Below are 144,179 nucleotides of genomic sequence, written 5' to 3'. Positions count from 1 at the left end.
GCCCCACTGTCATGTCTGAGTGATGTCAGTGGGTTAGATTCCGGCTCTATAAGAGCCGAATGCTCTTTGGGGCCAACGCGACCATCACCTGGCCGCTCACAAAAGCTGTGGGTGGTCACCCACAGCTATGCGAGCGGCCAGGGGGCCATTTTTTTTTTTAAAAGTGGCCGCTCTGATTCAGAGCGAGCGCACGCTTTTTGCGTGCGGCTCTGAATCAGGCCCTAAGTCTTCTTACTACAGATGACTCCATCAGCATTGCATATAACAATAAAGAAGCAATTGTTTTGTCTTCCAGTGCCAGACATCATGGTTGTTATAAGCACTTTGCTTTAAAACAGTATTTCATAAGACGGAATCGGTATGATTTCCCGGCGGTCGGGATGATGGTGGTCAGAAGACCGACAGAGGGGTCTCTTTCTAGGTATGTGAGTACAGAGGAGTGGTAACCACACCCCAAAATGCCACCACTATGCCCCCCTCAGTGCCCCGCTATACTTGCATAGTGCACAACAAGGGGTAGGCACACTCTCCATGTGGCCAATATTAGAAAGTGAATAATCACAATAAACATAAGGGCCGGTTTCTGCATCATACATAAAGTGCCAACAACTGCAGACATGTGCAGCAGCCAGATATACTGCCTTATACCAATACGATTATCCAGCCATCCATGAGAATTTTCTCTGATCGTCTTGCTTATGGTCGCACGGCTCACTGTTTTTCTGTCTGCAGCTGTCATCATTAGTACTGGGACTTACACCCACCCCATACTGGGTTCTGAAACAAGAGTCTCATCTCCATCTGCCCACCTTAAACAAATACGGTAGTTGGGTTATATGCCCTCTACACTTCTACACTCCCATGATACTCCCATGAGATGAATGTGTTCCATAAGTCTTCACAGTAACTACCCAGTTGCTGCCCAAAAAAATCCTGTTTCACGGTCCGAAAGAAGCGATCACGCCTGGGGCAACCTACCACTCTCGTATCCTCCATGAAGGAGCAGCAGATGCGCAGTCAACCATTGATTTACTCGGTGCATGCGCACTTATAATCGCAGGATGCATCTGCTTTTGGGCTTGCACCCAGAAAAGTCAGGACTGTTCCTCTGAAATCAAGCATTATATGAACCTTAGCAAAGTTGTACACACACAGTTCTCCAGTTGAATAATTATGGAGACTCCTCCCGATGCAGCCTGTTCTTAAATAGCCCAAAGTAGAAAAAGATGGCTTAAGAGGGAACACGTGGCTTTGCCTTTCATTTCATTCAATTTACCAAGTCTATCTATCTTTCGATTAGATAAACTGATCATATTCCGTTGTTTAAAAAGAAATGTCTACAAGCCTAACCGTCTTATTGAAATAGTTTTCATTAACAAATGTTTTATAAAAGAATGTCACTCTGCATTGTATATACAAGCAGACAGAAAATATTTTTATTTAAATGAGACAACTGCTGTATGCCAAAGGAAAACAATCTTCCTGCCAAGCTACACATTGTTAATCTAAAATGTGTTCCATGTGGAAACAAGGAGACTGATATGACGGGGAGGCTAGCGATCTCAGCTACGCTGGCTCCCTGCCTACCATCTACACATATTGGCTTCCAGTTTTACAGTTAGGATTGGAAATGCAATGCAGTTTCATTTATTTTGTGTGTGTGTCTCTCTCTCCCCCCCTGCCCCCACTCTTTCTAGCTCGGCTATAAATTTGCCAGTCTCCATGTAGCATGCGGTGAATAGCTTGCAGTTCATAAGTAAGGAGGAATCCGTGCACATCAGATAACATAAGGTGTCCATGGCGACAAATGTGTATTATTTATTTAAAATATTCCACTAGGAAAAATTTATTGAGATGAATATCTCCTTTCCAACTCTGTCCTCAGTTACGTTACAGAGACAATGTACAGACAGGCATAGCTGAAAACCAAATCAGCATTTACTGTATAGGCGTTATTGAAATGAGACCCTCAATGTAAATTGCCCAAGAGATGTGCGGATGAAGTTTACGTTAATTTTAATTGCTAACAGCACATTAAATATCTGGTATGGGGCACATTAGTTAGTACTTGTGATGCCGGCAATATAGACAACCAGATAGCGCTATACAGTACCAAGCACTTCATATTATTTTTCCTGCTTTAAGGTAATAAATCCGTTCTCACTGCCCACATTCTGTAAAACATATTTACTGATGAAAAACGATTTACTGACTTGTGGTGCATTTGCATCGTAGGAATTTCCGGTACATGAGCCAAAACTGACTGTGTGCAGAGACGCTGTCCATATAGTATGTGACATGCTTATTGACATTCAAGTTCTGATTTAACCCCCTTCCTTTATGTATATATAATGTCACAAATGTTTTCTCAGTACTTCATTCACAAATATGTTGTGGAATTTTTACCACACTGATCCCTCGCTCACTTTGCAGGCATCTCAACTTTTTTTTTTCACAGTGCTACTTTGTAAGGCGTCCATAACTTTATTGCTAAATAACCAGAAGACAATCCCAATTGACCTTAGAAAAATGAAATAAACAAGGACACATTAAAATGACTTAAAAGGTCACAGCTTTTTTTTAAATGTGATGAACTAAGTGTATATATACAGAAGGCGGTACAAACACTCAGCTCTAGCCTAATCACTTTAAACAAAATGGGGGACAACTATCACGCCCTCTAGGCACAACCAGCATTGTGGAAGTCTCACTCAAAGGGTAGATGCACCACAATGACCTCTTGCAGCACTGTGGCTGCGGAGTTCCTACATAGCTGCGCCTCCTCTAGTATATGAAAAAAAATATTATTAAAAAAAGGATAAACAAATATAAAATTGAGCAAGGTTTTTGGCGAGGGACATCCAAACTGAAAATAGGCTGAACCAAATTCAAACCAGACATTTATATACTAACCTAAAAACCACACCCTTGCAAAATATGCTACACAAGTAACTGTCATTTTACAGTGCTCAAACATGGGAACCATACTACCTAGTAACAGGGTTATACTGTATTTTATTGAGCAAACAAAAAAGCAGGACTCTTAAATAGAATTAAGCCTAGATCTGGGTTTCCCAAAATCTGCCATTACAGTCCAGGTTTTAATTATATCCATGCTTCGGTCCAGATGGTTAAACACTTAACTGCCAATTTTTTTTTCCAAAAACCGCTCAGAAATTGTTTTTTTTATGACTAAATTAGGTCTAGAGCATCCTTTCATATGTATCCAACTCAATTTTATATATATATTTTTTAAACACCATATATCATCAAAATTGCCATTTTTATGGTGTAGTTTAATGATGGCCAATGGGATCAACCATCAATAGAAACCATCGATTGTTTGAGGCCACTGATGTTTCCTTAACATTGGTTTGAAAACCATTGATTGGTCCCACACCCTTGCTGGACCCCCCCCACCACACCGCTGGACCCCTTCGCAACCCGCCACTCATGCCACTGGACTCACGCACCCTGCCATGAATGCCGCTGAACCCCCGCAACACAAGCCGGACTCCCACACACCATCGCCTATGCCACCAGACCCCGAGGTATTCTAAATACTGAACAAAATCCCATATCAGAAATGCTCCTGGTCCCGAGCATTTTGGAAATGGAAAACTCTCGACCTGTACATATATATATATATATATATATATATACATATATACAGCAGGTAAAATAAGTATTGAACACATCAATATTTTTCTCTGTAAATATATTTGTAATGGGGCTATTATAATGAAATTTTGACCAAATGACAGCAACAACCCATGCAATCCACACATGCAAAGAAATCACACCATAGATGTCCATAAATTAAGTTATGTGTAAAAATGTGAAATGACACTCGGATAAAGTATTGAACACATGAAGAAAGGGAGGTGCAAAAAGGCATTGGAAAGCCAAGACACCAGCTATCAGTAATTAGAAAGCAATCCTGCCCCTTGTCAGTGCAAATTAATATAAGCTGGTTCAGGCCCAACAGATAGCCTATAAAAAGGTGTCTCATTACCATGGTGTCACACAAGAAACATCTCATGATGGGTAAAAGGAACGAGCTCTCTCAAGACCTTCACAACCTTATTGTTGCAAAACATACTGATGGCATTGGTAACAGAAGGTTTTCTAAACTTCTGAACATTCCAGTGAGCACTGTTGGGGCCATAATCCAGAAGCAGAAAGAACATAATTTCACCATAAACCAACCACAACCAGGTGCTCCTCACAAGATTTCTGAGGAATGAAAAGAATTATCAGAAGAGTTTTCCAAGAGTCAAGGATCACTTGTGGAGAGCTTCAGAAAGACCTGGAATTAGCAGGTACAATTGTTTTAAAAAAAACAATAAGTAATGCACTCAACCGCCATGGCCTGTATGCACGCTCACCATGCAAGACTCCATTGCTGAAGAAAAAGCATGTTGAAGCTCATTTAAAGTTTGATGCACAACATTTGGACAAGCCTGTGAAATACTGGGAAAATATAGTCTGGTCAGATGAGACCAAAATTTAACTCTTTGGATGCCATAATACACACCATGTCTGGAGGAAAAATTACACTGCTCATCACCCCAAAAACACCATACCAACAGTGAAGTTTGGAGGTGGGAACATCAGTGTGTGGGGCTGTTTTTCAGCATACAGTACTGGCATACTTCATGCTATTGAAGGTGGATGAATGGAAAAATGTACTGAGACATTCTTGATAAAAATCTGCTGCCATCTACGAGGATGCTGATGATGAAACAAAAGTGGACATTTCAGCAAGACAATGATTCCAAACACACAGCCAAGGACACTCTCAATTGGTTTCAGAGAAAGAAAATAAAGCTGCTAGAATGGCCCAGCCAATCACCTGACTTGAATCCATTTGGAAATCTATGGAAACAACTGAGGATCAGAGTTCATAGAAGAGGCCCACGGAACCTTCGAGATTTGAAGACTGTTTGTGTGGAAGAATGGGCCAAAAATCACACCTGAGCAATGCATGCGACTAGTTTCTCCATACAGGAGGTGTCTTGAAGCTGTAATTACCAACAAAGGCTTTTGTACAAAGTATTACATAAATTTCAGTAAGCGTGTTCAATACCTTTTCCTTTGTAATTTCATGTTATTACACATAACTTATATATGGACATCTATGGTTTGATTTACTTGCATGTGTGGATTGCATGGGTTGTTGCTGACAACTGGTGAAATTGTCATTACAATAGCCCCATTACAAATATATTTACAGAGAAAAATGTTGATGTGTTCAATACTTATTTTACCCGCTGTGCATATATATATATATATATATATATATATAAAGAATATATATATATATATATATATATATATACATACAGATCCAAGAAGGCGGCACTCATAGACTTGAAATGCAGGTAAAAGTTCAGTTTTATTAATCAACGTTTCGGAGGATACGCCTCCTTTCTCAAGAGACAGACATACAAACATATAAAGCAAACAGAAACAAATAAATACCTTGCAGACATCGTAGAACCACCTCCCTGTGACGGGGTGGGCAAACGAAGTGGTGAGCAAACAAAGAGGCAGAATAAACACCAAACCTCCGAGAGGAAGGAAGATGTAATTTTTAATCTGTCATCGACCCCTCTTAATGATTCTGAAGTTTCCGTGTTAAACAAGGGATTGTCTTTTGTCCCAACAAACCAGCATGATGAGTTTCAGTGGAAGATTGACACCTTTAAATTGCACCGTACTTTGAAATTGAAGGAATACTTTGGCAAAAGAAATACTACTTCCATTGTGAATCTGGAGCCACCTGTCCCCCTACAATTATGTAAAATTGCCCCTCGTTCTCAGTTTGAACCTCAATCCTTTAATGCGTCTATAAAAACATTCACAAGACTTTTGGAACAGAGTACTTCTGATTCGGTTCCACCTGTGTATTCCAATTTAACAAAGGATGAATATAATTCTTTGATTTCTCTCAGTAAAAGGAGGGATATTATCATCCGTGGAGCGGAGAAGGGAGGGTCGATTGTGGTGATGGACTTACAGATGTACAAAGATGAATGTAGTCGTTTGCTTTCTGATAAGTTTACATATTGTGCTCTTTCGTCTGATCCCACCGTATTGTTCAAAAATGAATTGGATATCATTCTGGCTGATGCTTTGTCCATGAGATTGATTTCTGAAACAGTGTATAATTCATTAAGTGTTGAACACCCTGTTGTTCCGGTGTTCTACACGATTCCTTAAGTACATAAAAATGCACAGAGTCCCCCGGGCAGACCTATTATCTCTGCCCGTGGGTCTCTGTGCCAACCTATTTCCATCTTTCTGGATGTTTTTTTACAACCATGCATTCAAAACCTCAAGTCCTATTTAAGAGATACTTCAGCTTTGCTGCTTAAGTTATCATCGATTGCACAGTTACCAGATAATTGTTTCTTGTGTAGCATAGACGTCGCAAGCCTTTACACATGTATTCCACATGGTGAAGGTCTTGCGGCGGTTAAACAACTGATCACTAACAATGTATTATATGAGGGTCCAAGTGTCCCGTTGTTTTTGAGCGTATTAGAGTTCACTGTTCTGCACAACTATTTCTTGTATGATGGGTGTTTTTTTGTCCATTTGGCTGGGTGTGCGATGGGGTCCTGTGTGGCCCCATCGTACGCTAATGCCTACATGCACAAGGTGGAGCAGCAACTGTTTTTCACTGATCCCAGTGTTACTCAGCATGTGTTTCTCTACCTGTGTTATATTGACGATATACTAATTTTTTGGACAAGGACAGAACAAATGTTTAATGACTTGATTCAGGCACATAATTCCTCTGATGTAGTTGCAAAATTGACGTATAATATTAATCTTCATGAGATTACTTTTCTTGATGTCAGGATTAAATCTGTTTCTGGTCAATTACAGACATTATACGTTAAACCCACAGATCGTAATACTATTCTTCGACATAACAGTTTTCATCCTATTTCAACCTTAAAGAGTTTGCCATACTCACAGATGCTCCGAGTATGTAGGATCACCAGTGAGAGTGGTGAACTGCATCAGCAACTGGATGTTATGGTAAAGAAATTTATTGATAGAGGTTATCATCTTAATGAGCTACTTCAGGCCAAAAATAAAGCCTTGACTATTAGCCGTAAAGAGCTATTGCACCCCTGTTCTAAAAATTCTGATCAGAATGTGATTACATGGGTCAATAGATATAGTACAAGCAGTAAGTTTAGTAATAAAAAAGTTAAACAATTGTGGCCTTTGGTCCAATCAGATCCTGAATTGCCTTTTTGACAAATACTAGAATTCGCACCGTGCTATACTAGGGGCCACATTTAAAGGATTTTTTAGTAAAAACTGATATCACTGGATTTTCTAGGGACACTTCCGCGCATTTTCTGCAACGAAAACATGGTTGCTACAAATGCACGGGATGTTTAACCTGCAGGTACATGGTTGTGGGCAATAGTTTCTTGCACCCATACTCTGGCAAGAGATTTAAGATTTACCATACGTTATCTTGTAGTTCCAGATTTGTTGTGTACCTTCTGTCTTGCCCATGTGGGTTACACTACGTGGGCAAGACAGAGAGGCAATTCAAGGAACGTATGGCCCAACAGCGATCCGCTATTAGGGCGGCAATTACAACTGGCTCTAGTGAGCAACCTGTGGCTCGTCATTTTGCCCAGGCAAAGCATGGGGTAGCCATGATACGGTACCGCATTATAGATCATGTCCCGTTGTCATCACATGGGGGCAATAGATCTAAGCGTCTTTTGCAACTTGAATCCAAATGGATTTTCTTGCTGGATACGGTTGTCCCTAGGGGACTAAATGATTCACTTGGATTGAGCTGTTTTCTTTAACTATGCAGTAAGTTATTTTGGATCTAGTTCGTGGTCATCCTGTGGCATTATGTGTTATAGGATATATCCGGTTAAAGTAGGGTGATTATTTTCTGCATAAATACGCTATTCTTCATGTGTGTTCTGTTGACAGCTTTAGCTTTGCAACAACAATTGGTTGTTATTATAGTGGTTATTATGCTGCAAATTTGATGTCCTATTGGTTTTATAATTATTTATCATTGAATTCTTTTTGATATTTCTCTTTCTGATATAATATGTCATTTCAGTGCACAGTGTGATTTATATAGTGCTATGTTGTGTTTGTCATGCTTTTATGCTTCTGTATTTTTAAATGGCTGGTGTTGCTGTCTGTTTACCCTGATATCTGTGTGTTTACTGGTTGCCATGGCTGCAGTTTACAGTAGCACAGGCTGTTGTTGGGGATGCCTGACGCGTCTGTCGGTGACGTATGCGGATGCATGTGACTTGTTCATGTGTGTGTCCATCCGCTTTGCCAGAAGTGCGCGCGGCGTCCTAAGTCAGGGGGAGTTGGTTCTACGATGTCTGTAAGGTATTTATTTGTTTCTGTTTGCTTTATATGTTTGTATGTCAGTGTCTTGAGAAAGGAGGCGTGTCCTCCGAAACGTCGATTAATAAAACTGAACTTTTACCTGCATTTCAAGTCTTTGAGTGCCGCCTTCTTGGATCTGTATTTGGGACACTCTGTTGGCACCCTATGGGAAGGCACCAGAGCAGTTTATATGGTATGCACCGTTTGCTGAGTGCCGGTCCACGGAATTCTATATATATACATATATATATATATATATATATATATATGTGTGTATATATAAAACATAGAAAAAAGGGCACTCACCAGGTAGTTGAAAGATAAAATCACATCTTTATTGAAAACTCACTAAAATGCCTGTTTGCATCTATGCTGCTGTCCTGATAATGGTTCCTGAGAGAACCAAAACGTTGACTACTATGACGATTTTTTAATGAGTTTTCAATAAAGATGTGATTTTATCTTTCAACTACCTGGTGAGTGCCCTTTTTTCTATGTTTTATATTTTTGGATTACCATTTTGAGGAGCACCACTGCAATTTATATACGGATTAAGCTTTGAGTGCGGACTTTGACTTTCTTATATATATATATATATATATATACATATAGTGGCAGGTATCGATTCCCTGACAGTGCATATCTCAGAATATGTAGAGATATTCTTGAGAATGTATGTATAGAAATTAAAATCATATACTAACGATACAACAACCATACTACAAGTATTGGAAAATTTTACCTGAGGTGATGATTATCATTCGGTAACAATTGATGTTCAATCATTATATACATCAATAGATCATATGAGAGGTATCAAGTTGTGCAGAGAGTTTCTCGTTGCTAATCCAGAATTGAGTGAATCATCTCACAAGGACTTTATTTGTATCTTAATTCATTTTATATTGAAACATAACTATTTAAAATTTTTGAGCAATTTTTATTTACAGATCTGTGGAATAGCCATGGGAACTATTTTTGCACCCAGCTTTGCCAATTTACATATGGGAAGCTGGGATAATGTTTTAATCTATGGGGATACTATTTTTAGAGATAATATTATTTTGTACCAACGTTATATTGATGATATTTTAATTGTATGGAAAGGCACAAAACTGAGATTTGAAGAATTTATGAGGTTTATTGGTGATAATATTTATAATTTATCTTTTACATATAAGTTTGAAGATCACCAAATAGAATATTTGGACCTAGTATTGATGAATACTAATGAGGGTATCCAAACTAAGAGTTTTGTTAAATCTGTAGACACTATCTCTTATGTACATTTTAATAGTGGTCATGCCTTGAAATGGAAAACTAACATACCGTTTTCACAGTTTTGTAGAGTCAAGGATAATTGTAGTGCACAGGATCAATGTGAAGAACAACTTAAGTTGTATTCCAATAGATTTAAGGAAAGGGGGTATCCTGATGATCTCCTGAAGGAATCCATTGTTAGAACAAGGAATACAAATAGGTTAAATCTATTGAGATATAAAGAGAAAACGCATTATAAAGGCCACAAAATTTTATTTATCACCCCTTTCAATAGAGATGAGAAAAGGATATGCAAAACCTTGATGAAACACTATTTTGAAAATGGATGGCATCTTAAACACTATTTTACCAGATAGACCAAAAGTGGTCTTTAAAAAGCCAGAAACTTAAAGAATATACTTGCTCCTAGCCAACTGAAAGCTAAGATGTACAAAAATGTAAACCCATGGGATAATCAAAGAAAAGGCTTTTTTAAATGTGGCCATTGCAATATATGTAGGTATATACATCCAAGCACTAGGTCATTTATGAATTTTGATGATTCTAAAAGCTTTCTGATAAAAGGATATATGAATTGTATAACCTATGGGTGATTTATGTTTTAAAATGTCCCTGTAAGCTGAAATATATTGGTAAAATGAAACGACCATTAAAAATGAGGATTCAAGAGCATGTGCGGGGTATTAAGAATAAACAGGATAATCATAGTGTTCCCAGACATTTTAAACTGTTCTACAACTCTGATATAAATGGTTTTAAATTTAAAGCTATAGAACATGTGGAAATTGGGGAGCGAGGAGGTGATCTAGATAATAGATTATCAAAACATGAGATGTTTTGGATATATACACTGTATACCCTAGTTCCCAAAGGATTAAATGATAATTATGAAATTACTCCCTTTTTAGAATAACCTTTTAATTAGATTTTGTATGGATATTTTTAATTGTTTTTTAAAATATACAATTTTTAAGGAGATCATATATATTTTTTTTTATTAGCATTTATTATTTTAATTCAATAGTGCATATTCCATTGATGTAACTTTTATTTAATGTCACCTTGTATACTATCTTTTTACACTAACTGTTGTTATTGCTACGATAACTTATTTAATTGTTATAGTCTATTCTGCGTCGGGCATAATTTATAATATACACTGGAGCACTTTAGAAAAGTTGGATTGCTACCCCATAAATAGCCATATAATTGCATATAAATTGGAACTATATGCGGTTCTCATAAAGAGAAAACTATGGGAAAATGGTGATTAACAAACACTAAAGGGAAAACCTCAACAAAATGGCAACCGCTAGAAATGCGTGAACCTTGCTGGAGCTACACGCGGCAGCTGGAGCTGATGGCATTATGACCAGTCCAGCTTATCCAGTGCGCTAGTGGGCTATGAAGGGCACACATGCACTTGTTTGGGGCAATGAATGCCAGCTGGGGAATTATGTAAAACGGAGGCCAAATACCATTTCCGGTGATTGGAACGTACTTCCGTGTTACTTCCAGATCTTTGTAACGCAATCACAGATTGTTTTGACGGTACTCACGCCTACCAAGTAGGTAAACTGCTTAGGGTATTTATAGCCAACTGACATGACAACTAGTTATCCTCCTGATGAAGTCCAGATAAATTCGAAAGGAGGAAACGTGTTGAGGTTTTATGCTATGACAGATGTTATACTCTTCTAGTGGGTGATGTGGTGATGAGTATTCACAGATAAGCTTTCATATTTTGTTTATAATGTACGGGCATTTTGTTTTGTCCTTAGTGTTGAATAAAACTTTTGTGTATAGTATTACACTATGGTTTTTCCTCTTTTTTCTTTCTAATGTATTTATACTGTGGTTGGTGATGTATGATATCCAGTTGGATCAAGAGAGTGGAAACTGAGGATCTTATTGGTTGTTCATGCTGTTAAATAAGTAGAGAATTCCACTTTATAAGGTACACCTCCATCACACAGAGGGTGATAATATCTGGTGAAGGGTACCCCGTTTCTTATGATATTGCACTAGGAGGCACTCTGTTTCCACCTTGTGTTTTATATGTATATATTTGTATGCATATATACATGTATATATATATATATATATATATACACACACACACATATATATATATATATATGTATACTAGGCTGCCCGGGTACAGAGCACAGCCGCGGCTACCAGAGCTGCGACTCCTGCTTCTAGTTGTCAGTGATCACTGTTCTGTTGCTCCAGAGCCACAGCGGGAGGGTGTCCTGCTGGCGGCCCGGGTTCATAGCAGCAGCCGCGACTACCAGAGCCACGGCTACTGCATCCTACTGAAGGGGGTGATGCCGGCTGTCCGATCACTGCTGGCCACAGTGATCGGGTCACAGCACCCGCAGCTACAGGAACCGCGACTGCTGCTTTTATGTAAGTGTGCTGGGAGTGCTGCTGGCCACATGGATCGGGACATACAGGAGGGGGAGCCACAGGTGTAGAGGGACCAGCAGGTCCCTCTGACATAGGCGGCTGCGGGAAGATTAGCTTACAGCAGCCACCTAGTGGACATTTCTGACGGGATGCATCATGTGCGACCATGTCAGGGAAAGCCCAGCCCAGTGTGGTCGCATCTGATGCGACCGTGCCAGTCAAGTGGTTAAATCAAAATGACTGAGGTACTAATTCATTCACCTGTGCTCAAGCATAGATATTCTTAACGCCTGGACTGTAATATCAGAGTTTGGGATACTCTGGCCAAGATGGCTTTGGTCTAATCCCAACTCTACCAACTCTCAAATTGTAAAGCGCAACGGAATTTGCTGCGCTATAGAAGAAACTGTTAATAAATAAATAATAAATAAAACTCTAGTCCCTCAGAGACTCCTAACAATTAATGTTTTGCAGATCTCTTAGCTGGAGCACAGGTGTATTTATTAAAGGCTGGAGAGATCTGCAAAACATGTACTGTTAGTGGTCCCTGAGGAGTGGAGTTGGGAAACACTGGTCTAAACAGGCTGACATCCAAACTATATCTATCAGTATATTTTACTTCCTGATGTAGTAATTCCATTTGTTTAACCATTTGCTGACCACATTACATATTGAAAAACGAAACAGTGGCCGAGTAACCCTGCATTCCAAGCAGAACATGGCATCTCTCTTCTTCTGGAAATGTAAACAATGCCAGCCCTGACATTTATTCAGTTCCTTGCACCCTGAATGAAACATCATCACTGCATATAATTTATTTATACAGTATCACAAGACTTCCCCAAGCAAAAGGCAATGCTGTACAATCCTGTGTCAAGACCATGTCAGGGAAAGCCCAGCACGGTGTGGTCGCATCTGATGCGACCGTGCCAGTCAAGTGGTTAAATCAAAATGACTGAGGTACTAATTAATTCACCTGTGCTCAAGCATAGATATTCTTAATGCCTGGACTGTAATATCAGAGTTTGGGATCCTCTGGCCTAGATGGCTTTGGTCTAATCCCAACTCTAGTCCCTCAGAGACTCCTAACAGTGAATGTTTTGCAGATCTCTTAGCTGGTGCACAGGTGTATTTATTAAAGGCTGGGGAGATCTGTAAAACATGCACTGTTAGTGGTTCCTGAGGAGTGGAGTTGGGAAACACTGGTCTAAACAGGCTGATATCCAAACTATATCTACCAGTATATCTTACTTCCTGATGTAGTAATTCCATTTGTTTAACCATTTGCTGACCACATTACATATTGAAAAACGAAACAGTGGCCGATCAACCCTGCATTCCAAGCAGAACATGGCATCTCTCTTCTTCTGGGAATACAAACAATGCCAGCCCTGACATGTATTCAGTTCCTTGCACCCTGAATGAAACATCATCACTGCATATAATTTATTTATACAGTATCACAAAACTTCCCCAAGCAAAAGCCAATGCTGTACAGTCCTGTGTCAAGATACTCAGCTTAGATCCAATTAACCTGGATCATTTATACTAAATCATTTATTGCTGGCAAACAGAATACTACGCACACCAACCAGGATCTTCCCTAGATAAAAATTGCAATAAAAAAGGCACAAAAGTGAAAATAAATACATTCAGCTTTTAAAAAATATATATTTTCAAATACAGTTTCACAACAGTTGTCCATATCCAAAGTGGTGCCAGTTGTTCCAGCAGGTAAACAAGCCTTAAAGTGTACAAAGTAGTGGGCGGGATTAGACAGTTTAAAATTAGAGATGAGCGGTTCGGTTTTACTCAAATGTGTTCGGATCTCAAAAACAGCATCATATTGGCTATCCGGCTGTCACATGATTTTGATAGCCAATAGGAGAAATCCGAACTTGGTGATAAGAACTGAATAAAACCGAAAATGCACATCTCTATTTAAAATAAGTTACAGTATTTCAAGACCTTGTATATGCAACTGACACTGACATACAAAAATACAAACCCAACTTATTGGAATGCACAATGGTGTGTTGTGGACACAGGGTCATATAGGAAAAGTGAAATTGAGGAGGGGAATTAGGGCAAAAAACATACATCTTTTGCTTGCAACCCCATCGGTCCTTAAAATGTAATATAAACTACACGTATGTGGTATCAGTATACTCAGAAGACCTCAATGATTACAACTTTTTCATAAATTAATGGGCTTGCACTTAACTATTTAAACACTTCAAAGGCAGAATCTAGGTGTATGCAAACAAATATTAGGTAAACTATGTAAAAATTTGCTTAGATAAGCAAAACAAAACAAAAATCTTTTAATGAAATACAGTAGACAAAGCACAACTGAATAAAAAGGTATTTGCAAACTAATGTAAAGAAAACTCTGTCAAAATTCACTTACTGTAGGTTAGCAAAACAATATTATTCAAATGAAATAGACATAACCCAACTAAATAAATAAATAAATAAATAAATAAATAAATAAATAAATAAAAAAGGATGTAAAGCATTCACTCATGAAGTGGTTAAAAAATGTCTTCATTTTTCTTTTATTTTCTGTAAATGTTGTAGTACTGGATTATTTATGTTTTTGTTGGTAAAACAGTAGAAAACAGAATGTATTAATTAATTATAATGTGTATATTATTTTCCTAGGATAGATACAGTAGCAAGCAAATAAATTGCTGTAGTGCCTTTAAATTAAAGTCCCAACGCTATCTTTGCAGTAGCTGTCAAATGGGAAATTGCTGTAGGATTTAATCTCAGAAATAGCGGGAAGGGAGGAATTTAGGGGTAAAATGTGCAACCAAAATAAATTGGCAGAATAAAGCACTATGCACAGATGAAAAAGAAAACATAAGGATTATCTAGTTACGTATGTTAAAGGTTAACTAGCCACTTGTCTTCTTTTCACATTTTAATTATATTTATAAAGGAGAAATGTTTATGTTACATGCATCTACATATTTTCTGTAAAAGTATTACTAACTCTACTTATAGACCAAACCATTGTACATAGATCTCCTTATTCAGTCTTTCCCTTCTGTAAATGCCCAGTAATACACTTACTTTTTTTTTATACATAGCCCTCTTGCCAATCTTATTCTTGCAAGTTTAAACCTCACGCAGTGAAAGTACTTGTTGGCATGGCTTGGTGCCAATGGATGTTTTACATGACGGAGGGACTGGTATACCGTACAGTATTGGTGGAATGTCCAGTTTGAAAGAACCTTAAAATGACAAATACACAGACAATCCAATGTCTTAAGTGTACAGTACAGCTCCATGCCCCATGCATTCAACATAGTCCCACACCAACAAAATTTGGTTTAGTTCCATGCTACAGTATACAGTATAACACATACTGTACCTATGCCTCCAATTCCCTGGTGTTATTCCACTTACTTCTGCCGTTTCAGCACAGCTTCAGCAAAGGGTGCCCAATGATAACAAAGGGAAACGCCCCCACATGCAAGACCACACCTCCTATAGTAACCGGTCATCTTATTTCATGGAGACCCTACATATATAAATGACATGGCTGCAGAGTAACCTCTATTGATATACTGTACCTGTCTAAATGCTACCATGATACATTTGTGATTTTGGTTGTATGATTGAATCAACATTTATTGTACAGTATTGTCCAGTACAATAAAAATAAACCACCTAACAAAATGTACATACAGCACATACATTATTCCAGTCTATGTTAAAATAAGGTACAGTATATGCCTACCAATGCATGTAATGTATTCTAGAGCAATGTCCCTTGGAAGGAAGAAGGCTGAAATGGTTGGAATTGTGCAGTCTTCTCTGTTCATTTTCTGTGTCTGAAACATTAACTGCTCTCCAATTCTCAGTGAGATGTCCATTCATCACTTCATTTCAGCCAAAGAAAAAAAAAATAGCGAACAGACACAATGCAACAATGCGGCTTGTGTATAGGAATGACACAATGTTACAGTACGGCTGTACTTCACAATACTTGTATCAGAAATGTTCTAAATGACCATGTAAAGGAGATGTAAAGTAACAGATACTATAATAGAAAAACCAGCATCTGGTAAAAAAATAAATAAATAAATAGTTTTAAACAGAGGAATCTATCCCATAATATTTTTAAAAGGGGTTTTCTCAACCTTTACTTCCTCGACATTTGAAGCTTATATCCGCAATCCTATTTAAGTACATAGTTTTCAGCACATCATGTATTGTAATTAGGAACACAGAGTGCTCTATTCATAATTGTATATCCTTGTGACCCATTATACGTGATAAAATGGCTGCTGTTAACGTCTGTTTGTTTTAACTAGAATATTACATCTGCACACGTTACAAATAAATAAATTTTTTAAAAGACTTGACTGTTTAACCATTCATTCGCAATATTCAATATACATAAATCTATAGTGCAGATGACATCGGGCTTTATTCAGCAAGGATCGCAACTGCGATTATGCACGCACTCGGCTGATAGTTGCCTTCTGCGCATGCATGTGCATCTCAGTGTGCTTACGCGAACCAGCCGCTACGATCAAGTCGGCAATTGTAGTGACTACGCAGATCCACTGCAGAGTGATTGACAGGAAGTACTGTTTGGGGAGGGGGGAGGGTTGGCGAAACGCAATCCTGCCAGTGCGTTTGAACATCGTTGCAGAGGTGTGCATAAATTAGGCACTGCGATGCCATATAAGGCTTGAGCACTCACTGCGTGTGATGAGGTTAGCAATTCCTGAGTAAGGTCAGAGCTTGTGCAAGTGTGCATGAGGCTGCGATTGTACTCGATGTTACCGATGGTTTTGCAGTCTTGTTGTGTATTACAGATGTGTGTAAGGTAAGGTGGGCGTCCTTATGTTGTGCTGCGATGGCATAGCGATCACAGTGGATTAACATACTATCGTAGTGAAACTGCGTATGTAATCGCAGTTAACAGGTTTGATGCAATGAATAAAATTAAGATTATTAATTTATATTCAACAGCCCAAGCCTGAAATTATCTGCTTTTAGTGTGGAATGCTGTTTCAAAATATTGTGGTGTTCATTTCCAATATTTAAGTGCATTTGGTTAGGGTCAGCATACCTATTGTGTTCATTCTTCAAAATTGGTTACACTTTTACATGCAGGATATGAGGTTGGTGGGGATAGAACAATTTACAGCCAATTGGGGGAATTAGAGTGTTAACAGCTAATTATAATTTTATTGTTTTTTATTATTTTTTATATTAAGGTGACTTATTACTGTATGCTATGATGGGTTGTAAGTGACTAAACAGTTTGGCTTCTTCTATGGTTAATGTATTGTAAAATTTCTTTAAGATAAGTTTAAGCCATTCATATTTTTGTATTATAATGTTTAGTCTTAATTTATTGTAGTTTGTAAAGGTTTGACTGTTTAATCGAACCCTATTGTACCACTTTATATAAATAAAAGCAAAAATTGTTAAAAAAATAAGAGCAGAAAAGAATATTTCAGCTTGTCAACTCATGTAAAACTAGTGTAAAGCAAATTAGTAGTAGGAAGGGGATGTAGTCAGCATCCCAGCTGATGGGATGGCAACAGTCTAAATACCGGGGGGAGGTTAGGCACCAGGAAGGAAGGGATAGGGTTAGGCTAGAGACAGGGTTAACATACCGACCAACAAGTGTCAGTTAATTAACCCTGTCGGCATCCCGGCATCGGGATTCTGACTGCTGGGATCCCGACTGCCGGCATCCCATACCTAACCTGTAAGAAGGTTAGATCAATATATTTCTAATCTGAGCATGTAAATGTTAACAAAAGCACAGTTTAGTGATGTGAGACTACTGTGGAGCTATTTGGGAAAGATTGTGAAGTGAAAGACAACTCTGTGAAAGTTTGAAGCTCATAACTAATAAGATTTTTTACTGTTCAAGATTAATTCTGTAAATGTCATTGGTTTTGTTACTGACCAACTTTACTGAGTCACTTCTTTTATTCCCATGGTTATGACATTGTCACAGGCTTAGAGCCTGAGTTACAGCAAATGTGGACGCAGGTCTGGAAGCCTCCTGCAAATTAATTTTGGTGTGCTAATGTGACTACCCGCCCATATTCTGAGTAGCACGGATCTCAGCGACTGCACCTCTCCCAGCTCTCTGCAGCCGCCATCACTATCATCACGCCTACCAGATTCTGGGTGCAAGAGATCTGTCTGAATATAGGCATCCCCTTAGTATATGCACAGCTGTGGCAATGCACCCATGACATTCCATGACACTCACCTGAGACAGTTCTCTACCATGCATAGACACAGTTGCTGCCCAGTTGATGTCCAGAAACACCCAGTTCACGCCAAGAGAGAAGTGGCTGAGTCCCATCTGACTCAATCGCTCAGAGATACACAAAGATGCGTATGCTCACAACAGCATATGTCCAGTTTGCTGAAACTTGTTAAATAAATCATGAGAATGAGAGATCAGAGCTGTTTCTATTACGTGTGACAGATGTGAAGATTTTTATGTCTCGTTGTGAGTATAGGATGGGACTTGGGGCCCGATTCAGTGCTTTACCCAATGCTGATGTTTGCAGTGTTGAGCGATTGTTTTTGTACTGCGCATGCCTATGAGTGGCACTGCCATGTGCCAAGTTTCAGTACCGTCGTCAGTCGCAGCGAGGACTTGGACTCAGAGTGATAAACAGAGAAGGAGTGCTTATCGGAGGTAACAGGAGGGTGGTGACCATTTTCTGGGGGGTGTCTGTGCCTGCGACTGCAAATTCATACGCAGTGGTCAAGGCTCCGGCAGCTTACTTCCGATGGACATTTTTAGCGATTAGAGTGCTGCTCAGAACATTAGTACTGCCACCAATGGTGGATCCACCTCTAAATCTTGGGTGTAAACCCAATAAATGTAGTATATTTTATTTTATTTTCCTAATATTAGGAATCTAAAAGTGAGATGAAAAAAGCTTACATTATATCCTGTCCCACACCCACCTGACACTACAGCACTCCCTCTGTATGTTCTATCAGCTACAGACCCATATTCACTCACTTCTATTGTCTCAGCATTGTTCTGTCCCCTACACTGCTGTCTCTAATGAGATGTCTCCCCTACCCTCTGTCCTACATCTCACATCTGCCCCTTCTTCATCAACTTCGTGTGTACCTGTTATTTTTGTTGTGTGATTTATTTTTTGTTACATTTTAGGACTTGTCGCTCTGATTGTCAAGCGCTGAAGAGTGCCTTAAAAATAAACAATTATGAAGATAATGAAATATAAATGTGTTAATCATATTAGAAATGGATACTAGCTAGCGGAACGATAAACAGGCTACAGTGTGTACTGACGTCTAATGCTGAGTTTACTGATTTCAACTTATGGCCACCTGTCCTAGTTTGATATTTGCTGCTTTCTAGTAACCTGTTCTTGGCCAATATATTCTTCAGTGTTTTTTTATTTTTTATTCATCAACCAAATGTATCATTTGATTACAAGTCTTATTTATCCATGCCCTAATAATGTGTTTATATATACAAATAACCCATCTGGGTGCAACACTATTATCCAATCAAACATTGACAAAGTGATACATCTGCCGCAAAACCAACCAACTAATGCTAGATGATGCTTGCTAATTATTACCGTGTGATGACTCTCAGCTTAAATGGTATTTTAGATTCATTTTAATTGATACTATTCAAGCTATTAAACCATTAAAATATCTTCAGTTCTAAAAAGCTATTGTTGCTGCGGTATGAAACTATTACATGCCTGTGAAAGCAATGCTTCAATTAAACAAAAAGGTTAATTTTTAAGTATCTTATTTTTTGCAAGTATTAATCATTGATGAAATGTTGAGCCTGGTAAAAAAAAAAAAACCTTTCTAAAGAAGTAAAATAGATTATTCAGAAGTTGGATTTCAAATGGAATATTCAGCTTTTGTACTGTATGTTTCTGAACATTCAATGGCATTTTATACTAAGTGTTGTATTATCGAGAACTGTGTTTATATCATCTATAGTTGATTGTTTTTCTTACATAGGACTATAACTTGCTTTTTATAAGGTACATTAATAGGGTAAAATTACCTTTTTGTTATATTGCCTTCTGCTAGTTTATATGTCTGCTGTTTTCTAATGAGTAAGGATAAGGAAGACCAAACGTTGGTCCAGTAACAATATTCTGGATCGATACAGGATCACATTTCAAGTGATACAAAAAAATATCTTGAGAATAATAATAATATTTCTAAATATTGATCTTGGATGCTGCACATGCACAACTGCTGTCTATAGCAGGTCCACAGCACTGTGCAACTGTGCTGGAATTCTCTGATAGGCTGAAAGAGCTCAGGACAGCCTGAAAAGGAAGGCAGGGATGGAAAAAATATATCATAGCGGCAAAATCGATCCATCTGATATATCAAGTGTACTGTATCGGATGTAATATCACAATTCTTCGGACATATATCAATAAGTCTAAAATATCAGATATCTATTCCCATCCCTAGGTAAGGTTAGAACAAAATATAGCCAATCGGTTCTTTAGAATGATCACTGTAGCATATCTTGCATCAGAAGATGGCTGGACGGGGGAAGGCAATGACCAGTCCACTAGCTTGTGCTGACTGAGCCTCATAAGATAGGGGCAGTGTCATAATAGGGAATGGAAGCAGGTGGAAAGCCACAGACTGATAAGTGCAGGGTATTCCAGTATCACAGATGCTGTGACACTGTGAAACTGATGCAACAAGATTGGGAGATAAAATGCACATCTATATGACACCATTTTTCTAGATCTAAATGTTCTTTTTTTAATTGTATTGTGGGCTTGGTTCTATCTTAAGGTCAGGGGAAGACAACATGTCATTTTTTTCTTATTTATGTATATTAGAATTATTATTATTATTATTAGCTAAAGTACCCGGCGTTGCCCGGGTTTAAATATTCAAGTTGTTAAGTTTAATTATGTGATGTCGTCCAAATCTATCCAGTGGAAGGCCCAGAATAGGCTCCCTGGGTCAAAGTTCTGACTGGTGCACTTCGCCGTGAGGTCTGACCGGGACCTCAACCACTCCATTTGGCATCCCAGACCAATTGCGACCCCTCTGTGGAGTTTTCATGCAAATCCATCCAGTGGAACACCCAAAACAGGCTCTCCGGGTCAAAATTTTGTCCAGCGTACACCAACGGGAGGTCCAACTGGGAGCTCAACCCTCTAGTATGCCTTTTGGGATCCAATGTTACCACTCTGAAGTTTTTGTCCAAATCCATCCAGTGGAAGGCTCTGAACAGGCTCTCTGGGTCATATTTCTGCCCATAGTACACCAACGGGAGGTCCGACCAGGACCCTAGCCCCACTAAAGCCTTTCCAGGGTCCAACTAGACAACCTCGCGCTGGTTTAATCCAAATTGGTGCAGAGGTGTCCGAATGCATAACCGGACAGATAGACAAATAGACAGACAAACAAACAGACCAATTGATTTTATATATATGATTATTATTTATATACTGTAGCACAGAATATTCTGTTGTGCATTACAACTGGGAGCAACCCAGTAATAAAATTATAATGGGGAATAACAGACAGACAGAGACTAAGAGGGCTCATAAGCTTACAATCTACAGTAAAGAGAAATAGTAATTTGATACATGAGGATAAATGTACTTAATAACATAAACTTTTATAACCATATCAGGTGGCCCCTGGAATTGTCACATAAAATAAAGACAGATGCATGTCAAGCACTTTTTCTTACAGGTTGGCTTTGTGTACAGAAAGTTGGCCCCACTGAAAATGTGTTTCCATCCGTAGCATATATTTTATGATAGCTAAATTTTGAATTTAACATATAGATTAAGCTATTTAAAAACATTGAAAAAGAACGAAAAATGAAGCACAACATATTTAGGGCATTTCATAGTAAGGGCTTGCATAACATTTAATTTAGATGATAACATACGATAATTACCAGTGTAATGTCAGAATTTGAGCCCAGGACTCCTCACAGCAGCTCTGTTGACTGAACTCTTCTGGCTGTTGGCCAGCTTCTTGCCTTTGCTTTTTGTCTAAGCTCAGTCATACTGCTTCCCTGATTTTCAATTTTCTATCATGTTCTAGCCCCACCAAGCCCCTGCCACTTACTCCTTGCCAGACTGCCATTCAGACTCCCATTAGCAGAAAACACTTTCAATATGAAGCCACTAATGGCTCTATTACACCATCTAAGGGTTGCTCCCATTAGATTTTTTGGCGCATATGCAGTGGGTGGTGAAGATTCCAGGCCTCCTGAACTGCAGCTCGAGCAGCCCCCTCTCACTGAAATAGGAAGGAGCCACCACTGCTGAAGAGTCAATCTTGTATAAGTAAGGATAGGAAATGTATTGGATGGGAAGAAATATAAACATTCATTTTATGCCCATTATACCATGGAACATTTTTCTTAAGTTATTTTTGATGTCATGAAAACTATACCGAAGTCTCAGTAAACTTTAAAATTACCCATTGTGGTACAGTATCATGTTCTGTATTATAAGTAAATGACAATTGATGGTATTCTTGAATGTTTTGTGTAACTTTTTTTTTGTGGACTTGAAATGTCACTATAATTATTTCCATCTATCAAGTAGCTTGATCAATGACATTTTTGAAATTCCACAAAATAGATAAAAAAAAATGCCTCCATTTTTCTCATCTGTGTTGAATGAATTTGTATTTCGATGTTAGTAGCCCATCTCTTGTATATGAAAGCCATCTACTGTGTTTCTCTGTCAAAAGTTTAACATTTTTCTATCAAACATATTTCTGTTTACAAATACTCAAAATACTAAACATTTGTATCCTCTAATGTCTACATATAATTTATATATATCTCTATACTAGCTGTTGTTCACAGTTTCGTCCACAATAAAATCCCTTCTTCCAAAATTTTTTCATTTGAGGAGTTCTAGTTGTATTGCTTTGCATAGTGGCCCTGTCACTGGAGTGACCAGCAGCACTATACAGACTAGTGGCAGCAGCTCCTTCACCCACCACTCACACCAATGTCACTGTGTGCCCTGTGCACAGCCTGCTATGTAGCCTATCCTATTCACCCACCACTCACACCAATGTCACTGTGTGCTCTGTGCACAGACTGCTATGTAGCCTATCCTATTCATCCACCACTCATACCAATGTCACTGTGTGCCCTGTGCACAGACTTCTATGTAGTCTATCCTATTCACCCACGACACACTAATGTCACTGTGTGCCCTGTGCACAGACTGCTATGTAGCCTATCCTATTCACCCACCACACACTAATGTCACTGTGTGCCCTGTGCACAGACTGCTATGTAGCCTATCCTATTCATCCAGGACTCACACCAATGTCACGGTGTGCCCTGTGCACAGACTGCTATGTAGCCTATCCTATTCACCCACCTCTCACACCAATGTCACTGTGTGCCCAGTGCACAGACTGCTATGTAGCCTACTATTCACCCACCTCTCACACCAATGTCACTGTGTGCCCTGTGCACAGACTGCTATGTAGCCTATCCTATTCATCCACCACTCACACCAATGTCACTGTGTGCCCTGTGCACAGACTGCTATGTAGCCTATCCTATTCACTAACCACTCACACCTATGTCACTGTGTGGCTTGTGCACATATTTCTATGTAGCCTACGTAACTAGCTGTGGTATACAGACTGGTGGCAACATCACCTTCACCTACCACAGCAACGCCTTCACCCCATATCAGCCTGTGCCCTATGCACATACTGCTACAGTATGTAGCCTATCCTATTCGAGTGAACATTGGACCAAAGCACCTCTTCTCTTACTCTTTACCAGCCCCGCGCTAGGTGCCACACCTATCTCTTGCTTTGATGATGTCAATCAATGTTTTTTTTGTTATTGCTCAGCTTTAACTTGATGGATGGAGACAAAATAAAGTGCAGGTTATTTATAGGGGCTTCCACTACAAAATGATGCAGTTTTCATGAAAATAGGTTCATTAATTTTTGTACAAACTTGGAACAAGAAAGACAGGCACATCGCTCTTATAATACTAGTATAGAGATATTATAAACAGCTGACCATGAAGATGAATAAACCATTTAATACTTTGCAATGACTGTAAAAAAAAATTAAGAAAAAGGATAAAACCAATGTCATCTTTCAGGTGCGATCAGAGGATACAGTGGCTCTGAAGATATTGCGATTACCTCTTCTTCCATAGAAGGGTGAGCATGACTTGGTGTCATTCATAATATTTTTCGAGAAATGTGCCAGGACACATCCCACTCCTTTTTAATAGGAACTTGGTTTGAATGCTACAGTACAGTCTACATTTTTTTCCCTGAATTTTGCTACTCAACTGTGTTCATTACTTCATTATAGTTTTACTTTGGAGGGCACCTTTTCCTAATGTTGGTTTAATAGGTGTTGTGACCAACTGAAAATCCAAATCATTACTCTTCAAAAATATAATGTATTTTTTTTCCTATAGCACGATAATAAGTAGTTAAGTATTCTGTCAAGCGGTACAATATACAAGGGAAATCAGAACATTGTACAGTTACTAGTGCATAGTATTCTTGGTGCAATGGACCAAATGTATGATTTTCTGAGCTGAAGAGGATAGCTAAAGTGTCATTATTGCTTCTGCCTTCTCAGCATTCCCAGAGGCCGTCATACATCATTTGCTGTACTATGAGAAAGATAGGCGTCTTTAAAAAATTATACAGAATACATGTAGTAGGATGACAAATATATGGACAGATAAGTTTGCTGAATTACCAGCAAGAATAGAAAATTGTACAAAATACTTATTTTAAAGCAGTAATGACTACGGAAAGATGTGATGTAGAGATGCACAAATGTATGTTTTTTTTTTTTTTTTATAAACATTAGGCAATATTTTATTAAATGAATAGAAATATGACCAGTTTATATGACATCACGTGCCTAATGAATGACATCAAGTACTCCTTGGTGAATTAGCTTCCACAAACAAAGGTACCAACCAATCAGTTCCTAACTGTCAGCTTACAGGCTGTGTTTGAAAAATGACAGAAGCTGATTGGTTGGTACTTTATCTCTCTCCACTTTATCTCTTATCATGCTTTGATGAATTTCCCCTTAGAATGATTTTGGTTTTCTACATATTTTTGGAGTAGCTGGTGTCTAAAAAGAAAAGCACAAAGTAAAGTAAATAAAAAATCAGTAAATGTAAATCTATACTGACGAATAAGTGTACAAAGAGAGCCATATTGTTGCCAGTATTCCCATGTATAAAATATTGAACACTAAATGGAAATAGTATTATTGAAACATCAAAAGTTTGCTTTAGAAGTCAATTTCATATGCAACCAGTACACATAATAAACAATACTAATATGTTAAAGTATAACTGAATACATATCTATCTATCTTACTTCTTTAAAGTGTGCGTGCTTTTGGAACAAGAGGATTGTATAATAATAACGCTAATTGGGCTTCATGGGGAGGTAACATTTTTTTAACAAACTCTGAAGTCAATTTTCTTTAAATAGTCTTTTGGTTTCTCCCTAGCATTATTTATCTGGTTTGAAAAGGATGCAATCAACACAGGTGGCCTTAAAGAGAATATGCTGTAGTTACTTGAACAGTGATGTGTGACAATCAGTGGGATTGTGTTTTGTGAAATGTTTTTGTTATTATTTTTGTTTAAATGGTGCGGGTTTTTAGAAGTGTAGTTGTTGCCCATAGCAACCACTCAGATTCTATTTATCATTTACCTAGCACCTTTGAGAAGATAATAGAAGCTGATTAGTAACTATGGGCAACAACTCCACTTCTATAAACCTGCACTTTAGTAAATATACCACATTATTCTTTGTTTTCCAAAAATCCCTGCCCTAATTGTGCTTAGTCTAAATTTTCTTCTATACAAACACACACTAGGGGTATATTTACTAAAGTGTGGGGAGGTGTTACCCATAGCAGCCAATCAAAGCAGCAACACTAGCCACTGAGCCACCATGCAACCAATAGAGTAGAACTCGCTAGGTGAACCTTTTGTATTTTAGTATTATGATGCCACTTATTATTTTATTATAAGGGAACAAAAGGGTATTATGTATTTTAATAGGATGCATTTTTTTTAAAGTATCTATGGGGGCTGGATTTATTTGTTACACATATATTGTAAAGGCACCCCCCCAAAAAAAAAACTTATTGAGAGGTCACAATTTTTTTATTACCCTGGTATCCATAGCCATGGGGTAATAGGAAGGGCCCAATGCCATATTAACTGGTTTTATGTAGCAAGGGGGCCTTTAACACCCTGTACAGTTGCAAGCCTCTGGTGATTTGTGGGTTATAAACCTACCACACATTGTGGCAATTTTGAATTTTCACCCTCCAAATGACTGGGAATTACATTTGGCATTTTTGAAGGCCAATTTCATGTAAATTTAACACAATTTGCGGTGACTTAGCAGTCACTGCAAATTTGCACTATTGTCACAATACAGCTAAAGCTATCACTGTAACTACATATCCTTTAGCATGACATTCTTGTCAGCGCCTTATGTCTATGACTTTGCACTTTGTGATGCACTTGGTGATGTTGTGACTCTTGAACCACTTTTGTGTCTGAGTTGAAGAGTTCTACATCATCAGATGTCAGCAAAGCATGAGTGAGGACGAGTTCTTACCAAGAAATTAAAACCTCCTGCTAATATCACATGTCCATGGGAAACACAAGTGACCGAGCATTAGTGAGATCATGACTTGTCTAAGTGCTACTTGCTATAGTTCACCGATTGCGCCCAGCGTACTATATACAGTATAGTAAAGCTTTATGGAATAAGCCAAAATATCATAGCAAACTGTTAAGTTAAACCCAACGTTAGTTTTGTACATAGGACAAAACATGTCATTAATAGAAATTAAAACTATTACTATTGTTATGTTTTCTTTACATGGCTCCACAACAGTACAGTAGCACAGTACATAAGGGTAGAACAGACAACAGAAGTACACTTATATCTTCATGATCAAAGCATATTGTACATCTGTTGCAGGTATACTGTAGCTCATTATGCATAAAAGCACTTCAATACTTGGACTATCTATTTAAGAACAATGTGCTCATAGCTTTATTGCTCAGTACATGTTTGCAAAAAGCCTGCCTCCAATAATAGGTGTGAAACACCAAGTCTGTTCCCCTAGGCAGTACATCTGTTCACAATTCTTTTATACTGAACACTTACAACACTAGATCTATATTCACTAAGCTCTGATAAGAAGTAAAAGTTGGCTACCACAATTTACCAGTGCAAATCATTCCATGGTGAATGATTCCATATGGAGAATTGTTTTCACTTAAACTTTTTTTGTTCTTACTGTAGAACTTTGTATGTCACCTTTATTACAATGCAATGCAATGCAATGCGCTAATACAACTTATGTGCGGATAAACATATGATACACCAGCGGGTGCAAAACTTGGTACAAGAGGACAGGAAAATGAGAAGGTGGTTGTTACTAAATAGGAATAGGCATTAACAAATGTTAAAATGTGTTATGAGTATTATACTGTACAACTGTATTATAAAATAAAATCTGTACTTTGAGGCAAGACAAAATGACAAAAGTACCTTTGAGAGCTACAAAAAATACTAGGGTTAATGTAGCATTCCAGCAAATCATCACTTGGTAACCGTACCATCATACACATGCCAGGACTCCGAGAGGTGGGGATTAATTACACAAAGTACCCAGCCATAGGTCTCGGTAGGGGCCTGTAAGAGCGGGCGAGTTACAACCACACGCACTTTCCCTGCATGACCATGTCCCCGAAGCATGCGCTGTAGCTTCGCAGGTGGGCACCCCATAGGAATCTACATCATTACAGGTGGATTCTCATGCCCATTCCGGTGACCATGCCCCCCGGACCCGCCCAATGTCTATGCAGTCTTGTAATAATCCATACAAAGACTGTAAGAGGTAAATGTAATAGGCTGTGGTTTTGAGACATTGGCGAGTCCCGTGCAAGACTGCCCAGTGTATTAAAGTAGCAGTCTTTTAGTAGGCAAAACCAGGTTGATTTTGCCTATAAAGACTGGTACTTTAAAACATTGGGCAGTCTTGCACGGGACTCGCAGATGCCTGAAAGCCACAGCCTATTACATTTTCCCCTAGATATGAATTGCTTGTGTTTAAGGGGGGTAAATGTCAAAGCTTAGAGAAAGATAAAATTGTCAGAGATAAAGTACCAACCAATCAGCTCCGAACTGTCAATTTAAAGGCTGTGCGGTCTATTTACTAAGCCTCGGAGAGAGATAAAGTAGATGGATATAAAGTGCCAACCAATCAACTCTCTCTAAACTTTCATGAATACCCACCTTATTATGATATGTATTGTAAGTCAGTGCAAACCCAATTCTAAAACAGTGATCATATTTACTTTTGGCTTTTGTATTAAAGACATCCAGGGGAAGTGGCAATCAATAATTCAAATGTCAAACCCCTTTTTTACGATTTCAGCGCACTCGACAACATTAGTGTAATATACTAAAGTATACTTGAAGGAAAACCTTAAAAAAACTTGAACTTCTAAGGAAAACCAAAAACAAAGGCAAATTGTTATTGTCCTCAGTGGTTAACTGAATGAAACAGTCTGTTCTAGAATGTACAGTAGATCAGGGGCGTATTTATAATGGGTGCAGGGTGTGCGGTGCACACGGACCGCTGGGTCCAGGGGGGGCCCACACCGCACACCTTGCACCCATATTATACCTCTCCAGCGTCCCATGTCGGCACTGGTGTCAGCGCTGTAAAACGCATTGAAAATGGCCGCCGCAACCATTTTCCCCTCATTTTGCGCATGCACAGTACAGGGAAAATGGCTGCCATGGCCATTTTCCCGGTGAACTGCGCATGCGCTATAGACTCTGGGCACACTCTAATGCCCAGAGTCTATCAGTGCGGCGCTAGCCGCGATGAGATCAGTGCGCTGCCGGCCGCCGGACTGAGAGGAGGGGGCCCGTGACAGAGACTGCACACGGGCACCCTCCTCTCTAAAAATGCCCCTGTAGTAGATAGATATAAAACATATCTGTGCAAGAAAACAAAATGTTAACTTGAAGAGAAAAGTAATAATCATTTCCTCACTCTAATCAAAGTCATCTACTGTAGTCCTTAATGCACTATTTTGGGACATTTGCACTACCAAAGCATAAATGTACAGTACCTTATTGTACTTAACACCAGCAATACATACAAAGAAAAACAGCTGTACAACAATATAAAAATGTGATTGTGTAAAACGAGGGTAGAGTCAATGTAAAATTAGAGTTACTTGGCCTGATTCTGAGTTATATGCTAATTATGCTGCTACTGCGAATGTGTACGCAGTGGATGTGTGAAAATATGGAAATGTTGCAGACGCCGGGCTTTATATTGAGATGCCCACTGGTGGCTTTGCAGATCCAAGCATCTGTATACAAAGATGCAGCACTGATCGCAGATTATTCTGTTATCGCAGCCCTGAGTAAGTCTATGGTCAAACAGAATAGCCAAGGAAACTGAGACACCAGCGCCAAATTTCATGCATACAGGATCGCAGTTGCAGCCTGAGAAAAATGGTTTTGACGTGCCTATGTTTTGCAGCCACTTCCTGTTTCCTCCACCAAATGCTCCCTGAATGCCATTCACTTTGCGTATAAAGAGTTTTAGGGATCTATTTATCAAGCAGTGAAAAGTGTGGAGAAGTGGACCAGTGGATAAGTTGCCCATAGTGACTAATCAGCTCCTACCTACTATTTTATAGATTGTACTTGATAAATGCTACTTCAAAGCTAATTGGTTGCTATGGGCAACTTCTCCACTGGTCCACTTCTCCACACTTTTCACTGCTTGATAAGTAGACCCCTCAGTGTGCAACTATGGTAATTATTATTATTATTACATTTTATTTATAGGGTGCCACAAGAGGTCCGCAGCGCCATACATACAGTAAAGGGTACACAGAACATTACATTACAATACAGTAACCAACTTATAAACAGAGCACAAATAACAATTAGCAATTCAATTCTCCATATACAATACAGCTGGGAAGGTGAAGGCTGTCATAGAAGTGCTAAAGAAGAAGGCTGTGAGACAGTGGGGAGGAGGACCCTGCTCCTAAGAGCTTACAATCTAGGGGAGACGGACAGATGACACGAGGCAAGAGTCTGTAGAGGGGGAACTGAGTGCAGGAAGTAGGCGAGGTAGAGATGGCTGAGGCAGGAGGGACATAGACTTGGTGACGGTTATGTGCTGCAAGGGTAATGTAACCTGACGCATGCGCCTTGCGACTTGGGGGCGCATGCACAGATTACCGATAATCGTTCAACTGCGAAATCATCGGCATAGTGTACAACTCCAAATCAGGCCCATAGTCTGAAATACATTATCAATTGAGGGAGCGATAAAAAAGTGTACATTTTGTGAAAGCTTAAAATCAAGGGATGTAAAATATGAACCCTTGCACCAGCAATGGCTTTATATTTGCCCCCATATTTGCTTAGTAAACTTCTCAGTTGCTAGTTTTATAAACAACCTTGATATTAATTTGACTGTGCACCCATTCTCGCACATTGATGGCTTGTGAAAACTGACTAGTGACGACCTATATCACATGCAAACATTGAGATTCCGCAATCTTTCAAATAATCAGCACAGCATCTCTCATCAAGTGACATTGGCCCTCATTCAGAGCCACTCGCAAACAGCAGTACGCTCGTTGCGTTCCGATGTTGAATAACCGCGCATGCGTCGGTGTAACAGTGCGCATGTGCGTACGGCAGATTGCGAGCTTTTTTGGTCTCGTTCGTCAAATAGCGTACAGGAAGTGACATGTCAAATGTGATTGACAGAACAGGGCGTTTTTGGGTGTTGACGGGGGTGGAGATGGAAAAACGCAGGCGTGGCGAGGCATTTTTGGGGCGTACATACATTAGCAAATACGAGCGTAAAATGTGTTCGGACCGACTCATACGTCACTGGATGATCCTCTTTCCCTTCAAAATGCTCGCACAGCTTAGGGTCTGGATTACTCGACCACATTGGCGATGGCCTTCTCCTCCGTCCCGGGACTCCACGATGTTGTTGCGATTAATCGCGGGAGGGCTGAAAAGCAATTAGTGTTGGATTGAAAACCGGCTTGGTATGTGTTTTGAAATCAGTTTTTTGGGATAGCACAAAACCGTACGCAGGTGGAAATCAGAGCTGCTAATGTCAGGATGACACAATCAATTTGCGTACATTTGTGGGGGTTTATTTTGCCCTCAATTTGGTGGTTAGGGCCTATTGTAACAATAATGTCATCATGTTTTAATTTTCGCACCATTTTATTTTTGCCTCTTGAATTTGCCTCGTTATATGATTTTTTAAACGTTCCTTAAAGAGCCCATTTTTTATTTTATTTTTTTCCCAGTTTTTGCCTTTTGGTCCAGGATTAAATGTAACCTATTTGTACCATAATTTCACAATCCAATGTCAGATTTTTTGTTTCAATTTATTGCTCAAACAAAATAAAAAAAAATAATAAATTTGGGAACATCTTTTTTTGCCAAAGATATGTCCCAAAATCAAACAAATTGGCCCAACATAACTGTTGACATAAACATACAAAATTTTTTTTAAAACATTTCACAAGAAAGGAGAGGGAAGTTTTGACCAGAAAGGAATATGAGCCAAGCACAGAAGGATTGTGGGAAAAGTCACCATTGCTGTCATCGTTTTTTCACTCGTTTGGATGGGGGAGGGAGGGCGCCAGACCGGGTCCGGGATGTCATCGGGCTGGCCTGTCCAGAGGCAGATGTTGTGGCCTCTGGACTAGGCACAGGGCTAGGCACATTTGGAGGATTGGCTGATGTTTTGTGCCAGAGGATCCTGATGTTCCGGCAGGAAGGGAGGTCAGCTCCACCATGTGCTGGCGAATGAGCTGCCCTGGGCATTGGCGATGCGGATGTTGGCCCTGGTATTTTCCGCCAGGCCCTGACCAATGGTCACGTTGGCCGCAGCATTTTGCTCCAGGGCCTCAGCCACCCGTAGCAGACTGGCGTCCATCCTCTGCAGAATCTCCGTATGGAAATCTGATTTGAAATTGAGTTCTGTGAGGAGGGACACTGCCTGCGAGGGGGATTGCCCTGGACTGGCTTCTGCAGGGTCCTCAGCCGGATGTACTGGTTCCTCCCCTGCCGAGCCAGCAGAAATTCGGCGGCCAAGGCTCCCCTCTGGAGCAGACTTATCCGCCTGTGTCTCTGTTAGGAAAAAAGAGAAAAGCCTCACATTAGAATCTACATGTTGGCACAATAACATTTCAGAGTTGATGACATCCAAAGATTTACCTGGGACAACATGAGGAGCCACAAAGTCTGGCATGTCCGTATCCATGTTGGACACGCCAAACACCTCCACAGGCTGCACACACCCCTGTGCCAGCTCTTCTAAATCGGTCAACTCCAATGACACAGGGGTGGGACCCCCACCTGTCCCCCTTGCATGCCTAGCCCTGTCCGCGAGTTTTTGCTTTAGGCGATATTTGAAGTCGCCCCATCTGTGGGAAAAAATGGAAGCCATTATCCTTTTGTTTAAAATGGTGTTTGTTTTTAGGGGGGGCAAGTGTTTACTTACCGCCGTTTGACATCCCGGGCTAGACGGACATAATCACCCACCCTATTGACAGCAACGGCTACCTCTTCCCACATTCTCCCCTTCTGGCTTAGACTCATATTCCTGTCTGCCTGTGGCAGGATGTCCACACACTTCTGTATCAAAACCTCCATCTCCTTTCTTGTGAAATGTGGCTGCCTTTTTTTTTTGGCAGCTTTGGCCGGAATACTGGGCCCGGCAGCCTCTTCCATGTCATCCTCCTCACCTATTTGTGTAAATATTCAGATTTCACAAAATCACAACTTGCCCAATCTTATGTTTCAAATTAATCATTGATACAAAATGCATGAAAGACTTACCGCCTGACTCTTGGGCATTGTTTCCCTGGTCTGTCGCCATGTCTGAGGTCCAATCAAGAAATACACCAGAATTTTAATGTGTTTTCATGACGTATTTATACATGCGTCCTTATTTTGCGGCCGCATCATTGATTGTGCGTTCCTATGATCCCTCCTTAATTTGTGCGGGAAACGAAACACTATTTATGGCTTGGTGTGGCTCGAGTCGAGGTGGCGTTTTTGGATTGTTGGAGGTTACCTTGGTTGGAGTTTATTGTTTGCGTATAAAGGAGTTGGCGGTTGGAGATTATTTTGTTTGGTAGATTTGCGTTTTTATTTTCCGTTCTTTTTTTTTTTTTTTTTTTACCTCGTTTCTTGATTTGTTAAGTTTTGTGAAGTCTAACTTTTGATCAATTGTTGTTTCATTGTGTTTCTTCATTTTTGTAAATTTTGGATCCATAATTTCATATATTTTAGCTTTTGATTAATTTCGGACCCAAAGACCTTTTGATTTGGACTCTTATATATTTGCTCTTGGTAAGTCCATTTTTTATCTTGTATTTGTGAACTAATTAGCGCATTTTTACTACTTACTATTGGGACTTGTATTTGCGAACTAATTAGCGCATTTTTACTACTTACTATTGGGACTTGTATTTGCGAACTAATTAGCGCATTTTTACTACTTACTATTGGGACTTGTATTTGCGAACTAATTAGCACATTTTTACTACTTACTATTGGGACTTGTATTTGCAAACTAATTAGCGCATTTTTACTACTTACTATTGGGACTTGTATTTGCAAACTAATTTGCGCATTTTTAAATGCTTATTAATCATTTTAATTTTTTTGAGGTTGCCCTTTCGCTTTTTGGGCAAACATTTCAACCCATTTTGATGTACTGTGTGCAATGTCGTTTTGCTCTTTTGCCAAATGTGTGTTTCGCATATCTTAAGTTTGGTCTAGCACAAAATTTAGAAACAAAAATGCACAGAGTGAAATTTTTCAAATAATTTTTGTGATTAATTTCAGTTTGGACGTATCATGACAATACCCCGGCATGTAAGCAGCAATGGATGGTATCATCAAGCTAAGTTGTTTTGAATTTTCTTTTGGGGTGGGTCCAAAGCCTTACATTACAATCTTGCCATTTCAGGTTGATCTAGGGCGGATAGTTCTGGCCATGCTCCCAGAAGCCGACCAACCTCAATCTCGTCCCAGGCGTAGGCATCGTAGGCGTGCAAGGCCCCCGATATTTCGAACACGTGTCACCCTTTTTGGAATGCCCGATGATAAGGTTTTAAGACGCTACCATCTTCCTCCCAAAATCATCATAGACACTCTCTCATTAATAGAGAGTGATCTTGAGCGGCAAATTGACAGTCCTACAGCAATACCACCACTTACGCAATTTATGGCGGTGTTACATTTCTGTGCCTCAGAATCGTTTCAAACAACAGTGGGAATAGTGGCAGGCATCTCACAATCCTCCTTTTCCCGGATCCTGAGGGCAGTGATGGAGGCACTTTTCAAGCACCTCCATCATTTTATTCAAATGCCTTTGGATATGGGTGCCCTTAGTGTGGCCAAGGCCAATTTTTACCAAATAGGTGGCTTCCCACACATCATAGGGGTTGTGGATGGTACTCACATACCACTTCAGCCTCCAGCATGGCTGGAGGCCATATTTCGAAACAGGAAACACTATCACTCCCTGAATGTAATGGTGGTATGTGATGCCTCCCTCCAGATCCTGTCCCTGAATGCAAAATTACCAGGAAGTGCACATGACTCCTTCGTCATCCAGCAATCAGGGATATGGCACAAATTAAACAACCTACAAGCTGGTGATGCATGGCTTCTGGGTAAGTGGAGACCTTTAGTACATAACAATGTTAAGCTTCATACACAGTGATCCTGATGTTGTCTATTCTTTTTCACAGGAGACAGTGGATACCCTTGCATGCCCTGGCTGCTCACTCCTTACTTGGCTCCCACACCAGGTCCACAAAGTGAGTTTAATACTGCACTTACAGCCACCAGGCAAGTGGTGGAGCGCTGTATCGGCCTTTTAAAAGGCCGATTCAGATGCCTCCACCGCTCTGGTGGTGAGCTCATGTATTTGCCGGATATGGTTTCGAAAATTGTGGTCCTGTGTGGGATCTTTCACAACATCGCCATAAGGAGTGGTGTTCCAATGCAGCCAGAGGATGCCTTACCTGAGGATGGCCCCCCCGAGGTTGGTCGGAGGTCAGTATATGGGGGGGCCATACGCGATGATGTGGTGGCCCGATATTTTAGGTAATTATTGATCAAACAACAGTGTGTATACCCAATGTGTTACGGTTTTTTAACGTTTATCTTTTTTTATATTAATTCTTGCACCATCTTCTGTTTGTTTGCATAATCTTTGGCACTCCCACGATGACTACTTCCTGCTACCCTTCAAAAACCTTTCTGTGGAAACTTCGGGAATATATTCTGACACCAATATTGCAATGCCATATTTGTGAAATCATGTGGGCATGGACCTTCGTCAACCAGTTCTTGATTTGTTGTGTGTTTGTTTAGTGTTTTTGGTATGTGGAGTTTTTCTGATTATCACTGTGTGTTTTGTTTGTGAGTGACCACTTTGTATTTTGATTTCTGTTGTGAATAAATATTTGGAGAGTGTAATTTGTTTCCTTTTTGGGCACGTTAGAAGCAAGTGTAAACAAAATCCCAAACGTTAATTTTACCTAAGGGGTAACCCAGTAATGAAGCAAGTGGAGCTAAAATGTAATATGTTTTCGGGGTACTAACCAACACAACAAGGAATCGTGTACAATCAGTTGCCTTCGTAAGATTGTCCTAAGCAGTTTGGCCACCAAATAGGAACCTGAAAAATGGTGTAAACTATCATGTTGACCACCACAAAAAAGGAAAATGACATTGGTACTGGGAGGTGTTTCTTGTGCCTGTTTGCATTCAAAATACAACACACAATCTGTAGTGAGTTTCTGGGGCAAACCTTGCTTGAAGAGTCTACTTATGTCAGTGTAAAGAATCTTGGATTTACTCCAAACGCATGAGACAGAGCTTGATTTTAAACAGATTTATTAAGAAACAATTTGTAAAAAAAAAAAAAAAAAAACTAATTCCGAAGGAGGACCAACAGATGGTCAAGGCCCTGCATTAGCCCGGTGACCTGCTCCCGCATACGGCCCACACAATTCACAATCTGTTCCCGACGCCTCTGTTCCTCTGTGGGTGACAAAAGTTTGGGGATTAATAAATCGATAATGAAGCAACATTGTAAAAAAACAAAAAACAAGCAAACACAAACTTACAAGCTTGTGGGCCAAAAATAAATTACACGGATAAAACCCAGAACCCCAAAATGTCGTATGCCAAAAATACAAGGGCCCTAACAAAAGGCACACAGGTGTGATATGTGTATGGTGACATCAGCAGGAACCGGTAAAGACAACCCCCAAAAATACCCTAAGGCGAAAAAAAGACAAAAAAAATGGGGACGACACATGATTACATACAAACAGTTTGTGGTGTCCAAAATAAACTTTAAAAACATACCGTTCTCCAAAACGAGAGAGCCAGAAGCCACTCCCTGGACCACCTCGGAGGTGGCTACATTCCCCAACCCGAGGGGCAAGGTGTTTTCGCGATCCTGGGAGGGGGTATTTGGAGGAGGGATGGATGGAGGAGAGGGGGAATTGGGCTGGAGGGGAAGTAGGCCAGAAATTTCGGTCACAGGGTCTGGGGAGGAGGGGGGAATAGAGGAATTGGGGGTTGGAGAGAGGGGCCGGGACCGGCGTCTTGTGTGGCGATGCCGCCGTAGTGTTTGCTGTGCCCCTAAAAAATGACCAAAAAATTGTTGTTAGTTTCAACAGGAAACAAATAAAAAAAAAAATTGAAAAAAAAAAAAAACCACAATAGGACAGACATGAAAACATGCACATGCAGATATGACTACAATGACTCAATAGGACAGACATGAAAACATGCACATATGACTACAATGACTCAATAGGACAGACATGAAAACATGCACATGCAGATATGACTACAATGACTCAATAGGACAGACATGAAAACATGCACATGCAGATATGACTACAATGACTCAATAGGTCAGACATGAAAACATGCACATGCAGATATGACTACAATGACTCAATAGGACAGATATGAAAACATGCACACGCAGTTAGGGCCCACAAGATAAACTTGAAAACCACAGTCCAGAACACTTACTTTCCGCAATCTGCATGCGAAAGCATGCCAGCAAGCGGGGCGTCTGCCGGTGCAGGTCCGACCACCTGCGCTCCAGCTGGCCAATATGTCGGCGTGAGCCGAAGGAGCGCAGGCGTCGACGTACCTCCGCATATGCGGAACGCTTGCGCCTATTGGAGATGGGTGGAGGCTGACTGGTGATCCTCCTGTCCATCACCTCCGTCAGCACCAGCAGTTCGCGCCTGGAGAATGCGGCGGATCTCATGATGGCAATGGTGTTTTTTTGACAAAATATTTTTAATAAAGCACCACAAAAAAATTGGATTGGCTAATGTATTTGGGAAATTAACAGGACAAATTCTATTGGTTAGTGTATGAGTCATGTGTTCGACAGGGCCACAAATCTCTTGAGAGTTATGATAGGCTTGATGCAGTGACATGCGTAAGCAAATTTAAATATAGAAATGAACAACAGAAAAATTGTGGGGAGACAAACAAATAGAACAATTGTTTAATTGGGGCTAACATGTCTTTGGAACAATAAAAGCGAAGGTTTGAGCCGTACGTATTCTGCGAGCAAATACAAACACGGACAAGATTAAAGTTTATTGCATTGTGTTGAAAAAAAACAAACAATTAAGCTAATTGATACATTGATTGGCATGATACGATTGAGGGAGGTAGGCCGAAAAAACGAGCAGATAATCGGAATCTGACAGTCCCACTTCCGGTTTGTACTTGTGCGTGCGTTCCCTTCAAGCCATTTCGGGGATGTACGCTCGCTATTTGGCACTCTCGTTAGTCAGAGGAGGGGTCGCCTGAGTTTGGGGCGGATTTTTAGCTGCGTAGGAAAAAACGAGCGAGTGCTTGAATTTAAATATTTTTTTACGTACAGCGAACGTGCGTACGCCCACTTGCGAGTGGGTCTGAATGAGGGCCATTGTTCCGTAGCCAACCAAACCTATTCTGAAATTACCGACAAAGCACATCCTGCCTACCAACAATATTCCTATTTATTTGAAGACTGGTCTTATTATCTCACTATTGCAGACTTCACATAAGCTCACATTTTCAGGCATTTCTAAATACTGATGTCCTCTTGGATCTACAGAAAAAAAAAGAAACCTCTTAGATCTTTCGTCCACTGCTAATCTGTATCTTACAGTCTTCACTTGCCTAATAAAGTATTTTACCACCTAAGATTGTTCCGAAAGCCAGCATGATAGATATTTCACAGCATGTCCATCAAATTAAAGAACAGCAAATGTCTCATCACTCCGGTACATAGTGCTTTACTAGAATTATTTGATAAAATTTGGACATCATTTCTTATTTTTATTGAACTTAGAAATATTTCCTATAACCAAGGGGATTTTAAGAGAGGAGAGGGCCCATGTGCAGACCCAGACTCGTGTGCCCCCTTTCCTCTGACGGTGCAGTAGATTCTGACTTATTTCCGGGAGACATCAGCACTGCGTATGCACGAGTCAGCCGCCATTTTCCCAGTGATTTTTGCCGCTCTGCAGCGCCAGCCCTGTACTGCAGAGCAGCATTCTGGAGACTACGGATAGGTAAGCATAACACTATATGGGTTCAGGGTGTGAATTGGCAATGTGTCTTACCACTTCCACTAAAAATGTTAACACATGCAATGATCAAGGTATTTACTGAACTACATCCAATAATTTGGCTTAAAGTTATCCAACAAGCTGGGTGTTGACCATATATAGCCCTCCAGGAAGTACATTTACTAAGGGTCGATTTTCAGTGGTTATTTTGACAAAGGAAAATCTGCATCAAAATCCTCTCAAAATTCACATAAATTAAACTTCACACACAAATAGAACTTCAAATAGATCATTGGTACTGTACTTCCAAATAGTCATCAGTAGAAAATCCTTATTTACTAACAGTCGATTTAAAAATTGACCAAAAATCTACAAAAAATCGACCCAAAATCAACATTTTCAATAGAACCATCAGAAATATTTGATTTTAAATCATGTAGAATTGTCTGAAAACTCAATATGAGGGAAAAAACATGGGAAACGTGTGGCACTGACTCTGGCTGTATTAATCAGACATTTAAAGGCATAGCAATGATTTTAAAAAGTAGTGGTTATGCAAATTAGCACTTGGATAAAGGTGTTTGTGGATAAACTGCATGTGACATGTGTTGACCAATAGGAATGTTTTTGTATAATTTTGGGTCGATTTTTGGTCGACTTTGGTGAATACTTCAAAGAAACAAATGCACCATCAAAATCTGAATGGAGCCCAAAATCGCCTCTTTGTAAATTATCTATTTTGAATAGAAACACTGTGGTCAATTTTGTGGGGATGTTGGTTCTGTTTTGGTTGATTTCAAATGAAACCATAATCGAATTTTAATAAATTTACCCCATGTCCTTTCTCTGGATGTCTGATACAATTGTGTTTTACGTATTTATTATTTATCTTTATTTATACAGTAACATGTGATGATGTGGAGATAACATAAAACCATACATTGGTCCACCTAAATGTTCATACTGTTTGACTTAATAGATAATGTGATCAAATGTATTACTGTAGCTAAATTAACCGATAAGCCACTCATTTTATATTCTTTATACAACTACTCCCACTGTTTTTGATAGTAAATTCCACTAAAATAAAAATATATTCTTTACAGTCAATGTACCACAATAAACTGGTATAATCTGAGCGGTGTAAATAGCCTTCAATTGTTTTTTTAGTTTTTTTATATAAATCATATTATAAAGCCAACCTTACATATAATTTATTTTGTAACAAGAAATAATACATAAACATACACATACAGTTTGTATTTCGTTTTTATGTTTGGTGTCACCAAGGTTGTTAGTATGCCTTTGTTAATCAGTCTGTAAATGTCTGTTGAATTGATGACCTTGCCCTCTTAAAATAATGTTTATCTTCCAGAAGTCATTATGACACTGATTCTCTGAATTCTCCTCCATTACCACTTATTCTTTGCTCTAACACCAGGACTTAAATGTACACAGTGGGAATTCTAAAAAATAAATAAATGCTATGTTCTACTCTATTACTATCAATAAAACATAGTCTGTAGGGCTTTGGTTCCCAAACTTTCTTGAATCACAGCGTCTGAGAGTATCAGCATTTTTTTTCACGGCGCCCTTAGGCCAACAGTTTCTTATGGAGAAATTCTGCAAAAATTATTAAATCAAGTAAATTGTGCTTATATATCGTCCTTATGGTCAGTTACTGTATGTCTGAGGTTCCCAAATGCATTCCTCAATGCTACCCAACAGTTCAGGTTTTATCCATGGTTGAGCACAGTTGACTTTATTAGTACTTCAGTCAATTTGATTGAACCAGCTGTGCTCCACCATTGATATTTCTAAAGCCTGAACTGTTGGGGAGCCTTGAGGACCACGTTTGGGAACCTCTGCTGTATGTGGTAGAGGACAAGGTTGGGATTCTCTTTGTACACATATTTTATGTCTGTCTGCCATCAGCTCTGGTTTTGTCTATCACATGGGCATAAAAAATTTTTTTTGTCCTGAACTGCCAACCCACAGCACCCCTGCAAATGCCCTGTGGCACCCCAGAGTGCCACAGCACCTAATTTGGGAACCAATGCTGTAGGGACTAGTTCTGAGTTGGACAGATCCCTTTGTACAGACGTAAATAGAAAGTTCTAGCATATAGCACATGCACAAAAGCAGATCTTTGCTTGATCTCTCTTTGTGTGAAATGGGAAGTTTGGAGCAGGAAATGGTAGATGCAATCATACAGAACTCTTCTGTGTTGTGGTTGTCATCGGCATGTAGCTATACTTTAGTTCTATTCTCAGTCATACGTACAGAGAAGAGAAGTTTGTTTCAGATGGATCTCTTGCACTCATCATGGGGCTGGTGCAAGTGCCGATACTAATTATGATGGTTGCTGCTGTGGATGGAAAAAAGTGAGCATAGCCGCTTCCCGCTTGAAGCCGCATTGATCCTTGCATTAGTCCATCAGAAATTTTCTTTAGCATGAGGTAAAAAATTGGGCTTCACAAAGCCACATTGCGTCAGGCCTGTAATCTTTAAAACTGAGTTCTGAATTCTATTATTTGAGGTTAAAAATATTTAGTGTTTCCAATATTGAACGAAAACATTTGGCTAAATTCATTGGGTTTACCTTGATACTAAAACTTGTAATATCTTTTTGACATTTAAGCAAATTTGAGATCAACATTTTTAGATGCCCCTATGGGTTGGGTACAAATGATCGATAGTTATCATGTCAACATTCATCATGTCTAAAAGGATGATAGTCAGCATGATGAACTATCGACAAATGGTCAAGGGTGGTCTAGCAGTGTCTTACCTTGTCCCGGCAGCTGCAGTGGATCCATCATCTTATTCCAGATCCCACGTGAGAAGCAGTTCTGACACTAATGTCTTAACAGCTGGCATTCCAGTGCCTAACCCTAACCTTCCCCATTGCAGCCTAATACTAACCTCCCCCCAGTAGTCTAACCTAACCCTCCCATCGGTGCCTAACAGTAACCGTCGGCATTTTGAACATGTCTACATTTTAATGATGTCAATGTGGTGCCTGTCCACAGTAATCTTGTCGACATTCATAATGTTGATGCCAAAATGTCAAAATTAGAATGTCAACATGGTTACTGTTGGCTTTCTGACTGGATACCGCCCCTACATATCTTAACTTTGTCATCTAAATGACCACCTTCTTTCTATAATCTGTGCCTGCTCACTCTCTCCTTACACAACTATTGTTGTATCAAATGTAATTTACAAAAGATTTCTTACACGTCATTAATGTTGCATTTATCAGTATATTACCTACTTGGATTATAATTTTCTTTCAAATTTTACCAAAACTTCTCCCACAACATCTCTGAACCATTTTTCTCAGTCCTCTTTGTAATCAAAGACCCTCTAGCTGTATTAAGAAGTGTGAACCCCAAAACTGCTTCCACATGTATCATTTACAATATACAGTATATATGCCCATGTGACAAACACTGAAAATGACCAACAATTATGACTGTGTTTTTAGCCCTGCATCCCGCAAGGAACTCTGTGAACAGACCCAAGTGATGATTTTGTGCACACAGCGCATGTGCAGATGGAACTTGGCCAGATCAGTCTTTCTGTGAATTTGGGCATTTTAAGAAGTTACCGTAACTGCACGGCGACTATGTGATTGCACATAACCGCCTTGACTTGTGGGAGTGTCATGGTAGTGCCATGGGCGTGTAGCTAGCTAGAGTTTCATGCTAATATGAGTTGTGCATAAGGGGAAGGGTGGTCTGTTTCTGATGGATCTCTTGCAGGTACCATGGGGCTGGGGTAATTCCTAATACTATTGCTGATGGTTGGGGCAGATGATGTAAAATCATTGGGTGACACGGCTTCCCGCTTGCAGATGCATGGACCCCCACACTAGCTGAATGGAATCTAACATTAGCAAAAGGCAGTAAATCGGGTTTCACGTCTGCCTGCAACTACTCAGAGTCAAGCACTTAGGTGAGTTCTGGGGAGTGATTTTTTGTTTCTAATTTTCAAACTGTTTCTTTGATGGCTACAACTTTATTTAGATATTTTGCAGGAAGACATTAAAATATGTAGTTATATTTAATATGTAACATACAAGTCTGCCACAAGAAATTGTGGGGCCCAGTACAATATAACATCCAGGGCCCACCTCATCCACCCCCCATTCTCTGATCCTTTGGATGCAGAGCAGTTTGGGTATATTTGCAACACTGCTGAAACAATACATTGCATGGCGGGCAATTTCTCTTCGTTTATACTCTTTACACTTCTATCTCATACCTTTGCTGCCTGCCTGCCCTATTGTGACTGCTTTATATCTGCCCATTCATCAAGCTTCTGTCCTGGGCCTGCTATAAAGAAAAAATGAAATGCCCATGTTACAGCTAATAATGCCTAGTGCAAGTTCCTGTGCTAAAAGATATACAGTATATAAATAGGCCTCATATTCATGTGGAACATAGGTCTTTTTATAGTCCAAAAATAATCCTGGGTTAAATCCTGGAAACTGCAGTTTTGTAATGTTTTTGTGTTTTGCAGGTTGTATGTAAATACAATAAAATAATATGAATATTAAAATAAGACCAATGTCTGATATGCATGGGAAATGTGTTTTGGGAACACAGTTCCGTACATCCACTACACAGAGTCATATACTGGCTATGAGATACAGGAGACAGGGACACCTCTGAAGTCACAAGTCCCCACCAGTTCATCTAGTCCACTGTGTCTACTAAGGATTATTTCCTCAACACATTTTCACACATACTGTACACTTACTTATGAAGAGCCGCACAGCCGTAACAAGACTTTTTGGTGCCCTGTGCCAGAGAAAGCATTGGCACCCCCCCACCATTTTTTAAATAGAGACATAAGATAGTGCTCCTGAAAAAGGGCCATGGCCTCATGGGGAAGGCCAGGGAAGAGATAGGGGAGGCCAGTAGATGTTGGGGATAAAAGAAGAGGAAGCTACAAGTGAGAATGATAATAAACAGGCAAATTGACATGCCCAAACAGCGCCCCCTGCCCTGCGGTGCCCTGTGCCATGTCACCGGTCGCACCACCCTATATACGGTTGAGCCTTGTCTGAAAGTTTTTTGGTGTGCTTGTTCCTCCTGGCTGTTGTTCTCTGCTCCTCCTGCCTTGCTGTTCTCTGCTCCTCCTGCCTTGCTGTTCTCTACTCCTCCCACCCAACTGTTCTCAGCTCCTCTCGCCCAGCTTTTCTCAGCTCTTCTTGCCTGGCTGTTCGCAGTTCCTCTCTCCCACCTATTCTTAGCTCCTCCTGCCCGGCTGTTCTCTGCTCCTACCACTCAACTTGTCTTCTCCTCCACTAGCCTGGCTGTTCTGTATTCATCCCACCCAGCTGTTCTCAGGTCCTCTCTCCTAGCTTTTCTTATCTACTCTCACCTGACTGTTCTCAGTTCCTCTCATCCGGAAAAGCAGTAATGCAAGGTCCTGGTAGGTGATGGTGCCTGCTAGTTATTGCAGATGGTTTCTGCTACACCTTTACATGGTAGAGGCCAGTTCTTTGTCTGATATTCCTGATCATTGCCATAACTAGCTATGGACGACCTGTGCCATAGCACATAGCACATAGGCCCTGTAGACGACACCGTCGCTGCCACACGATCATTGTTCCTGGCTAGCAGGGTGCCTGAAACTGCACCCTGCAGCCAGGATTGCTGCTGCAGCACACACGGAGCATCCACAGCATGTCCTGAGGATGCCTGGCCAGCGCTGCACTTACTGGAGCTGCCAGTAAATCCCGCTTTGCGCAATGTCATGACTTCATGTGTGTGACATCATGATGCTGCACGCTCAGTGGGCGGGGGCGGCACTGGGCACTGAGGTGCCCAGTTACAGCACTATTCCTGATTCCCCAGCAGGCCAATCCAAACTTGATTCTTGACAGGAAACTTCTTCTTTGCCTGTAAATAAGAAGCAGCTCACAGGTGGGATCATCGGCACGCTGCGGGCCCCCCCACTGAGCCCAGGTCCGGTACATTTGTACTGGCTGTACCCCACTGATTTCAGCCATGATAGCATATCCTACAGGAATTAAGGTCATGGAATTTACATTATTGTCCATCACATAGATCTTCAGACAGATGTGCAACAGCTTAAGCTTTTTGATGAAACAAAAAAAAAAACAACAAAGAAAACTAATGTATCAAAAACCACTGATACTCCATCTTGATCTTCAAAAAATATTATCTTAATGATGCTGACCCCTACGGAAGAGCACATACATAATCCATGGCTATCCAGACACTACCTCCTGTAATGTCTCTGGTTGTTTGATCTTATCATTGGTAATCCCAGCAAAGATTTGTACATCATGACTCACAATCTTTGATTGTGATTGACTGATTGGTATAGAGTCTGTTCCGTTTGCTTTGTTTCATTGTTGAAACTATTTCAAAAACATTTGCAGGTAGTTTTTGTAGGTAATTTGGTGCTAATTCATCTAGTAGGCTTCATATAAAGGTAACCCTGCATGCACACAGTACATAAATAATACATTGTGGCCTGGGAAAAGATAATATATATTTTTCATCACAAATTCACCTAAGCTACACCATGAAATAGCAACTACCCATCCTCAGAGCGGTATGTTCTCTCTAAATCGTAAAATAAATTCTTGGTATTTCACTGAAAAGAGATGTACTATATAATTCCATCTATTGGTCATCTTCTAAATATCTTTTCTATTACATATGCAATATCATGCGTGTGCATAATTTTTTTTTTTTTTCAAGTTTACTTATACTTTTGATTTTATACAAGAGTGTATATTACCATTTACTTTTACAGACTAGCAATTACATGAGCATATATCTTCCTTCCCTTGGACTATTTCCCACTGAGACTATACTGGTGGATTGTTCATACATTATTTATACATTTCATTTCTATAAGAAATTTGCTAATTCTATAAATAACACTGTCAATGCTTTCTATAGATCACTGAAATGTATGCTTATGTCCGAATTAGTTCAGCATGATCATGTTAATTTACCCTCAGTATAGATTTAATTTTTTTTAAGGTTATTAGTGTCTCAATAAATAAGAAGTAACAAAATGAAGACAGCGAGGGAAGGATTTTTATCACATGTAACTTAAACATGCACGTCCTAGATCACGTAATGCAAGGAGTGACTGCAGAACATTTGAAACCCATATATAAATGGTATGCATGTTACTGATATTTATCAAACATACATCTTGATAAAGAATTCACAGTATATAACACCAAGGCTTATATTTACTAAAGTGAGAGTTTTTAGAAGTGGAGATAATGCCCATAACAACCAATCAGATTCTAGCTATTATCTTCTAGAAGGTGCTAGTTAAATGTTAAGTAGAATCTGATTGGTTGTTATGGGCAACATCTCCTTTTTTAAAAATTCTCACTTTAGTAAATATATCCCCAACTGTGTATTTGTAGCTTTACTTGGACAAACAGCTTTGGAACACATCCAATTGGAAAGTAGAGCATGTTTGGCCCATACTCATCTATGTCCCCCATATTAGGCACCACTTCTAAATAGTGAATAGCACCCCTTTTTCGGGTGCAGAAAATCAGGAATATTCTGTTCAAAATTTGAGACTGTTGATTGGTATGCTATCCATGTGCCTGTTAGAGCTAATAAGAAATAACCACTGATTAATACTCCTGAAACTGCAATTATTTAGAGTATTTTTATTTACCGTTTCAGTATGAATAACACTACCCTGAATCGCGTTGCCAACTCTTACTGACAATTTTCCAAAACTTCAGTGACAGGCTATTATTTTTACAGATATATTTTTTAGGTCAATGAAAAAGTATTTCAAAATACAAATATCGGGCATTTAGAAAACCACAGGGATAGAAACTGGACATAATTAATATATAACATTGCGCAAATCACTGGTGTAGTTTGTGCAATGCATAATTTAGTAACTTCACCAAAATGTCATATTTTTACTGACCATTGTTTTTTTTCTTACAGTCATGAAAACATTTTGGTTTACATTTATTAATTTAAGCTGGGTACACACCTATAAAATTAAGCTTTTGATGTGATGGTTCGATCAATGGCGATCAAACGTTCCCAAAATAAAGCCGATATGCGTGTACACACCTAAATATTTTAATTTGGACTTTTGATCGACGTTTTATCCCCCTATCGAAAGAAAAGGATTGTACTGTACCACTGTACACACTCTTTCGATTCAGGCTACAGTCACGGCAGATGTAAACAGAATTACCATAGTGGCCAGGGAAAGGGCGTGATCACAGAGCATACCCCCCCAAAAAAAAAGAAATTCCTCTGTTCCCCATTTTCTACTTTAGTGCTGCAGAAAGAATATGTTCTTTTGTTCGTTTTCTGTCCACATCATGTGTCTGAAGAGAAGACAGTGCTTGTATTGTCACTGCTATGCTATGGTGACAACATTACAAGCTATTAGAAAGACAAAGACAAATATAAAGACAAATAGATGGGTGTTTAATAAAAATGGGGTGAATATTTACACCTTGGCTGTATTTCTTGCAGTGATGGACACAAGAGTATGTAGCAAGGCAATGCCCACAGAGGCGGTACTGCTGCAGGTGTAGAATCGCAAGAATGGACAGAGGATCGATCGAACTTGTGTACACACTGCTCTTTTGGTCTGATATTGCCCCATCTAGTCGGATGAATATTAGACAGCACATGAGATGCATGCGATCGAGGCCAAACGTTGCAAAGCGTTTTAAACCTTTTATTGGCTAACGCTCGGGCATTAGGACAGCGTACGCACCTATACTGTACAATCTAACGGCCGTTCTTTTCATATCAAAAGAACGGCCCGACAATGGTATAGGCGTGTACCCAGCTTTAAGCAAGTTCATGCCTTGCCTATTCTAAAATTTCTCAAAAAAATCATTACAAAGCATGTAATATAACATTAACATTGCTGTTGTACAAACACGGTACTGCAGTATTACTTATTATGACCAACTCATCATGGTACATTGTTTATGAAATCTGTTCTACAGGAACCTGAATGAAAGGTACAGTATTAGTATTTTATGAATTGCTATAGGCGGCACCAACTTACAGTATTCAAACATTTAACTAAGGGGGAGTCATCTTTTCAAAAATTTTTCCCTAATATGTCCTATTGCCCATATCTGCAGGATTTTGTGGTTTGCAGACTTTGCATATATTGCGTACTTACCATGTATGTTTGCTGTACAAAGTCATGTGAAAAAGAACAGCTTATTTCAAATCTGAGTTTTATATGTCAGGAGTCAGGACCTAATAACCATCTAGTGTTCACTAAATCATAATACATTTTAAAATGTTTTTATTTGTTCAACAACAAAAAATGATAAGAAAACCAAGATGAAGAAATTGTCTGAGAAATGTTTAGTATACCCTAACTGCTTCCATATAAATAAAGAAGGTAATTATCATGTGTCTCTAATATTCATAGTCATACATGTATTCTGATTAATGCACAATGCACCTAATTATCCACCTAGGGCATTTCAAGATGCAAGACTACAGTACTTGTTACTCAGTAATGACCCTGTAAATAGGTCTCCACATAACTTTGTGAGTTCTTAACATTTAAGACTTCTAAATCAGAAGCACAGCCAAGCCGTCTTCAAAATGAGGCATGGTTGCATTGTTAAGGGTGTGGGCACTCTCCTAAAAACACCTTTGACAGCTGTCTCTGATGCATGTGTGCACATGGTGACACGTGGCATTCCTTCCAACTTCCAGTGATTAGGGATAAGGGAGCCAACTTGCAGGATGACGGGACAGTCCATCCACTCAACACTGTCCAGTAAAAATCAAACCAGTTGGAAGAAATGAGTTTGCAGATCCACAGATGGCTGCAGACCTTTGGAAATAAAAGTGGATCAGTGCTAGTTTTCAGAGCTGGTCACAATTTACTGTATGCGGCCACAACTGTACTTACTACATGCGGCCACAGCACCCATCTGAAATCAGACAGATCTCTGTGTGCGCTCACCTGTGAACAGGAAGCAATTCCGCCTGCATGCCCATGACACGCCCTCATAAAACGTTTCCAACTTGAAATCACCCAGCTGTTGCCCAGTCTTTCTTGATCGGGTGGGGTATATAGTCACGCGTTGGAGCCCATGGTTTATTCACTACCTGCCGCACATCTGCCCACTAACTGGCAAGCTTGCTGGAGCAAGCATTTTACCCACGGAGCCTTCCGGTGGACACAGACTGTGTGCGGACTTACACCAGCGGTCAGGTGAGCACGACCACATGGAGTCACCTCACGGGGTTACCCACTTGCAGGCGGGCCAGCTCACCACATATAACATCCGCAGGATCCGCGATGCTCCATCCCCTAATTGGAGTTTGATACAGAGGACTATCCCACAGTCTTCATGCTTTTCCTACAGACTGGAGTCTGACAGAGGACATCAGCGGAGTGAGTACTCAGAGCACATTGCTCATATATTTCTACCAACATTCGATAATATATTCCAACTGCGGATTTATATATTAGTGTGGAGACTTATCTTTATTCCAAATGAACATTGGATACTTCATCGCTATTTGTGACATTTAGTTCCCACCGTCAGCTGTATGGATCAGAAGTTTTTTATTTTCTATTTTTGATACTAATTATCTATTCTTAATAACATTGGGCCTGATTCAGAGCCGTTCGCTATTTGCGGTCGTTCGTTCAAAAACAAGGGGTGGCTATTCAAATGATCAGTTCGCAAATTGCAGTCTGTTCACACCTCTAAGTCTGAATGAGCGAGCAAAACATACGCTCGTTTATTTGTTAAAAACGCCCCCTGGCCGCACGCACCATACGTCATGTCCGCTATTTATTAGATTAATCGAGTACATCGACCAGCGAATGAACTGCTCGCTATTCTTGTGGTTGGTTTTTGCTACCACAATCTTGCGAGCAGTTCTGGCTATAAAATAACCCAGTGACGTGGTCAATGACGCTGCTGTATTAATTATGCACACCCATAAAACGCCCGTTTTGACCTTTAAGCACGCCTGCGTTCGGATCTCCACTCCCCATTTTCAAGCACCTTCCCCTGTTACCACCCACATACGCCTCATTCTGTCACTCAAAATAGCAGGCATTCGCTATATTGCGAGCACATGAATTTCGGCCGCACTGACTGGTTCACGCATGCGTATAACGATCCGTACGCATGCGCAGATGTGCGAACATCGCTCGGAACGAGCGTACTGCCGCTAGCGAGTGGCTCTGAATGAGTGCCATTGTTTTTATGATTTATATGTGATATTATTTATGTACTCCCGGGAGTAACTGATATTAATTATGATATTAATCTATGTTTAATAAACACTGTACAATTTTCTATTTGGTCTGATAATATGCTCAATGTTGGTTTAGTGCCTTTGCAGTATTTCTCTGTTTTAGCAGTTTTTGTATTGGAGACAGGCAATCTCCAATTCTGCATATTGGCAGCCACACCTTCTGAGCTCTACTCAATACGGGTTCACTTGGGCGCCCAGGTTCTTCTTGTGCTACCAGTGGAGATGTGGCTGAGATATGCATACAACTCAGAGAAAACAACTGTGGTTGCTCAAATTTGCGTATTGCCGGCTATGGAGCATGTGTTGTGCAAATAAATAGCAATATCCATTTGCAAACTCTGGATCAGCCCTTTTTAATTTCATTTAGAGATCGTCGGTTGTTCTAGTAGTGGTCCAGGGAGATGTATCAAACTTTCGAGAGAGATAAAGTGGAGAATTTGCCCAAAGCATCCACTCAGCTTCTGTCATTTATAGACTGCTAGATAAATGATAGCTACAAGCTAACTGGTTGCTATGGCATCTTCTGCACTCTCACAAAGGTTTGATCCATCTTTCTTCTAATGCTGCAGTATATGCATGCTATTTTAGAATATTAATGTTGGACTGCAGGAGATACCTAAACTCGGTTTATCATTTAAATTTGTCACTTGGAGTACTTGAATACTGATCATATGGGGCAACTCAATATAAAGGTATATAATTTAATTTCAATATAGCTATTTACATTTTCTTTCTATGAATTTTGCTGGCTTTGCTAAACCCCTCTCACATCACACCTAGAGATTTTGGCCAATACCATTTCTTGACATGGAAGAAATTGCTGCAGGTTGATGTTTCTTGAAGAGGCAGCCAATATTATGTTTTTACGTTACTTAATAGTAAGGTGCTCTAGATCTGAACTTATCCTACAGTAAAGGCCGACAAATGTGCCCATAGAAAAAATGTTATTGATGAGGTCTGAAGGGTCAGGAACAATGTTTGTGGGTAAATTTGGTTCCTATGCACTTTTAACTCATACTGTTTTTCAAAGACTGAAAAATGAAGATTATTTTATGGCAGCAAATCTTCAAGGGTGCAGGATATTCCTTTTTCACCGTTATATGGAATCAAGTTTCCATGACAACCTTAATTTGTTTGCCTCCTGTGCTAGTATCATTCTCAAAATGACCTGCTGAGAAATACAGTATCAACAGGCTCTCGCTAATTTTTCATCTCAGCCAACTGAGCTATGACCAGTAGGCTCATAACATCTGAGAAAATGCATTTCATTATTCATTCATTGAAAATAGCTTTTTTTATGATTGATATAATGATTATAATAAACAATAGGAGCATATATTAACTGATTTGTATTGTTTCCTAAACATATAAAGTACCTTGTTATGGCAAAGATGTATCATACCTGTTATGTGACAGTGCTCTTTATGTGTAATATGTTATTGTGTTATTATTTAATATATATAAACGTTGTGATCACAGCAATCTTATGCAGAGACCTGAGCTGTAATAAGGGTAATATTAATGACCGAGGAAGAAAAAATTGAGCTTCAGCGCTCAACCTTAGCACTATGGGACCTATTTATCAAAATGTTCGGCCCAGTTTTTCAGTCACACACAACAGTAACTGTGTGATTCCGCATTTGTAAATATCAGATCTATTTATGAAAGTAGTAACGCTGAAGATATCACGGATAGAGTAAAATGTGCCACATGGCTCCCATACTGTGTATTGGTATTGTGCAATTATTCAATTTATCAAGCTCCAAAAAGTAAAAGTAAACATTTTTTGGAACATGACTGCAGGAACTAATGCCCTTCGCCTCTGTGGGTCCTCACAGTGCCTATGTGGAATCTAAGATTATGCCTGTGCACTAACACTGCAGGGATGGAAGCTACTAGTGTAAACTTGTGTTACGCTTCAGGATACATGATAAATAGCCCTGAAACCATTCATAAGTTGATGAAAATAGTTTTTTTGGATATTATGACAAAGCTGATAAATAGACCCCCTAGGCATGTTTTATGGACTCCAGTATAACCAGTGCCGGTGCAAGGTTTCTTGGCACCCTAGGCATTTCTTCAACCTTGCACCCCACTCCCCCCCACACACCCTCGGATAGCTACACAAGCCCTTATGCAGTGCCCCCAGTAGTGCCCCTTATACAGTGTCCCCAGTAGTGGTCCCCCTATGCAGTGCCCCTTATATAATGCCCCAGGTAGTGGTCCCCCTTTGCAGTGTCCCTTATATAATGCTCCCATTAGTAGTCCCCCTTATATAGTGCCCCAGTACTAACCCCCCGATGCAGTACCCCCAGTAGTGGTCCCCCCAATGCAGTGCTCCCAGTAGTAGTCGCCTCCAGCAGTGCCGCTAGTAGTAGTCCTCCTCCAGTAATCCCGCCAGTAGTAGTCCCCCACCTATGCAGTACCCCCAGTAGTAATCCCCACCTATGCAGTGTCCCCAGAAGTAATCCCCACCTATGCAGTGCCCTCAGTAGTGGTCCCACCAGTGCAATGCCCCAGTAGTAGTCCCACCAGTGCAGTGCCTCCAGTAGTAGTCCCCACAGCAGTGCCCCCAGTAGTAGTCCCCCCCAGCAGTGCCCCAGTGGTAGTCCTCCCCCAGAAGTGCCCCCAGTAGTAGTCTGTCCCCAGCAGTGCCCCCAGTAGTAGTCCATCCACCCCCCAGCAGTACCCCCAGCAGTGATCTCAGGGCCAGACAGACACACATGTAGAAAAACTCCACTTACCTTAATCCCCGCTCCGGTGTCTGCTCCAGCGTCCCCCCGGGCTGGCCCACTCTGCATGATGGGAGAGACGTCATGACGTCTCTCTCATCACCCACTGCGGGAGCCAAAAAATGGAGCTCATGAGGGAGCTCCATCCTGGCTTCGGCAGTGGGCGCAGCCTGTCTGTCTGTCTGTGTTTGTTACTAGTAGTGTAGTGCGGACTGCACTTATGTGCGGTCCACACTTCACATCAATCCAGCGGCGCCCTGCAGTGGCCGGTGCTCTTAGGCAGCTGCCTAAGTTTGCTTAGTGGTAGCACCAGCCCTGAGCATATCTACTTTAAAATGCACTCTGTGTTAAAATAAGGAAATGCTAGTTCCATAGATTATAAGTATGCCCTGATTATAGTAGCTTTACTGGACACCAAGATGTCTACATTGCACTATTTGTCTGAAAGTAACGTGCTCCAACTACAACTACTTGTATCCTGATTTTCAGTTCAGGATAATTTTGTACAAAAACAACTGACTTAATAAAATCTTTGAAATTGAATGATAATTGTCTTCAGTTATTGAAGAACATATCCAGAAGTCTTTTAGCATGAGTAAAGATGCAATGAAATAGATTATGAAAATACATTATGTATCACTACAGACACAGCGGCAGAGAGCATATACGTGTTTCTAGATATAGACCACTGGAGTTTTCTGGAATTCATTGGCAGTCATTTTTGACATAGCTGCAACTCTGATGGCAGTGAAAGGGTTGAATGAAAAGTGTCACCTCCTACTAAACCTTCAATACTTACCAAAATTGTAGCTTATTTGTACTTCTCTGTTTAATGTTCTTGTACAAATCAAGTGGTGTTTAGATCATGCATGCTCCTCAACTCCGAGAGATTTTGGCCAATACCATTTCTTGATATATATAAAACAGAACAACTTTTGCTATTGGCGCTAACAATAACATACTCCAAATCTGTATGTGTGCAGCAAATAAAACCAAGGGGATTTTGTCATGATTTGAACAAAGCATTTAAGCCTACAGCCCAGCGGCAAGGCACCTCTGTTTTTCTGTAGGTCCCTACACTAGCATATATGCCCAGGACACCATTACATTGCAGTTAAATGTACTCTCCTCCCAGATACAGAGGGACACATCTATACAAGGGCTAGCTTGTAAGCCACACCCAACTAGGCTTTTTATAGCCTTAATTTAAAAAAAATAAAAATAAAATATATATTTATATATATATATATATATATATATATATCATATTTTTATATATACAATTTATATTTTCTAATTCCACTATACTAAAACTTGTAGATGATTTTGCAACAGAATCCCTGTTTTTTAAATATTATATTGACTATTTTATCTTTAGAAAAGGCTATCTCTATTTTATGTTTTAAATAATGCTTCATGTGTAATACCCTGTAAAGGTGAGGATATAGATGGTAGGGTACGAGTGTAGGGCACCTCTGTGGTGGATCAACCTTCTGACTTCTTCCTTTGGTGGCATCTCCTAACTCACACCACACCCTTGCAGAGAGGTAAGGGTTCCTCAACCAGACACAGAAAATGGAAGGCAAAACCTATGCATAAGTAAACTAGATTTATTTCTAGTAACCCAACATTATTGGAATGGGTCACTGCTATAAAATATAGGTTTGATTCAATAAGCAATAAGCAAATAATAAATAGCGTAAATTACAATAACACACACTATTACCCTTTTTCTATATTGAATACAACGGGAAGCAATCGGGAAGCCGACTGCCTATATACCGGCAGCCGGCTTCCGGACTGTCTTATCCCGGCAAGGGTGAAATGCCAGGCATCTAGATGTAGACGCCCGCATTTCCCCGATGCCGGGAGACCGGCGCCCGGCATCACGATCGTAGTGATGCCGGGTGCCGCGAGCGGACAGCCGCGGGGGGGAGGGTTAGGTTTAGGGCTCCCGGGGGGAACTTAGGGTTAGGCACCCCCCTGGGAGTGTTAGGGTTAGGCTAGGGGGAGGGAGGGTTAGGGTTAGGCACCCCCAGGGGGGCTTAGGGTTAGGCACCCCCCCGGGGGACTTAGGTTTAGGCAGCGGGGAAGGGGGTGGTTAGGGTTAGGCACTTAGAGGGGGGATTAGGGTTAGTCACTTTGGGGGGAAGTTAAGGTTAGGCACCCCTAAGGATGGTTAGGGTTAGGGGGGTTAAGTTAGGTTAGTGGATACTTACCTATCCACGATCGGGATTTCCAGCGCTGTCGGGCTTCCGCTGCTTCGCACTCTGCTCCTGTCGGGCTGCCGCTAACGGGAATCGAACCTCCAGCCATGCGGCCGGCGGTATATCATACCCGTTCCAATACAACTCCACTGTAGCTTTGGCAAGAATATATAAAAATCAACTATATTACTTTAATTGATTAAAACTATATTTTTCATATTCTAATTGACTATTCACTAAACAGTACTAAATTAGCAATGTCCATTATACATTAATAGAATGCAGGGCTGTAACTAAGGGTTGGCTAGGATGCTACTAGCCCCTAGGGAGCCCATCTGCTAACCAGATGATCGATTCTAAACATTTATTAATATTCTTTACATTGAGCTTCATTTGCTCTATTCATCAGTTTCCGGATTCCAGACAATCAGAGGGAGGGAACTATGATGCAGTGCCGGGCTGCAGAGTCTGTATCTTAATGGGCAGGTCTAGCGGCTGTACTCATATAGTACATTGGAGGGAGTTCGGGCACTGTCAATGATGATGGAAATGACATGGAAGTGACATCAGAGCTAAATATTTAAAAGTGAGGAGCCCGCAGCTTGCTATCTAGGACCTTGTCACTGCTAGGACTGGACAGTGGACACTAGGAGCTGCACCAGTGAACTCCCTTACAGACATTTTTGCACTAGTATTGTTAGTGTCAAGAAAGCTCACACCGTTCTGACTATACCCTGCAGAATATCAATCAGGAGGAGTATAAAATAGCACAATATCATCTGTTTGTCTTGGTGGGTGGGCATGACCAGGTAATAGAGTGATGTGAGCAGGGCCGGATTAAGGTCTGTGGGGCCCCTGTTGCCCTGCCCTTAATCTGGCCCTGGATGTGAGTAGTGTTATAGAAGATTCCATCTCCCTCCAATGCAATTCTGTGCATAGGAGTTTTGCTGGGAGCTGAAGGACTTGAAATGGTAATGTTCCTTGTTTATTGATACTGCTTCAGGTCATGCCCCCCTCTCTACACCCATCCTGTCTTCTCTATAATTTGCCCCATGTTTGCATATATCCTACAAGGCCCCACAGCTTGCCCCTCAGTCCTCCTCACTCTTCTCCCCTGTATCCTACTACACACCTCCTGTCCCCCCTCTTTCTCATCCCTCCTGCCCATTTACCCATAACATCCTGCCACTGTTAAAGCACAGTCTCATACTCCTCAGTTTCCCTAAATGACCACTAAGTCCATTGTCTGACCTCCTCCTAATGTATATTCCTTCTACATTTCAAGGATTTAGAGGCAAAGGGCCTGATTCAGACCCACTCGCGAGCGGCTGTCCGCTCGCAAGTGGGTCGATGTTATGGACTGAGCATGCGCACGACGGAGGGAGCTCCGTCGTGCGCATGCGCAAGACACGACGAGCGAAGGAAAGTCCTTCGCTCGTTGTGTCTGATCAAAGGGGGCGTGCTGTCGATGTTGATTGACAGCGCGCCCCCTTTGGTAGGCATGCCGGGGGCGTGCCTCCCTGACGGGGGCGTTCCCATGGGAACGCCTCCCGTCAGAAGCCGGCCCACTGACATCACTAGTGATGTCAGTGGGAGTGATTTTGGCTCTGATAGAGCCAAAATCACTCCGGAGCTTGCGGTTGAAAACCTCAACCGCAGGCTCCGGCTTGCAATTCGATGGTCGCGATGGTCTTGACCATCGCGGCCATCAAAATGCACACTCGTATAGCCTGTGGGTGGTGACCCACAGCTATACGAGCATCCAGAAGGACGCTCCATTTTCATGGAGGCCGGCCCTCATTCAGAGCGTGCGCTCTGCTCAGAGCGTACGGCTCTGAATGAGGGCCAAAGTCTTAGATAATGTGCACTATACAGCATGGATGGCAAAGTTTTAATAAAAAATTATTATATGGATAACAGGGGGATGGAATGGTATTAAGCCCTTCATTTTGCCAGTGGCACCTGTACCCCTGGTAATGGCCCTGATAGGATACCCCAATAATCGTACACAGTGGACCTATTGTTGGTAACCTGGGTTACAGTTAACTCTTTGTGCACACGTAGGGTCCTTGCAACACTGATATGTATAGTAGGAGCAAAGTCTCTTAAACAAATTTAGAACTTGTGTGGAATAATACGTTCCTCTCACCAAATCAGTTGACCAAAATCAGGATGCAGATTCCCCTCCAGAAAGTAGGCACAACAAACAATTGGACAGGACTCTTAGCTTGGCTTTCTATGTGGCACCACGTCCCAGACACTTTTGGTTGCAGCTTGCCTCCAGATAGTCTGTGTTTCTCCTTAGCAAATACTTCTCCTACACACTCTTGTCCTGCTCCTTTCTGCCTGATTTCGTATCTCTGTTGCTGGTCACTGTCTAGCACTCTTATCTCTCTCTCTCTGGGACCTACTTATCAACAAGTTTTATCATATGCAACGAGTGATAAAACTCGTTGCATATGATAATGGTGCTCCAGTCAATCAGCTTCTAACTGTCATCTGTTACTTTGAACATTGACAGCTCGAAGCTGATTGGCTTGAGTACCATTTATAATATTTAACAAATGTTATCACTCATTGCATCTCTCTCTCTCTCTCTCTCTCTCAAAATCTCAGCTCTCCTTTCTCAACAGCTCCAACAGTCACTCCTCTCACTGATCTTTTTTTTGTATCAACTTTATTTAAAATGGCACTGGCTTATACACCATTTCAAAAATGGTAACTGTGGGGTATCAAACATATATGTGGTATTAACAGTTAGTTAGAGTCCTGCATATGTTACTCTGTGCAAGAGCACCTTTGATTCTTGTACAGCCTAATTTCCTCTTAGCCTAATTGTTCTGCTGCTATCACTTCTAGTTAGGGTACACTACAAAGGGCAAGGCTTATGCAAGTCAAGGCTTCTAAACATGTGCAACTGCATCAGGGGTCTAGGTACAAGAAGAGGTTACAAACAGGCTACACCAAATCAGTCAACTTGTTCCAGGAAATTATATTTTCAGATACAGGGAAAATGATTGCAATGGAGCAAGTATATAGACGAGTTTAAATAAAATAGCGAACAATTATGTTTTCCTAATTTGGCTGTAATGCATTTTAGTAAAATAAAGGGTTCACTTATATTAAAAATAATTGCCTTACCCAAACTTCCAATTCAAATATCATATGCGTGATATCACAGTATTATTTGCACTGTGGGCTGACACTTTTCCATTGTTAAATATGACCCTAAAAGCTTAAAAATTTGTCTAATGATAATCAAACTTTTTCTGATCTGAGAGTTGGAAGGTTCATGTGTTTCCAAACTTATTAAATGTTCATGACTATTTCTCCAATCCATTTTCTACTTTTGTGTTTTTCAACTCTGAACAATTATATAAGCCAATATTAATGAACTCTCTTGACTTACAGAGGAAAAAAAAAGATATTCAATCGTTTATAAGATTGCTTTCCAATGTATAAAGTTATGTAAGACGAGTAGGTGTGTATTTTGGGCTTCATATATTCTTATTTTTCTGCCATGCTCAAGGGCATCAAATGTTTACAGGGGTGCATTCCATTGACTGTTTCCTGCATATGATGGTAAAAACCTTGAGCTAATTAACTTATTTTGTTGCAAATTGACTTTCAGAAGGCAAAAGATTTGAAGAATTCCTGCCTCCCAGTACTTTATGTAAGCTGAATTAAATAACCTCAATAAAATAAGTCAGCAATATTAAAAGTAGGTACATTTTGTCCATGAGAGAAATTAATTCAGATTTACGGTGAAGGACTTCAACTTTAATATTGACAAGTATCAATCGGGTGATAATAAAGTACAAGTTAAAAAATATATAACTATAGCAGCACAAAATCTCCTCAAAGTTAAAGCTAGTTGCTAACTTTAGCTGGCACATTATTTCCCGTTAACATTATTTAGTTAATGTAACTGTGTAGAATATGCAAGTATATAACTGGTATACACTGTAGTATTTTTACAATAAGTCTGCAAGTTTCTAGTTACAATATAGGGTTAGAAACAATAAGCTAATAATATGAAACTTTAGAAAAAAAATAAAAAAATAAAAACATAATAATTCCCAGCATGCATTAGGAATATGTTATACATTCTGAACTAGTAGCTAGCAAGTGGGACATGTTGTGTGTATTTTATGACATTTAATTGTATATATATATATATATATATATATATATATATATTAGAGATGAGCGGGTTTGGATCTCAGAGATCCAAACCCAGCCAAACTTAGGGGATCTGAGTCAGATCCGAGCCGGCTCGGGTTTTTCCGCCTAACTCGGATCTCAAAACGAGGCAAAACATCATCATTCCACTGTTGGATTCTTGCTGGTTTTGGATTGCATAAAAAGTCTCACAATCGCCGCCATTTTTCATTCCGGCTGTGGACAGCGAAGAGGGAGGGAGCTGGGAGCTGTGCTGCTGTGCATAGTGGCTGACTACAGTTGTGCTGTCACTCAGGGGCTGGTTGTCCTGTCCATAGGGGCAGGCTGGCTGTTGTCCATAATCCAAATAGGAGTTGGCTGGCTGCTGTCCTGTCCATAGGGGCTGGCTGGCTGTTGTCCATAGGGGCTGGCTGGCTGTTGTCCATACGGGCTGGCTTGCTGTTCTGCTGTGTTGTCCAGGGGGTGCACTGTCCATCAGGGGTGCTCTTCACCCCCAGTGTGAAAAAAAATATATATTTTTTTTTATTTCTATGTGTGCGTTAGCAGGGGCTGCTGCCTCTTTCAGGGGTGCTCTTCACCCCCAGTGTGAAAATAATAAAAACAATTTTGTGTGTGTGCGTGTTAGCCACACTTATCAGCAACATAGGTGTGCAGGGGTGCTGTGCTGCCAGTGTCTCATTTATTAAGGGGCTGCTGCTTCGTTCGGGTGCTCTCCCTCTCAAGTGCACCCCAAAAATTAAGTAATTAAATCAATCAATCAAAATCAATCAATGTGGTTTTTTTTTGTGTGTGCACATTAGCCATACTTATCACCAGCAACGTAGGTGCACAGGGGTGATTACTGTGTCATTTATCAAGAGGCTGCTGTCTCCTTCGGGTGCTCTCCCTCTCAAGTGCCTCCCAAAAATGAATTCAATCAATCAATCAAAATCAATCAATCAATGTGTTTATTTTGTGCGTGTGTGCGCATTAGCCATGGCATCACAAAATACCTCTGCTGAGATTTGCATAAACATTTTCAAATGTTAAAATAGAGGATATGGTTTAAAGAATGGAATAAAGCAACTAAAACTGCATTCTCTGATTATCATGTCCCTACCCATGGCCCCTCTACCTGAATGTCAGCGAGGCAGAGGGGCAACTCTTGCAACCATATTCCAGAGTGCAGCTGGTCCTCCTATACCCCAGATCAGAAAATGTGTAGGGGGTGTGGTGATGATATGGACTAAAATGGAGCTCACATCCACTAAAGTGGACAATGAATCCCCAAGCTAACAGAGAGCGCAGCTGTAATTTATACACAACACAGGATGGGATGACGATATAGGCTTGGGTGATGGTATAATCTGGGGTGATGTACTGTATACATCATCCTCTTCACACAATATTAATTTGTCCCCACTGGAATCCACCATTACAGGTGTCTCTGTAATTTTTTGCACATAATTGATGGTAAAGGTCTTTCTCGTAGAATTTGTATTTCATTTTGATGGGCATCATCTTTTCCACATTTCGGGGAAGTAGTCTCAGGCCGATTACTAACAAGGTTCCCGGCTGTGCTGAAATGTCTTTCTCAGTAGACACTGGAAGGTGGGCAGCTCAAGTAAAGCGAAGGCAGTTTAGTGTAAGGGCCTCCAAATTGTCTCTTTTTCCTGTCAGTAGCTATTTACATGTATCTCTTTCTCTTCAGATCTGTGTCCATTGGGAAGAAAAAACAATGTCTTCATCCCTTCTGGGATGAAAATCCACTCCTAGCAGCAGGCATGGTGCTCAAGAATTCCGAAGAAAGACACAATGTAAGGCCTTAAATCAGGGGTAGCCAAACTCCGTCCTCAAGAGCTACTTACAGTTCACATCTTCCAGACCACCTAGCTGGTGCACAGGTGTATTCATTACTTAGAAACACATTTGAAAAGATCCACAGGTGGAGTTAATTATTACACTTGTGATTGTGTGAGTAGACCTGGAAAACATGCACTGTTGGTAGCTCTCCAGGACCATGGTTGGCTACCCCTGCCTTAAATCATAGATCTTATGCTTGTCCACATATTTGTGCTGGTTGTGGCACTTTGAGGCCACTAACTAACTATGTTTTTTTAATGTCCCTGTACAGGTTGGGAAATGTTCAATGTGGAAACTTTGCAAAGGATTATTTTACAGTCAATTGTTTAGGAAAGCAGTCTTCCTGGTCCCCTTCTGGGATGAAAATCCACTCCTAGCAGCAGAAGTTGGTGCAGGCTTCTCAAGAAAGATATAACTTTAAGACCTTAAGGGGTACATTTAATTTACTTAAGTGAGAGTTTTTAGAAGTGAGTTTTAGAATTGATGTTGCTTGCCCATAGAAAATAATAAGATTCTAGCTATTATCTTCTAGAAAGTGCTAGATAAATGATGTTAAGTAGAATCTGTTTGGTTGCTATGGGCAACTTCACTTGTAAAACGCACTTGTAAAAACTCTCACTTTAGTAAATTTAAAATTACCCCTTAATATCTTTGTGCTGGTTAAAAGTTGCAGTTTGGAGTCCACTAACTAACTATTGACCTGATTCAGAGCCATTTGCTAAGGCACAATCGTTCGCTGCCGTGCGATTGTTAATCAGTGCGCATGTGTATAATTCGCTGTGCGCAAGCCTGTCTCAGCGATGGGGAATCATGCGTTCATAGTACACAGACTTCCCGCTACTTTGAGTGACAGATAGTGCCGTTTGTGGGTGGTAACAGGCAGTAGCGGGCTGGGCCGGGGGGCAGGGTGCCATGTGCCCCCCGGGCCGCAGCATCATGTGGGCCGCGGGCCGGTGCAGTCTGTGTCACTGTGACACAGACTGCACCGCATGTGTCCAGTCAGCGCTACACAGCACAAACACGGAAGCTGTGTGTTTGCTGTAATCAGCAGCCGCTGAGAGTCTGTTAGACTCTCATCGGCTGCCGCTGCTCCCACTGCGGGAGCCATCTTCCGGCTCCCGCAGTGGGTAATGGGAGAGACGTCGTCATGATGACGTCTCTCCCATAATGCAAAGCGGCCAGAGGAGCCGGTGGAAGCGTCGGGACCAGGAGCGGGAGTTTCAGGTAAGTGTTTTTTTATTTTTTTATTAAGTCTCTCTCTACTGCGGGGGGGGCACTACCAAGGGGGGGGATTACTATGGGGGCACTAGCAAGGGGGGGATTACTATGGGGGCACTACCAGGGGGAGGATTACTATGGGGGCACTACCAGGGGGGGATTACTATGGGGGCACTACCAGGGGGGGATTACTATGGGGGCACTACCAAGGGGGGGATTACTATGGGGGCACTACCAGGGGGGCACTACCAGGGGGATTACTATGGGGCACTCCCAGGGGGGGATTTCTATGGTGGCACTACAAGGGGGGGGACTACTACTGCTGGGGGCACTACAAGGGGGGGACTACTACTACTGGTGGAACTGCAAGGGGGGACTACTACTACTGGGGGCACTACCAGGGGGGTTGATTACTACTGGGGGCACTACAAGAGGGGGGGACTACTACTACTGGGGGCACTACAATGGGGGGACTACTACTACTACGGGAACTACAAGGGGAGGGGACTACTACTAGGGGCACTGCATAGGGGGGAGGGGACTACTACTAGGGGCACTACATAGGGGGAGGGGACTACCACTGGGGGCACTGCGAGGGACCACTGCAGGGGGCTCTATATAAAGGGCAATACTGGGGGTACTGCATAGGGGGGAGACTACAACTGGGGCCACTATTTAAGGGACATTGCATAAGGGTTACCACTATTGGGGGCACTGCATGGGGTGGTGGACTGCTACTGGGGGCACTGCATAGGGGTACCACTATTGGGGGCACTATATAAGGGGCTTACTACTGGGGGCACAAGGGGCACTGAACAGGGGGGACCACTACTGGGGGCACAAGGGGCACTGCATAGGGGGGATCACTACTGGGGGCACTACTGGAGGCCTGCATAAGGGTGTTATCTCCTGTGGCACATGGGGGCACTGCATATGGGCACTACGACAGGGGGCTGCCCCTAATCTTTATTTTTACCTTACATTAATCCCATGTGGACCCGCCTCCTCCCTGAAACACTTGAGGGGGGGCGGCGCCGTAGCACGCACGTTCTTCGGGCACCCTGGCTACACGCTACTCCTCTGCAAGGGCCGCCTGCATGCATTTGCCCCCCAGGCTAAAAGTTGCCAGCCAGCCCCTGGTAACAGGTGAAGGTGCTTATAAACGGGGGAGTGGTGGAGCGAACGCAGGCATGTCTGACCGTCAGAACTGAGTTTTAAGGGCGTTCATAATTAAAAGTCAGCGTCATTGCACACGTCAGTTCGCATCTATTTTGATGGAAGTACTCGCACTGCTTACGGGAGCCCAGGGTTTACCACAAGCACTGTGTGAGCAGGCGATGGTTCTTTACACTGGCGATGTCCGCAGTCAAATAATAGAGTAGCAGGTATTACAAATTGCATTGTATAATTGCAAAGTAGATGCATTAATTAGCATTTTTTTTTTAATTTCTGGTTGCTCTTGTTGTTTGTGATTGTGATATTTTTATAGATACCAATCCCAAAAACCTTTTACTTCCCTAACAATTGCCCATATAATTTTTTATAAACAAATAAATGATAAATTTATATTTTTAGTATTTAAAGCGTAATAGGTTTTTTTATTTATTTATTTATTTTTTTTGGAAACTCCTTTCAAGCTGGTGTGGAACTGCACATCCCAGCATGCCATTCCAGAGTAAATACATGCCTTATTAGCAACACTGTGCCAGGCCAGGCCCGGATTTGTAGTTCCATAGTAGATCTAGTGGTTTGTATTTTTTTGACGAAGGATAAAAAAGCCTTTTAAAAAGACAAATGACTGACTTTGTTTTTATTTCATAATCCAAACATTTTTGGCATAACATTTTTTTTGTTTTCATTATTGAAAATAAGTCATTTTTCAAAACTACAAAAAAATGTTATAACATAAAAAATACACGATTTTCTGAGAGAATTTGGTTTGGGAATAGCATCAGAAAATGAAGATGTGGACACACTTACAGATGTGGGTGAGGAAAGTGTGTCTGTGCTGCCACGAGATGATCCTCCCCCTCCTCCTACAAACACATCACCTCCAAATGTGGCTGGACCATCAGATGGCACTATACAATGTCAAGATATTCCTTGTGGGGTTTCCAGGGGCACTAACCAGATTACATTTTTGGACATAAACATTCCGAAAGTTCTGTGTGGAAATATTCCAAGATCATCAATCTTTTTTATTTTTCTTTGTAGCCGACTCCGGAAAGCTCAATTTACGGATCCAGGTGACCCGTCGTGGACCCTGCTGGGAGCTCGGTTTCAGCCACTGCAGGGCACTGGTCCATCTCACCTTCTCTTGGGCCAGTCAGTTGTTGTTTCATCTCCCTGACATCTTGGCTTATGGACCTTAAAAAGGAGTTTTGCTCCACCATGCTGGCCAGGACTGCCTCAATGGCAGCTGTTTACCGTAACACTGCCACCTTCAGCCCATCCAGGACTTGGGCAAGGGTGCCAGTGGAGGATGGGGAGGCACAATTGATGGAGGTTGTGCCGTCACCCCATCCATCTGCAGGCTTTCAGCCATGCCAGGTCCTTTAAAATGGAAGAAATAAAAATTTGTTTTTGTATAATACACAAAAATAGACAGATACAGAGACAGGTGTATGCGAATAATTACCATACTCAGCATGTTGATCATCTTGTGGAGGCTCCTGATGGTCTAATTGGGTCTCCAATTCTAACCTCCAATCTAAGTCCCCCAACATCTGTTGTTGCCTCTGGGTCAAAGCCAAGCTGTCAGGGAGGGGACCCCCTGGCCCATTAAGGTATTTGATCCACAAATTCAGCTTTGTCTTGAGTCGGCTGCAAAGGTCACACCACCTATTGAAAAATTAAGCTTCAATTATTTTATAACCAAAACATCTTGATATGACACAAAAGATATATTGACCATTGGGCTTTCAACATTGGTAATTCTAAATAGCCTTTTTTTTTTTTGGGAAACATGTAAAATAATAACATTTTCTAGACATTTTTCCAAAGTTCGTAAAATATATAAAAAGCTTACTCTTTTCGCACAAAATAAGCATCAACATTAGTGGAGTGCTTCCGATTGATGATCTTGGAAATTTTCACCCAGATTCTCTTTCGATGTTGAACTTGAATGTTATTTCCAAAAGTGAATCTGGCTAGTACCTCCTGGATGAGGGTATCCCTAACCCCACAAGGTATATCTTGACCTTGTATCGTGCCATCTGATGGGCCAGCCACATTTGGAGGTGATGTTTGTAGGACGTGGAGGAGGATCATCTGCTGGTGGCACAAGCACACTTTTCTCACCCATATCTGTAAGTGTGTCCACAACTTCAATTTCTGATGCTATTCCCAATCCAAATTCATCCAGAAAATCGTGTATGTCAATCATGCCGTCCTCTACACTGGCTTCCACAGAATCCATGACTGTAAATTGCCTAAATCCAGGCGTTGCTATTTATAGACATATGGGTACGCTGCTGCTACTGTGCACCACTCCCACGCAGTGCACTACGCAATGCACAAGCGACCAACACACCCTATAAAACTGCCCCTTCAACTCACTTTCACAAGGAGCTGCGGAGTGCTGGGAGTGTACTACATGCCACACAGACATATCCTAGCTGTGGCATTAGGTGAGTCACATGCTGTATGATAGATGTTGTGTTGATATAGATGTAGTAAATCAACATCTGTCCAGTGTTTATCTGCCATTTTTGAATGGCCAACCAATCAGACTGCACCATAGTTGATATAAAGTTTGCACACTGTAATATTTGTCATTGCCATCATGAGATCCTCAAGCTTTTGCATGCGTTAGGTGCGCGTCCTCACGCAGGTCATGGACCGTCGCCTGGGGCCCGTAGGCCTGCATGTGCCTAACCGCATAAAAATGCGGGCATACACGGAGGTGCGGAGAAGGCTTCGCACATGGTATTCTGCAGGATGGTGGTCCAGCTAGAAAGGAGGTGGTTGGATCTCCGGAGGCGGACCCTGGTCCTCCTAGATCAACTGCGTGTGGGCAACCGCCAAGGTAAGTAATGTATTTTATATGCATTGCGTTGTGTATGCTTTGTGTTGTGTATGCCTTTGTGTGTGTGTATGTAACATTTTTTGTTTTTAATGACCTGTTTGTTTATTTCATATTAAGGTCTGCAGCCATTTTTTTTAAATGGCTGCAAACAATTTGAAAGTCCTAAATAAACTACTGTGATTTAAAAAGTAGCTTAACTTTTGTAGACATTAGGTATGTGTGTGTTTGTTATTCATCATGGTTTTTGCCAGATGAATTGTTGACATTTAGAAGATGCCTCGCAATTTTATTGTCAGGCTACAGTTTCCACAGTGTCTCTGCATTAATGAAACAAGGGTGACACAGGTGTCTGTATGTAATCCTCAACCTTAAAATGTAAAAAAATAACTGGACCTTGCTCATGCCTTTGCTCTGTTAAACCTGGGAGATCTGGATATGATGTGGCAAAAATAATGTGGAATTCTGCATACCCTGAGTCAGGATTTAGATGGGGTTAAACAAAAACAAAAACACTGATAGACAAATATATTTCCACAAGATTCAGAAATGTATACTGATTCATGTCAACTTTGTTATTAAATATTTTTTATTTATTTATTTATTTTTTAAAACTATCTCATAGGATTACATTGATGTAGAGAAAGGCCATGACGTGGTGAATCCCCACCAACCCCTGAAGCCGCCTCCCCTCAACCATCCTCCCCACCCACCCCTGAAGCCGCCTCCCCCCAACCATCCTCCCCACCCACCCCTAAAGCTGCCTCTCCCCAAACATCCTCCACAACCACCCCTGAATCCGCATCCACCCAACTATCCTCCCAAACCACCACTGAATCCGCCTCCACCCAACCATCCTCCCCACCCACCCCTGAAGCTGCCTCCCCCCACCACTCATCACCCACCCCTGAAGGTGCCTCCCCCACCACTCCTCACCACCCAGCCCTGAAGCTGCCTCCCTCCACCACTCCTCATCACCCACCCCTGAAGCTGCCTCGGCCCACCCACCCCTGAAGCCGCCTCCCCCCACTACTCCTCTGGGAGCTCCAACTGGGCTGCTTCCTCCCAAGAAGTGCCAGACCCAGGAGATGAAGGTACATATGTCACAGATGCCATAATGCAATCTATATCAAATTTAGGAACCTGCAAATAATGCCATGTGAAAGCAGCATTAACCACAGTCGCCAATTGGCTACACAGTACAGTATTAGCCGGCGAAGGGATACACACAAAATATCCTGGCTTTGGTGGGTGGGTGTTTTTTAAACTGTTATCCTTTACTAACAAATACTTATTTTTTTTTTTATTATTTATATTTCAGTTGAATAAGAGGAGCCAGTGTGGAATTTGCTAAGGAGGGAGCTTGCGCTCATTGGCACAGCTGTGCAGCAAATCCTGGAGGCCATTACCCGGATTCAAAATGCACTTTAAATAAATCAGAAATTTTTTAAAAAAATAAAAATAATAATAAAAAAACATGTGTTGTGTTTTTATTGTATGTTAAGATATTCCATTAGAGAAATAGTAATAAAGTCTATCTATCTGTATATATATTCATTTTAATTTAACACACACACTCTTTCTAGACATATATATATATATATATATATATATATATAAATACATATATCTAGAGAGAGAGAGAATATATACTTAGACATACAAAGTTGGGTGAAGTTAAATTTGCAAACTCCAGCATCAGTAAATTAAAAACAAAACAAAAAAAGAAAGGTGCGGCTTTACACAGATTGCAATCACATCATAAGCAATTAAAGTTTACATCGAAAGATCAGATGAGAGCACATGACACTGGCAAGTAATCGCGATGGCCGCGTAGGGTGACGCCTGCATCCGTCAGACTACTGCATGCGTAGCCATCGCTCATTCTGTTACGTGGTCCGGTAGGTGTGTTTTCATTGCGAAGGATGTTCCTCGCTGGTGCTGTGCGTTGCTCATTTTGCATCTTCTTGCTTGAAGCAGCTGTGAGCGATCGCACCTTAGCAAACGACTCTGAATCAGTTCCCATGTTTTTTTAATATCCCTGTACAGGTTGGGAAAAGCTTTTTCATGTGGAATGCACTACTAGAAGTCTTCCTGGTGCCCTTCTTAGATGAGAAAATCCACTCTCAGCAGCAGGCATGGCGCTCAAGGATTCTTCTGGGGCAAGGACTTATGTAAATGAGTAAAATATTTTTTTGTAAATGCCTCCTCCCCTCCCTTTCTCCCTCATAAATTTACTTCAGAATAATACAATTTTATTAAATTTACTACCAAACCCTTCCTGTCCCTGCCTTCAACTACATACATATGTATGTAGTTGAAGGCAGGGACAGGAAGGGTTTGGTAGTAAATTAAATTTAATTAAATTTAATGAGGCCTGAGGCCCTGAGGCCTCTCTTGAATAATAAAAACATTTGTTTCCTGATGTTCCATGTTGGAAGTTGAACTGTCATGTTTTGTGCCACCCACAACTGCTGCATAGCTTAGTCAGCCAGCTAGCTTGGTGCAAATTTTGTGCCAAACTGTAGGAACAAAAACAGGAACATTTTATGACCCCAGGCACAGAGCCAAGATATCACAAGAGTGGTTTCAGAACAACTCTGTGAATGTCCTTTCGTGGCCCAGCCAGAGCCCAGACTTGAAACCAGTTGAACATCTCTGGAGAGATCTGAAAATGGCTGTGCACTGATGCTTCCCATCCAACCTGATGGAGCTTGAGAGGTGCTGCAAAGAGGAATGGGCGAAACTGCCCAAGCTTGTGGCATCATATACAAAAAGACTTGAGGCTGTAATTGCTGCCAAAGGTGCATCAGCAAAGTATTGAGCAAAGCTTGTGAATACTTATGTACATGTGATTTATTTTTTTTATTAAATTTGCAAAAATTGCAAAAAAACATTTTGCACGTTGTCATTATGGGGTATTGTCTGTAGAATTTTGAGGACAAAACTTAATTTATTCCATATTGGAATAAGGTTGTAACATAACAAAATGTGGAAAAAGTGAAGTGTTGTGAATACTTTCCAGATGCACTGTAAGACCTAATAGTGACCTGGGGTGTTAATGCTTTGGCCGTGGAGACCTTGTGATAGGATCTCCTGGCTGTGGTATTACACCCCGGTTGGTTTGGGTCCGGTGCTGGTTTTAAATATAGGGGACCCCTACGCATTTTTCCCCCCAATATTTTAAATCAGGACTGGCCCTGCAGCCAGGTGCTGGTTCCTAAATTAAGGGGAAACACTACACATTTTTCCCCATCATTTTAGGAACCAGGACTGGCTGAGCAGCCATGGGCTGGTTATGTTTTTTTTGTGGGGACCCTGTGCCATATTTTTAAAAGATTTAACCCTTTTTTTACCGATAGACCACACTAGCAGCCTTCACATATCTCACTGATATGTGCAGGCTGCTTGTTCAGTTAGGCAGAGATAATACACTGCAATGTCAGGTGAGTAATCTACAAAACTTGCTACTCAAGGGAGATATCTCAATCTAATTTACCATCGGCCAACTCACTTTCAGCTAAACTCACTTCTTAGTAAATTTGAGAGTTTAAAAACAGGAAACTCACCTGAGTTTCGGCAATGCAAAGCGAGTTTAAAAACAAACAAACTCGATCAAACTCGAATCTTAGTAAAATTACCCCCTAGAAAACATCTAGAACCAGGCTAATAGTGGCCTTCACCTTTAGCACTTCCCTTTTCACTTAGACCAAGAGGTGTTCACTAGTACTTGCATTCCAGACCTACAGTATGTGGCTAAAAGTAGTGGCTTATTCCAGAGCCAACCCTAGCACCAAATATATACAGTCAGATGCATAAATATTGGGACATTGTCAGAATTTTCATATTTTGACCTCTATTCACCACCACAATGGCTTTGAAATGACACAAACAAGATGTGCTTTAACTGCAGACTTCCAGATTTAATTTGAGGGTAATTACATCCAAATCAGGTGAACAATGTAGGAATTACAACGGTTTCTATATGTGCCTCCCACTTTTTAAAGGGCCAAAAGTAATGGGACTATCAATTCAAAAGCTATTTCATGGACAGGTGTGGGCTATTCCATCATTATTTCATTATCAATTAAGCAGGTAAATGGTCTGGAGTTGATTCTAGGTGTGACATTTGCATTTAGAATCAGTTGCTGTCGACTCTCAATATGTGATCCAAAGAGCTGTCACTATCAGTGAAGCAAGCCATCATTAGGCTGAAAAATCAAAACAAACCCATCAGAGAGATAGAAAAAACATTAGGTGTGACCAAATCAACTGTTTGGAACATTCTTAAAAAGAAAGAATGCACCGGAGAGCTCAGCAACACCAAAAGACCCGGAAGACCACGGAAAACAACTGTGGTGGATGACAGAAGAATTATTTCCCTGGTGAAGAAAAACCCCTTCACAACAGTTGGCCAAATCAAGAACACTCTCCAGGAGGTAGGTGTATATGTGTCAAAGTCAATAATCAAGAGAAGACTTCACAAGAGTGAATATAGAGGGTTCACCACAAGATGTAAACCATTGGTGAGCCTCAAAAACAGGAAGACCAGATTAGAGTTTGCCAAACAACATCTAAAAAAGCCATTACAGTTCTGGAACAACATCCTATGGACAGATGAGACAAAGATCAACTTGTACCAGAGTGATTGGAAGAGAATAGTATGGAGAAGGAAAGTAACTGCTCATGATCCAAAACATACCACCTCATCAGTGAAGCATGGTGGTGGTAGTGTCATGGCGTGGGCATGTATGGCTGCCAATGGAACTGGTTCCCTTGTATTTATTGATGATGTGACTGCTGACAAAAGCAGCAGAATGAATTAAGTGTTTCAGGCAATATTATATGCTCATATTCAGTCAAATGCTTCAGAACTCATTGGACGGCGCTTCACAGTGCAGATGGACAATGACCCGAAGCATACTGCAAAAGCAACCCAAGAGTTTTTTAAGGCTAAAAAGTGGAATGTTATGCAATGGCCAAGTCAATCCCCTGACCTGAATCCGATTGAGCATGCATTTCACTTGGTGAAGACAAAACTGAAGGGAAAATGCCCCAAGAACAAGCAGGAACTGAAGACATTTGCAGTAGAGGCCTGGCAGAGCATCACCAGGGATGAAACCCAGCGTTTGCGTTCCAGACTTCAGGCTGTATTTGCCTGCAAAGAATTTGCAACATAGTATTAAAAAGTGAAAGTTAGATTTAGGATTGTTTAGTTTGTCCCATTACTTTTGGCCCCTTAAAAAGTGGGAGGCACATATAGAAACCATTGTAATTCCTACACCGTTCACCTGATTTTGGATGTAATTACCCTCAAATTAAATCTGAAAGTCTGCAGGTAAAGCACATCTTGTTTGTTTCATTTCAAAGCCATTGTGGTGGTGAATAGAGGCCAAAATATGAAAATTCTGTCAATGTTCCAATATTTATGCACCTGACTGTATGTGACACCAATCAAGTGATACTGTGCTGTGGTGAAGATCTGCAGGTAGTCACACAGGTCTGGTGTAATTTCTGCGCATAAACAGGCAGCCTCCAAGGAGTGGTCAAAGTCTAAACCATAGGTCAGGAGAAGTGTTCCAGAGAGTAGGCGGGTTCAAAACAAGCGTCAGACCAAGCAGCATACCAGAGGAGTTTAAAGATTCAAAGCAAATGGTCAGGGCAGACCGCATTACAGAGAGTTATCCAAATCCAAGCAGAAGTCAGCTCCAGAATCAAAGCAATAGGTTCTGATATAACAGGTGTTAAATAGGACATTGTGTATGTTCATATACTTGGCAGAGCAGTCAAGAGCTTCCTGCATTTCCTATCAATCCCCCCTAAGCCTGACTTACTGCAGTGCGAATACATGATCGCACTTCCTGTCCATCTGTTCATTTTAACCAAGCAGCCGTGCAAAGGAGAAAAAGAATTGCAGTGAGAATGTCTGCTCATTACACCTGATGTGATATTAATGTTGGAAGAAATCTGTACACCACTCTCACGTAGGGCGGGATGTACTAAAGTGAAAAATGCAGTGAAACTCCCAAATATGCTGTTTTCAGGGGTTTTACCGCATTGCCCATATGGGGTGCTTCATCCCAGTGGGAAACGCCAGGTTCAGGTGGCATTACCCAATAGAAGGGTTCTTTTTGGGATGCCCACTGAGATGGATCCATTTTGATCCCTCCCGTCTTCCCCCGTGGCTCAAAAGGTCGCCAGAGGGAGTTATGGGTGTTAAACCCGAAAGTCCCTCTGTCCGTGGGTATCGCAGAGGACAGCTCTTATCGGGAGAGCTATCTTTTGCGATTTAAATTGCATTTCTAAGTACATACCGCAGTAATCAACCGCGATATGTACCCAATAAGAAAAGATACGGGATGTACCGCATTGTGGATGCGATGCTTAGTACATCCCACCCTAAATCATAATCAACCTCATCTGTTTTGTTTTAGTTATATGCAATGTATTACAATTTGCAATGCTTGCTTTAACATAAAAAGGGTTTAGAAATGATTGAAATCCTAAATAATTATATAGCCAGAAGTTCAACTTATTTGGACAGCAAGTGTATATATAAACTATAAAGCTAAGCCATAATTCTGTGCTTCTGTATTTAAATCACCTTTCAGTCTAACTAAGAAAATCTTGTTTTGGCTATTGGCCAGCACAGATAAAGGGACTACAATGCTTCCCTTGTCTCCGGTGTCCATGTAGCAATCCAAAGTTTTCACTGGAATTACTTGTGAAAGAATCTGCTTGCCAGTGCCCAGACTGGTGTACACCTACAGACAAACATATATACTTTTAAGGTTTATATACTCATTTCCTATGTTCCCTGACACCACGAGCTACAGTACACCTAATATACTGTGCTACCCTGTATTCTTCCTGCTGTAGTTATTCAGCTGCCCCTTGTGTATGTTTAAGATGCTAAAATGAAGGATGAGAGTTTTTGCACCTGTCGCCACAGTTGCCAGCTATAGTACCAAGCAAGCTATAAGGTCATGTAAGGAGGAGGCATAAAGTGGTCCCCAGATAGGGAGAAACCAAAGGCTAGAATAGAACCTGCTGGATTTGTTGTACAATTCAGAGAATTATTTCAAAATAGTCTTAAATAGGGAATGTGAGCAGGAAACTTTTCCAGGATGGGAAATATCCATGAAAATGTAACATTGTCTTTAGAGGAATAGGCATGCCAGCCAAGAGCCGCGCCGAGCCTGGGTAAAAAGGGGCGTGACCTAATCATGCGGTGTGGCCAAGCCCCCTTAGGTAAAAGAAAAGTATAGAAATGTTTTTCAGTGCGCTGGCGATGGGGGTGCAGTGAGCCCCCTCAGCCCAGCGCCTAACCAGTGGGGGGCGCGATCAACTTGATCGCTCCCCCCACAGGCATAGGAGACTGCTGTGGCTGCTTCTAAGCAGCTGCAAGCAATCTCCCAGTGCAGCCCAGCACACAGCAGCATGTGCTGGGCTGCTGTGATGAAGAGGGGGGGGAGCGGTGCCGGACCCGCGCCCCTGCTGGTCCCCTCCAGCAAGCCTGGGCCTGGGTAATTAGTACCCGCTCCCCCGGTCTCTCGGCGCCCCAGGGAATAGAGAGGGGGTAAGTCTAGGCAGTAGACATGAGTGCTGTACACTTTGGGCCTGATTCTTTAAGGATTGCAACTGCAACAGCGCTCACAGTTTGGCAATTGTTGCATATTGTGCATGCGTATGCATTGCAGTGAACGTGTGCAAAGGCACCACTGCGATTGCATTCTGTTCAAGCAGATCATGCAGAGCAATCACAGAGTGATTGAAAGGCAGTGAGTGTTTGTGGGTGGTGACGGGAAGGTTGGCAGGTGTGTTTGTCCGTTTGAATGCTGTTGCAGTGGTGTGCATAAATTAGCCATTGCGATTGCATATGCAGCTTGAGTACTCACTGAATGCTACAAGGTTAGCAATTTCTCAGTAAGGTCCAGGCTGCTGTAATTCTGCATAAGGGGCCAATGTGAAAGTTTGCAAGGTATTATGGATGTGAGATAGCGGTAGTGGGTGGCAGTGGGCGTCTGTATGCTGGCAGTGTGACGGTATTATGATAGCAATCATTAGCATATTTTCACAGGAGACCTGCATGTGATTACAGAACTGCGATCACTTTAGCGATCCTTACTGAATCAGGCCCTTTGTTCTGTAAGTGCACACTTTCAACTTTTTAAACCCACAAGTTTTGACAGGGAAAAATAAAAATGAAACATTTTGCACAAAAATATAATTTGTTTGCTAACAAATGGAATATTGCGATATTCACTCATCTATTGTTTCTCGTACTTAGGTGTATGTTTACTAAGCCTTGGATGGAGATAAAGTGAACGGAGATAAAGTACCAGCCAATCAGCAGGGGGCACTGTTCTGGCCTGTCCATTTTCTTGTTTATTATCGTTCTCACTTGTAGCTTCCTCTAATTTTATCCCCAGCATTTAATGGACTCCTCTATCTCTTCCCTGGCCCTTCCCCATGAAGCCATGGCCCTTTATCAGGTGCATTATCTTATGCACCTATTTAAAAAAAGGGGGTTGGTGTCAATGCTCTCTCTGGCATAGGGCACCAAAAAGTTTAGTTACAGCTCTGCTTGTTACCCCTGCCGCTGGGTCACTAACCGCTCCTGTGGCCAGCTGGCTTGCTCCCTGAGCTTAGTCCACTGTCATCCCTAAGGGACACAGGCTTCATTGTTTCTGGCCTACTAGGCTGCAGCCAGACATGGAGTACTGTTGTCCTGATCACCTGATCACGATCCGGCCAATCACTAGCTAGCCTGAGCCAGCCGGTATCACCTGACACTGCTCATCCAATCCTGGCTAACCCCATGGTATATATTCTAGCCTCTGGCTCTCAGTCATCACCAATACAATGTCTAGCTCTGTTCCTACTGAGTGAAGCTAACTGTGCTCCTGTGACATTTGTTTGTTATCCTGTTGGTGCAGTTCTGATTGTTATTGCTGCACTAACTTTATATGCCTTTCTACTTCTGTGCAATCCGCATTTCTATTTGCACAGGTAATATCCAACCTGCTCCTGTTTGCTGATTCTGATATGCACCTGTGCAAAGCATACATCTGATTGCTCAGGTAGTATCAGCCAATCCAGCTTCCCTTGTTCCATTTCTGATTATATTACAGATACCATCCATTCTGGTGTTTGGTCTGTGTCCAGTCCTATCATCATCTGAGTCCTCCCAGACTACAGAGAAAACCCAGTTCGAGCCTGGTATATATTGTATGTCTTCCAAGTTCTGCCACTCAAGCGTCCTGGACTACAGAACCAAGTAAGAAGAGAGATAATTATTTTATCACATAATAACCCAGTTCAGCCTAGTTAATCAACTGCTACACTCTTCTCTGCTACATACATCATCCCGTCAACAACACCGAAGTCCCTGGTGGTCTAGTGGGTATGATCCGGTCTCTGCTGAGACCCAGGTTCAATTCAGGGTCAGGGAAGCATCTAAATACTGTACATGCCAAGAGGTCTCCTCAGGCCTGCCAGCTTTACCTACACACCTCCAACTTCTCATTCAGACATTTCCCTGACCCCGGTTCCAAAAACAAATCCAAGCGTGAAAGTTTGTTCTGGCCCAATGGATCAGGCCGAAGCAGTGGCAAACGCAGGATTTCCAAATGTTTGATTTTACAGCGAGTGTGGCCAGTCCATGAAGAGGGCATAATACAAAGTGTATTGTGTGTCATAATTCCAGCATATACAGGACCAGCGATCACAGTAAGCCATTATATGCGGCAGTAAGGCCATCCTGCTTGAGCTGAATGTTTTTATTTTAGATGTGGGCACCATTCCAGAGTATTAGAGCAAGTCTGGGAGTCTGGGGGAGCAGCAGAATAACCTACCACTGCCCTGGACATATTGGTACATATTGGGCTCTATAGCAGCACATCCCTAACAGTGAATCTTTTCCAGATCTCCTAGTTGGTGTACAGGTTATTTATTACTGGCTGATACATGTTAAAAGGTGGTGCTAATTATTTCATTTGTGATACTGAGAAGAACATGCATCACTAGTAAAATTATATTACATTACTATTTCTATTGTGGTCATGGTATGGATTGGGGAGGGGGGTTTCCAGGCAGACGGAAACCCCCCCTGCAGTTGCCTATGGGCCGAAGGTATTCGTCTAGCACCAGACCTCCTAAGCAATATTATGGAACATCTGGAGAGACTGGAGGTGTAAAATGTCTCATAATGCATGTATCTGCGAAACAATTATGCCTACATGAGTAATATTCATATATTAATCATAATTCCAAAACATTGAATGCGCATATACTGTATCTAACAGAATAATTCTCTAAAGTATTCCTGTTTCTTGCTCATTGGGTTAGTATTTATATTTATATTCACAATATGCCTGGCATTGCTGAATGGGGATTTTCATTCTCTATGTATTGTGAGACATCTTAATACTTTGCGGTATTGAAGTAAGGGTATTTTCTAAGCTGTACCTGACAACATTGACATGGTACAAATCAAGAGGTCCTATATGATTGATGTGATCCTATTTCTCTGATATATAATCTTGTAATAGAGTAAATATGAGATACACCTTTATCTACAAGTGTTAATGTTGAATCATTTAGTAGCATGAATGCACTAGATCTTTTTGTGTGGTGTTAACCAACATTATTGATATTTTTCTTGGTACTAATTAACTCTGTTTGCTGCTGCTAATTATCCCATAAACATTATAATTTTAGTCAAGGGGATACCATGCAATATATTCTCCCATACTAATCCTGCCAATAAGAGTAAATTTTTAAATCTTCTATAGCAGAAATTGATATATATGAATTTAATATGTTGTCATTTTTCACATTGCATTTTATTTTAATGAGTATATAAATAAAATAGTTTTATAGTGACATTAAGAGTGCCCCAGAAAGGAGTCTTCTTGTCTTGCCTATGCGAGAAATTCTATATTTATTGGACCAGTTTCTGACTCCAGGGAGCACCACCAACATCTTTAATATGAAGGGAGAGGCTGCTCCCCCCATAATTTAAGTTTACGGTTGGTTAAGGAATCCATATTTTTCCCGTGCAGTATCTTTTCCCAGATACCCTTTCCCCCTCATTTTTTTGAGTCTGGAGGTGACAAGTCTCCAGCTGCCACAATGCTTACAGGAAATCTCCACTCGTCAGGATAAAATTCAAAGCTTCGCTGCAGGACCTAGAGTCCCTACCCATCCTGCATCATTTATTGCTTCTGCGCCCAGACTTCACCTATCCCCTCCTAATAAATTTGCTGGGAGTCCCAAACAATGCCGTGGGTTCCTGAATCAATGTGACGTTCAATTTACTCTGCAACCTACCAACTTTCCATCTGATAAAGCCAAAGTCGCCTATATTGTCTCCTTTTTATCTGGTCCATCCCTGGATTGGGTATCCCCATTATGGGAGAGATCTGACCCACTACTATCCTCCTATCCTGACTTTATTGCCTCATTCCATTAGATATTTATACACAAAGAGATCCAGGTGCTTTTTAGAGTTCTAAAACCCTGTAATCTCTAGTCGACTGAATGAGGTAGTCAGCCTCAAGGAAAAAAGCTGCAGGTAAAACAAAAGCAGTCATGGAGATGCAGGGGTTACAATTAAATATTCAAGTCAATACACCAGATTCAAGACCTAAGTATTTTTATTTATAAAAAAACAAGTATCACATATATAGAATTTATACCACAGTAAAAGCGGGGTATTAACCCAATCCAGGTAACACATACAATCACAATAAAACAATATTGATCTCAAAGAGATTAAATCACAAAATTCCTCCAACAATGCTATAATGTGCATATGTTGCTGTGTTAAGGTAATCCCCTAATATTGAGAGGACTGAGTTTACAGGATATCCTATAGCAAGTATGTACAGGCTCCAGCACGTCACTGAAATGAAAAAACAGGGGGGATAGTGTATCCTAGTATCTTCCAGGTACTGTGCTCAACCTCGCCCAGAGGGGAGCGACTTGGTAGATCCAGGAGGATCGTGAGGAAATACTGCATGAATGGAGTGTGTCTCCGTGTTGTCCTGTCTGCTCCAGCAGAATGAACAGACAGTGCTTAGTGACTTGCCAGAGCATACCTCATATTCCTGCTTTCCAGAGGCAGCACCGTAAGGTGTGGAGCTGATCACCGTCTTTTCAGCTCCCACAGGCTTCAATGACTGTGCAAGCAGGACCGTGAGGGTAACCACCTGATTGTTGTGCAGCAGCTGTCCTACGGATTGATCAGCAGGTTGGGGAGCTGAAAACCACAATGGAGTAGTGGTGTAAGCTGTATCCTGACAGTCCCGGGGGATGAAGCAGCGCCAACACATTTCAACAGGGGCATCTTTGTCAAGGCATGATGTACTGTGATACATTCCCAATGTTTAAATAGCATCCTTAATTACATCAATCTAATGCAGCTTTGTCTAATTGGAATACATTGACTTGAATAGTTTATTTCCCTTAAAAAAGGTCGATGAGTGACTCTAGCAGAGAGAAGTGTATAGTGAATAGGTAGTTTAATCAAATGAATAAAAAACCAACACTCCACTTACATACATTTAATCGATATAGTCAAAAAGAGATAATTATCAGGGTAAAATACACATAAGAAATCAGTAATCATTAGATGTGACAAATACATAAAATATTGGTATATCATTCAAAATGTTGTCTTTAAACACACATACAAACATGTGTGTGTATTTAGTATATTATTTTATTATATTATATAATATATATTGTCCGCATACTAATCACCCATCATCACAGAACCAAGGTGAAATTTGGGGCACGGAAATGTGTCCCAAGGACCTTGTCCATGGTGAGGAGTAACGTGCATGCCGAACAACACATACATATAAGTAAATAGACCTCCTGTTCATATAAACCAAAATGATTAATACTAAATTCTGGCTTTTCACTCATATATGCAAAAAACAGATTTAGTAAAGATGATACTACGTTTTATCTTAGGTTGGACCAAGATCCTACAACTCAATATTTATAAGAGTTTAAAATGATGATAGATGAAGCTCTGACCCAAGGGGTAATTTCTAAGGAGACTCATCGCTTCTTACTGATTCCCTTTCCAGTCACTCCTATTTTTTATTATTTGCCCAAGATTCACAAATCCATCACTGCACCACCTGGGCATCCTATTATTTCTGGTATTAATTGACTCACTTCTAATTTATCCTACTATGTAGATTCATTTCTCCAACCCCATATTACACGTCTAAAGTTCCATCTCAAAGACACAACACATTTCCTGAATTGTATTGAAGGAATTAATTGGAGCGAAAAGTATGCCTTTCTCACACTTGATGTGAAAGCGCTTTACACACATATCCCCCATGAGTTGGGGATAAATGCAGTATCTAAATGTCTGTTAGAAGATGCAACTTTAGGAGTTCAACATCAGGAGTTTATTCTCAATGCCATTCACTTTATCCTAACTCACAATTATTTTATTTTTACTGACACTTTTTACTTACGGACCAGGTTCGCCCCGAGTTTCGCCAACCTTTACATGGGGGAGTTTGAATCCCGACATGTTTTGGGGAGCGCCTGTCGGGGGAGCCTGGTTTTCTATGGCTGTTACATAGATGATCTTTTTATTATTTGGGATGGGGATCTGTCTAGCGCACAAGCCTTTGTTTTTTCTTGAAACTCTAATCACTTTAATCTTTCTTTCACTCGCACTTGCAGTAGGAGCCATGTCATTTCCTTGATCTGACCCTGCAAGTTATTGATAACAGAATTGTTACAAAAAATTACTGTAAACAGGTAAACTCTAATAACTATCTACACTTTCAAAGTTGTTATTTCCGCCCATGGAAAACCAATATTCCCAAAGGACAACTTTTGCGGGTTAGATGTAATTGTTCCAACCCTCTAGACTATCAAGAACAGGCCTCAGTCCTCTGTAAGAGCTTCCAAGAGAGAGGTTATCCCCCCCAAATACTTAAGAAAGCATGTGAGGATGTGGCCACTATGGATAGGACTCAACTTTTAAAACCAAGACATAGGGAAATAAATACTGCGGATAAGGAATGGAATTTGGCATTTGTCTCCACCTTTAACCTCTAGTAAAATTGACCAAATTATTAGGAAAAATTATCATATGTAAAAATATGATTCATTACTGAAACCGATTCTCCCGGATCAACCGATGATAATACATAGGAGGAATAAGTCTCTTAAAAATATTCTAGCTCCTAGTGTCCTTAAAACTGAAATAAAAAATCCTCATCTGTTGGGATAGATTGGCTACCAGTAAAACCAATAGGCTTCCACAAATGTGGGATGCATAAGTGTATCACCTGTCAATATATGAGTAAGAAAACAACATATATTAAAGGACAGTATAAGAGCTTTCAAATTAAACAGTTTATAAACTGTAATACCAAATATGTGATATACCTACTGACATGTAGCTGCGAGAATATTAAATATGTGGGGAGAACAATTAGGTGCGTAAGAGAATGATTTCTGGAACACAGGAGGAATATCCTTAATAAGAATGTTCTACACAGTGTGTCGAGGCATTTTGTTGAACGACATAGGGGCGAAGTGTCCTCTTTGAGAGTGACAGGTCTAGAAGCAATCCCCTCTACACTTAGAAAGGGGGATCGTTTCAGACATTTGTGTAAACAGGAGATCTTCTGGATATTTAGCATGAACAGTCTGTTCCCAGACGATAGAACTCAATACTGTTTTTTTAAAATCTTTGTCACTGCACCCTCTATACCTGCAAATTTAATATATCCATTAAAACTTGATTAACCTTTTACACTCATACGGTTATATCCTTATTCTACTAGTGGTTTGTTAACGACTATTTGGTTAGACTTACACTGTCTCCTCTGCACATATATGCACATATTTATATGTGCATATATGTTTATGTATATCTGTATATATGTTTTTTTGAGATTTACACATTCTTGGCCAGCTAATGGTTTATTCTATAACATGCATCTACCAATATGACATATGCTTTTTGACCAACCAATCAATTCTCTTTACTAAATCTCTTCTTTGCATATATGAGTGAAAAGCCAGAATTTAGTATTAATCATTTTTGGTTTATATGAACAAGAGGTCTATTTACTTATATGTATGTGTTGTTTGGCATGCACATTACTCCTCACCATGGACAAGGTCCTTGGGACACATTTCCGTGCCCCAAATTTCACCTTGGTTCTGTGTTGATGGATGATTAGTATGCTGACAATATATATTATATAATATAATAAAATAAAATAATATACTAAATACACACACATGTTTGTATGTGTGTTTAAAGACAACATTTTGAATGATATACCAATATTTTATGTATTGGTCACATCTAATGATTACTGATTTCTTATGTGTATTCTACCCTGATAATTATCTCTTTTTGACTATATCGATTAAATGTATGTCAGTGTAGTGTTGGTTTTTTATTCATTTGATTAAACTACCTATTCACTATACACTTCTCTCTGCTAGAGTCTCTCATCGACCTTTTTTAAGGGAAATAAACTATTCAAGTCAATATGTTCCAATTAGACAATGCTGCATTAGATTGATGTAATTAAGGATGCTATTTAAACATTGGGAATGTATCACAGTACATCATGCCTTGACAAAGATGCCCTTGTGATGTTGAAACGCGTTGGCGCTGCTTCATCCCCTGGGACTGTTAGGATACAGCTTACATCACTACTCCATTGTGACTTTCAGCTCCCCAACCTGCTGATCAATCCGTAGGACAGCCGCTGCACAACAACCAGGTGGTTACCATCACACTCCTGCTTGCACAGTCATTTGAGCCTGCTGGAGCTGAAAGGACAGTGATCGACTCCATACCTGATGGCGCTGCCTCTGGAAAGCAGGAATATGAGGTATGCTCTGGCAAGTCACTAAGCACTGTCTGTTCATTCTGCCGGAGCAGACAGGACAACATGGAGACATACTCCATTCATGCAGTATTTCCTCACGATCCTCCTGGATCTACCAAGTCGCTCCCCACTGGGCAAGGTTGAGCGCAGTACCAGGGAGGTACTGGGGTACACTATCCCTCCTGTTTTTTCATTTCAGTGATGTGCTGGAGCCTGTACATACTTGCTATAGGATATCCTGCAAACTCAGTCCTCTCAATATTAGGGGATTACCTTAACACAACAACATATGCACATTATAGCATTGTTGGAGGAATTTTGTGATTTAATCTCTTTGAGATCAATATTGTTTTATTGTGATTGTATGTGTTACCTGGATTGAGTTAATACCCCACTTTAATTGTGGCATAAATTCCATATGTGTGATACTTGTTTTTTTATAAATAAATTACTTAGGTCTTGAATCTGGTGTATTGACTTGAATATTTAATTGTAACCCCTGCATCTCCATGACTGCTTTTGTTTTACCTTCCATAGGATATTTGACGAGCCTGGAAGATCTACGTCAGCATCTATGGATATACTATGGTTATGTCAGGGCAGTAAAACTATGGGTCAGTATGTGGTACAATTCCAGACCATTGCATCAGGACTACGGTGGAATGAGGAAGCCCTTGTGACAACATTTTGGCATGGACTTTCCAAAAAAATGAAAGATGAGTTGGCAACCCATGACCATCCTTCCAAGATGGTAGATCTGATTTCTCGATGCACTAAAGTGGACTTACATCTCCAGAGGAACGTCAGAGGCAACGTCATTTAAATTTATGTCTTTATTGTGTTAAAGCTGGGCGTATGATCTCTTCCTGTATTAAACAACTGGGAATCAGTTGCTTCTAGTCCCTCAGAGAAGGAAGAGATTAAGAGTATTACATCCCTCTCCCAAGCAACCTTATTCTGTGACTCTCATAATTGCTAATAAATGAAACACCCTTTCTACTCTCCTGGATTCTGGTGCTGCTGAACATTTTATGACACAGGACTATGTTAGCAAACACCATGTTCCTACTGTGACTCTGTCCCATCCAATTTCACTGTCACCTGTGCAAGACAGTTTGATTCCACATGGCTCCGACACTTTGCATACCTCACCAATAAAACTCCAGGTAGGGGCGTTACATTCTGAAGATATATCCTTCCTGGTAATCCCTAAAGATACTCACTCTGTTGTACTAGGACTTTCATGGCTGCGGAAACTAGAGATGAGCAGATTCGGATCTCAGAGATCCGAACCCACCCGAACTTAGGGGATCCGAGTCAGATCTGAGTCGGCTCAGGTTTTCCTGCCTGACTCGGATCTCAAAACGCGGCAAAACATCATCATCCCGCTGTCGGATTTTTGTGGGTTTTGGATTGTATAAAAGGTCCAATGATCACCACCATTTTTCATTCCGGCTGTGGAGAGTGAAGATGGATGGAGCTGGGAGCTGTGCTGTGCTGTGCTGCTGTGCATAGGGGCTGGCTACAGTTGTGTTGAAGTTGTCATTGTCAGTCACTCAGGGGCTGGCTGCTTAGTGTCCATAGTGGCTGGCTGTTGTCCATATAGGGGCTGGCTGTTGTGAGGTTGTCCTGTCCATAGGGGCTGGCTGGCTGTTGTCCATAACATAATCCATATAGTAGCTGGCTGGCTGTTGTCCTGTCCATAGGGGCTGTCTGTTGTCCTTTCCATAGGGGCTGGCTGGCTGTTTTATTGTGTTGTCCAGGGGGTGCTCTGTCCATCAGGGGTGCTCTTCACTCCCAGTGTGAAAAAAAATATATATTTTCTTTTTATTTCTGTGTGTGCATTAGCCACACTTATTATTATCAGCAACATAGGTGCACAAGTGTGCTGCCTGTGTCTCATTTATCAAGGGGCTGCTGCCTCATTTAGGGGTGCTTCCCCCCTCCCCTGCAGTGTGAAAAAAATAAAACCAATTATTTGTGTGGGTGTGTGTTAGCCACACCTGCCCTGTGAAAAAATAAAACCAATTCTTTTGTGTGTGCATGATAGCCACACCCCCAGTGTGAAAAAAATAAAAACTATTTTTTGTGTGTGCGTATAAGCCACACTTATCAGCAATGTAGGTCAATTAATCAAAATCAGTCGAAGTGTGTTTTCGTGTGTGTGCGCGTTAGCCACACTTATCACCAGCAATGTAGTTGTGCAGAGGTGCTGCCTGTGTCGTTTATCAAGAGGCTGCTGCCTTGTTTGGTTGCTCTCCCTCCCAAGTGCCCACAAAAAATTTATTAAATCAATCAATGTGTTTTTTTGTGTGTGTGCATTTTAGCCACACTTATCACCAGCAATGTAGCTACGCAGGGGTGCTGCCTATGTCATTTATCAAGAGACTGGTGCCTCTTTCAGGTGCTAAAAATTAATTTGACCAATGTGTTTTCTTTGTGTGTGTGCATTAGCCACACTTATCACCAGCAATGTAGCTGTGCAGGGGGGATGCCTGTGTCGTTAATCAAGAGGCTGCTGCCTTGTTCGGGTGCTCTCCCTCTGAAGTGCCTCCCCCAAAATGTATTCAATAAATCAATCAATCAATCTGTTTTTTTTTTGTGTTTATGTGCGCATTAGCCATGGCATCACAAAACGCCTCTGCTGAGATTTGCATAAACATTTTCAAAGGTGAAAATAGAGGATATGGAATAAATGGAATAAAGCAGCTAAAACTGCATGCTCTGATTACAGTGTCCCTACTCCCAGTCCCTAATCATGGCCCCTCTACCTGAATTTTTGAGAGGCAGAGGGGCAACTCCATGCAACCGTATTCCAGAGTGCTGCTGCTCCTACTGTAGCCCAGATCAGAAGATGTGTAGGGGGTGTGGTGATGATATGGACTAAAATGGACAATGAATCCCCATTCTAACAGGGAGCGCAGCTGTAATTTACACACAACACAGGATGGGATTACGATATAGGTTTGGGTGATGGTATAATCTGGGGTGATGTATATATCATCCTCTTCACACAATATTAATTTGTCCCAACTGGAATCCACCATTACAGGTGTCTCTGTATTTTTTTGCACGTAATTGATGGCAAAGTTCTTTCTCATAGAAATTGTAGTTCATTTTGATGGGCATTATCTTTTACACATTTTGGGGAAGTAGTCTCAGGCCGATCACTGACAAGATTCCCGGCTGTGCTGAAAACTTTCTGAGTACACACTGGAAGGTGGGCAGCTCAAATAAAGCAAAGGCAGTTTTGTTTAAGGGCCTCCAAATTACCTCTTTTTCCTGCCAGTAGTTATTTACATGTATCTCTTTCTCTTCAGATCTGTGTCCGTTGGGAACTAAAAACAATGTCTTCATCACTTCTGGGATGAAAATCCACTCCCGGCAGCAGGCATGGCACTCAAGAATTTCAAAGAAAGACACAACGTTAGGCCTTCAATCAGGGGTAGCTAACCTCGGTCCATGAGAGCTACTAACAGTCATCATTTTCCAGACCACCTAGCTGGTACACAGATGTATTCAGTACTCAGAAACATATTTGAAAAGATCCACAGGTGGAGTTAATTATTACACTTGTGATTGTGTGAGTAGACCTGGAAAACATGCAACGTTGGTAGCTCTCGAGGACCATGGTTGGCTACCCCTGCCTTAAATCATATATCTTATGCTTGTCCACATATCTGTGCTGGTTAAGTGGCACTTTGAGGCCACTAACTAACTATGTTTTATTTAATGTCCCTGTACAGGTTGGGAAATGTTCAATGTGGATGCTTTGCAAATGATTATTTTACAGTCAATTGTTTTGGAAAGCAGTCTTCCTGGTCCCCTTCTGGGATAAAAGACCTTAAGGGGTAAATTTAATTTACTTAAGTGAGAGCTTTTAGAAGTGAGTTTTAGAAGTGATGTTGCTTGCCCATAGAAAATAATCAGAATCTAGCTATTATCTTCTAGAAAGTGCTAGGTAAATGATGTTAAGTAGAATCTGATTGGTTGCTATGGGCAACATCACTTCTAAAACACACTTGTAAAAACTCTCACTTTAGTAAATTAAATTTACCCCTTAATATCTTTGTGCTGGTTAAGTTGCAGTTTGGAGGCCACTAACTATCTATGTTTTTTTGATGTCCCTGTACAGGTTAGGAAAAGCTTTTTCATGTGGAATGCACTACTAGACATCTTCCTGGTCTCCTTCTGGAATGAAAAAATCCACTCCCAGCAGCAGGCATGGTGCTCAAGGATTCTTCTCGGGCAAGGACTGATGTGAATGAGTAAAATATTTTTTTTTGTAAATGCCTCCTCTCCTCCCCTTCTCCCTCATAAATTTACTTTAGAATAAAAAAATGTAATTAAATTTACTATCAAACCCTTCCTGTCCCTGCCTTCAACTACATACATACTCCTACTCCCTCAAGCCTCTCTTGACTAATAAAAACATTTGTTTCCTGATGTGCCATGTCAGAAATTGAACTGCCACGTTTTTGTGCTGCCCACTGCTGCCGCATAGCTTGGTCAGCCAGGTAACTTGGTGCAAATTTTGGGCCTAAACTGGATGAAAACAATATAGTGAGCTGTGAGGTGGTCAAAATTGACTGGAAACTAGTGGGAATAAATGTTATTGTGGTTAATATTTTTGTAGGAAAAAAACAGGCCCATTTTATGTGATTTTAGCTGTTTTTGTGATTTTTTAAGAAAAAATGCAAATACAAAACCGAAAAACAAAACACGAAGGTGAGGTTTTGGTAAAACCAATCCAGATACAAAACCAGGGGAGATCCAGATCCAAAACACAGGGGTCAGCGCACATCTCTAGTGGTAACACAACCCACAAATTGAGCAGTCCACCATGCACATTATGTCTTGAGGTAAAAACTGTTCCAGTGCATGTTTGAAAAAAAGTTGCACCTATCTGGTGATCTGATTCAGCTGTCGCTCAGAAACTATTGTCCCAGTATCACTAATTCATCGATGTTTTTAGCAAGCAGGGAGCTGATGCTCTGCCTCCTCATAGAGAGTGGGATTGTCCCATAGACTTAATCCCTGGTAAATCTCCTCTAAAGGGGTCGCACCTATCCATTGTCTGTTCTGTTCCAGAAACCAAAGCTATGACAGAATATATACAAGAAAACCTTTAATGACAGAGCTTTTTGACAGAGTGAAAGAGTCGACTATCTTCACAAAACAACATTTGATGGGTGCTTACAACTTCATTCATATTCGCCAGGGAGATGAATGGAAAACAGCATTTAATATGAGAGATAGGCACTATGAATACCTCATCACGCACCTTTGTTTGAGTAATGCCTCTGCAGTGTTCCAACATTTTGTGAATACAATTTTCCGTGACCTTCTGTACCACTCTATTGTTGTTTATATAGATGACATCCTTATATTTTCCAATGACCTTGTTTCTCACAGTGACCAAGTAAAAGAAGTCCTCCAAAGGTTCCGTGTGAACCATTTATATTGTAACCTTGAAAAGTTTATTTTCGAAGTGCCAGCGAAGGATGAAGGGTTGAGTGACATCTGGCTGGCTGAGTAAAGGAGCTGAGATGAAAGACTGTTTCTGCAATTGTAATCTAGATGACATCCTCATATTTTCCAATTACCTTGTTTCTCCCCGTAACCAAGTAAAAGAAGTCCTCCAGAGGCTCCGTTTGAACCATTTATATTGTAAACTTCAAGGTGGATCCTGAGAAAGTCCAAGCAGTCATCTCCTGGTCTGAACCAAATTATCTGAAGGCCATTCAGAGGTTTCTAGGGTTTGCCAACTATTACTGGAGAGGTGTGTCTGGTTAGCTACATGCAATATCAGAACCCGGGTACCATCTATGAAGTTTGCACCCCGTTTCATTGGTCCATTTCCCACCATCAAGATCATCAATCCAGTGGCTTATCGTCTACAGCTTCCCTCTTGAAACCTCTTGTTCTCAACAGGTTCCAGGCATTGCTTCCCAAGACTCATCCAGTTAAGACTCAGCGAGGAATGGAATTTGAAATTGAAAGCATTGTCGATTCTCGATGTTGTTATGGAAAACTCCAAAATCTGGTCCATTGTAAAGGATACGGTGCTGAGGAGACATCCTGGGTGAATGCCAATGGTGTTAATGCTCCTTGTCTTGTTCTGGAATTCATGTAAATTTTCCAAATAAACCAAATAGATGTCCTAAAGCCACTCCTCAATGTGGGTACTGTCACAACCCAGGCTTGTTACCCTTGCCACTGGATCACTTACCGCTCCTGTGGCTAGCCAGCTTGCTCCCTAAACTCAGTTCATGCATCCACTGTCATCCCTAAGGGATGCAGGCTTCATTGTTTCCAGGCCTACTAGTCCACAGCCAGCCAGACAGACCTGGGATATTGCCGGGTTGACCCGGGTCGAGGTGCAGAGTCACCAAGAAAATTCCAGGGTCGAGCAACCCGGCATTTCAACCCTGCAATCGAACAGGGTTGAACACTGATCTTACTCAGGTTATAGTGCAGTGTGAACAGGCCCTACCCGGGTTATCCAACCTGGGACTCAGCAAACACAGTTGATTGGATATTACTGGGTCTCACTTGATGATATCAGCAGCCAGACACGCAGGCAGCACACTGCAGACAACAGCAGAGGCAGCATTCCAGCAGTCTGAAAGGGGTTGATATCACTAATGTCATTACAGTGATGGCCAATTGGAGTAATGAAGAACTGAACTGTGCACTATGCTGTCAGAAGCTGCATCATGCTCTCACTGGCTGAATCAAACAGCAGTAAAAGCACTAAGAGCTCTATTTACTACAATCCGCATTTTGAATGCAGATTGTAGTGTGATATCACCAACCGAATTCACATTGTGAAGTCAGCCAATATCAAAGGGATTTACTAAAAATCCCTTGCAGAGACAGAGCTTGCAATAAAGCTCTGTCCCTGCGAATCCACTCCGCACACTTATCACGGTATTTTCACAAAAAATACCATGACAAGTGCCCACGCATGCGCCGACTGGCCGCCATTAAGACACGCCCCCATTGCTAAGCCTCGCCCTCCATGATCGCGACCCCCCTGTGACTCCCCCCATGACCCCCTCTCAATTAATTGCACTTACCTGCAGTGATCGGGGCTCCAGTGATGTCCTCCATGGCTCCGGTCAGCTGACATCCCACCCTGCACTGGGATCCGGTCACCTGATGACCGGGTCCGAGTCCAGAATGGGAGACCAGCTGACCAGAGGGAGGACATCACCGGAGCACCGATCTCCAGTCCCTGGACTCAGGTAAGTTATTTATTTTTTTACTATTTTTTTTTCTTTTTTTTTAGCAGAGATCAGAATGTGGTCTGTTTAGACCACACAGCTGATCACTGGGGCCGGCTCCAGGCTCTGCTCTGCCTGTTAGAGCGGAGCAGGTGTCCGGTAACAGGGGGAGATAGATAACTATCTCCCCAGGGGGAGATAGATAGATGGATAACGCCACCTCCAGGTGGTGTTATTATCACAGGGCTTCCCCTGGTATTATTTTCACAAATTATTTTTAGTAACTACCAGGCAGATCGCATTTCCCATTACAATGATGAGAAATGTGATCTAATTACTAAAAATAAGTGATAATTTTGGTTGGAGTAGAATTTTACGAATTCTACTCCAATTGCCCTTATACCCCTTTTACACCAGAGCTAAAACCTGGGTTTTTGAAGGGTTAACCCGGGCAGCTCCCTGGTGTAAAAGGGGAGAGAGTTGGATCACCGGATCGAGTGACCCGGCAATCCAACCCAGGTAACTAGAAGGGTTTAACACGGGCGTAGCCCGTGAAACCCTGCTGTGAGAACAGCGCACTCCGGGTCACAATGACCTGGAGTGCGCTGCTAGCCGGTTGATTGGTCCGGCTTCAGTGGCGCTTGGAGATGACGTCATCTCCAAGCGACCACTTTCACTCCGCAAAAGCCGGGTCTGTGCAGACCCGACTGCGGTGTGAGCGGCGCTGACTTGGGAATATCCCGAGTTGGCGCCGGCAAAATTCCGGGTCTGATCCAGATAGGAACTTTGTTTCAACTCCAGGTCAGACCCGGAATTTAGGTGGAAAAGAGGTAATAGTAACTTTAGGTGAAACTAAAATAATGTGAAAAGGATGTGAAAACACCCTTTTTCACTTTATTTTAGTAAAAATAATGATAACAAATAGAGCCTAACACTCATGAACTCAGCCATGATTCCTGCAATGCTGGGAGCAGTCCCCACCCCTCCCTTTTGTTTCCTTTTGTGATCTTATCTTTGTGAATCTGAAAGAGTCAGTTTTTAATGACATTCATAGAGTTTTAAAGTGCTGACTCAGTGTGAATGGGAGCAACCTGGGAATAACCCAGGTTGAATGTGCAGTGTGAAAGGGGTCTGACCCAGGTCGCAGCTGGGTTGGACCTGTGTTCAAAATCCCAGGTCAGAGCCGGTTTTGCTATGTGAAAGGGGTATAACTTTCCATGTCAGAGTGGTACAATTTAAAGGTTAACACTCCAATAGTATTTGGGGAGCAAAGTCATTGGGTACAGGCAGGGATCTAACTATTGGATAAGTGAGGATCGTCTCCTTTGTCTGAGTGGCTGAATCTTAAGAGAGGGCCTGATTTAGAGATTTTCGCAAAGCCTAAATTTACGCAGACTGGGCGATTAGTTGCCAGTGAGTATGTGCGAAAGCCGCACTGCACACACACAGCGATTCCATTGCAATTCTGATCATACAGTGAGTGACAGTAGGTAATGTGGTCGTGGGGGTTAGAAAAACGAAGACATGTCGAACTGTTTAAATGCCGTTTCATGGGTAACGGCATCTCCTTACCCATTGTAGTCTCCTTCAAAGCATGAGAGCGCTCTGCGTGTCAGGAGAGCTACAGTGTTTGCAGCTGGTCAGACTTGAATTACATACTGCGTGACTTCCCGATGTGCATCGATGATACCAATGTTTATTCTGTTGCTCGTCAGACGGATAAGAGAAGGCAGCAGTGGGCGTCCCTATGCTCGGCTATGCGTTGGAAGGCATTAGCATATTTAAGCAACTGTGATCCGTGAGAGAATGCAGTTGCGATGGCATTAGCATAAATTTGAGAATCAGGCCCAGAATCTGAGGGTTCTGACATAGAGTATCCTGTACTGGATTTCCTGTGGTTTTGAATATCATGGGTGAGTGGAGGAATGCGTTTCAGAACATTACATCTATAATATTACATTTATGTACAGTATGTGTCAGATATGCGGTATTTACACAAAATTTAATATAAATAAGAAATGATGCATGTAATGTAAATAATATTTATAACACGGTACAGAAAGTGTTTTATTTTATTGTACTTCACTCAGTTTTGACTTTATCAGGTGTTACAATCGTAGCATTTGATTCTGTGTTTATCAATGTTTCAATTCTATATCTAATTTGGTGTAGATAGTTCTAATTAACAACTTCATTTCTGCAGTATGCAACACAATAAGAGCAGATAAAGGCATTATTTCCCAAATATATTCAATTGCTTTTGTTCCTATTCCTTTGGACCACCCATATAAGTAATAACCCTTAATGCCACAAGGAGCTCCTCCCTTTCATCTCTATTTCTCAAATTAAATAAAACATTTTTTTTTATTGTAACAAACATGATCATCATCAGGACTTTTTCAAGGCACCATAGAACCAAAAACCATGCAAATAACAGTACATAGCTGACAATTTATTTATAACCCCTTTTTCTGATGTTTTCGCTGAAAAAGGTGTTATTACTGCTCTCCAAATGTATAAATAATCATTCCAATATTTCTCCAGGGGTTCCTCAGTTACTGCCCAATTCTGCCACTGCTGCTATGGTGGCACAGTCATCTGACAGCTTACCAAGCAATGAATGGCAAAGCTTATCATTGGTTTGAAATAAATCTTAATGCCATCTTTGGGTGAGGTCATTGCCTACTTACTTGTTACCAGAGTGATTCCAGTCTTTTGTGAGCAGCTGCCTGCTCCTCCTTCTTTTAGTCTACCTTGTTAGTCTGATGGAGCAGCTTACCTTTATACAGTCTCACATGCACTTTGGAGTTGTGCACATACAACTAAGTGGCAGCTCAGTGTTATGCTGATAGAATACTGGGACAATAGATAGCTGAAGGGTTTACGTTTTAGCAACATCTTTCATCAAATTAAGTTTTGATACATTGCAGCACAAAGACATCCTGCATTATTGTGGGAATCAGTATGTAATACAACCGGCTGCATGGTTCAAGTCCCGACAGCTGAAGCCTGGCAGGGGTGAAGATCCCGACAGCTAAAAAGGTAAGTATAACTAACCCTATTCTCCCCCCTAACCCTAACCCTCCTTTAGGGGTGCCTAACCCTAACCTCCCCCTAGTGCCTAACCCTAACCCCCCTCTAAGTGCCTAAACCTAACCCCCCGTCCCCGCAGCCTAAACCTAAGGCTCCTGGGGGGGTGCCTAACCCTAACCTCCCCCCAGGGGTTGCCTAACCCTAACTCCCCCTTCCCCTAGCCTAAACCTAACCTCCCGGGGGGGTGCCTAACCCTAAGTCCCCCCGGGAGCCCTATAACCTAACCCTCCCCCCCGTGGGGCTGTCCACGCCCGGTGCCCGGCTAACATTCGCTCGGTATGCCGAGCGTCGGGCTCCCGGCGTAGGTCTAATGACAGGCATCAGGATTTCGACAACTGTCATTAGTACCTTGCCAGGATTTGACAGTCGGGAAGTCGGCGTTCGGTATTTCGACCGTCGGCTTCTTGACTGCATCCCTTACTGTGTTAAGTGGTGATACAGGATGTCTCTTTGCGTTGACAGTACAGACTTAATGGTAAATCTCCCCCATAAAAACAGAACATTTAATGATATGTTGATGAATAAAAGTTAGTCATAAGTTAATGAGGAGATGTACCAAGGCTTCTAATGAGTAGAAAAGTACACAAGTGAAGAAGTTGCCCTTAGCAACCAGTCAGCTATTACTTATCATGTCATTCAATTTGCCTGATGAATACTAGCTGGGATCTGTTTGGTTGCTATGGTCAACTTCTCCACTTGTCCACATCTCCACTCTTTAGGCTTGATACATCTCCTCCAAAAAGCAGAAAGGGTTCTACTTGTGAGACTTGCAGTCTAATGGGGGATGACAATACTGAAACAATAGGGGCTAGTGTAAATCAGGGTGCATATGAGACTGTAGCTGATAGGTAGTAATATCAGTTGTAAGTAGGATAGACTATAGCGAAGAGAAGAGAGTAATATATATTGTGGAACAGAGTAGGTGTAAAATATACAGAACCCTGTGTTCATGTTTTTTAAGATATATAAATAAATATGTGTATGAAATTAGAACCTTTCTGAAAATATAGTTAAAAGACAAAGGAGAGATGTATCAAGCATTGGAAGTGGAGAAGTTGCCCAGACCAACCAATCAGCTTATACGGTAACTGTAATTTTACAGGCTGTGCTAGATAAATGACAGTTAGAAGCTGATTTGTTGCTGTGGGCTTCTCCACTTTATTTCTCACTAAGAATTGATAAATCTCCCCTTAAATAAAATGATGGACTCAGCATTAAACTCAGGCACAGAACCGTGTATTGCATTCGAGAGGTGAGTTTCTTATGTGGATAATGACATTTACACTGTGTCCTCGATGATGTTTTACATGTTGGAACCAAAGTAGGTGCCATTATCAGGGGCGCCAAGAGGGGGGGGAGTGGGTACTAATTACCTGGGGGGGAGTGTGTACTATTTACCCGGGGGAGTGGGTACTATTTACTGGGGGGAGTGGGTACTATTTACCACACAGCGTGTGCTGAGCTGCAGTGGGAGATTGCTTGTGGTTGCTGAGCAGCAGCCACAACAGTCTCCTATGCCTGTGGGGGGGAGCAATCACACCGATCATGCCTCCCCCCTAGCTTTGCCTCGGGCTGAGGGGCTCACAGTGCCCCACTCACCAGTGCGTGGCGCTGCAAAAGTATGTTTTTTTTTTGCCCAAGGAAGCGTGGCCATGCCTCCCGTGATTAGACCACGTCCCCCTATTCACCTGGGCCCATCAGGGCTCTCTACAACCCTGATTATCATGTAGTGTGTAGGACACCTTGACACCTTGCCATGACTGGTTGCTTACAATATTTTTGCAAATGAATGTAACTGAGATCTCTGCATTACTATTATCATGTAAGATGTATGTCATTTTTGCTGGTCCATTATAGTGTGCTGGGGAAATTTTTTGTTAGGTTTTTCTAGTCTTAGATTAACCCTTTCCTTACATGCACCTGTGATTGACCAGTAAATTGATTAAAATGATACCGTTATGTGTATCATTGTTCTGAGAGGCATGGATGGGATCAGTATTTTGAGGGTATGCTGATCCTTGTTAAGTCATATTTGGGGATCTTGGGTTACCTACATATGAGTTGGCTCCCAATTTGGAAATACATAAATGTATGACCCAAAGTGGTGCTATTATCATGTAGTGTAGGACCACCAGAGCATAGACACTTTCCATGACTGGTGGCTTACCATATGTTTGCAAATGTATGTAACTGAAATCTCTGCATTACTATTATAATGTAGAAAGTATGTCTCTTTTACTGGTTCATTAGGGTTTGCTGACAGAATTTTTTGAAAGTTTTTTCTAGTCTAGATTAACCCCTCATTTACATGTACCCGTGATGGATCAAAAAATTGATTCCAGCAACTATCATTCTGTTTATCACTGTTCTGAGAGGCATGGATTAGATCAGTAGCTTGAGGATATGCTGATCCTAGTTATGCCACACTGGATGTTCTTGGATGGTCTCCAGGTGAGTTGGCTATCAAATGAGAAATTCATAAATATATAACCCAATAATGGTGTTACTATCTTGTAGTGTAGGTCCACCAATGAAGAGATGCCTTGGTGTGACTGGTGGCTTACCGTATGTTTGAAAATGTATGCAACTAAGATCTCTGCATTACCATTATAATGTAGAATGTATGTCTATTTTACTCATCTATTGTGGTGTACTGGGGGAATTTGTGTATTTGTTTTTTTCTATTCTAGATTAATCCTTCCCTTACATGCTCCTGTCATGTGCCAAATAATTGATTTGAGCAACTGACATTCTGTGAATCACTGTTCTGAGTGGTATAGATGGGGTTAGTAATTTGAGTGTATGCTGATCCTAGTTGTGCCATAATGCTGGATCTTGGGTTACCTACAGGTGAGTTAGCTCTCAATTTAAAAACACATAAATGTATGACCCAAAGGTGTGCTATTATCATGTAGTGTAGGACCACCAGATCAGGGATGCCTTGATTTGAGCAACTACCATTCTGTGCATCAAAGTCCCTTAATTTTGTAGATATAAAATAATTAATCCAAAAACAGTGTTTTGTACCTTAATTCTGGATAACCTTTTATGAGGCCCTCTTGCATGTTTCTTTAGGTTTGTCAGAAAAATACATCATAATCACATACCGGTATTTCATGATGGTGGACCTCCAAGAAAAGACTAAGAAGCAAATATCAACTTATAAACAGAGCTCAAATGAGGTGTCCATGTATATCATTGGGCAGTACTCAGTACTCATATTGTGATATTTGGAGGTGTGCATTTGTTCTCATGTGAATGCTGCTCTCTCTGGGGATTTCTTAATGCGTACAAGCAGGAGTGTGTCATGCACTTGTGATAAAGTAACACCATGCAGGATTGTTAAAACAAGTGTATTTAAATGCAACCAACAATTTACTTGACATGACCCTTAATGCTGATTTTCACCGGATCAATAGAATCTGCTGATCACTGAGATTGCATTTAAATAAATGTGTTTTAACCACAATGAATAATGTTACCTTATCACAAATGCACTATTGCACTATAATCAAGTTAATGGCACGTTTTACATATTATATAATTATTATATTCTTATAGTGTGTGGCTCTATGCAACCTCACTTTATAACTGATTTTAAGTTGGAAGTAAAGCAAAGAGCAAGTAACTTTGCAGTTGCACTGCAGGTGGGGAACTTGTAAAATGTGCACAGATTTAAAGATTAAAGGAGTGTGTACAAGCTCATATATAAATGGTCGTGTACAAATAAATTGTCCAATAATTATGGGCTAGATGCAAAAGCAGTCAGCACTTACCCTGCAAGCAAAAACAATAAATGTATTTAAATCCCTTACATTGCGGGATGGTTTGTCCAGGTGCAAAGTTACTTAATTTTTGTTGCTTTGCTCCTATCTCAGGATCAGGTCCTTTGTTCTGACTTAAAACTAACCTTGTATGATTTACAATACCTATGCGTGTATGAAAATACGACACATTAAGTCACTTTGGATAAAGGGTGAGTGATCTACTGTAGGTGGAACAGAAGATTAATTAAACAATATTAAATGTATATATTATATTACTGGTTTTACAGATAACATACAGTATTGAGATGAAAAATATATAGACTAAAATAAAATGCAAACTAAATAAAACTATAGATGAATTGCTTTCAAAATTATCTAATAATTACTTTAGTATTGGTTTATTTGCACAGTGTGCAGTTTATTTATTATTCATGTATAATACATTGTGCAATTAGATCAATAACATTACTATCAATAACTATTAAGGTCAGGAAAATTGTTGCTAAAAAGGTTCTAAAGATCCTTGGAAATATTTCCTCTTTGTTTCTTTACAGATGTATTTTTAGATAACTATTTTATTTTAAAAGGGACGGTTTGTTTCAAGACTCTTCCATACTCTTTTATTTTAGTATGGTGCTGAAAAGCTTTTTATTTCATTTTTTTATTATTATTCTTATTTTTTATTTTTTTTTTTACCTTCAGGGGTCTGTCCTTGCAGCTTTCTGCAGAGTCATTATACCCTGGGTGCTGTCTTATGTTCATACAACAGCCCCCACTTCTTGATTCCACTTCATCTACTTCACGGACACAGACATTTGTTAGGCTTATTAGCTCAGCAGGAGCCTTATCATATTTTGTATTTTAGGCTGTTGGAGATGTCAGGAGATGGAAATGCTACGTAGCTTTTTATCCTCCCTTTGTGCACTTTCTACTGCAGCCCAACAGTGCAGTTTGGATTCAATTCACTGCCACTAGATGCTGAGATCTCTTTAAATATGGCTAGCATTTCCATCTGCACCAATATCGCTGCAAAGAGTAAGCCATGATTAGACTGTCAAGATTTATTACGTTAAAAAGTATCAACTGTTTCTAGTAGCAACCCCTTTAAGGACTGGGAGACCACCTTCTTTTGTGTCCCCTCCTTCCAACACCACACAATGTGCTTGACTTGACCTTGACCAATGAATGCACCCAGGGAACACTAATGAATTTGGGCCAATTCATCTTGGAAACTCCAACTTTAATCAAACTGACATGCTGGGGAAAACAGTCTGTAATTAACTCCTAGCATTTTAGGTCTTCTGTAGATTATTCTAAACAAAAAATGTTTTTGTGTGTGTGAGCGTTCGCTGCTGCTGCTGACCAGGTTAGGATGAGACTTGCGTTGCTGAGGGAAAAAAACAAATCTTTATATATTGCCGATGTGGAAGACATTTGCTGGCTCAGGGAGGAGATATATATTTTTGGGCTGCTTTGCATAACATAACATGGATGATCTCCCTGTGTGAATTGTTATGTGCTTCAAATCAATATCAGCAAAGTGTTTGTTTTATTTCTTTGCTATTACACAAAGAAGACACGGTATAGTGTGTATAGGATTTTCATCAAGTTTATTTTATTGGGGCAATGCACTATGAAGCTTTGAATTCTAAATTGGTCAGAATGGGTAGGGCTATTTATGAAGAGCATCACTCACATGGCTCGGTGCATCTGACAGATGGAGTCAAGAGGAAAATCTGCGCTATCTCGTGACAGAGCTCTGATTATTTCATTGTGGATAGCTTGAGATATTCAAGTTGATTGCAAAAAATAATAACAAAAAAATTAACACATCTGTTGCCATAAAGGATCATAATGGATCATTCATTGCAAAAACAAAAACCTGTACTCAGTCTGAGCGTGGTTGGGGTTTAGAAGTTGGAGCTTCACAGCAAATGTCTTATTAGAGTAGTAAACATCATTAAGCAGGTCCTATTCCCATATTTGACCCACCCCCTACTGCTATTACATTTGCATTATCATTATTTCCTATCATTACTTTTAGTAGATCATCACTGAAGCTTTATTTATCTCAAATATCATATAATTTAATTGTGTAAATGTGAAACCCACCATTCTTATCAGGTATTTTGGGTAGGTTTCTTTCAAACGCAACAGGTTCTTTGTTCCCTGGCAGAGAGCTGAAGGTAACCTAACCCCAGACCCAAGAATCACAAAGGTAAATAAATGAAAATTGTTTTAGTTGACTGGATCGCTTCCTAAGTAATAAAACCTGTTTACTTTAAGCACAGTTTGGCCAGCAATGTAATATGTTTTTTAAACATTTTAAAACACATTCTAGGTGATGCCAAAATATGTACAACAAAGGACAGGAATTATAATTGAATATCACTAATTCCGCAGTAAGACGGCGCTTTTTTTTTTCGTTTTGGGATCCGGGCCCAATGGAAATAATCGAGTCAGGACTCAGATCTTGTTGGAAACCTGAAATTCGGGTGGGCTCGCTTATATTTCTAATTTTACGTGATTGGTTGTCTCATTTTGATAAATATGTTAGTTGATTAGTTGTGGTCAAATAGTTTATGTTAGATACGGGTAAATGATGGAATGACTGCCACTTTCTGTACTGCTGTGACTTGATGAGATCTTTAGTAAGAACTCATATTACACATGGGTATAATTTCATCCTAGTGGAATGTGTCATAGTATTTAACAAAAATCCCAAACTACAGGAAACTCACTGGATATAAAGAATGAAAACAAATTAAACCGAGCAGCTGGGCCAGCTGTTAGAGATACATAAAAAGAAAAGATTCATAGATTGTAGCAATTATTTCATTTATATTATTCTACCTCCTCATAACTATTTATTCACGGTAAAGAAAATATACAACACGTTCTTCTGAGCTGTTACATGCAAGTTTGTGTTTAAAATGCAGGATGTGTTACGTCGGGATTTTAAGTTCTGCAGCATTCAGTTAGCTGTAATGAAAAACTATCTGAAGCAGGAAAATGGAAGGAAAAAAATAACTGTTTCTTGCTGTAAAACAGTGTTTTACATTTCTGGCTGAAAAACAAGTTAGCTCTTGTTAATAGTGTATTGGCATTTGACTTCATTTCCTGCAGGAAATGAAAAAATATTAGTTTTTATGGATTATTATTTAAAACAGTAGATTTTATTATAAGCTTCCCTTTTAACCTTTTTTGCTGTTGAAGTGGCTGCAGTTGCACTCGTTGTAAATGTCTCAAGTGTGTTAGGAGTTAAATGTGTGCAAAAGCATATTTGTGAATATCATATAGTGCCAAAAAAATAGGTGATGCATTTTTTTAAAAATTTTGTTTGAATATATTTTCTTAGTGGCACACAACAGGTCCCAGCAGGCCTTGTCATACTGTACCCAATTTTAATGACTGCCAGAGCATGCTGGCAGTTGTAAAACTTCTAGTGCCAGCATGCCTTGGCATCCAAGGCTCGCTGGAACCTGCAGTGCACCCATAAAAAAAATCAAAGACACACACACGTTGAAAAAGTCCATTATTGAAAAAATACTCACCTCATTGCTAACAATAGTCATCCACGTACTTGGCAAAATAATCCCAAAACATATGAAACAAGGAACAATTTGCCCCACCAAGGCACCCACATATTGCATAGTTCCTGTCTTTCTGATTAAAATGAATGGCAGACATTCTGATTGTTTAGAAGTAACTACTAACCAATGCACGCCCAAATACCAAAGGTTGGAAGAACAGTCTGGTGCTGACCGGCCTAGGACTGGTTGGTACTATGGTAAGGGGTACTGGGGGCAAGAAATTCACCTGATATAGGCATCCCCTTGGCATACCTAAAACACATAATATAATGCAACTCTGGCTACATACCCACAACACACCCGACTTTCGCACGGGTCTCTTCTGCACCTACTTCCACCCAGAAACTCCAATTTCACGTACAGAGAGAAATGGGCGATATGCAAGCTAAACCTTGCTAGATGCAGCTGCATATGGATCATGGTCAGGCTATTTGTGTGGAATAGAGCATATAGGCACATACATAATAATGGCTTTAATACATTAAACTATATTAATATGACACATGTAGAAAACACAGTCCTAATGTTCCCTCACACTTATGGGAAAAAATGCTGATTTCCACAAAATAAAACTCCTTACACACTTGGATATTCTGAATAGAAGTCAGTTAACTGTAGAAGACCTTTTTATATTATCATGATGTCATTATTTTATTAATTTATTCATGTTTTTATGAATAACCGTATTTGTGGTAACATATTGCAACTTATAGATAGACTGTTGCTGCCTAAATGAGGCAGACTAAGGAGGAGAGATAGGACAGCTCAGAGGTTAGGGATCCTTAACATATGATGCAGACACTGTGGGCCTCTTGCAGAACTGGACATAAACCTGCCGTAGATACTCCAGCCAGTGGCGTAACTACCGTGTGTGCAGGGGGTGTGGATGCTATGGGGCCCGGACCAACCTGGGGCCCAGCCCTCCTCCTGCACCTATGGTGCCAGGCCTCTGTCCACGGCCCTTCCCTCCGCACCCTCCTCACTCCCCCATCACTCTCCTCACTCCCCTCTACTCCACTTACCTGCTCTGTGGTTGCGCCCCCCCCCGCTCCATGGTCACGTCTTCCCAGTCAGCTCCGCCTCTGGCTCTCCCCATTGGCTGATTCTGGGAGAAGGTGTGGTCGCCTCCTCCCAGCATCAGTCATTGAGATGGAGCCAACCGGGAGAGAAGGTGGACCTGCCTTGCACAGCACGACCGTGGATCAGGTAAGTCAGGGAGTGAGGAGGGTACAGGGGGCCTCAGGCCAAGGGGGGTCCACGGGACAAGAGCAGCGGCGTTAGGCTGAGAAAGGGGGGCCTGTGAATTTTTTTGCTATGGGGCCTCCGTAGGTATAGTTGCACCCCTGGCTCCAGCATTGCATACATGTTAGTATATTCGGGCATATGCACTTTACCCATCATCATCATCATCATCAGTGCATACTCGCACCAGCCTATACTATTTACAGAAGGTAAGCCTGGAAACAGACAAATGTACACATATGTCCAAATTTGCATAAACTCTGGTTCAATTCTAAGGGATTGCTTCTTATTACCATGGAGAATGGTCCGTGTGTCCCAGACACTAAAAGCTAGAATGCAGCATCACTGGAGGCCTAAACAAGTGTAAAATGTATGCACTATATAAAAACCAGAAGTAGAACTATAACTAGTTGCTATGGGTTACAGCTTATTCTTTTAATACAGTAATACTAGTTGCTATGGGTTACAGCTTATTCCTTTATTAATAAACAGAGAGACTATTTATCATAATCTAGTCTACCTCCATGTTTCTTTTACTACAGTAGTATAAATAACAAAGTTCCCAGCAATTAAGTGGAGGACATACATTATTGTCATAACCAGTCGTCTGTACCTTCCCAATTATCTTGATTTAAATATGCTTAAAAGATATGTAATCCCTATTCCGAACAGCAACCCTCATATGCCAGTACCGTTAGTACCATATATGTTTAATCGATATGTATATGCTAATGAGGCTCTCTATGTCTGTATGTATAAGTTTAATGTTATTATATATGTAATGCTGGACTAAGATTCAAAAATGTATATACAGAAATGTAAATAAAATGGCCTATTAGGAGAAATATTGAAGCTATGCTGGTTTTGTAACTGGCGCATGGCTTCAGGGCCGTTGAGGAGATGAGCAGTGTCATGTGCGCTGCCAACTGTCACTAAAGAGGAGCTGAGTGACAATTAGAGAGAGCATTTATGCCGCGTACACATTAGACAATATGTCACCCGATCCAGTGGATCTTGCCGATATATCGTCCACATAGGCAAGTATGTACCCACTATGACCGACCATGCACGCTCCCGTTCATCGCATCAACAGATCAAGCCTACATGCTGCTCAATCTGTCAATTTGTTGAATGACCCCATGCTTGTGGATATGGCTGGTGAACAACATATTGTGTGGTCGTTTACCAGATCATGCGGTGTCAAATGACCACATGATATATCGTTCATCGCATCATGCATCGGCCGGGTACACACATTGGGTCTCATTCAGACCCGGTCACAAGTGCTGAGCGCTTGCAACCGGGTTGATGTTAAGGCCCTGCGCACACGCAGCGGCCACACTGCGCTTGCGCAAGCCCCGGAGCAAGAGAGAATTTCTCTTGCTCCAGAGCTCATTACAAAAGGGGCGACTGTTGATGTTGATCGACAGCTCACCCCGTTTTGTAGGCGGGGCGGGGGGGTGGCTACACAAACGGAGGCGTTCCTGATGGAACACCTGCCGTTTTGTGTGTGGCCACACTGACATCAGCAGTGATGTCAGTGGGGAGCTTCCTGCTCGATCACAAGCCTTGATGGTCGCGATGGTCTTGACCATCGTGACCATCAACCTGGTCGGTCGCTAAGCTGTGGGTTGTAACCCACTGCTTAGCTAGCGACCAGGAGGTCGCACTTGAAAAGTGAAGCGGCCGCCCTCATTCAGAGAGAGCGCTCGCTTCTAGCGACCACCTCTGAATGAGGGCCATTGTATAATGTGTACCCAGCTTTAGAGTGTACCACAGAGGTCAGTAGAGACCTGCGCTGCAGAGTCCGGAGGGTTAGCTGCATCACAGCACTGACTGCAGGAACTCACATTGACTGCAGGGGAGGATACGGATCGGAGACCTCACATCTGAAGCTGGGAACAGGGAAGACACCCAATTGAAACTGCTGGTCGGATGGTGTCATAGGGTGAGGTGGATCCAGACAAGCTATCCCGAAGACCCAGTACTGTGGTAAAGGAGACGGATAGAGGTTTGAACCTATGCAGCACAGCACAAGTCGCACAGCACATCAATAATATGGTTCCTTATTAACAGACTAAATATATTTGGCATAAAAGTAATTGAATTAGTCAATCTACAACAGCAGGCTGAATCTGTTATTATGAAATTGTTCCCTGATCTAAGTTAGGTCACCACTCATGTTTGTGTGATGACCTAATTGTGGCTGTGGCACGTCAAACCTAACGTGCACAGTGAGCGACCCCGGCTCCCACTGTGCGCACTGTGCATGTTCGGTGTGTTTTCATGCGCGTGCCGCAATAATGTAGGAGAACAGTAAATGGAGGGAGTAATTATAATGGGTTGTGAGGGGGCAGGGACCAGAGAAAGGGCCCATTGGGGGAATACAGTGATAGGGCCCATGCTCAAAATGTGGTCAACCACCAGAGGGGGTGTGATCATCCACCACAGTTGCTTGCCTAACCATTAGGCAAATCTTGGTGTAGTGTCTATAGAAGCTACCCAAAACCCAATGTTTATCAGTGGTCCTGCTCCACAAGGTAACTGAGCCTCTAATAGAGTAACAATGCAAAATCCATTGCACAGTCTGGAACATGAGGAGGAGAGACAAGAAGGGTTTGAAAAGAAAAATACAGTACTCTAACTTTCAGATTGTTCACTGGAATACAGGATTTAATATAAGCTGATTTGAAACTAGTCTTAATTGAAGGAGTAGAGCTATGGGAAAGGGAAAGGGATGAGCATAATATGACTAGGGACAATTATCAAATGCATCGGGTTATTGCTTAAAGAATATAGGATATTGTAAATATGTATATGTGATGGTTGTGTTGGTATAATAACCTTGCACCTACAGGATACTGTGATGTGGGAGAGATCCAATAATGATTGATACAATTACCACTACTTATTTTACATTTTAAAGGTGTGTGATTGTCCATTTACTTACCCTAATTTCTTTGATAAACAGTCATTTCAATCCAATCAGTGGTTTGCTTAAGCTTATGGTAGCACTGACTTTAGAAAAGGAAGAAATGGACTTTGCTCATACTTTAAAACCCTTTGTTACATCCCGGTGTGAGGGGGTTACAGAAACTGCAGCAAAGGAGAGAAACTCCTGCCACTGAAGTAAGTCATGGGAAAGTTAGTTCCCTGCATGGGATGCAATCGGGAAGAGCCTGTAAAAAGGGCTGGGGAGAAGCTATAATAGGGGTCCAGGAGTGGCTGTAATAAGGGCCGGGGAGAGGCTGTATTAAGGGCTGGGGAGACCTGGGAGAGCCTGTAAAAAGGGCTGGGGAGAAGCTGTAATAGGGGCCCAGGAGAAGCTGTAATAAGGGCCGGGGAGAAGCTGTATTAAGGGCAGGGGAGAAGCTGTAAAAGGCAGGGGAGAGGCTGTAATAAGGGCTGGGTAGAGGCTGTATGAAGGGCAGGGGAGAGGCCTGTAGCAGTGCCCCTTATGCAATGCCCCCTATACTAGTACCCCTTATGCAATGCCACCTGTACTAGTGCCCCTTATGAAATGCCCCCTGTAGTAGTGCTCCTTATTAAGGAGAACTACTACAGGGGGCATTGCATAAGGGGCACTAGTACAGGGGCATTGCATAAGGGGCACAACTACAAGGGCCCTGCATAATGGGCACTACCATAGGGGGCATTGCATAAGGGGTACTAGTACAGGGGCATTGCATAAGAGGCACAACTTTAGGGGGCCTGCATAATGGGCACTACTATAGGGGGCCCTACATAATGGGCACTACTACAGGGGGGCCCTGCATAAGGGGCACTACCACAGTGGGCATTGCATAAGGGCACTATTACAGGGGGCATTGCATAAGGATCACTAGTACAGGGGTCATTGCATAAGGGGCACAACTACAGGGGGCACTGTATAAGGGGCACTTACTTGATATACGCAGTTTACAGGTTATAAACTATGTTCCCAATAATCTGGTTCTACACGGACATAAAAACTGTAACCTGTTTTGAGCAGAGGTGACAGACAAGCAGGAGCGGAGAGGAGGGTTGGTGAAGTAGATCTGTCAGGGTGGGATGTAATGGGCATTACTGTGTGGCATAATGTGCAATGGGCATTATTGTGTACACAATTTGCTATTAGGGCTATTACTTTGTGTGGCATAATGTGTTATAAAGGGCATTGCTGTGTGGCATTATGTGTTATAAGGGGCATTACTGTGTGGCATAATATGTTGTATGTGGCATTACGGTGTGGCATAATGTGAAATAGGGGCATTATGGCGTGGCATCATTTGTTATAAGGGCATTACTGTGTGTCATTATGTGTTATATGTGGCATTATTGTGTGGCATTTGTAAGGGGCATTGCTGTGTGGCATAATGTGTTGTAAGGGGCATTACGGTGTGGCATAATGTGTTATATAGTGGCATTACTTTGTGTGTCATAATGTGTAAGGCAGAGGTTCCCAATCACTGTCATCAAGGCTCCCCAACAGTTCATGTTTTAGAGATATCCATGGTTGAGCACAGGTGAGTTAATTAGTACCTCAGTCAATTTGATTTAACCACCTGTGCTCAACCATGGATATCTCTAACACCTGAACTGTTGGGGAGCCTTGAGTTGAGGACCGTGTTTGGGAACCTCTGGTGTAAGGCACATTACTGTATCATGAAACCAACACCTTAAACGTCGTCTTTGGGTGTGTTTGTATTTTAGGCGGGGGGAGGGGGTGCCTGAAACTCTTTTGGCATGGTGGAAAAAAATTTATAGTTACGCCACTGGAGGCAGACATGCCTGTCCTTGCTTTATTGCTGTAATAATGTAACAGCTGACTGTGAGAGTACTGTATAATATTGGATACACAATACTAGATATTTTGTTCGATCGAATGATGAATGGTAAATTAGTAGCATATCGATAGATGTGTACACCCGATAGGTCTGTGAATGACGTAGTTCAAAGACATAATAGGTCTGCACTGCAGCACAACATCCTGTGCTCTCTGCTGTGTATGCTCCTGTATGGTATATGACCTGGCTAGTATCTGACCTCTTTGTGATATCCCTGTGATTTATTCATAACATCTGTGTGTTCTGAATACAAGCTTTGTCTGCAACAGCTTGTGTTATCCCTTTGTCTTTCCATGACCTACCTGTGTAATAACATTGGTTTTGTTCGTGACTCTTCTTTCATACACCTGTGGCGTATACAAGACCTCAAGTATACCAGACCCTGGCTTGTTGTCTTCTTTTGTCTTAACTTCCACCAATCTATCATGCCAGTAACCAGTACTAGGGACCATGACCTGCTTTTCGGGTGCAGCAAAGTTCAAACATTCTTTCTGGGGGTCACTGACATAAACCACCAGTACATTGGTATCTGCACCCTTCATACTGGTAGTGCAAAGACAGGGTGATAGCTCTGAATTTATATTTCCCAATAGACCTGTGACAGTGATAAGATAGTAAACCATGCAATGTACGGGATGTAATTACCATCCTGGCAGTCGGGATCCTGGTGCTCAGAATACCGGTGCTGGAATCCTGACAGCAGTCAGAATCCCAACCGCCAGCATCCCAATGGTAAGTTTTAGGGTTAGGGGGAGGGTTAGGTTTAGGGTTAGGCACTAGGGGGAGGGTTAGGGTTAGGCTGTGGGTTGAAGGGTTAGGAGTATATTTACTAAAGTGAGAAGTGGAGATGTTTCCCATAGCAACCAATCAGATTCTACTTAACATTTATCTACCACCTTCTAGAAGATAATAGCGAGAATCTGATTGGTTGCTATGGGCATTATCTCCACTTCTAAAAACTCTCACTTTAGTAAATATATTATATATTATATTTACTCTCTCACAGAACATAGGCATGTTGCATATCATTTTAATCAGCAGAAGCTGCTTGTGCCAATAAGATGCATTTACACAGTTACACAGCACTCCTGTGACCTTACGCTCAAAACATTTCTCTCGACAGCCCACCACTTGGCATTTCTGCTATACAGTAGACATTGTATTGAACACATAACAGGTGGCAAGTTTTTCATAAAGAGAGATCATGTCAGGTTCAATACTTTTAAGTACTTTTAAAACTTTTAAGAACTCTACTGAACTCAAAGCATTTCTCTCAACATACCACTGCAGTACAAATTTTATCAGTTGAGCATTCTACACCCAGAGGTTAAGCAGTGTATTACATGCCATGGCTTATCTTTCATTGTAGAACACCATGGTATGCCACAGTACAGTCATCACGTAACGTTCCATGTCACAGGAGGCCTGAATGGTGCGCTATGAGCAACAAACTAGCTGGGCCCATCTGTAAGTCAGTGCTAGGTTTTGCTGAAAACCAAACACACCCGAATACTGGAGTTCTGAGTTGAACCGAGTCCGGACTTGGATCAGTTTTGGGATTCTGAGTAGAACTGAGGCCCTCATTCAGAGGCGGTCACAAGAAGCAATCGCTCTCTCTGAATGAGGGCGGCCGCTTCTTTTTTTACTGCGGCCTCCTGGTCACTAGCTAAGCTGTGGGTTACCACCCACAGCTTAGCGATCGACCAGGTTGATGTTCATGATGGTCAAGACCATCGCGACCATCGGGGCTTGCGACGAGACCCTAAGGTTGGGTTTCGGCAACCACAAGCCCCAGGGATCTTCCTGCTCTGATCGAGCAGGAAGCTCCCCACTGACATCACTGCTGATGTCAGTGTGGCCGCCCACAAAATGGCAGGCATTCGCTTGGGAATGCCTCTGTTTGTGTAGCTGCCCGCCTACAAAATGGGCCGAGCTGTCGATCTACATTGACAGCCGGCCCTTTTGTAGTGAGCTCCGGAGTGAGGGAGTTTCTCTTTCACTCCGGGGCTTGCACATGTGCAGGGCGGCCGCTGCGCGTGCGCAGAGTCTTAACATCGACCCGGTTGCGAGTGCTCAGCGCTCACGACCGGGTCTGAATGAGACCCTGAGTCCCGGCTCAAGTTTTCCTGCAAGTTTGATCTTGGGTATAAATATTAGATCTTGTATGTTTTTGCTTGCATGTAAGTCCCTCCCTGATTACAGGTGCCAAAATTGGTCAAAATTGCCTGGAAATTAATGTTATTGGTGTTAATCATTCTATAGGAACAAAAACTGGTCTAAGATACAGTACTTGATTTTAGCTGTTTTATTCATTTTTTTAAAGAAATTCCAAACCAAAACCAAAATCGAACTAAAACACTTCAAGGTGGTATTATCAAAACCAAAAAATTTCAGAGTGGGTTTGCCAAAACCAAAACACGGCGATTTACGCAAATCACTAGATATAATATCTTGTTAGCACAAAATCAGAAACATCAACACCAGCATTTGGTCAAAATGGGAAATATATTTTTTGGTCTCAATGTACAAAAACTGCCCTTTTAAATGATTTCAAAAAGTTAGCAGCATAAGCAGTGAAAAGTGTACAGTTACCTAATTTTGAAGCAAAATGCAAAATTCTAAATCTGGATATTAATGATGATGTTTTGTAGAAAACAGAAGAAGGGGCATGTTACTTTTAAATAAGCATAAAGAAGTTGGAAGTAGTGGTGATAGTAATTGATTCAGTAGAATATTCTCACTTTAAATGATCCCACACAGTATGAACATGGTACATATTCTTCTGGTTAACAACAAATTACCATTACACAAATTCAAAATGAAGGCCTCTCCAGACAGAATAACATATTAAACTTTTTAGAGGCTTCATGACCAAAAAATGCTTCAACAGTTATGTTATCAAGCATTGCACGATGCCAGATTGAGCCTATTTACATAATAGACAGTGGTATATCGGAATCGGTATAAAATACCACCGGCCGCATGGTTCGATTCCCGGCAGCGCCTGGCCGACAGATGAGCAGAGCCCGGCAGTGGAAGCCCAACAGCACTGGAAATGCCGATCATCCCTAAGGTAAGTATAAACTAACCTAACCCCCTAAACCTCCTTAGGGGTGCCTAACCCTAACCTCCCCCCTGTGCCTAACCCTAATCCCCCCTCTAAGTGCCTAACCCTAACCCCCCCTTCCCTGCTGCCTAAACCTAAGTCCCCCAGGGGGGTGCCTAACCCTAAGTCAACCCCAGGGGTGCCTAACCCTAACCCTCCCTCCCCCCAGCCTAGCCCTAACCCTCCCAGGGGGGTGCCTATCCCTAAGTCCCCCCCGGTGCCCTAAACCTAACCCTCCCCCCTGTGGCTGTCCACTCGCGGCGCCCGCCATCCCTTCAATCAGGTCTCCCAGCATCGGGGAAAATGTCAGGCGTCTACATCTACATCTAAAAGCCCGGCATTTCACCCTCACCGGGATATGACAGTCGGGAAGCCGGCTGCCGGTATTAAGGCAGCCGGTTTCCCGATTGTATACCGGTATATCATAGCAAACTTACTCCAACTGCTTGTGCTAGAAAGAAGAGCAAATCTTTCAGGCTATCAACACATGTTAGAACAAAAGGTTACATGTATAAAGCTGGCTCAATGAGGATATTGGAATAGACAATTTTAATGCTAATAAGGGATGGGGAACCTTTTTTCTGTGGAGGGCCATATTGATATATATAACATTATTCGCGGGCCCGGTGATGGCCACGCCCCCTCTGTGTGATGACACACGAAGGCGGGGCCACAATTGCTGGTGATTATAGCAATGCCCAGAGCATCCTGAGGAGCTGTAAGGGCAGTGGTGTGACTGTCTGAAGCATCCTAAGGACACTCCAGGCTGCACTGCTGCATAGATTCTGGCTGCAGGGAGCCATTCTAGGCGCCTGCTAGCCAGATGAGGCTACCAGAAAAAAGCTCAGAGGGCCAGACCAAATGACTCCATGGGCCTTATACGGCCCCCGGGCCTGAGATTCCCCATCCCTGCTATACAACATTATTATATGGACTTAAGACATTCACCCAGCAACAAATAGGTTCAGGAGGAAAAAAGAGAAAAGAAGGAGCAATAATTTTAATGGAGGCACGTACAAAAGCAATAAATGTAAATTCAAGGCAATTTTTTCTTTGCTTATTTAATTATTTTTATTTTTTATGTAATTTATTACTGTTTGAAATATTGGGTTGTTAGTGACTAAACAACTTGGCTTACTTATTCAATGATTACGTTATTTTTTTTATTTTGTATTGTTAATGTAGTTTATTATAGTATAAATGTTATATTCAACCCTTTATATTGTACCGCTTCATATAAAAAAAAAAAAAAATTGTTTAAAAAAAAAAATTCAAGGCAAGCAGAATTTTCTTTCTAAGGGGTATATTTATTAAAGTGTGGGTTTTTAGAAATGGAGATGTTGCCCATAGCAACCAATCAGATTCTAATTATCTTCTAGCACCTTCTAGAAGATAATAGCTAGAATCATCTCCACTTTCAAAAACCCGCACTTTCGTATACCCCTAAGACTTCTACTGTTATTTCATGACTGTTTTTGGACCTGTTTTCCTGTTTTGTTATAGTGGCTCCCTGTCTAAGTTTCTAGTATGATAGAGTGTAAGAGAGTAGTCAACAAGCAGTGATCTGGTACACAGATGATTCTCGGAGCAACCAGCAGTAATAAGCTGAAGCAAAAATAGAGCCAAGGCCAAACCAGGAAATGTCACAATTGTCAGCAGGCAAGCAATAGTAATATACAGACCAGATCAGATCGTTACACTGGAGATAAAAAAATACAGGTGTGCTGGAGACTAGGAAGTGATCCAAATACTCTGGCAACCTTCTGATCTCAGAGAGAAGCTTTTATAAGGCTTGCCAATTTGAACTTTATGGGACATATTCAAGTGAGTGCGAGGTTTAGTGAGGAAATAACCTTGCACCCCTCACGCCCAATTTTTGATTAACGTGGGTATGCGCACTCCCGATATCCATGGTATCCAATTAAAAAAAGTGGTTGTGGTGTTTTCAGAGCTGAAAACCCCACGTCGCGTAAAAAAAAAGAAAAACAATTCAACACTTACCCGCCTGGGGGTTCCGTGGCTCCTGGTGGCCTCCCTTCCATTTTCTCACTGGACAGGAGGCTGCTGGGAGTCCCGGAAGCTGCTGGGAGGCTCCAGGGGCTGGTGGGAGGAGCAAGGGCTGCTGGGAGATGTAGGTCTCACAGCGCCCGGTGTGTGTGCCCCTCCATAGACACTGGGGGGCACACACACTGGTGGTCACATACAACAATAATACACACACACACTCACTCATACACATTTACAAACACTAACAAACACTCACACACCGACTGACTCACCCTGCTGCAGAAGACCTGGCTTCCGACGCTGGAGACAGCACTGCAGAAGGTAAGTAATTAAGGACTAATTAAGCTAAATGGAAACTTCAAATTGCTTAATTAGTCCTCTGGTGGGGTGCCGCCAGGGTCCCAGAGCAAGTCCCACTGATTTTTTTCTAAAATTAAAGTTTTTAGAATAAATCACACTTGCTCTGGAGGTGCAAGAATAAAAAGCTCCTGTCGCTCAAAAAAGGAAAAAATACGCACCTAACTGAATAGTAAAAACCCGCACCTGCAGGAAAAATCTCGCAGGTGTGGGATTTTTGTTTTTCTCACCCTCAATTGAATATGCCCCTATGTCTAATATTTAACATAGCAGAATCCACTTCCACCCTTATAGAACATAGCGAGATGCCTAGTGGAGAGCAGGGGTGAGAGAAGGAGAATGGGAGGTTGCCCAAGAGAGTGGAGAGATGCCAAAAAATGCACAAAAGAATGGAGAATAGTAAAAAATGAACCTGGTAGGAACATGCTGACACCTGTAAGAGTGTTACAAAAAGTCTGCAGTTACTCCCAAGGGCGCCAAGAGGGGGGGTGCAGGTACGAGTACAAATTACCCGGGGCCGGGCTTCCTGAGGGGTCCGGCGGGGGCCCGGGACCAACGTCCCCCCCCTCCCTCACAGCAGCCCAGCACACAGTGTGTGCTGACCTGCAGTGGGAGACTGCTCGTGGCTGCTGGGCGGTTTCACTGTTCTAGCTAAACAGCTGTGTGGGAAGGCAGAGCCCTCCCACAAAGGTGTCTGCCCTCTGTGAGGGAGGGCAGACGCCCACCAGCCTGCTGCTCAGAGCGCCCCCCCTCTCCAAGCGGCGCTGAAAATCTTTTTATTTATTTATTTATTTTCCCGAAGGGGACGTGGCCACGCCCCCTGTTACCCGGGCCCGCCGCGGCTCTTGGCGGGCCTGGTTACTCCCTGTCTAAGCCCAAAATGGAATAATAATTTAATTTATACTGTCACTGTAACCAAAATAATTCCCTTTATACATGTAGTGTTATAAAAAAAAAAATCAGGATTATCTGGATACTTAAATAACACAAAGATAACTGCTATTAAATTTAATGGAGGTTTACTATGTCAAAAGTCACAATGCTTATTGAATAAAATGGTATTAACTAATTTGCATATAGAAAGAAATGTATATGCAAAACAGTGTTCTTTGAATAAACCGTTATAAAACACAGAAATGGTTATAGTCCATTCACCTAATATTGCATGATCTGACACTTGGAGAAGGATATAAGGTGTGGACAATTCATTAGTATAATAATACTGAGCTCCAAGAAATGACAATTTCTAAAATAATTTCGTTACTTTTAAACATTCTTCCTACAATCCCCCTTCCACTGTTAAATCTTTTAAAGAAGTGTGCTGATATGTTAATCTGTTTTGTTGCTCTCTGTTCAAAAACTCTAGCAGTAGGTTCCATAAATATTAAAACATTATCCTGCAACATAGCAAAGATATTATATTAAGTCCTCTAAACAGGCAATGTTTTTCTGCATATATGCATATGAAATATGATTACATTGTATTGAATCTTTTGGGAGATGCATTAATCTTAGAGGCCCCTTCCGAGCCATGTATATATAATTATCCCATGATATGTTATTAATTATGGTGATTAGAAACATGGATTATGGAAAGTATTGCTTTTGATGTTATATTCCCTACAGGGAATATACCTGCACTTGGAGAGACCACAAATAAGGTCCTCTATAGCCAAAGATATTTCTCAATAAGCAGAGTTCACTGTCCAACTGTTACACTAGACATCTAAAAATAAACAATCGGAGCCAGGTGGCAAAAACAGCATGCCCATGAACAGTGGTGGAAGTTAAGCCCTGGCACCTGGCAGCATGACTGCAAGAGACAAGACCACTTAATGTTGCTCCCTGGCAGGAGGGAGCAGTGTGGGCGCAGAGACACACAGGAGCACACAGTTCAGTGTGTGTAATTGTCCACATGCTGCCTCTCTAATATTACAGGCATCATGTGGCTCAGGCTCATCTACCTAGAATGCCCTCCTCCTCCTCTTGGTGCACCTACTGGCACCATCCCACACACCTGGCACTCAGAGCCAAAAACTTCCATTGTCTCTTGGAGTTATGCCACTGTGGGCTCTATTTACTTCAATCCGCATATTGAATGCGGATTGTAGTGTGACATTACCGAGTGAATTCGCATTGCGAATTCAGGTAATATCACAGGGATTTACTATAAATCCCTTGCAGGGACAGAGCTTGCGATAAAGCTCTGTCCCTGCGGATCCCATCCGCACTCTAGTCGCGGTATTTTCGGAAAAAATACCGCGACTAAGAGCCCGCGCATGCGCCGACCGCCCACCGCTACTACCCCCCCACCAATGCTAAGCCCCGCCCCCTGGTGCTAAGCCCCACCCCCCGCGATCGCGGACCCCTGCGACCCCCCCTCCCCGCCCCGCGACCCCCCTCCCTTCATTACACTTACCTGCATCCTCCTGGCCTCCGGTGGTCTTCTCCGGGCTCCCCGATCAGGTGATCTCCCATACTGCACTGGGGCCCGATCACCTGATAACCGGGCCCCAGTGCACTGTGGGAGACCAGCTGACTGGAGAGGAGCCATCACCGGAGGCCCGATCACCGGTCCCTGGATTCAGGTAAGTGAAAAAAAAAATGTTTAATTTTTTTTTTCTTTTTTTTACAGCAATCAGCTTGCGGTCTACTTAGACCACATAGCTGATTACTGGTACCGGCTCCCGCCTCTGCTCTCCCCGTTAGAGCAGAGTGGGAGCCCGGTAACCGGGGGAGACCCTGGATAACGCCACCTCCAGGTGGCGTTATTATCACAGGGCTTCCCCCGGTATTTTTTTACAATTTATTTTTAGTAACTTGCACACAGATCACATTTCCCATTACAATTATGGGAAATGCGATCTGCTTTACTAAAAATAAGTGATACTGGGGGCTGGAGTAGAATTTTACTAATTCTACTCCAATTGCCCTGTAATAAATACAGGTGAAACTAAAATAATGTGAAAAGGGTGTGAAAACACCCTTTTTCACTTTATTTTAGTAAAAATAATGTTAATAAATAGAGCCCTGTGTGTGAAGCATAGACAAAATGCATAGACACCTTGTTTGCTTACAAACAATGGTTTGCTGGAAGCCATTATCTAAAGTAACTTAATGAATATAATCACATTAATATTTTATTTCATAATTATTCCAATTAGACAATAATCATGACAATATGTTTATCTAGTATGTATGCTATTGTTTTATGAGGGACACACAATTCCGTTTTTGCAATACATTGTGCTTCAGTTCAATCAAAATACCAGTTATAATTTCCTAAGAAAGTCTCAGCCTTTTTGTGCAGGCAATTACAATATATATAATAACATTTCCTCTAATCCTGTTTAAATGATAATTCACCCATTGTCATCATATCATTATTTGATCCTGCAATAATAGATCCCAGGAGCTCTGCCCTCCCACACAGCTGTTTAGCTAGAACAGTGAAACCGCATGAGACTACAAATGACAAATTACATTGATAAAAGTGTAAATTGAAAACTTTGGAAACTCCAGAATTTTTACCACTGGATCCAATTCTAGATCTCACATGAGATTGGGGATTTCATGTAAACTGAACGTCATAACCATTTCAGACCTAGGTTCACAAGGCATATTGGATGTATGCACATTTTATTTAAAATGACAATAAATATTGTAAATGTTTTCCAGATCTTTCTTGACGAGTAAAAACAATATACTAAACCAAAAAAAAAATGAATTTATGGGGACATAGACATTAGGGGCACTGCTCTCCTGGAGTGTATCACAATAATAGCCTTTTTTATCAATGTATTAAATGTTAACATGGACAGCACGGTATCCAGGGCTTGATTCAGACACGCTCGCTAGATGCGTTTGCTCATTAGATGCATAAGCAAATCTGGCTAACTAACAGCAAGGCAGGCGATCGCACTGCAAGGCAATAGCACGCCCACTATGTCTTGCATTAATGAAGACGCCGCACTTACAGTGCGGTTGTCCATACCCGACCACAAGCACTGCTAGCGCTTCAGTGAAAAATTCAGCCAAGTGACGCGTACTATGACGCTGCCTCTTAATTATGCATGCCTCCAAAATGGTGTTAAATGCTCAGGCATGCCTGCATTTGCACCTCTACTCCCCCATATCTAGAGGCCAGCCCTTGTCACCACCCACAAACTCCTGTCACTCATTCAGCCGGGCTGTCTATGTGCAGCGAGCGAACGCTTCCTGATCACTCGGACTGGTTCGCGCACGCGCACTGCGATGCGTATGCATGCGTAGTTTGCAAGCATTGGCTGGCTGCATGCGAATGCATCCTAACGAGTGGGTCTGAATCAGGCCTCCAGTCGACAGTTGCAATGTCGACATTCATAGGGGTATATTTACTAAATTTGATTTTAAATGTTGAACAATGGCCCTCATTCAGAGCCGTACGCTCTGAGCAGAGCGCACGCTCTGAATGAGGGCCGCCCTCCATAAAAATGGAGCGTCCTCCTGGACGCTCGTATAGCTGTGGGTCACCAGCCACAGCCTATACGAGCGTGCAGTTTGATGGCCGCGATGGTCGTGACCATCGCGACCATCGAAACTGCGAGCCGGAGCCTGCGGTTGAGGTTTTCAACCGCAAGGCCCGGAGTGATTTTGGCTCTATCAGAGCCAAAATCACTCCCACTGACATCACTAGTGATGTCAGTGGGCCGGCTTCTGACGGGAGGCATTCCCTTGGGAACGCCCCCGTCAGGGAGGCACGCCCCCGGCACGCCCACCAAAGGGGGCGTGCTGTCAATCAACATTGACAGCATGCCCCCTTTGATCAGACACAACGAACGAAGGAAAGTCCTTCGCTCGTCGCGTCTGGCGCATGCGCACGACGGAGCTCCCTCCGTCGTGCGCATGCTCAGTGCAGACCATCGACCCACTTGCGAGCGGACAGCCGCTTGCGAGTGGGTCTGAATCAGGGCCTATGTTGACACTCTAATGTCGAAATTGTGATGTTTACATTATGGGGTATATTTATTAAAGGTCCATTGTAATCAATTTAAAATTTATGAAAATCAGTCAACATCGATGTTATGTTTCAAGGGCTTAATCATTTAATCACACATTTACTAACATACAACTTTTAATTTGTTTTTTTAAGTATTAATAAATGTGTGATTTAACCAAGAAACACAACAGCAATGTTGATCGATTTTCATCGATTTAAAATCAATCCAAATCAATTAAAAATTACCTTTAACACAATGTCGACACTACAGTTTCAACATTGTAATATTGATTTGATCTTGAAAGAAAATTGCAATCAAGCTTTCTTAACTTGTTTCCAAAAGATAAAAAAATGTAGTCAACTCAAGGAAACAAAAGCTTTACGTTAAAGACAATACTGTATTAATGTCCCCAGGTGATGCCTAACCCTATCCCCCCTTCCCGCACCCTAAACCTAACCCTTCCGGGGAGTGCCTAACCCTAACCTCCCCCCAGTGGTGCCTAACCCTACCCTAACTCCCCCTTCCCGCACCCTAAACCCAACCCTCCCCGGGGGGTGCCTAAAACTAACACCCCCCCACGGCTTACAGCTAAACAGCTACCTTTGTTTGAGAAGCCGGGCATCGGGATTTCAGCGTCAGGCTAAAGATAGGCATCGGTATTTAGACGCCTATCTTTAGTACAGAGTCGGGCTTCCAGCGTCAGGATTCCGACGTCCGGCATTCTGGTCGCCAGTAAGTAAACTGCATCCCCCATTAACAACTTAAAGTACATAAACCATAAACATCAGATTCACATTACAGTTTGTCTCTTAAAAGCTCATCTACTGTCACCTGTCAGTTTGTAAAACATGTCAGCGCAACTTACATACGGTTTGTTAAAATTGTTGGTTGGTAAAATTAAAAATTTACTAGGAGATCATTTGCGAGGGGGCCATTGAGATTTCAACTGCCTAGGGGCCTCCACAGGGTTTAATCTGGCACTGCCATGAAAACATAGTCACTGTCTACATTTCATATAAAAGAGGGTGTGACGTGCTAAGGATTGTTCCAATAGATGATAGATTTTCATATGGAATAGTCCTCCATTTCCAATTATATATTCATTTAAGATGTGTCCTCCGATGATATGTAAGAAACCACAAAAGAAGAGAAAAACATGGTGTAATATTGGTCAAATTCTTCACAATACACGTACAGACATATTAAATTGCTGTTTTTCTAGATAGTTACACCATGAGTTTATTCTCTCATTTTTTTAGGTAGAAAATCATCTCTATACAACCTGAGTTGGGTGGATAAAGAAACCCTTATATGTATATCAATAGCGGTGCTTATGGAAGCATTTATGTAAGCATCTTTTCACTGATAGTCATTGTATCACTGATTGGGGTGATCTCACGGTCTATTGGTGGAGCACTCTATCTTCTGGAAGTTATTTGGGAGATATCTACACCATACATGTGTGCATGTGTATGGTGAAGAATTTGACCAATTTTAGACCACATTTTTCTCTTTCATTGAGCTTGTTACATGTCATCGGAGGACAGATCTTACATGAATATATCTTTGGAGGATCACTCCATATCAGTTTTATTACAACTACAGAATATTACACAACATGGAGACATAAAAGAAATGAGATATATAATGGGAAGACACTGGTATTTATAGAGCAAACTCCACCCTCTGTAATTTTGACCTCACCCCCCATGTAGCAAATAGAGAGTTTCTTCACTAAGGACCAAACTTGTTATCTTAAGATTTGAACAACGTAGCTGGAGATAATTCATACTACAGATGTGTACTCTTACACCTTTAATTTTTTGCTTAATTTGGCACAAGATGTCAGCCCGGCTAAGATGTTCCATTGTGAATATCAATTGGGCGGGCTCCAATATTTTTTTTTCCTGCAAAAGTATTAATATAAAGTAGCTGAATAAAGTAATACAAGGCGTGGCAAATTTCTAGATTCAAGGGCATGGCAAATTTGGTCATACAGTATGGCTAGATTTTAGGAAAGGTGTATGTGGACACATCTGTATGTGCTCTATTCAATCCTTTAAGGCAATATGCTCACAGTGTTCATCAGTATTATCTCCCAGGAGTTCCAGGTAATGGGTTAAGGCCAGTATGAAGTTTGACTTTTCTACAATGACTAACCCTAAGCTTGGACAAACTGAAGAGTTTAAATAACTCATACTGATATATTTTCATCTTAGTATATCCTTACCTCAAATGTGGAAGATGTTAAAATAATCTGTAATATATAAAAACTTAAAAAACTTGAAAAATAACTCAATCTATCATGATTGCTCTGATTTATACAGCGAACACAAAAAGACCATTTGAAGTAAAAATAGCTAAAAAATACTTTAGGAAATATTTGTTATCTATTGATAAAATCTGAAAATATCCACCTAAAGCCGGAAAGGCTGCTGCCGGGTCACCATTACTGGCAATGGGGACTGTATCGTGGTCTCCATCTAATGATGGTGTAAGCAAACAGGGGCAAATAGTTAAATACTGTAATGCTGAAAAGAGGTTATGTCTACTTGTTCAATAGGGCCCATAGTCTCAAACTGCAGGAATTTGATTGGAGTTGTCCATAAATTAAGCTATATTCCAGGACAACCAATCAGAGTTGAGCTTATTTTCTAGTTTAATTTATAAAATTAACTTTTGTGTTTACTTGTGAGAAGAACATAATAGTTTTTTTGCAGCATTTCTCCAGAATGTTTTGTTTTTCTGTTAATAGTCCACACAACTATCATTACTTCAATATACACAACTATCATTACTTCAATATGTCTATAAATGTATATTTTTGAGTACTGACAGTCAGACATAATATAATATTGCACTGTTTAATATTCATTTGTTAACAGGCTGTTCATTAATTCACTGGCCGTTTGGCATTTTGCTTCCGTAACATGGATCTTCTCAAGTACAGAATTCCTGTTTCTATAATGTGCTTCTACTAGTCCTTTGGCAGCAAGATATCATTTTATTTTTTCATGTCAATAAAAAGGGATACAAAAATAATACCATGGCGCTGCTGAGGCATACTCATGAGGAATATGTAGCAAGTGTTGGGAGTATTGCTACATTTGGAATATTGCTTAAGAAATGTAAATGACACTCCATTTGTACTCTGAGTCAGCTCCTTGTCAGTGTATCAGGATGCTTTTGTCTATTGTGTTACTCTTAGAACAGAGGTTTCAGCGCTAGTGTTCAAAGAATTTGTATTCTTCAAAAATATATAGAATTGTGTCTGAGGAATTTTAAATAATAGTGTACGTTTTATTTATTAATACAAAGAGAGGAACATATAGAGCCAGATTCCCAATCAGGACGCAGATGCCGATATTTTCACAGACTGAGCGATTGGATTGCGATTACGCTCACACAGTCGCTTGTAAAGTGAGAGACAGGTAGTCAGCGTTTGGGGGAGGCAACTAGGGCTGATTAGAAAAACACAGGTGTGTTGGGGCCATTTAAACACTGTATTCTGGGTGTCCATAAATGAACCACTGTGTTCCTAATCGCAGCAGGAGATCCCTCTACGTGTCTGGAGACCCGCTATGTCTGTAACAGCTTAGGCTTAATCAGAAGGCTGATGGGCGCCTGACCTGCGGTCTATATTTCCAGTTTTGTGCTTAAGCAGCAGATGCGAGATGCTTTCAGTGGGCATCTCTAAGCACTGGACAGTGGGTGAGTCATTATTTTCGCAATTGTGATCCTTGAGAGATCTCAGCTGCGATGACATTTGCATCCTGGTCAGAATCAGGCCAATAGAGCAGTGGTAGAAAAAGGTAAATGGTGATTGGATGAAATATCACATGACCTTGTTTTAGGGTATATACGGCCTGACATGGTGTGTTCATCTCTACATCCTGAGGAAGGAAGTCATTCCGAAATGCGTTGGTGTTGAGAGGACCCCTGAGGTTTTGATTCTACTATTCTTTGATATTGCTTAGGCTCTTTTATTCATCTACTTGAGAACCCCCCACCCTGACTGGATTCCCAGAAACAGTGAGGTGAGGAGAGGCTTTTTTCTTTTTCCATGTGTTTTGAGCCTTAAGGAATAGAGTGGAACATACCATATCAGACCTACAGGGGTCACTTTGTAGTACTATTTAGTACCATTTTATATATATTTTTTATCCTATTTTACTGGTTTTTATGTGGAACAAATTCATGTGTGGAGTTCTTTTTTTGTGAGAATAAAAGAGATTTTTATGAACTATTTGGAGACTCCAGAATGCTGCCTTGAATCATAGTAATTGTAAAGATATATCTATGAAGGTGGTATTACTGCCTGCTGGAAAAACCAGGGATAATGAAACCTTTTGGTGCATGTAGGGGCTTATTCCCCTGGTGAGTGTCATTCTTAAGAGTTTGAAAATCTTATCAACTGGGAAGGAAGAACAAGGGGAATAAAAAGAAACCTTTATGTGAATGCATCTCGCTTAGTTGAGGTGAGTCCGGAAGTTTATTCCATCACAGTAAAGAAATTAAATATATTACTGGATTACACAATCCCCTTGTTGCTCTTCATTTTGTTCATAGTATAGAGATTGTGTAATCGAGACATCTGTATTGAATCTAGTAGCGTTGTGGACTACTCTTATTGTTATATGTAGCAACAGCATATGCATGGGCAACATAGATGCAGAAATTTATGTGGCAATCAGAACTATTATGCCAGTCGTCGCTATGTAGTCTGGAAGTGCGTGTAAGATCTCACATTAAAGTGTTTTATTAAAACAGTTTAGTTTCCTAGATCTCAAGTTGCTTAGATAGGACTTTTCAATGGAATATCAGGGTACCTGGCATGAGAAAAGTGTTGTAGATACCAGTATTGGGCTCAACTTGCCCCTACTATCTTGTGCTGGCTTACCCTGGGTACAAAGTCTAATGAGTGCTCTGCATTATACATGGATCTGTGAATAGAGGTAATGGACAAGGCTCCACAAGGCAATAACAGACCCAGAAAACAGAGTGTAATCAATGAAAGACCGGTTTTCAGGAAGCATTTAGGTCACAAGACAATCTAACATCAGGGTTACACTAACTCTCTCAGCAAACATAACCTCAGTTTTGTTATTCCCTCTACTTCTACCAATACATAATATACCAGTACAAGGATGTAAGTGGTCATTGTCTCATCACCATTCACAAAAAATTAAAGTTGAAAATTTGGATATTTATGTAAATACATATTCATTTCCAGTATATTTAGAGTTATTTTGATTACTATTTTAGCTGCATACACACACAACAATTTTTTTAATGATTATCATTAAACGATATCGTTTAACGATAATCGTTTGCAAAAATCGTTCACTTTCTGAGTCAAACGATGAACGATTATCGTTCATGCGCATTCACGTTTGTAGTTTGTAGTTCAGTCAGACTTGTCAACTCAATGATTTTCATTAAGGGAATATGCAAAAATCGTTTGTAGTTCATAAAAATCGTTAAACGATTTTAGTTAATTTTTTCAAGGGAAAAAATCGTTTACTAAAATCGTTCATTAAAAAAATCGTTGTGTGTGTATGCAGCTTATGAAATTTATTTGATATTACATATTTTTATATTATCTACAGTACATTCAGATGCGTCCAGATACATCGTTGCTGATCGCGATACAAACGTGTGCACGCATAGCGCCATGCAATCATCCGTGGCTACATACGCTACGGAATGCTATGGCGCACACTTTGATCGCACCATGCAATCCTTTGGCATCGTGGGTGCGAACGCAGCACGCGTAACCATTTGTGGGCGCACGACTCACTCCCTACAAGGGGCGATTTGCTGCAGATCTGTATTTAGCTACATATTTCACCAGGTACTGCTAAATAATGTTGTAGTTTGCAACATTTGGCCTGTTCAGAGTTGTACGTAAACCCGTTGGTTTACGCACAACTCCACTGTTTAGTTGCGCATGTGGCAATTACTGACTGTGAAAGCGGTCGCAGTCCCCCATAAGCTGCAGTATGATTGATATGATGCAGGCATTTGGGGAGCGGGGAAGAGTTGATGGCCGGTGATGGCCAGAGTTCTTGAAAACGGGGGAATGTCGGCCCCGTTTTTAAGGCTTGTCGAAGGCCAGTGGCTGCGTTTTCCGACACAACTTCACTGACCCCGGCAGAGTGAAAACACCGCCCATCCTGCGTAAGCTGAATGTTACTCAGATGGGCGATTGTTGCACAGCTTTAACATTTACACACAGCAGCTGCGTACAAAGACACATCGCTGTGTGCACTGCATACAACTCTGAATCAGGCTGACATTACATAAGAATCACAGCTCTAACCTTTACAGAGGTTTATCAAGTTAAGCGACAGCTATAAATAGAAGATACATTTAGAAATATACTTGTTTTATCACAAAAACAGAGTTAGGGTCATTACTTCTTGTTAAATGGCTAGAATACATTTACTGTACATACAATAACAGGAGTAACTGAGAAGGAAGAGACAGATAAAGATTAGTAAATAACAAATACACATTTTTAGAACCAATTGCTAACCTGCTATGAAGCTACTTTGTAATATATCACTGAATTAATAAAAGTTGATTCGCAGTGACAGGTCTACTTTAATTTGCTTAAATGTAACCTAGAGAACTAGTGGTGCTTAGCGAGTTTCATTGCTGATTTCAATATTATTATGTATTCATTTCAAAGTAGTCATCTTCTATTGATAGTACTTGAAAAATCTAAATTGCTCATCACATTTTCCTCCATGCAAGTTAATTTGTTTGACAACACATGTTGGAACATATCCCTCCACAGAAGGTCAGTTTTTATCATTGAAACTGTTGATAGCTTCAGGCGTCTCCATTTCACAATTACACTTTGTAATGTCCTTCTTAAATGCCTTAAGGACTACACCTATTTTAATTGAATCATGTTTTCACATAACCTGTGCTTGTTGGTGCTCATTTCAAATTCCTGTTTATACTTGTTTATAATAATCAGCACCGGTGATTGTCATACCAAGATGTGTCGAGCACATGTGTTTTAAAACATGTTGGCTCATAGATATCATTAGTGAATGCATGAAATCCTGACATGGCAATTTCTGAGAATGTCATTCTGACAACTATTTTTCCTGAAGATCCTCCTACGGGGGAGATTTATCAGAGCTTGGAGAGAGGTAAAGTGGAAAGAGGTAAAGTGGAAAGAGGTAAAGGGCGAGATGTACTAAGCCTTGAATAGTAATAAAGTGGTGAGTGATAGAAAACCAACCAATCAGCTCCTAACTGCCATTTTTTAAACACAGCCTGTAAAGTGACAGGAGCTGATTGGTTGGTACTTTCTCACTCTCCGCTTTATCACTTTTCGAAGCTTAGTACATCTCACCCAAAGCATTAAAGAATCAGCCTCTAACTGTCATTTTTCAAACACAGTCTGAGCTTTTAGTTCCATCACAGTGGACTTCTGCATGGACAGAATACCACAGAACTGGGGGGCTCTAGAATGGATGATCAGATATCCCCAGATGGGTGTAGTAGGTAATACCGCCGGCAGCATGGCCGGCGGTTCAAACCCCAACAGCGGAAGCCCGGCAGGGCTGAAGATCCTGATCGCTAATAAGGTAAGTATAACTAACCCTAGTTTTCCCCCTAACCTTAATCCTCCCTTAGGGGTGCCTAACCCTAACCTCCCCCCAAGTGCCTAACTCAAACCCCCCTCTAAGTGCCTAAACATAAACCCCCATCCCCGCAGCGTAAGCCTAAGTCTCCCGGGGGTGCCTAACCCTAACCCCCCCCTTCCTCTAGCCTAACCCTCCTGAGGGGTGCCCTACCCTAAGTCCCCCCGGGATCCCTAAAACTTAACCAACCCTCCCCCGCAGCTGTCCGCACCCGGCGCCCGGCTTACCTTCATTCGGTATGCCGGGTGTCGGGCTACTGGCGTAGGTCTAATGACTGTAGTCCGGTTTTCGATGCCTGTCAGTAGTACCTTGCCGGGATTTGACAGTCGGAAAGCCAGCGGTCAGCATTTAGACCGTCAGCTTCCTGACTACATCCCCCTCAGACTCCTGTTCACTCTCAGGCCCTTTAACAGCCAGAGACTATCACAATGGTAGTTATGTCGCTGCACCTATCTTTCCACCAATATATTGTGACTATGAAGGACTTTGCAACACATTTCAAGGGGAACAAGTAATTTATCTTGTTGATGGTGATAACAAGGTTACCAGTGCACATCCACCTCCCCATAGTGTAAACAATAGATTGTAAAACTGTCTCCATGCACTAACCCACTGATATAGAGTCAGTTATAAGTACTAGCATCATGTGACATGCTAACTGCATCCACACAGTATGTATAGAATATAAAAGGTGAACCCTATACTTTTCTTTGATGCCATTCACACTTATGTCTGAGAACGTTTTTGTACGATAATACACAGTTCATCAAAAATAGAAACAGCTTACAGTACAGTATTCTTAGATTTTAACCTATGGCCTGATTATAAATTGGGCATAAAGCAGGAAAGACCAAGAAACTGTGTACCGAAACAAACACGTTGGAAATGATGCCTGTGCAAGTGTTGATATTGCAGAGTACATAGGCACACACCTGCGGATGACTCAAAATATGAACAGCCCACTTACTTAACCAGTAATGTTGGATTATTTATGTATAGTAGGTACAGCCATACTCACTGTTACATATACACTGGTAATGGAGTGGATCTTGAGCAGACTGGGGTTCTATACAGCTCACTGATTGCAGGTAGCGATGCAGGGATCTGGAACAGCTCTATATGCAGGTGGTAACTAGAGATGAGCAGTTTGGTTTTGCTGAAAACTGAACACAATCAAACTTGGGGTTCTGAGCCAAACTGATTCCCAGTTCAGAATCACTTTGGGGTTCCGAGTAGAACCAAGTCCTGACTCGGATCTTCTCGCCAAGTTCGGAACTTGGATCTAAAAACTGGGTCGTATGTATTTTGGATTGCATTTAAGTCCCTCCCTCGTGATTTCAGGTGCTGTGAGGTGGTCAAAATTGACTGGAAATAACTGAAAATTAATGTTATTAATGTTATGTTAGTAATACTATAGGAACAAAAACAGGTCCAAGTTGCATGATTTTAGCTGTCTATATACATTTTAAAGACTCCAAAACCAACCCAAAACACTTGAGGGAGGTTTTGTCAAAACAAAAACATGACGGTGATTTAGAACCAAAACTTGGGGTCTGCAAACATCTCAAATATTAACTGGGTTCTCTTTTGGAGCTAAGGAATAGACTACTGTCTCCCCCATGTCACGCTAAACAGTAAAAACAAAATGTCCCCTGCACATGCTCAGTAGTGGTCACAGTGGCCTTCTTGGGACAGGGCATGAAGTTTTCCTGGAGAACAGGAAGACTGGAGACTGCGAAGTAGCGCACTCCATGTAGCAATTCAAGGGGTGCAAACACAATTTTTTTGCATGCGTGGTAAACACTGGCTAATGTTGCATGTAGCCCACACATACTGGGCAGCTTGAATTTTATACTGCAATTTAGGTTTCTAGCTGGGCATTCCTCTTTCATCTAAATCTCTCTGCACATTTTAAATCCACCTGCAGTGAAGCCTGGTTTTACCAAGGTGCACAGTTACTTGCTCTTTATGCTTTATTACTAACTCAGTATCAGACCAAGGGCGGATCTAGACTGTTCTTTTAGAGGGGGCGATTTAATGATTAATTCTGACCCCTCCTCTTTCTGGTCCCAACTCCTCCCCTTTACAGGGTTTTTTTTGGCCACATTGACTATTACAATTTATATATGGTTATGTATTCACTGTGTTATTTAGCTGCCTGTAATTCTAGCCACCCTGCTGGAAATAACCACACACAAGTGTTGCACAGCATATACTGTATGTAGCACCACACATGTCATGTACAGGACACACCCCTGGCTGTATGTGCTGCACCAGAGAGGCAGCTACATATATACAGCCCATTCCTATCACTCACTCACTATGTGTGACACTGAGCCCAGCTCCCTACCTGAGCAGCTGAAACCGTCAGCACCCACCCCAGAGCTGCCTCACACAGGGCAGCCATTTTCTGACTGCATTGCAGTGTGACTATGCAATGCCGGGGGTGACTCCAGCAACTCCCCTTCCCGATATCCTGCCCTGAGCGTGTGTCTCACTGTTACTGTACTACACTGCTGGGCTGCTCTCCTGCCTCACCCCTGTCCACACAACAGCTGGGTATTTCTCACTTAGGGGGAGATGTATCATCGGCAAAAATGTGGTAAAACCCCCGAAAATGCAGTTTTCGGAGGTTTTACCGCATTCCCCGTATGTATTAAGCAGCAGAATGCGCTGCATTCTGCTGCTTCGCGTTGCTAGGTAACGCCACCTATGGGCTTCTTAGCGCGACGCTCGTGGCTGGGAGGTATCCAAACGGATCCCTCCCAAGAGCCCCCGCGGCCCGCGGCCTTCTGCGCATGCGCAGAAGGACTTCTGGGTGTTAAACCAGGAAGTCCCTCTGCCCAGCAGCATCGCAAAGGACAGCTCTCATCGAGAGAGCTGTTCTTTGCAATATTCTTGGTACATACCGCAGTAATTAACTGCGGTATGTACGTGAAGTCGGGGGGGATGTACCGCATCGGCGATGTCGCTGATGATACATCTCCCCCTAAGCATCACATCTGTGATGTGCACATTCCGTCTCTTATTGTATTACCCCAGTATGTATAGAAATGCAATAAAAATTGCAAATGACAACAATCCCGATAAAGCTATCCTTTGCAATAGCCTCAGACAGAGGGACTTCTGAGATTAATGCCTAGAAGTCCCTCTGCATATTTCTTTGTATCTGTAGAAGGACGCGCTGCAGGGGAGCTGGGAGGGATCTGATCAGATCCCACTCTGGCGGCGTCCTGATAATAAGCCCATAGGCTTCTATTAGGTGAAGTCATCTGAAGATGGTGTTACCCACTGGGATGAAGCAATGCATTCCGGTGCTTAGTACTTATGGAAAATGTGGTAAAACCCATGAAAACTGGATTTTCTATTTTTTTTCCGCATTTTTCAGTTTAGTGCATCCCGTCCTCTATGAGACAAGAGGAACACTTGAATTCCAGCCAAACTGCCTGGGAAAACCTCTAATTATCCAGATAAACTCACTATTTATGTTTCATGTATGTGACTTTACATATTTATTAAATCACTACACAACAATACATTATTCTTTAGTCTGAGATTATAAGGATTTTCCCCTTGATGCAGTCACAAATAATCCTACTAAGGGCCCCATTTAAGAATGTACCTAAATACCAGCAGCATATTCAGTAGTATTGCTGTGATACTAACGAATATGCCACTGGTATTTAATAGTACTTACCTCTCCAGCAAGGTCCAGCGACAATCCCACTCCTCAGCGGCATCTTCTGCTCAGTTGCTGGCAGCCAATCGCTGCCAGCGATAGGTTTCTATGCCACGTGCATGCACATGACACTCCAGCATTGCCTGGAAGGCTTCACTAAAGCTGGAAAGGCTGCTGCCAGGTCCTATCTCTCTCGTCATCTGAATATGGCGTAAGCGATATAGTGACAAACAGCGATAATCTTAAATATTGAAAGGAGAACATAATCCCTTTAGCAAGTGCTAAATCTTATACTGGGTATGAGGCCATTTAAGAAATACAGTACTGTTAATTAAAATAACAAACATTTTTGATTTATTATTACTACAATACACTATGGGGTGAATTTAATTAGCCATGATAATTTTTTGGGCACAAAAAAGGTTATCTTTTTCGCATTTTTTACCTTAGGGCAATTCAATAAGACCCCATTTTTGTACCCCAAAAATTACCTGTTTCTGGCCGAAAACACATAAAATCCTTAATAATTTCACAGACCTGTGTTTTCAATGCCCGATCTGTGAAAACAGGATAACAATTAGGGATTTTTTTTTCTGTTGAGGTCCTGAAAAAAATCCCGGGCAAGTGCTACAGGCGGCCGGCCTTCAGAGCTAATTGGAAAGCCCCAGTGGTCAATTAGCCCCAAGTAAATTAACGCAGCTAATTGCATTGCCCCCTATATATGCTATTTGTTGTTGGTGAGCATTTTTTTCCTAATAGGGAGCTCTGGGAATGCAAAGAATACAGATAAACCTTTATACTCATGTATTTGGAAGGAGGTCACTCACAGTATTATAGTACACATCCCCATTTGCTTAAATTAAGTATTTTTTACACCATGCTCCCTATTTTTATTTTTCACAGAATTTTAAAACTGAGTGCTTCAAGGACAAATAATCACAACTACAAACTAAAGAGTTATTGTACATCAATACTGTACTATTCTGTATTCTCTGCTCTAATGCATCATAATGATAATTTAGTTATAATGAATGTATTAATTCACTATAACACTACGATAATTTAGGCACTACAAATATAGAAGCATAGAATTTGCTGCCCATCTCATCTGCACATTATATTGAATTTAAATTAATATTTGTGCCTATTTATATAGAGATGAGCGGGTTCGGTTCTCCAAGAACCGAACCCACCCGAACATTGCAATTGTGAGTTGGATCCAAGTCCGGCTCGAGTTTTCCCGCCTGTCTCGGATCCGAAAATGGGGCAAAACATCATCCTCTCGCTGTCGGATTCTCGCGGCTTTTGGATTCTACAAAGGTCCTGGTGATCGGCGCCATTTTCACTCCGGCAGTGGAGGTTGTACAGAACAGACGTGCTCTGTTCTTCTCTGTTGTTCAAGGGTGCACTGTTGTGGTTGTTCAAGGGTGCTGTGTTGTTGGGCTGGGGCTGCAGTATCATTAAAGTAAAAAGAAATGGAATTGGGGATAAATTTAGTGCACTGGATTAATAAAGTAATCACTCAAAATAAATGTAGAAATACCAACAATATTATAATGTTTAAAAAATAGAAAAAGGAGGGGGATTTAACCTATTGTTCCTCAGCACACTGAATAGTACTTGCAACAATAGAGATCTGATTGAACAATATTGACTGATCATCTTTCTTTTCCCCAGGTGATTATTATTAACACACAACTGTAACTGAATTGAGTGTACTTTCTTCCTATCTCTTTCTGTTTTTTTATATATGTTCAACTTATAAATGTTTGTCTATTTATGGAGTGACCGAATTTCCCGTCACTTATTTTTCTAAACAAATTTAAATTAAAGGTATGTTTTAGCAATCTACAACCATATCATAGATTTATCTACATAAAGAGTGCCCCCAAAAAGTTAATTCTCTTTTTGCCTGTGCAAAACCAAATAAAACTGGGGCTGCAGTATATAAAGTGGGGAGTGCTGCTGTGTCACTGTTGTCCTGTCAATCAGAGGGCTAGGACTGCAGTTCATAAAGGGGTGCTATGTCAATCCAGGGGTGCTCTTCCCCAGTATAAAAAAAAGTTAAAATTAATAATTATCATTCCACAAAAAATAAAAAGAAATTTTTTTCAGTTTTTTTTGTGTGTGCTAGCTACGCTATTATTATTTGGGGACACTGCCGGCCAGACCGAAGTTTATCATCCATGTATTTATGACTCTGCAGGTGATCCATCCACACTTTGCAGGGGTGCTTTCTTGTCCAAAAAGGGGTGCTGTGTTGTTCATCAAGGGACTGTTGCCTCATCCAGGGGTGATCTTCCCCAGTGTAAAAAAAATAAAAGTTAAATAAAATTATCATTCCACAAAAATAAAGATCTTTTTTTCATTTTTTTTGTGTTTGCTAGTTACGCAATTATTGTTCGGTGACACTGCCGGCCAGACCGCAGTTTATCATCCATGTATTGTGTCACTATAAGTCATACCGCAGTGTGTTATTCTTATTCAGAAAAAATATTGTGACACTGTAAGTGGTGGCGCAGTGTTTCACTCATATAAAATCTTGTGAAACTGTAAGTGGTAGTGCAGTGTGTTATTCTTTTCTTATTTATAAAAAATGTTGTGACTGTAAATTGTAGCGCAGTGTTTTACTCATAATAAATCTTTTGACACTGTAAGTGGTAGTGCAGTATGTTATTATTTTCTTATTCATAGAAAATATTGTGACACTGTAAGTGGTAGCACAGTGTTTTTTTCTCATAAAAAATCTTGTGACACTGTAAGTGGTAGCGCAGTGTGTTATTCTTAAAAAATATTGTGACACTGTAGGTCATTGATACTGCAGTTTAATATTTCTAATTTGTACAAATTGACATATGTGTTGTACCACACTTCATTTGTGTTTGTTGATATGGAGAACGGTCAGCTGAGAGGAGAGCAGGAACTACATACTATTGTTGGAGATGCTGCCAGTGCCACCAGTCATGACGATACTAGTCGGTCTACATCATCTACTAAAACCGATGCCCAAGGGCATTCAGGCGCTTATGTCAGGGCATCTAAAATCAAAGAACCAATCTTTTACAATGGTACAGAAAAAACATCAAAGGTAAAGTTAGCTGCAGAAAGACATAAACTTGGCAATATGCCTTTCACAACATGAAGTGGCAAGGAAAGGCTAAGGCCTTGGTCTTTATTTATGACTGTTGGTGCTACCTCTTATGATGATGTAAGCCCTTCTCCCTGTAGACATTTAAAAAAAAATGAATATCGTTAAGGCACAGGAACCAACTGTGCACTCAGGAATGTCACAAATCCTTGAGGAGAGTCTAAGTGTGTTGGCGGGTGCCATGTGTGAGCCTGACCTTTTCAATACATTACTCGAAGAGGAGTCTCCTTCCACCACTTGTGCATCCTCAAACCTCATCAAATGTGGGGATGAGCAGCATAAGTCAACATGCTGACATAGAAATTAAGGATGCTTCTGTGGAAGATGCGAAGGATATTTGTGTAGCTGATGCTAATAAGGATGTTGATGATAAGGATGATGAGGATGTTGCTGATGAGGATGCTGTTTGTGTAAATCAGGACCCAGTGGCAACAGTTGTTGGCCATGATAAGGAAAAGCTCATTGTCAAGCCTGGCCATAAAACAAAAAAATCCACTTCTTATGTGTGGAATCATTTCTACCCAAATCCGGACAACAATTGTCAAGCTATCTGTACCCATTGTCATGCAAGAGTAAGTAGAGGTTGGTGGTGCAAACTTTTTTTTAAAATGACAGTGGCGTGCAGGAGATGCTCTCTGTGGGTCGCAAAATTTCTTGACATTTTTGTCAATCAGCAGGTGCATGTAGAAAATTGCAGCACCGTCAAGATATGTTGAATTTGCCCTGTTGCCCTGTCACCAGCTGAAGCAAGAGGTACTTACAAGGTGGAACTCCACCCTTTATATGCTTTAGTGGATGGAGGAACAGCAAAAAGCCATCCAAGCTACACAACGAACTATGACATATGAAGAGGAGGGGGAATGTGCCTTACTCAACTCAGTGGAAAATACTTTCCGTGTTTTGCTAAGTGCTGAAACACTTCAAAGTAGTCACCTGTGAAGTGAGTTCAGACACTGCCAGCTTGAGTCAGGTAATTCCCCTAATTAGACTGTTGGAAAAGCAGCTTTAGAAACTGAAGGAGGAGCTGAAACTAAGTGATTCCACTAAGCATGTCGGACTTGAAGATCAAGTCCTTTATTTGCTTCGCCAGGATCCAAGGGTTGTCATAAACTTATAATCAGATCAATACATTTTTTTAGACCTTGCTGGATCCTAGGTTTAAGTCATATGTTGTATCTTTCTTCCCAGCAGACACAGATCTGAAGAGAAATATAGAGCTGTTGGTATGGAAATTGTCAGCTCAGGCGGCATGTGATTCAGTGATGGCTCCTCCTTCAGTTTCTCCAGCAAGTGCGGCTGCCAGGAAAAAACGAATCTTTCCCAAAAAAAGACCCACTGGTGATGCAGATGAGTCAACTCAACCAAGTTTTGACATCTGGTAGGGTCTAAAAGAATTGACTTATCCATCTGATATGGTTACCATTCAAAGAATGGTTGAGGACTATTTTATTGATAGTATCAAAATAATCATGTCAGACAGGCCATTTCACTACTGGCAGGAAAAAAATGCAAGTTGGAGGCCCTTGCACAAACTGGCTTTGCTTTACTTGAGTTGCCCACCCTCCAGTGTGTACTCAGAAAGAGTTTTCAGCACAGCCGGGACCCTTGTCAGCAATCGGCGTAGGAGGCTACTTCCTCAAAATGTGGAAAAGATGATGTTCATCAAAATGAACTAAAATTATCACGAGGAAGACCTTTACTGCCAATTACATACAAAAATTACAGAGGCACCTGAGGCTGTAATGGTGGATTCCAGCGGGGACTAATTGATATTGTGTGAAGATGATGTATACACTGATGAGGGTGAGGAATCGGATGATGATGGCGACAACATCTTGCCTCTGTAAAGCCAGTTTGTGCATGGAGAGATCATTGCCAGCAATGTCAGCTCCCTGTTGGTAGCTTGTTTTGTGGGGGCCCAAACAAACCAATTGCTTCAGCCACAATTGGCAGTCCCTGTCCCTGAAGTGATTGGTTTGTTAAACTATGCATATCCTGTTTACTATATAGTATGTACAACATAAGGGTGGGTGGAAGGGCTCAAGGAAAATTCCATCTTGAACTGCTTTTCTTTGCATTATGTGCTGTTTGGGGCATTGCTGCCTGACATTTTTAATTTTACAGTTTATTAAACTGTCATCCTGTCTACCACTGCAGTGCCACTCTGTGTCATGTTGGAAGCTGAACTGACACATGTTAGTGCCGCCCACTGCTGTCGCTTAGCTTATTCAGCCAGCTAGCTCAATGCAACCTTTTGGCCTAACTGGATAAAATCAACATTGTGAGCTGTGAGGTGGTCAAAATTGACTGGAAATGACTGGAAAGAAATGTTATTGAGGTTAATAATACAGCAGAACACAAACAGGCCCAAATTATGTGATTTCAGCTGTTTTTATGATTTTTAAAAATAAATACAGATCCAAAACTAAAACACGCAAGTGTGGTTTTATAAAACCAAATCCAGATCCAAAACCTTGAAGGAGATACAGATCCAAAACCAAAACATGGGGGTCGGAGCACATCCGTATATGTCACAATATCAAACCATGCTTTTCTGTAGAGCAAAATTGGAAGCCTATCATTCACACTCTACTGGTTCAGAAAGAGAACACTTATCTTCTAACATGGTAACATGCTGTAAAGGGGCAAAGGAGAGCATGATGAAAAGTAAAATATTTTAGTAATTTTATGTATATTATTCAGCTCATTACTACACAATCTTTGATCTGTAGCAATGTCGAACAGTGTATTTATGTGCTCATTAGAGTTTAGCATAATCCCTCTGTAGAGTATAATAATATAAGAAAGACCATGGCCAACATAAACATTTATTGTTACAGTGTCCATCTGTACCTTCTTATATTCCTATATGCTAAAGCAATGGATCTATAGTCATTTATTATGCACAGCTGTAAAATTTAACTACATTAATAGTGTTGTAGCAAATCCTGTAGTTTACTTTGTGTCCTGTGACGAACCAGTGTCCCATTAAGCAGGACTGCTAAGGCAAAAATAATCGTAACATTATGCTGCGTAATTTATAGAAAGAAGAAAACAAACTATCCCAATAAATTGGGTATTTGGTTGCTGGAGTAAATGGATTGAAGCGAAGAACTGCTCATCTTCTGAAAGTCTTGTTATAAAAGAACATTCAATAAACATATAATGATTCAAAAGAAACAATTGTGCTTCTTACATGAAAGAACATTCTGATTCTCAAATGTTATACTCCACATGAGACTTTTCATGCTGTATACAGAAGGCCTCTTCCTTATTGCTCCTGCTTGTAAATAATTAATTCTCCAGGGCTGCATTTAAAATAACAGCTTCATAGTTGTCTTAATTTAGAAAGATTTTTTTTCACGTTTTTCTTTAGCAATTAGTATTTATGATGATTAGAAAGTAAAATATCATCTTGTGTTGAACTTGAAAGTGAGCTAAATAGAAGGTCATGAAGTGCAAAACGGGCAAAAATAATCAGCTTTGATCCCGCTGTGCCCCACAATTTACACAAGAGTACCTAGCAAAAGTGCATATTATTATTACGACACAAGACGGTGGCGTTTGTGGAGCAGCAATGGTTTGCACAGGCTTAGGGCAGAAGTTGATAACTCCAGAGTGCAGTAGTTGCCCCAGAGCATACTATCCTGCCCTCCCAGATTCTCACTTACCTTTAAACTCCTGAAAACAGACATAATTATGAATATCGCCATCCCTGCATAGCCTGTAATTCTGAACTTTCCCTTGTGTGAACACTCCATTACCATCCAGATTGCCCATCGCTAGCCAGGTCTCGTGCATGCGCACGACGGAGCCGGCTCCGTCATGCGCATGCGCTGTGGGCCACCATCGACCCGGTTGCGAGCGCTCAGCGCTTGCGACCGGGTCTGAATCGGGCCCTCTGTCCAGAACATGTAATGTTAATTCTTCTGAGAAATGTTCCTGCCAAATTTAGAATGAGGTAAATATTCCATAAAACAGTTTAAAAAATTGTGCTCATCACTATTCTGCTTTAGATATGCTTGCTGAGCTTCATTCAACTATGAGATAGAATGAAGGGGCTTATTGTACTGCAGTCCTTCTAGTCCCAGGAGGAGAGGACACTGTACTCACCTCCTATCTGCAAAAGTAAGCAGGGTGCAGAGCAATGCGATGTGAGGGCACAATTATCAAAGGGGTCACTGCATCTGACGGGAAGTGGGTCGACCCCAGAACTAGCATTGGACCTGACCCACACACATAATATCTAACATCTATTGCCAATAATACTAATGCATATACAATATGTATATACAGTACATCTATAAAGTACGTACATATACACAGGCACATATCAGTATTATTCAGAGCTGTATCTGAATATAAAGCCATATTTTCTGTCAGGTCTAATATGCACAATCATATCTAGTGCCAAGTATAGCTTATATTTAGCATCAGATATGCATATAATAAGTAGAGATCTGCGATTCAGTTTTCCTGAAAAACAAATACACCAGAACTTTGGGTTTCCAAGTCGTATCAAATCCCAGCTCGGATTACTTTTGGGGTTCCGAGTAGAACAGAGGACCTCATTCAGAGCCGGTCGCACAGAGCGTGCGGTCGGTCTGAATGAGGGGAGGACCTCTTGAATGTTCAAGACGTCCTCCTTTGCGGTGGTTAACACCCACAGCCTTACAACTGCCTAAGGTGATGGTCGCGATGGTCAAGACCATCGCGACCATCGGGGCTTACGACGAGACCCTAGGGTAGGGTCTCCCTTGTCGTAAGCCCCGGAGAGCTTCTGGCTCTGTCTGAGCCGGAAGCTCTCCACTGACATCACTAGTGATGTCAGTGGGGCCGCCCCCAAACAGTAGGCATTCCCCCGTTTGGGCTGCCACCGCCCCCGGCCCGCCTTCCAAACGGGGCGAGCTGTTAATCAACATCGACAGCTCGCCCCCTTTGGATCGAGACCCGCTACGACCAGCGCTGTCAATTGTAGCGGGTCTCACGCATGCACACGACGGCGCCGGCGCCGTCGTGCGCATGCTCTGTGGGGGGCCATCGACCCGGTCCGAGCGCATCGGTGCTAACGACCGGGTCTGAATGACCCCCAGAGTCCCCGCTCGGGTCTTCTGTAAGTTTGGAACTCAGATTTAAAAAAGCTAATTTCGGTTTTGGATTGCATGTAAACAGGTCCAGATGACTAGATTTTACCTGTTTTTATCAATTGTAAAGCAATCCAAAATATTTAATATGAACCAAAATAGTTGAGGGTAGTTTTGCCTCACTGTGTGCCCTAGTTCACTCCCATACAGACAGTGCCAGGATAGAGAGGTGGCAGCACAGAAGGAAATTTCCTGCCCGGCAAAGCTTGTCTATAATAGAAGATGGAGAAGCCTTACATTATTTGTCTTTTTTTTAAATAAATCTATTCTCTGCTTGGCAATTTAACCTCTTCAGAAACGTGTTCCTTTTTAGCGACTGCATATACTGAGGATGATATATACCAGATTTCAATAAGATGCTGACTGGCATTACATAAACAGGCTTTGGAGACCTATCTATAAGAAAACATTTTTGCAGGAATGAAAGAGAAAGCCAAGATACTGTCATTATACGAGACAGTAAAACTTTACAATGTAGCAACTGCCTCATTGGGATAGCCTTGGCATGTATCACCACCATGCTCACATGAGTAGCTTTTGTCACTTGATTTTATAGCCAGATAAAATGCCAGCTCCTGTTAGGGAAAGCCCCGTTAGGAAGTCAGTCAGATTTGATGCCTGACGTACTGGGCATCCTCTAAGGAATTGTTTGTGTGACTGTCGGCACCTCACCACGGGCTTCAGGTTGCCGTATCTTCCGTAATTTATGAGGAATCTGGAAGAGTTGGCTGTGCAGAATAAAATAGTTTTCTGTTCTTATCCCTGTGAGCTGTTAACACTATTTCCTAGGCTTGTATGAGATATACATTAAACTAATCAACTTAAATTGGATGTTACTTTTCAAACCCAACAGCACTTTAGTATGTCTTTTTATCTCTCCTTTTTCTTATTAGGTATATGAAGATGGATATTGATATCTGCTACCTATGTAGACATACATTTGATAATTAACACTGTATTAGGAAAGTATGTAGATCCTGTATGGTAAACAATATAATAAGTGTTTCATAGGCATTAGGAAAATGTACAGTACTAAACAGTGGTGAGGGACGCAGTGCATCCTACAGTACTTTAGCACAAATACCTCATCTATCGCATCTCCTGCTCCACGTTACATCTGCTCATTAAATCTAATAAGAAACCAAAAGATCTCACTAACTGGCTATCTAATCAAATTTCACCACCTCCAACAGATTTTTGGCACCTTTGCCCTTTAGTCTTTTAGAATGTAAGAACTCAAGGGAGAGGCCCTCAGATTCTGTAATTTTATTTGGCACTGTTTAATATATAACAACAAATTAATAAATTGCCAATACCAATTAATAATTTAATTAATTAAATATTATAGTATCAATTGAGTCACATAACATACCGATCATATTTGTTCATATACCTGTACTAATGTTATTTGATCATTGATTGCTTTGCTGATCATTAGCCCATATAATCATATTTCAAATTCTCTTGATGACATCCTGAAGTCAGGAAATTTGTTCAACGGCTGCAATTTGTATTAGTATATACAGTATCAGAATTTAGAGTATCTACTCATATCAAACTCATGTTACTATGCTGCCCCTCCAGGGAATTTATGGTTAAACTGGATGATATCCCTGACAATGGCTTTTTTTCTCTATCCCTTTCCTCTTGTCTCTTGATTTCCTTCTCTCTCTCCTTTCAGCACTCCCCCCACTCATTTTTAACTACTGTTTCTCCCCCTTTTATACAATCTCTCACTCCCCATCATTTGTTTATTTCTCTCAGCACCATTTGATTTTATTACATAGATTATCTTTCTTTTTTTAATTTTTACTATTGTACTTTTTGGGACATCTTCGCTTTTTTGTCTCCAGAGTTTTCTCTCCTGAGTTTTTTCTGTCTGTCTGTGGCCTATGCATCCCTTTTCTTCTATACTGTTATATATTTTTTGGGTTATGATAATGTGAATTTATTAGTTGGTTTTAAGGAGTGTCTGTGTATTCATCATGAGTATTTAATTAGAAAGTACAGGTTGAGTCTCCCATATCCGAAATGCTCGGGACCACGAGCATTTCGGATTTTGGATTATTCCGGTTTTCGGAATACCTGGGGGGGGCCCGGCGGGTGTCACGGGAGGCCCCGGCATGTGCTGCGGGTGAGTCCGGAATGTGTTGCAGTGGTACGGCGGGTGATACAGGGGTCCGGCGGGGTTTTTGCGGTGGTCCGGCAGGTGCTACAGGGATCTGGCGGGTGTCGTGTGGGGTCCGGTGACTGAGGCGGAGGGGTCCGGCAGGTAAGGAGGAAGGGTCCGGCGGGTGCTGCGGCTGTCACGAGGGGTCCGGCGGGTGCTGCAGCTGTAACGAGGGGTCCGGCAGCTGCCGCTGGGGGTCCGGCGGGTGATGCGGGGGTGGCCTGGCGTGTGGACCACGCCCACGCCGCTAGTCATTGGCCGCTGATACTAGTGACGTCATGACATCAGGTGACGTCGTGACATCACATATGCACATAAATATTCCGGTTTTTGGAATATTTCGGTTTTTGGAATAACGGATATGGGAGACTCAACCTGTATGGAAAATAACAGAAGTGCTTAGAAACTGTAGATGTGTATTATACCGGTATTCTATGAAGGCAACATCACTGACATTAGTGGGAGGGTTCATACCAACTGTCATTAAATGCCGACTTGATTACATAATTATAATTATGTAAGGTCTGTCTCGTCTCCAACATGAATGCGCAATGAGAGCCCGTGCATGCGGCTCCCACTGCTAGGGAGCTGGAACAGACCTATCCCAGAAGAAGGACCTGCCTGCCTCAAGGAACGGGTTAAGCATAGGCTAGGGGTAAGTGAGAGAGTTGATGAAGCAGCAGAGGGGAGGTAGACCAACGGACAGAGAGGGGGCTGGGCTGGACAGAGCGGGGGCCGGGTCAGAGCCAGGGGCAGGCTGAGATGACCTGGAATATATATATATATATATATATATATATATTAAAAAAGTTCCAGGGGTGGCACTCCAGATAATCACAAATAAAGTGTCCAGGTGCCTCACAATCGGGTCTGACACCAGACAGTCCCAAATATACCACCAATAGGGTGGCACTCTTCTCAATAAAGATGACTCAACATAGGTGATATCCCTGTGTTGAGTCATCTTTATTGACCAGAGTGCCGCCCTATTGGAAGTATATATATATATATATATATATATATATATATATGGAAACAGTAAAATTGGGTCAGAGCGCCTAATAGTGCTGCACAAGAAAAATACATCTATACTGTACATTCAGTGCATGTGCTAACTATGCAAATAAAATTACCTAATGCAAAGAAGAACTGTTCATTGATGAAATATAACTACGTCCACCGGGGACAAAACACTTTGGATGCCTTACCTCATTGACATACCTAATCCTCTTCAACTAAAAACAAGATAAGATACCTACAGTATTTGATTTTAGCATCTACTTCATGTATCCATTGTTTTTATGTTTACTGTCTTTTATATTGTTGTCTTTATGTTTTAGTGTCCCATTTTTATTGTATTATAAATAAATTGCATCTTTTAACTATAAATATGTAGTTATATTTCATCAGTGAAAAGTTTTTCTTTCCATTAGGTCATTTTATTTGCACAGTTAACACATGCACTGAATGTATATATGTATTTTTCTTGTGTAGCACTATTAGGCGCTCTGATCCAATTTTACTATTTCCACATACTTTTATTTTAAGGGGCTAACCACCTCTTACCATCTATTGGACTGAGCTGACACCCCGTTATTGCTGGTGGGTGCCTTTTAGGTTTCATTAAATATTTTATGCTGCTTTTGGTTTTCCTAAAACTGATTAGGAACCAACACTGATTACATATATTTCCAACTATATATGTCCATGTATATTCTTGGTAAACTACACTTACTGGCGCTCTTAAAAATCTACTAACTATATACATATATATATATATATATATATATATATATATATATATAGCTCCACAAACCTGCGGCACTCGGACATAAAAAGTGTAATAAAATAGGCAGGTTTGATGCCAACGTTTCGATGAATTTATTACATCGTCTTCAGGGCAATAACAGACAATTGTCTGTTATTGCCCTTATGACAATGTCATAAATTCATCTAAATGTTGGCATCAAACCTGCCTATTTTATTACACTTTTGATGTCTGAGTGCCGCCGGTTTGTGGATATATGTTGGAGTGCCATGCTGGGGTTACCTACAGAAGGCACCGGGAACCGTTACTGGTAATACGAGTGTGCCGCCCACCAAGATCACATTATAATATATATATATATATATATATATACAATTTGTGTATAAATATATAATATGTAACTGTTGATGTTGAAAAGGTGTATAAACATGTGATGCACATGTTATAGTTACCTTGATAAAGACTCCATTAAGGTCATTTTGATGGTGTTAAAGGGGTTGTCCATATTTGGGTGCCCTTTGCTCTTTAGGGATAACCCAACCACACAATCCTTTCTTTCTGTAAATGTAGACACAGTTTAGTAACTGCTGACAGTAAGCAGAAAAGAAAACTGTCCATGCTAACGGGGTCACACCACCCTCTCTTGTTGTTCAATCGGATGGGACCAGAATGTGCAGTGAACACACCTCCTGAACAAATTGGCTTTGCTCCCTGTTGGGTGAGAAGCCTCTTTAGTCATACAAATTAAATGGTTTAAGCTCCAATGGTGCCATCAGTACATTATGCAATTGATATTCTATTACATATCTATGTATCATTGAAATGTGCTGTATCTGTAACCATTAAAGCTAAAGCACATTACATAATCCCTAAACATGTCAATCAAATATCTTTCCCAAACTGTAGTAGTAGGCTTATTTGGATTAAGTAGTTTATAGTTTGTATTTGTAGGACAGCTGTGGTTATGTTACTATATTTTATATTGCTATAATAACCTTTGAAGCACACATGCACAGAACATGCTGGGCAGAGTGGTAGGTATATGTCTCCAAGAGTCAGTCCTATAGCAATTGCCTGGCAAGAGGATAAGTTTGGAGAAGTTTAATGTGGGCCAAGAGGATGGATAAGGAGAGTATAATGTGGGCCAAGGTAATGGATAAGGAGAGTATAATGTGGGCCAAGGGGATGGATAAGAAGAGTATAATGTGGGCCAAGAGGAGGGTTGGGGAGGTTATAATGTTGACCAAGAAGAAGGTTTGGGAGGGTACAATGTGGGACAAGGGGAGGGTATAATGTGTAACAAGGGGATGTGTGGTGGGATAAGGTGGAAACAGAGGAAGCTTAGGGTCATTAGGTGAGACCTCAGATGAACATGCTCAATACCAAACATCGGCAGGAGTGGTGTAAAATACAATTCCGCTGAACACTGTCAGTGGATGTTTTCTCACTTGTCTTTGCTGCAATCACCCCAAACTGCTTCTCTTGGCATGCCTGGTCTCATGAGAATTTGCTAGCACCAGGTATCTAAGTTGCAGTGCGATGCGACTAGGACACCCAGGAAGACTGCGCAGATTAATATGATATGCAACACTTTTATATATGTGTGCAACTGAGTTTCTCAATCAGCATGCAAAGTGCTATGATGCAGCGGCCACAGCTTTTTTCCATGACTAGTACAGTTTACAGACTCAGTTGCACACAGATATACAAGTGTCACAAATGGAATGAATCAGCACAGTCTCCTGATGCGTCCTTGTCATGGTAGCAGAATTGCATGGGACCTGGTGGCTCACTAACGCCAGGCATATTGTGCTGCATGTTGAGGCTAGATGAGCAAGGAAACATATGTAAATCATGCTTCCCCATCCTTCAATCTGAGTTTGGCAGATGCCAGGAGAACACTTCCTTCCTGATTGCACATTGCCAACTGAAAGGTTTAGTGTAGTAATAGTGGTCTGGGTCTATTTTTCATGATTTGGTTTTTGCCCCATTTTTGCCAGTGAAGGGATACCGTTGTATTTTGGGCAGCTCTATAATCATTTTTTTTTAGGTAATCTAAAATTATCTCTGTATCGTACCTTGTACACTCATAATCCATAATCTTTTTATTTTCTATTGAAGTATAAATAAATGATAATAATAATAATAATAATAATAATAATAATAAAGTCACTACAAAGTTCTTTGTATTTATAAAGGTTATTATAATGCTGTTTTTATTGTATTGAAGTCACAATACGTATCTCTGTATTGTGCAAAAATGTCTGGAATGTTAACAGTATTGTACTCAGGGCCTGATTCAGACCGGCTCGCGAGCGCTCACAAGCGGGTCGATGTTGGCCCAGTGCGCATGCGCACGATGGAGCCGGCTCCGTCGTGCGCATACGCGAGACCCGGACAACGACGGGCAAGCCGTCGCTCCGGGTCTCGTACCAAAGGGTGCGTGCTGTCGATGGTGAGTGACAGCAACCCCCTTTGGTGGGCGTGCCGGGGGCGTGGCTGCCCAGAAGTAGGCGTTCCCATGGGAATGCCTACCATCTGGGGCCGGCCCCACTGACATCACAAGTGATGTCAGTGGGAGTGCCTTCGGCTCTGATAGAGCCGAAAGCACTCCAGGGCTTGCGGCAATGAGACCCTACCACAAGGGTCTCGTCGCAAGCCTGATGGTCGTGATGGTCTTGACCATCGTGAACATCTTCCTGGCCGCTCGCTATAGCTGTGGGTGGTCACCCACAACTATACGAGTGGCCAGGTGGCCGCTCTAAAAATTAAGAAGGATGGCCCTGATTCAGAGTGAGCGCTCTGTCAGAGCGTCCGGCTCTGAATCAGGGCCTGAGATCCCAAGTGTGCTATATTGTATGTATTGTGCAAAGGTCCTAGGAATGCTATTTGTATTGTTCAGAGGTTATTAGAATGCTCTCTACATTGTACTGTGGTAATTAGAATCTGTAATTAGAGAGGTCACTAGAATGATCTCTGTCTCATTATTGAAAACTTGTCAGCTGGGGTGATTGACTGTAATGCATTAGATTATGGCTTTTTGATACAGGTTGAGTCTCCCATATCCGTTATTCCAAAAACCAAAATATTCCAAAAACCGGAATATTTAGGTGCATATGTGACGTCACGACGTCACCTGACGTCATTACGTCACTAGTATCAGCGGCCAATGACTAGCGGCATGGGCGTGGTCCACACGCCAGGCCACCCCCCGCATCACCCGCCGGACCACCAGCGGCAACTGCCGGACCCCTCGTTACAGCTGCAGCACCCGCCGGACCCCTCGTGACAGCCGCAGCACCCGCCGGACCCTTCCTCCTTACCTGCCGGACCCTTCCGCCTCAGTCGCCGGACCCCACATGACACCCGCCGGATCCCTGTAGCACCTGCCGGACCACCGCAAAAACCCCGCCGGACCCCTGTATCACCCGCCGGACCACTGCAACACATTCCGGACTCACCCGCAGCACACGCCGGGGCCTCCCGTGACACCTGCCGGGCCCCCCCCAGGTATTCCGAAAACCGGAATAATCCAAAATCCGAAATGCTCGTGGTCCCGAGCATTTCGGATATGGGAGACTCAACCTGTATAATAATTTGTATATCATATATGTTATTGCCTATTGTGACATCCTGGGTTATTTTGTTCAGTAGAGCTGTCAGTAGTGCAGTTTTTAGGTCCTCAAATAGGATTCTCCATACAGCTTGCTCAGGTTAAAAGAAACAAAATGGTGCATTAATATAGTTAGCAAACAGTAACAGAAAAAGTTCTTAATGCTTCTTTCTCCATTTTAAAACTTACAATTCTATTTCTTGAACCTTTAGTCCATTCTCTAAGGCCACATCCATATTTTACTGGCTGTACTTAAGAACGTCAACAATTTCACCCACACCCAATTACACCCAGATGTAATAATCTTCATCCTGCACACTTTTTGTGACATCTGGAATTACAGAAACAACATCAGAGACCATAAATGTCCCCTGGAGGTTGAGACTTTCCATTTTCTCTTCATTTTCAACATATTAATCAATAGGCAAGTTAATTTGACTAAAGACCAGTGGTGGCTCCAGAGGTGGGGCTGCAGCGTAGTCCAAAATTCAAATAGGGGAGCCACACCAACTGTCTTTTCAAA

This window comes from Taudactylus pleione, unplaced genomic scaffold, assembly GCF_031769625.1.
Source record: "Taudactylus pleione unplaced genomic scaffold, aTauple2 ptg000114l, whole genome shotgun sequence".
NCBI lineage: Eukaryota > Metazoa > Chordata > Amphibia > Anura > Myobatrachidae > Taudactylus > Taudactylus pleione.
Note: the sequence above shows the minus strand (reverse complement) of the source record.